Below are 144179 nucleotides of genomic sequence, written 5' to 3' on the forward strand. Positions count from 1 at the left end.
CTAACCTTAGCTTGAGGGATTAGGAGTTGTGTCTTAATTGCTACATGTTAATTGTAGAGTACGACGTATAGGCATGGTGACGAGTATCTATACGTTGGTGTCAAGCATGTCCGTGAGTCTTGTATTATAATTGTTATGACTCTGTTGTGGTTTATTGCGCTTCATATGTTATTATCACCATTGTTCCCTTGCCAGGATGTTTGTTTGATATTATTGTTGCCTTGCCAGGATGTTTGTTTGATATTATTGTTGCCTTGCCAGGATGTTTGTTTTGATAGTATTGTTCCCTTGCCGGGATGTTGTTGAAATATTATTGTTCCCTTGCCGGAAAGTTGTTATATTGCTCTTGTTCCCTTGCCGGGATTCCTTGTGATTATTGTTGGCTTGTAACTGGGAGCGGGTGGTACACCTACCACAAGATATATAATGAAATGGGAGCGGGTGGTACGCCTACCACAAGATATATAATGAAATGGGAGCGGGTGGTACGCCTACCACAAGATATATAATGAAATGGGAGCGGGTGGTACGCCTACCACAAGATATATAATGAAATGGGAGCGGGTGGTACGCCTACCACAAGATATATAATGAAATGGGAGCGGGTGGTACGCCTACCACAAGATATAATGAAATGGGAGTGGGTGGTACGCCTACCACAAGACATAATGAAATGGGAGCGGGTGGTATGCCTACCACGAGATACATGAAATGGGATCGGGTTTCACGCCTGCAACAAGATGTGAAAAGAAAGTGAAATATGCTTTTGTTTCCCTTATTCTTGTTAGTAATTGGATTTTGATTCTTTTATAATTCTCTTGATATTCTATTTTTATTTTTTTTATATATGTTCAATACTCCAAATTTCAACAATTGTTACATTTTTTTTACTCAATTGATTTCTCAACTAAATTTTCCTTAAACCGTTTGAGGTTGTACTTTACAAAAAAAAAGGAATTTCTACTATGTTTTGATTTATTGATTTCTCATATTAAAGGTGAAGGATTCATTCGATATTGTACTTTAATTGAAAAGGGTATCTTCTTTATCAAATGATTTATAAAAATAACTTCATATTTTCTTGTTGATTTCCTAATTGGGTTGGAAGTTGTACTCTACTTTATGTTAAGTGAATGGGGCGTCACAAGGTGACATTTACTCGAAAGAATTATGTGTTGATTGATCCAGGTAGCGAGGTAAACATTATTCAATCAAGGGTCGTAGAGCAGCTCGACCTCCAAGATCAAATCGTGCCCGCAGCTCGAGTACATAATGGCTTCAACTTGGCAAGTGAAACCAAAGGGGAAATCATTTTCCCATTAAATGTGGCTGGGACTATCCAAAACACAAATTTTCATGTGATCGAAGGTGACATGAGGTACAACGCGCTGCTCGAAAGGCCTTGGATTCATAACATGAGGGCAGTGCCCTCGACTCTTCATCAAGTCCTGAAGTTCCCAACATAATAAGGAATCAATATGGTGTACGGTGAACAACCCACCGCCAAATAAATGTTTGGAATCGATGAAGTAGTACCTGTATCAGTGCACTTTCATCAACAAAGGGATCAGAGTCAAAGGAAAAGCAAGAAGTCAGATAGCAACCACAGTCACCAGCCCCGACCCGATCAGAGGAGCGGGAAACTTTCGAGGATGATGATTATATGTGATAAAATATATGAGTCCACCAAACTATATAGAGACTAGGTCCTCTATATGTTTTCGCTGGTAGTGCTACTGAAATAGTAAGTAAATGGAACATGGAGTTTTTACGTGAAAAAATCCATGCTCAAGGGGATAAAAAACCACAACCTATACTGGTAGGATTTCAACTTCACTATGAGCAACTTTAGATTACAACCTATGCAATCTAGGAATTAAACTCGTAATCCCTCACTAACATGTAATTCATCTATTATAAGTCACTTTGCAATACACATATTACAAAGACTTCAACTCATGACTAAATCTAGTCACAACACAAATACTAAAGGTTTATGGTTTACAAGGGGTTCCTAAGTAACACTTCTATATAAGTAAAGTAGGAATTACAATGAAGAACAATTACAAAGTTACAACTCAACTAAGACATACAAGATACTTGATATAGGAACTGGTCCATAGTAGTGTTGTTCTTTGTTCTTGATGCATTGAGAATTGAATGCTTGACAGATGAAATGTTGGAGTGCTTGAATGAATTCTCAAGTGTTCAAGTGATGTTTTGTTGTAATGCTCTTTGTTAATACAACTTAGATGACATCACTTGAATAATGTAATCACTTGGTTGGTCAAAGGGGAGTGTCTGCAGTACTGTGCTGCATTATTTGTGTGTACAGTGCAGGAAGTCACTTTCCAGCTGTAAATAGTTGATTTCGTACTACTGTCAGGGAAACATAAGGGGATCAGGTTCCTATGTTGATTGTTTATCTTCTGAAGTCATAGAAACTCACATTATCTCGAGTCTATTGATTGAGTTGTGTACCAAGTGTGTTAAGTCCCTTATCTGGTTCTTTGACAGTAAGTTTATTAGATCATCAAAACATAAAGCTAAGGTACTGTAAACCCATCAATTTTTCTTTTTTGATATGACAAACTTATAAACTGATAACCCAAATTCAGAGAAAAATAAACCAGAGGAAGTAACAGGAACTTCATAAGTTCCCCCTGACTTTATGCTTCCCCTTTAATTCTGTCCCTGTTTCAATATTATTATTCCCCATTTTGGCATTATTTAAAATACACAAGCAAGCAAGCGGCATAAAGAAATCCAGCCTAGCTAACTCATTCCACATATGTGCACGCCACATGATAGAAAAGAGAAGTAGAGAAACATAAGAATTCATAGCATACGAGGATAGTTTTCATTAATACTTATAAAACATAAGCCTCTGCCATTACAGTAAAGGCCAATTTGGACTGTTAAGAGCAGGAGAAGCGCATGTGAATTCAATCCATACCAAAATAAAAGAAAACAAGAACAACTACCACAATTCATCACATCAAAAGAGTTTAAACAGAAACTGGTCACTGAATGATTTGCCTAGGGGACACTAGAGGGAGAGGGCTTAGAAGCGGCAGCAAGAGTTTTGTGAATGATATCAATTCGAGCATTGGCCGAAATTTACTCTGTGAGCAGTTTCTCCTTCAGGTTCTCAACCTGTTGCTTGAGATCAATATTTTCTTTGGTCAGACGAGTAACCTCTTCATTTGAGCCTAGTTCCCCTTGAGCCTGCTGATTCTCCAGAATGGAATTCCTTGCCTTCAACTTCCTAATCTCCTCAGTAGCACTATTCTGGGCATTGATAATCTAGGAGATTGTTGAAGTCCTTCCTACCCCTCTACCTTTTTCAACACATTCACATTCCTCCAAAGTAGTTTGAGAGAAGGTTTGCTTATTGGTCCCTATCTTGGGCTATCCCAAAGGCACATTGAAGAACTTGAAGACATGCGTGAGAAGAAATCCATAAGGAAGACCATGGTTGCCATCTTTGAAAGTTGCCACCTTTTGCATGTGCTCAATCATGATGGCTGGCAAATTAACAGATCAGAGCCCATCCAGTGCTTCCATCAAATACAGATCAGACTTGGAAGTGATGGACCTCCTCTCAACACGGGGCAGAAGAACCTTGTTTACCAACTCAAACAATAGCTGATAAATTGGAAGCAAAGCTTTCTTGTGTACCCCTTCCCCCTGTCGGACTGCTCCCTATTTTACAATAGCATTCCTAAAATTTGAACCACATACATTCTTGACAGAGGACATACCATCAGCAGGGACCTTAAGTATGTCTCCAAGTAGAGCAACATCCAAAACAATATCAACTCCATTAACCAGAGCATAGATATGGTCAAATTCGATAAGAAAGAGGTCTCAATAGAAACTTTAGACCTCATCCTCATATACTTTGGGCACATCCACTTTGAATAGATGTCCCCACTGTTGAAATTCAACCATGTCTAATAATTGCCTCATACAGCCATTTCAGAGATTTCAAGCTCAAAAGTGAGACCCCACAGAATCTTTTGGTACCTCAATCTTTCCTTACCAGACAAACTTTCACGTTTCACTTTCTTTGCAGAATCGGGTTCCCTCACAGTTTCCAACTTTCGTTTACCAGACTTCATACTTGACTTACCCTTTCCATTTGATTTCACTAATATATCCTCATCAGACAATGACTGTACAACCACTGCTTGTTTCACTTGTCACCATTTTTTACTGACTTTGAACTTGGCGTAGCAACACCTTCCTCTTAAGCATTTTCAGCAAATCGCTTCTTTTTCTGAGACCTTTTGACCAAGGAACTTGGTTCCTCTGGTGCTTCCTCATCCATTTCTACTACAGGAATGTTCTTGTCACACACAACCTCTCCATTTTTTACCAACCTCTTTTTCTTCTTCTTCCTACTCCTTTTACTCTTCTGCAGGGCAGACTCAAGAGCCTCCTTTTCCTGCAACCTAGTAGTAGGTTTCTTAGGAGAGAGCTCAAGAGTGGTTATTGGACTTCTTCTGGCAATGAACTCATCTAGAGCCACATTGCCCTGATCTTCTTCATTACTAGACCGCATGACAGGAGCCAAAATTTTCAAAGGATCAACATCAAAGTGAGGAGAATGAGCAGGGTTGAAACTGACCTGGGAAGAGGATCCTTGACTTGTTTCCTTATGAGAGGGGTCAAGTCCTTCAAGAAGGGTTCATTAGTTTCTTCTGGTGCAGGATTTTCAAAGAGCACCATAGTTCCTTCTCCCACCAATGACTGAGTCTCTCCCCCCCTAAGACTCAGACATAGTAGGGGTGACTCCATATACTATTCCATCAGCAAATATAGTCAATATGATTTCTATGGCCTCTTTCTCTGAAGATTCCAAGGGTGCAACAAACTTCATGACATGAGTACTTGAAGATTGATCAATACCAACCTCTGAGAGCTTTTCTACCTGTGGGGTCTCACTATATTCTCCATCTTTCTTTTGTGTTGTGAGAATCTCAAGGATAGAGATGAAAAGTTATCGAGTTTGGGGGTTTCTGAGTTCTCAACACTTAGAGAGAGAGAAAGGCTTGGGGAGTGATGGGAGAAATAGAGGGTGAATGAGAATCGGTTTAGGAGTATCATCTGCAGTGGTGGTGGAAAAGGGAATGGTGAGAGGTATTTCACGAGAGGTAGAGAAATCAAGGATTTTCTCTAGGGTTTTCGCGACTATAGTGGGGATTAAAGGTTGATCTTCATCCATGGTAGAGAAGAAGTTTGAAGGTTCTGGAGAGGGGCTAAAGATAAATAAGGAGAGAGATGAGGTGTTCAAGGTGATGAGAGTGTTTTAATGGAATAAGAGACAATTATGAGAGAGAGAGAGAGAGAGAAACCGATTCTGAAACGGTGGTAGTTTTGTGGGGAGATGCAATGTTTCAGAGGGAAGTGAAAGGATTTGAATGAAAAGACGTGACATACAGGGTCTGAAAAGGTTGATGACATGGCACTCAATTTTTGTTTCCTTTTATGATATGTATGAAAAAGCACAAGACTACTAACCTGTGATACAAGAACCAGGTTCTTGACCCGTCTTTCAAAAATTCTCAATCCTCTTTTACCGCTCATGTAGTGCTTCTGCAGCTTCTATAATCATCATGCGTGTCTACTTGCAACGGTATTGAAGTGAGTTAGACTTGGCCGGAAAACACTTTAGCTACTTTTACTTGAATGTGACTTTCATAGCCATATATGAGGAATCAAATTCTTAATTAGGTTTTATTAGCCCCAACTCCAGCCTATTTCTCTCTAAATATTCTCTGCTCGGTGCGTTGGTGAAGATATCTGCAATTTGGTATTCTATACTATAGAATTTCAGCAAATAAGCCCATTCTCCGCATTGTCTCTAAGAAAATGATGTCTCGCATCGATATGCTTGGTTCTTTTATGTTGAACTGGGTTCTTGTGCATGTTGAGTGCACTAGTGTTTTCACATAAAAGAGGCACACAATCACTGTACACACCAAAATCTTCCAATTTGTTGTTTGATCCATAGGAGTTGAGCACAGCAGGAAGCTACAACAACATATTCTGCTTTAGCTATTGAAAGAGCAACTGAATTCTGCTTCTTTGTGCCCCATGAGATGAGGCACGATCCTAGAAAGTGAGCCATTCCAGAAGTACTTTTCCCAATCCACAAGATAACCTGCATAGTCAGCATTAACATACCCAATAAGATTAAAATTGTCACCTGAAAGGTAGTACAGGACTAGGTCCTGAGCTCCCTTAAGATATCTCAAAATTCTCTTGGCAGTCTTCAGATGAGATTCCTTGTGATTTGACTGAAACCTAGCACATATCCCCACACTAAAAACTATATCAGGTATACTGGCAGTGAGGTAGAGAGGAGACCCAATAATCCCTCTATACATTGTTTGATTTATAGGAGAGCCAGATTCATCCATGTCCAGTCGAGTAGTAGTGGCAATGGGAGTGCCAATCACTTTTGATGCCTCCATATCAAACCTCTTCAGAAGCTCCTTGATGTATTTTAACTGACTGATGAATGTACTCTTTGTGGACTGCTTCACTTGAAGACCCGAGAAGAAATTCAACTCACCCATCATGCTCATTTCAAACTCATTCCCATAAGTTTTGCAAATTCTTCACATAATGAATCAGTTGTTGCCTCAAAAATGATATCATCAACATATACCTGAACGATGAGCAGGTTCCTCCCTCATTTCTTCATGAACAAAGTGTTGTCAATTGTTCCTCTTGTAAAACCATTTTCTAAGAGAAACTTTGACAGTCTTTCATACCAAGCTCGAGGAGCATGCTTCAATCCATACAGTGCCTTGTCCAATTTGAACATATATTCAGGGTGTTCATGAATTTCAAACCCTGGAGGTTGCTTTACATAAACTTCTTCCTTAAGGAATCCATTCAGAAATGCACTTTTGATATCCATTTGGAACATAGTGAATTCCATATGTGATGCAAAGGAAATTAGGATTCCGATAGCTTCCATGCGAGCAACCGAAGCAAAAGTCTCATCCTAATCAATGCCTTCCTCCTGATTGTAGCCTTGAACCACTAGCCTTGTCTTGTTCCGTGTAATGTTTCCATGTTCATCAAGCATATTCCTGAATAGCCACATGGTTCCTATAATGGTTCGATCTGAGGGTCTAGGTAACAAGTGTCATACGTTGTTCCTTTCGAACTGATGCAACTCATCTTGCATAGATGTGATCCAGTCTATATCTTTTAAGACTTCCTTAATGTTTTTGAGTTCTATTTAGGAAAGAATGGTTGAGAAAGCAAGTGAATTTCTAGCTTTTGATATGGTTTGTACTCCTGAATCCAGAAGGGTAATTATATTGTCAAGAGGATGAGAGATTTTGTGTTTCTAGTTGGGCACTTGAGCCTCATTTGTAGAGAAGTTGCGTAAGTCTGAAACAGAGTTGAGTTACTGAAACTTAATACACGAACTTCAAACAAGAATAATAGGGAATTGTGGCAAAAATAAATAAATAATGGCACACCAGTTGATCTCCAATTTTCTCACTACTGCACAATCAACTAATAGCAAATAATAAGCTAAGAACTATGAGCTGCTAATTTACATGTAACACACCGTACAACTTAACACATTAAATACTAAAAAATAAATAATCCAGTACGCTAAATACTATGCTAAATGAAAACAAGGAAGATAAATTTCTTATCACCTCAATTTAATATACATCCAATGATGAGTTCAAAAACAGTAACACCTAAAGTTAATTTAAAAACCAAATTTTGATTCATGAGCTTCAACCATATGACACCAAACTTAAATATACTCCAAAAGAACAATAGGCACATGTTGTAAATTTGTTTAAGCTAAAGCTAAAGCTAAAGTTAAAGCAAAAGCAAAAGCAAAAGGGTACTATTATTTTAGTCGCTTTTAATATTTCGGGAAAAATTCCAAGTTATTTAAAACACGTCGTAAACCATGCTACATAAATGCACCCGCGATCCACAATATATTTTATCTGACGTTGTTGAGATTTGGATTTGGGTCACATAAATGTGCACCCGAGTTTAAGAAAATTAATTTAAATTACGTGCCTAAAGCAACTACGAGGTTCATGAATCATTTTCTTTTTAAAACTACTACTACACTGTTCATATTTAGTTGTTGCCACAATTATAAAGCATTGATGAACGAATAAAAAATACGATCTTTTCTCTCCATTTTGCTATTTTCTTCTCTTTCATTTTTCTTACAAACAATTATCTGCAATAACGCATGGACACCCATTTAGATCACAAAACTTTCATCTAACCTCAAATAATCTTCAATTTTATCTAAATAAAGCTTAGAGCAGTGAGAATTTACCACAACCTAACCAAAATTTCTCACGACAAAAACTCCATTGAGTAACAATTTTAGTATTGAAAAATAAGGAATCACGGCAATAAATTTATTTATTTAGCATCCGAGAAAGAGATAACAAACCTTTAAACATCTATTTATCTACCTAGACTAAAAAGACAAAAGTATACCGGACAATTTGTTGGTTTCCAAATACATTCTTTAACACTCAAACTCCGGATTCAACGCAAATGCCATAGAGCTACAAACTCGATCATGTCTTAAATTCACTCCAAACACTAAACAATTCCATAAAAGGGGTAAAGGGAAAAACAGGCAGCCACAATCATATGAGCAAACAAAGTAATAAACATTAACTCTCACTATTGATTCAACACATCTTTTAATTACTTTTTAAAATCTGTTATAACAACTAGATTAAAATAAATAGGAGGTTGAGGCAATGAACCTGTTGAAGTCGATTTTTCCTTAATCATAGTAGAAGAATAAATGTATACAAAGTTTGCCTCCAGAATCCAAACGAAAGTGAAACAACCATGAAAACAAGCACGAACAGCAATCGAACAGTACCACAAACCGCACCTTGGACTGGCGGCTAAAACCTCGACTCGGACTGCCTCGCTCTAGCAGCAAACACTCTAAACCAAAAGCAGAGAGATTTTTTCGAATGAATTGAGATCGGAACCATCATCGACAAACTTGTACGACACCTCGGCTAATACTCGTCGAACTCCATCAGAGAAGAGGAGTGTGTTCGTGGGATTTCGTGACTGTTTCGAGGTCTTTTCTACAACTGGTTTCGCTTCTCGTTTGGGTGAGGGCGAGTTCCTAGGGTTCTTGCCAAGAAGATTAAGAAGAGAGGTCAGCTATGTTCTTTTTCGTTCAAGAGAATCTGGAAAATGCTCTAGCTCCTCTGTTATTGTTGCTGCGTTTTCTTCAATTCTAGCTCCAAATTTTCTGTTGTTTTTGTTCAAGAAGAAGAAGAAAGGTTTTTGGGTCCTCTCATGGCTGCTTAGATGTAAGGAAGATACAGCTCATATACCGGGGTCTGTTTTTGCACTATTGCGGTTGAGCCTCTCTTTTCAGTGTACTGCAGGCGCTAGGATTTTGTGTTTGGTTCCATGCTCTCTTGTTCAAGAAGAAGAAGAAGAAGCCATGGGAGTGCAGCTAAGCTCTTGTTTTTCTTGGAGAAAAATGAAAGATCCCTTAATGTAGAAAAATGGCTGATTGTGCTAAGTGTAGTCTCGGGTTATTTTGAGACTAGTTTTGGTTATATAGAGGGGTTTTTAGGTTAAGGGTTATGAGCCTAGAACTTATGGGCTTGGAAATTATGAGTTAGGTCCAAAAATTAAGCTTAAAAATGGGTTGCTCGAGCCCAAGTTTTATTCTTTCCTTGCGAATGAGATTAAAAATATGCTTCTCATTTATTAACTAATCTTACTATTGAAATAATTATTAAAATAAAATTAACCGTTAAAACAAACCTATTTTTAGTATTTTCAAATATCATATTAAGATAAAAATACGATACTATTTTTTGTATTTTTTAGGATTAAAAATAACTACAAAACATTAATGAACCTATTTTTTATAATTTTCATTTTCTTGTAATAAAATAAAGTAAAATAATCAAAATTAATTAAAATAGTTATATTAGGCCTAAATTAAATATTTTACGCTAATATATAAAAAATCTTGGGGAGGGTCAAAAATCACATGTTTACAGCTCCCCCTCTTTGACTGGAAACGCGAAGAGTTTTCAGACAAAGAATGACTAGAAAGATTTTTTGACCTGACCCTTATTTGGAGAGACTAAAACTGAGAGAGAAAGGGAATGTGACCGAGCCCTAGTATCTGGGCTGCCTATATATCTTTGGCTATAAAGGAATCATGCCACGTGTAGTTCATAGATGAGTGAGGTGATTGAGTATACCGAGGTGGAGAGCCGGTCTAGGTGCTGTTCCGTCGAGGTTCCGGTCCGCAGTCCTGCTATTACATCAAAATCAAAATATGAAAAAGACTAGCTAAACCTATCAACTACGAGTTACAAGATTCCTATCTATAAGTCTTCTGAAGCTTGATCTTGAGTCTTGAATGGTTCTTCATGCAGACTTTGATCTGAAACTTGATGCTCATCAACTGTAAACGCTAGTTCATTCTTCTGCAGCTTTTTGGATCAAGACCGGATATGTTGTGCTTGTGACTTCCACTATGTCTTAAGCAGTTCACATCTTCCATCAACTTTTGCATTTGGATTCACTTCTTGCCTTTCTCTCTTTTTCCTTTATTATGACTAACTTCTGTTGATCACCTCAGACTGTTGACTCGCATTTTTGCCGCGAGCTCCTTTTGTTGCTGACTTGAATTGTAATTTGAGATGTTTTCCCTTTCTTCAGTTGGATACCTGATTGCTGAACTTGAATCGTATTCCCTTGTTCTCCAAGTGAACGCCTGATTGCGGAATCTTCCATTTCCCTTCCTTGTTCTCCAGGTCGACGCCTGATTGCTTGAGATTGAATTGCTTCTTCCCTTCGTTTTTCCGGCGGGTTCCTGATTACTTGAAATTTGAATGGTATCCCCTTGTTCTCCAGGTGGGCTCCTGACTACTGCGCTTGAAAGTATTCCTTGCTCTCCAGGCGGGTTCCTGACTTCAAAATAGACAAACCAAGAATTTGAAAGCTAAAACTTAAATTATACTCCCTTGTTCTCCAGGCGGGCTCCTGACTGCTGCGCTTGAATGTGTTCCCATGCTTTCCAGGCGGGCTCCTGATCTCTAAAACTCGAACTGTTACTCCTTGTTCTCCAGGTGGACGCCTGATTGCCAAAACTTGAATTGTATTCCCTTGCTCTCCAGGTGGGTGCCTAATTGCCAAAACTTGAATTGTATTCCCTTGCTCTCCAGGTGGGCGCCTGATTGCTGAAACTTGAATTGTATTCCCTTGCTCTCCAGGTGGGTGCCTGATTGCTGAAAATTGACTTGTTTCTCCCTGTTCTTCAAGCGGGTCCCTGATTTCAACAAAAATAGACAAAACAAAGAAAATTTTCTGCCCCAGTTTGGTAGTTGGGCACATATGTGAGTGTTAAACTGAATCATATTACCAAATATTACTAAGAATTTGAAAGCTATGTCCCATTATCAGGGGGGTCCGGACAACTCTTAACTAAACGACAATTTTAAATCTAAGCTATATCTTTTAAAGGTATAACTTCCGCTAAATCTTGTTATCTAAGATGGTCTTAAAGTACTCCCCATTATCCAGGAGGGTCCTGACAACTCTTAACTAAACGATAATTTTAAATCTAAGTTATATCTTCTAAAGGTGTTACTTCCACTAAATCTTGTTATCTAAAAGGGTCGGTCTTAAACTATTCCCCATTATCCAGGAGGGTCCTGACAACTCTTAATTAAACGACAATTTTAAAGCTGAACTATATCTGCTGAATGTATGTCTTATGCTAAATCTTGTTATCCAAGCCAGTTTTAAACTACGTCCCATTATCCAGGAGGGTCCTGACAATCAAAAATCAAGTCTTATCTTAAGAGTGACAATTTTACGGCTAAACTATATTACCCTACAACAGAACTTATGCTAAATCTTGTTATCTAATGGAAATCTTAAAGCTAGGTCCCATTATTCAGGAGGGTCCTGAAAACTCCTAATTGAATCCTATCTTAAACATGCAATCTTTGAAACCAACTTATATTCCTTTGGGGTACATTTATGCTAGATTTTTCTATTTATGATTGTTTCGTTTTTTTAAACTAGGTTCGATTTTCTAGGAGGGTCCTAACAACTCCTAGCTGAATTCTATCTACAGAAAAAAAAAATTGAAACCAACTTATATTCTTTTGTGGTAAATTTATGCTAGATGTTACTACTCATGATTGTTTTGAATTTTAAACTAAGTCCCATTTTCCAGGAGGGTCCTGAAAATTTCAAATTAAATCTCACCTTAAGAGTGACAACTTCAAAGCTAAATCATATTTCCTAAAGGTAAAACTTACGCTAAATCTTATTTTTTATGAAGGTCTTAGAACTAAATCCCATTGTCCAGGAGGGTCCTGAACACTTAAAACTAAATCCCATTATCTAGGAGGGTCCTGAAGAGCTGAGAATGAACTTACTTGAGCCATGCTTTCTTTCTGGAGGATATCTGCATGACGAATAAAATTTCTTGCCTCTGAACCATGCTTTTCCTCATGGAGGGTTCCTACAGATCGAACAAATTTTACTTTCCCCTTCTCAAACCGCCTTTGTGCTAACAAAATTTGGGCATGACATTTGAAAAAAAATCAATCTTACAAGCTTTGATTTGGACACAATATTTGTCCCTGTTTCAAACAAAGAAAACTTGTGAGTTTATAAATATGGTGGTTACTTTGTGGCATTGACTTTGAAGGCGATTGTTATCACTTCCCATGATAACTTTGGTTTCAACTTGAAAGACTTTGCCTGTTTATTGACTGACCACTTTCTCTGTCACCCTTATCACAGAAAATACCTCTGATCCGTTCAGACCCAATACATTCTATCTGTTGCATTGCTCATGAACCGACATCTACCAAACCTTTGTGTTTCACATGATCCCCACGGTATTTTGATTATTACCAACTTCAATGTACACATTGTTCTTTCCCGATTTAAATCATTGGTCTTGGTCTTGAGGTCTATTGCTCCATTACTTGCCATGATAGCTTTGATTTCTGCATGGAAGATCTTGCTTGTCACTGGTTTGCCACCTTTTTTTCCTTGTATTTCACATGGATCCCAACGCATATTGATTGCTACCAACTCATTGTATATGTTGTTCTTCCTTGATTTAAACCACTGGCCCTGGCCTTGAGATCTACTGCTCCCTCGCTTGCCATGATAACTTTTATTTCTGCTTGGAAGACCTCACTTGCCACTAGTTAACCACTTTTGTCAATCTTAACATAGAAGATACATTTGATCCGTTCACCTAACACCCTCTATTTGTTGCATTGTCTATGGATTGATATGTACCAAAGCTTTGTATTTCACAAGGATCCCAAATCAAGTTGATTGTTACCAGTTCAGTGCGCTTGTTGTTCTTTACTGACTTATGATGCTTTGATGTGCTAGACAGATCTCATTTTGTGCACTTGGAAAGCTGGTGGCAAATTTTGAAGTCATTTCTCACTTGTTTGGACCAAACAGACTCAGAAAAAGGAAGTAAACACGACAAAAGAAACAGAGTAAATGACAAGGGAAAGAGATGATTCCTAACAAGAAAACTACAAATGAGAAACCTATCAGATTGGATACCAACTCTAACGACCATGACATGCACCTATGGCCTATTCTGTCAAGCAAGTCTGATGTTCAACTATTATTGTACCCTCTAAGCCGTGAAACTGGGCTTCAATGCTCCGATTATCCAATTTGATTTACAATCCTTATTCGACTTGTAGTGCCCAAAGGGTTTTCACCATCAAGCCTCTCTCATTTGATTCTTTCTATCAACTTTCGTCGCCTCAAGGTGCCCGTGAAGGTTTCACCAATAAGACTATCTCATTTTTATTTCTCTCAACTCCAATAGCCTTACGGTGCCTGCGAGAGTTTTCACCGATAAGACTCTCTCATTTTCATTACTTTTCCTGCTTGGACCAGAGTGTTACCCTGATATGAATCACCTATATTTGCTCGACTTGGCATCTCTCGAAGACTGATCGGAAGGTCTTTATTTGGACTGTAATGTGGGATTTTGGATGGGGTTAGAAAGAAAGGGTATCAAAGGCTCAAAATAGTTCGACATGAGTTAAAAATTACAACTTTTAGAATCAGAGTTCTTATAGCAAATACAACTTCTGCCCCAGTTTCTTTGCTTGGGGACTTTTGGATTTTTATTTTGATGGGACAGAACCGTGAGGCTGCCTATGTATCCTTAAAAGGAATTAGGTCGAATGTAGTTCATGTCATAGAAATTACTTTGTTGTTGTGATTTTTCTTTTCTTTTTCTTCCTCTTCCTCTTCTTTTCTTTTCTTTCTTCCTTTTCTCTTTTTGTTGTTTTATTGTTTTTTTTCTTTTTTCTTTTTCTTCTTTTTTTTCCTTTTCTTCTTCTTTTTCTTCTCCTTTTTTCATTCTTTTTCTTTTCTCTTTTTCCTTCACTTATCTTTCATGCTTGCGTTTATGATCTTTGCTACTGATTCCGAAAGAGGGGTATGAAAGAAAATAAATAAGGACCAAAGGGGTAACGAAAGATAAAGTGTTTAGATAGCAGAACAAAATGCCTTCGTCATTCCAATCTCCAAAACATGTCAAGTGCAAACTACATAATTAAACAAACCAAGGAAAACATTTGTATCATCTTTTGATTGTACCAGACTTGATAACCATATCCACGCATTCGCTTTCTACATCTGTTAACTACAAAACACCATCGAACAACACCCTCACTTTCATTACCATGAACGACCCTTGTCAATTTGGGGCAAACTTGCCGTTGGCTTCAACCTGATGCGGCAGGATGCATTTCAATAGGGTTTCTCTATGTTCTATCTGCCCCAGTTTCATGCAATTCGGGCTTGAAATGATCTCAAAATGTCTTTACTTATTTCTCTCAAATGTCCCTATCATCTATAAAATTGTTTCATTGCTTCATGACTAAACTGACTCTTTTTTTTTAAGACCAGGCTGAGAATTACGCATGTATGTCATGTCACTAGAGTCAACAGGGAAAGAACTGTAAAAAGAAAAGAGAACTAAAAAAATGACCATAAATAACAAAAAACGGAAACTTGCATTAGCTAGATGGTGAAGGCTTTTGAACAACAAAACAAGCACTAAACTGGTGTTACAAACCTGGAACAACCTAGACAGCACTAAAGGAGTTACTACGACTAAACAAACCAGGCAAAAATAAAAAGATAGAAGAGTTTGAGTCACAAGACCATATCCGGATTACAACCCTTGGAATAATCCGTACAACAGAAATGACAACAAAATAAACCACCAAACTCCTCCCTGGATAACCAAGAAAAGAGTGTTTTTCCAATCACAAAACTCAACATCTTAGCCACTGACTTCTGCATCAACAATACTAGGACCTTCACAAGTCTCCAACACATTGTTCTTAGCAAATTTCTTTTGGGTTCCCTTTGCCTGCTCTTTCTTAGGATCAACCTCTAATAGCGCTGAAAGCTTTGTAGCATGTGGACCTCCGAGGTTCTCAGAAGAATTCTCATATTCCTTTTCAAAATAAATCATACCCATCATATGCGTCTCATTATGCATAGGCGATGGACTTTGGCTAGTGTCTGCTGCATCTGGATTTTGCACAACAATGTCGCCTGCATCAATAAGCTTCTAAATTGCATTCTTCAGATTCCAACACTTCTCTATGTCATGCCCCGGGGCATCTGAGCAATATGCGCACCTTTGAGAAAAATCAAACTTCTTTGACAGGGGATTCGGCATTTTTATCTGGATCGGCTTCAACATGTCCAATTGCTTCAACTTTGGGAACAAACTGGCGTATGACACTCCCAATGGGGTGAAAGCCTTTTCTTTTTTCAGCAACCTCTCATTCTTAAATGCTTGATTGGGCCGAAAACCTGATCCAGGGGGTTTTCGATAGGCTCGTGGGGGTGGATAGGCATTTTGTGGAGCTGGGTACTAAGAGAGTGATGTACGATTTTGGGAGTTCCGTGGAGAGAATTAGGGCTTTAGTTTAAGAGGCCTTTAAATGAGGATTTGAGGGATCATTTGAACTCCGATTTTAGTGTTCTTGTTATGTATAGACTCGTGAGAGTACGAGATTTCTGAAAATGTAAATTTCATTCGATTTCGAGACGTGGGCCCGAGGGGCATTTTGGTCATTTTACATAATTTCGCGCATTAGCTTAGAATTTAATTATAGAATCAGTTAATTGAAGTGTTATTTACATTATGTAGTTAAATTGAATAGATTTGGGCCATTTGGAGTCGAGTACTCATGGCAAAGACGTGGTGTTGGGTTGATTTTGAGCTGGTTCGAGGTAAGTGGCCTTTCTAACCTTGTGTAGGGGACCTTCATCTTAGGATTGGTATATTGGGTAATTGAAATGCCTTGTACGTGAGGTGACAATGCATACTTGTGCTAATTGTTAGAAATCAGGTTTTCTTTAAGTACTTACTAGTATGTTTCCTTTCCTGTTTCTACTACCTGCACTATTAAGCATGTTGTTAACTTAGGAAAGCATGTCTAAGTGACTTAATTGCCTTAACCGCGTTACTTGAATTCTATGTAGCATGCTAGGCTAGAATCACTTATTGCCTTAATATGAATTTTTCTATTTCTGTTTATCTTCCTGCTGCTGCTGTGTATTTATTTTGGGACTAAGGATGTGAGATTCCGGTAGCTCCCCCTTGTCTGTTTACTTTGGGACTACGGGATAAATTCCCAGTCGATCCCCCTACACATTTACTTTGGGAATACGAGTTAGATTCCCGGTAGAACCCCCATGCACAGTTATATTGAACTACGGGAATGCACTCGGTAAATTTCCCCAGTATTGGGTATTTGTATTTAGGACTACGGAATGGGATTCCAGTAGATTCCCGTGTACTATGATTTGGACTACGGAACAGTATCCCGGGAGATCCTCCGAACATATATATATGATGGACTATGGGACGGCTTCCCGGGTGATTCACTAGATATGTAAAGATGGGACTATAGGACGGTATCCTGGGAGATCCCCGATTGTTACTATCGGTGCTGAGCTGTATTTCCTTTTCATGTTTACCTTGTTCTGTATAGTTATTGTTCTGTTCACCATGTGTTATTTTACTGCTGTACTCATTTATACTGTTCCGTTCTATATTGTTGATCTTTATATTTTATTTAATCTCAGTAGGGCCCTAACCTTCCTCGTCACTACCCAACCGAGGTTAGGCTTGGAACTTACTGAGTACCACTATGGTGTACTCATGCCTCTTCTACGCATGTTTTTTATGTGCAGATTTAGGTACCGCTGATCAGGTCGACTATCTTTGAGGGAGGCGACCGCTCTAGAGACTTTGAGGTACATCTGTCGCGTCCGCAGACCGAGAAGTCCCTTTCTATTCCTGCTTTTAGTATTTAGCCCTTCTGTACCTTATTGTTCTAATTAGACATTCCAGAGTTAGAGCTATATAGTATTGATCTTAGCTTGTGATTCATGGGTTTCCAGGTCTTGGATTTATGTTTGGTATTGAGAGTTAAACATGGTGTATGCCGAGCGGCACATTTAAATATTGCTACTGCTTTATTTCTATTTTAAATTGTTTACTTCTGCAATTTCTTCCACAATTAGGCTTACCTAGTCGTAGAGACTAGGTGTCGTCACAATGGTTCACGGAGAGTTAACCAGGGTTGTGACAAGTTGGTATCAGAGCTCTAGGTTCATAGGAGTCATGGATTACAAGCCGGTTTATTAGAGTCTCCCTGATCGGTACAGAGACGTCTGTACTTATCTACGAGAGGCTATGTAACTGTTAGGAAAATTCCACTTCATTTGATTTCCTTGTCATGCGATATTTTGACATCACAATTCTAATCTTCTGTCTTCTATTCTCTCACAGGCGGTGAGGACACGTGCTACCCTAGATTATCAGGCATCCACGCCCCCTACTGCAGCCGTTAGAGGCCGGGGTTGGGGTAGAGGCCAAGGACGCACACGTGGTGCAGCCAAAACACCTGCGCGAGCTACCGCCGAGGTACCACCAGTAGATCCAGCCGAGTCCAGGTACCTGACATGCCTACTGCTAATACTACTCCAGCTCTTCAGGAGACTTTGGCACAGTTCATGAGCATGTACACCACTCTGGCTCATGAGCATGTCCCTGAGGCTTCCCCTTGATGCTGCTACATCTCAGGTCGGGGGAGGAGCATATACTCCCACCGTTCGTACTCCTGAGCAGCGAGTGCATGTTGAGCAGGTCCATGAGATTATTTCGGTACCTCCTGTAGTGCCAGCTTAGCCCGAGGATAGGGCAGCTTCTTCCGAGGATGAGCAGTTTAGGCTTGAGAGGTTCAAAAAGTACAAGCCTCCTGTATTTAGTGGTCTAGCATCGGAGGATGCTCAGGGATATCTTGATGAGTGTTATCGCATTCTCCGTACCATGGGTATCTCAGGATCAAGCGGGGTTTCTTTCACTACCTTCCAGCTTTGAGGAGCTGCCTATGAGTAGTGGCGCACCTATGAGCTAGATAGTCCAGATGAGGCTGCTTCACTAACTTGGAATCAGTTTTCAGATCTGTTCCTAAGGGAGTATGTTCCTTAGAGCCTCAGGGAATCATAACGCGTAGAGTTTGAGCATTTGCGCTAGGGTGCTATGACTGTTTCAGAGTATGATGTCCGTTACACCAGTTTGTCTAGGCATGCACCAACCTTGGTTTCTACTGTTCACGAGAGAGTTTGCTGATTTATTAAGGGCCTTATTCCCAACATCAGGTCTAGCATGGCTCGTGAGTTAGAGATGGATAATTCTTATCATCAAGTGGTGAGCATCGCTATGAGGATTGAGGGTATGCATGCTAGGGAGAGAGAGGAGAGGGAGGCCGAGAGGTCTCGAGAGTCAGGACATTATTTTGGTGCCCGTACCCCAGCTGCAGGTCGTCATGGTAGGGGTTATATGAGTCGCCATGTTTATTCAGCTCTTCCAGCAGCCAGTAGTGCTCCAGCTCCTCCTAGGCCCCAGGAGCCTTATTATGCACCACCGGTATCTAGCATGCCTCCTGTGTGGGGTGCTTTCAGGGGTCAGTCCAGCAGACCTGGCCCTAGCCAGTCATAGCCACCACGTCCTCCCAAAGCTTGTTTTGAGTGTGGCGACAGATTCCATATGGTAAGGGATTTCCCTAGACTTGGGAGGGGTGCACCTCCACAGACTTCTCAGCCACAACGTGCCCCACAGAGTTCTCAGGCTATGGTTACAGTTCCGGTTGCTACCCCACCTGCTCAGCCCACTAGAGGTGGAGGTCGGGGAGGTAGAGGTCGCCCTAGAAGGGGAGGCCAAGCCAGATACTATGCCCTTCCTGCCCGTATCGAGGCTGTTGCCTCCAATTCTATCATCAAAAGTATTATATTGGTTTGTCATAGATATGCATCGGTTCTATTCGATCCAGGTTCTACTTACTCTTATGTGTCTTCTTATTTTTCTCCGCATTTGGGTGTACCTCTGGATTCTTTGAGTTCCCCTATTTATGTTTCTATTCCTGTGGGAGGTTCTCTCGTTGTGGACCGCGTTTATCGGTAGTGTTTGATTGCTCTTAGTAGTTTTGAGACCAGACCCAATTTATTGTTACTCAGTATGGTTGACTTTGATATTATTTTAGGCATGGACTAGTTGTCGCCGCATCATGATATTCTTGATTGACACACCAAAACCGTGATGTTGGCTATGCCAGGTGTACCGCGTGTTAATTGGAAGGGTACTTTAGATCACACTCCCAATAGACTTATTTCTTTTCTTAAAGCTCAGCGTATGGTTGATAAGGGGTATGACGCGTATTTAGCTTATGTGCGAGATGTCAGTATTGATAACCCTTTAGTTGATTTAGTTCCAGTAGTATGGGATTTTCCCGATGTGTTTCTAGTAGACCTTCCAAGCATGCCGCCTGATAGAGATATTGATTTTGACATTGATATGTTGCTGGGCACTTAGCCCATTTCTATCCCTCCGTATCGTATGGCTCCTCCCCAGTTGAAGGAGTTGAAGGATCGGTTACAGGAATTGCTTGATAAGGGTTTTATTCGGCCTAGTGTATCACCTTGGGGTTCTCTTTTCCTATTTGTGAAGAAAAAGGATGGTTCTATGCGTATGTGTATTTATTATTGCCAGTTGAACAAGGTTACAGTGAAGAACTATTATCCTTTGCCTCGTATTGATGATCGATTTGACCAGCTTCAGGGCGCATGGGTATTTTCTAAGATTGACTTGCGCTCTGGGTACCATCAGTTGAAGATTCAGGAGCCAGATATCCCGAAGACTACTTTCAGGACTCGGTATGGCCATTACAAGTTCCTTGTTATGTCATTTGGGTTGACTAATACCCTAGCTGTCTTTATGCATTTGATGCACAGTGTGTTTCAGTCGTATCTAGGGTATTCTCGGAGTCGGGAAAATCATGAGCAGCACCTGAGAACTGTGCTTCAAACTCTGAGAGAGAAGAAGTTATTTGCTAAATTCTCGAAATATGAGTTTTGGTTGGATTCAGTGGCATTCCTAGGACACGTGGTATCGAGTGAGGGTATTCAGGTGGATCCGAAGAAGATAGAGGTCGTGCAGAGTTGGCCCAGACCATCCTCAACTATAGAGATCCGCAGTTTCCTTGGTTTGGCGGGTTACTTTCGTCATTTTGTGGAGGGGTTTTAATCGACTGCATCCCCTATGACCAGGTTGACCCAGAAGGGTGCTCCATTTTAGTTGACGGAGGAGTGTGAGGCGAGCTTTGAGAAGCTTAAGACAGCTTTGACCACAACCCCAATTTTGATACTGCCTTTAGGTTCAGGGTCTTATACGGTCTATTGTGATGCCTTGAGGGTTGGCCTCGGAGCGGTGTTGATGCAGGACGGTAAGGTGATTGCCTACACGTCTAGATAGTTGAAGATATATGAGAAGAACTACCCTGTTCAAGACCTTGAGTTAGCTGCCATTGTTCAAGCCCTGAAGATTTGGCGCCATTATTTATACGGGGGTTCCCTGTGATATTTATACTGACCATTGGAGTTTGCAGCACTTATTCAAGCAAAAAGATCTAAATTTGCGCTAGAGGAGGTGGTTGGAGTTGCTAAAGGACTATGATATCACTATTTTGTATCACCTGGGCAAGGCCAATTTGATGGTCGATGCTTTGAGTCGCCAGGTAGAGAGTTTGGGGAGTTTGGCTTATTTACCAGCATCAGAGAGGCCTATGGCGATGGATATTCGGGCCTTAGCCAGCCAGTTTGTGAGATTGGATCTTTCGGAGCCTAGTCGGGTTTTAGCTTGTGTGGTTTCTCGGTCTTCCTTATTTGATCGTATCAGGGAGCGGCAGTATGATGACCCTCATTTACTTGTCCTCAAGGACAAGGTCCAGCACGGTAATGCAAGAGATGTGACTATTGGTGATGATGGGGTATTGAGGATGCAGGGTCGGATTTGTGTACCCAATGTTGAGGGGCTTCAGGAGTTGATTTTGGAGGAGACACATAGCTCGTGGTATTCCATTCATCCAGGTGCAGTGAAAATGTATCAGGATTTGAGGCAACACTACTGGTGGAGGCAGATGAAGAAGGACATAGTTGTATTTGTAGCTCGGTGCCTCAACTGTTAGTAGGTGAAGTATGAGCACCAGAGACCGGGTGGGTTTCTCCAGCAGATAGAGATTCCAAAATGGAAGTGGGAGAGTATCACCATGGACTTTGTATTTGGGCTCCCATGGACATTGAGGAAGTTTGATGCTATTTGGGTGATTGTGGATTGGTTGACCAAGTCCGCTTATTTTATTCCTATGTGTACTACTTATTCCTCGGAGCGGCTGGCGGAGATCTAAATCTGGGAGATTGTTCGTCTGCATGGTATTCCGGTTTCCATCATTTTAGATAGAGGTACCCAGTTCACATCACGGTTCTAGAGAATCGTTTATCATGAGTTAGGTACTCGGCTAGAGTTGAGTACAACATTTCACCCTCATATGGACGGACAGTCCGAGCGCACTATTCAGATTCTTGAGGATATGCTTCGTGCGTGTGTGATTGAGTTTGGAGGGTATTGGGATCAGTTTTTTCCATTGGCGGAGTTTGCTTACAACAACAGCTATCAATCCAGCATTCAGATGGCACCGTATGAGGCTTTATATAGTAGGCGGTGCAGATCTCCGGTGGGTTGGTTTGAGCCGGGTGAGGCCAGATTGTTGGCACAGACCTGGTTCAGGATGCTTTGGAGAAGGTTAAGGTGATTCAGGATAGACTATGCACAGCCCAGTCCAAACAGAAGAGTTACGCAGACCGGAAGGTTCACGATGTTTCCTATATGGTTGGAGAGCATGATCTGCTTCGGGTTTCGCTATGAAGGGCATTATGAGATTCAGGAAGAAAGGGAAGTTGAGTCCGATGTTTATTGGCCCTTTTGAGATATTTAGGCGTGTTGGGGAGGTTGCGTATAAGCTTGCCTTACCTCCCAACTTGCAGGAGTTCATCCGGTATTTCAAGTTTCGATGCTCCGGAGGTATAACAACGATCCATCGCACGTGTTGGATTTCAGTTCAGTCCAGTTGGACAAGGATCTATCTTATGTTGAGGAGCCAATAACGATATTGGACAGGCAGGTTAGAAAACTGAGGTCAAAGAACATTGTATCGGTGAAGGTTTAATGGCGGGGCCAGCCGGTCGAGGAGGCGACCTGGGAAACCGAGAAGGATATGCGCTCATCTTTTCACTACTTCAGGAATGTCTCTATGCTCGTTTGAGGACGAACGAATGTTTAAGTGTAGGAGGATGTGACGACCCAGCCAGTCGTCTTAAGAATTAACGCCCCAATCCCCTATTAACTGCTTTCTCCAAGGTTATTTATGCTAATGTGATTTGCCGGGATGTTCGGTTTTGAGTTTCGGGGAGTTTTGGGACACTTAGTCCCTAAATGAGAGCTTGAGTGTTAGAAAATTGACTGTAGTCGGAACAGTGTGAAGATGGCCTCGAAATGGAAATCTGATGGTTCCGTTAGCTCTGTTGGGTGATTTTGGGGTTATGAGCGTGTTCAGATCGTATTTTGGATGTCCGTAGCTAATTTAGGCTTGAAATGTTGAAAGTTGAATTTTGGAAATTTCCGGCTCGATAGTGAGATTTTGATCCGAGGGTCGAAATGGAATTTTGAGAGTTGCAGTAGTTCTGCTATGTCATTTGGGATGTGCGTACAAAATTTCAGGTCATTCAAACGTGTTTTGGTTGGGTTTTTGATCGAAAGCGGAATTCATAAGATTTTAGAAACTTAGGCTTGAATTCGATGTCTTTTGGGTGTTTTGATGTTGTTTGAAGTGTTTTGAATATTTGTACAAGTTTGAATAAGGTTCTAGGATATGTTGATGCCTTTGGTTGAGGTCCCGCTGGCCTCGGGATGAATTCGGATAGTTGACCGAGGAAATTTTTGGAGTGAAGTTGCTGCAGCAGCTGTTCTTCTGGTATTTTCGCATCTGCGGATTGGGGACCGTAGATGCGGAGCCGCAGAAGCGAAATTTGGGATTTTCCTCAGGAACCGCAGATGCGGTGAAATGTCCGCAGAAGCGGAACCGCTCCTGCAGTTAGAGTCCCGCAGATGCGAAAGCTGGTTCCTTAAGTGAAAGTCGCAGATACAACACTTGCTCCATAGAAGCGGGACCGCAGATGCGGTCCCAGGGCCGCAAATGCTGAAATCGCTGAGCATAATACATAAATAGTTGCCTTCGCGAATTTGAGGGATCCTTTCACCATTTTCATCCCGGTTAGAAGCTTTAAAGAGAGATTTTTGAGGAAAACAAAGGGAAATCACTTAGAGGTAACATCTTTGACTTCATAACTCGTTCTTATGTGATTAAAGACCTAATTAGTGGTGATAAATTTGGAAAAAATGGGTAATTAGGGCTTGAGTTTAAGAGGCCTTTAAATGAGGATTTGAGGGATCATTTGGACTCCGATTTCAGTGTTCTTGTTATGTACAGACTCGTGAGAGTACGAGGTTTTTGAAAATTTAAATTTCACTCGATTTCGAGATATGGGCCCAAGGAGCGTCTTGGTCATTTTACATAATTTTGCGTATTAGCTTAGAATTTAATTGTAGTATCAGTTACTTGAAGTGTTATTTACATTATGCAGTTGAATTGAATAGATTTGGGCCATTTGGAGTCGAGTACTCGTGGCAAAGATGTGGTGTTGGGTTGATTTTGAGCCGGTTCGAGGTAAGTGGCTTGTCTAACCTTGTGTGGGGGACCTTCCCCTTAGGATTGGTATATTTGGTAATTGAAATACCTTGTACGTGAGGTGACGAGTGTGTACTTGTGCTAATTGTTAAAAATCCGGTTTTCTTTAAGCACTTACTAGTATGTTTCCTTTCATGTTTCTACTACTTGTACTATTAAGCCTGTCGTTAGCTTAGGAAAGCATGTCTAAGTGACTTAATTGCTTCATTTGATTTAACCGCCTTACTTGAATTCTGTGCAGCATGCTAGGCTAGAATCACTTATTGCCTTAATATGAATTTTTCTATTTCTGTTTATCTTCCTACTACTACTCTGTATTTATTTTGGGACTACGGATGTGAGATTCCGGTAGCTCCCCCTTATCTGTTTACTTTGGGACTACAGGTTAGATTCCTTGTCGATCCCCCTGCACATTTACTTTGGGACTACGGGTTAGATTCCCGTTAAATCCCCACTGCACAGTTATATTGAACTACGGGAATGCACTCGGTAGATTTCCCCAGTATTGGGTATTTATATTTAGGACTACGGAACGGGATTCCGGTAGATCCCCGCGCACTATGAGTTGGACTACGGGACGGTATCCCGGGGGATCCTTTGGACATATATATATGATGGACTAAGGGACGGTATCCCGGGAGATTCACTGGATATGTAAAGATGGGACTACAGGACGGTATCTTGGGAGATCCCCGATTGTTACTATTGGTGCTGAGCTGTATTTCCTTTCCATGTTTACCTTGTTCTGTATAGTTATTGTTGTTCTGTTCACCATGTGTTATTTTATTGTTGTGCTTCTTTATAATGTCCCGTTCTATATTGTTGATCTTTATATATTATTTAATCTCAGTAGGGCCCTGACCTTCCTCGTCACTACCCAACCGAGTTTAGGCTTGGAACTTACTGAGTACCGCTGTGGTGTACTCATGCCTCTTCTGCGCATATTTTTCATGTGCAGATCCAGGTAACGCTGATCAGGTCGACTATCCTTGAGAGAGGCGACCGCTCTACAGACTTCAAGGTATATCTACCGCGTCCGCAGACCGAGAAGTCCCTTTCTATTCCTGCTTTTAGTATTTAGCCCTTATGTACCTTCCTGTTCTTATTAGACATTCCGGAGATAGAGTTATGTAGTATTGATCTTAGCTTGTGATTCATAGGTTTCCGGGTCTTGGATTTATGTTTGGTATTGAGAGTTAAACATGGTGTATGCCGAGCGGCACATTTAAACACTGTTACTTCTTTATTTCTGTTTTAAATTGTTTACTTCCGCAAATTTTAGTTTTTCTTCCGCAATTAGGCTTACCTAGTCATAGAGACTACGTGCCGTCACGATGGTTCACAGAGGGCGAACCGGGGTCGTGACAAGTTGGTATCAGAACTCTAGGTTCGTAGGAGTCATGGATCACAAGCCGGTTTATTAGAGTTTCGTTGATCGGTACGGAGACATCTGTACTTATCTGTGAGAAACTATGTAACTGTTAGGAAAATTCCACTTTATTTGATTTCCTTGTCGTGAGATATTTTGACATCACCATTCTAATCTTCTGTCTTCTATTCTCTCACAGATGGTGAGGACACGTGCTACCCGAGATGATCAGGCACCCGCGCCCCCTACTGCAGCCGTCAGAGGCCGAGGATGCGCACGTGGTGTAGCCAAAGCACCTGCGCGAGCTACCGCCGAGGTACCACCAGCGGATCCAGTCGGAGTCCAAGAAGGTACACCACTTTTGCTCAAGCAGGGTTTCTTCCCCTTGCTGCAGCTACATCTTAGGCCGGGGGAGGAGCACAGGCTCCCGCCGCCCGCACTCCTGAGTAGCGAGTGCATGTTGAGCAGGACCATGAGATTATTCCTGTACTGCTTGCAGTGCCAGCTCAGCCCGAGGACATGGCAGCTGCTTCCGAGGATGAGCAGTTGAGGCTTGAGAGGTTCAGGAAGTACAAGCCTCCTGTATTTAGTGGTCTAACATCGTAGGATGCTCTGGGATTTCTTGATGAGTGTTATCGCATTCTCCGTACCATGGGTATCTCAGAATCAAGCGGGGTTTCTTTCACTACCTTCCAGCTTTGAGGTGCCGCCTATGAGTGGTGGCGCACCTATGAGCTAGACAGTCTAGATGAGGCTGCTTCACTAACTTGGACTCAGTTTTCAGATCTGTTCCTGAGGGAGTATGTTCCTCAGAGCCTCAGGGACGTATGGCGTGCAAGTTTGAGCATTTGCGCCAGTGTACTATGACTGTTTCAGAGTATGCTGTCCGTTACACCAATTTGGCTAGGCATGCACTAGCCTTGGTTTCTACTGTTCGCGAGAGAGTTCGCCGATTTATTGAGGGCTTTATTCCCAACATCAGGTCTATCATGGCTCGTGAGTTGGAGATTGATATTTCTTATCAGCAAGTGGTGAGCATCGCTAGGAGGATTGAGGGTATGCATGCTAGGGAGAGAGAGGAGAGGGAGGCCAAGAGGTCTCGAGAGTCGGGCCATTATTTTGGTGCCCGTACCCCAGCTGCAGGTCGTCATGGTAGGGATTATATGAGTCACCTTGTTCATTCAGCTCTTCCAACAGCCAGTAGTGCTCCAGCTCCTCCTAGGCCTCAGGAGCCTTATAATGCACCACCGGTATCTAGCGTGCCTCCTGCGCGGGGTGCTTTCAGGGGTCAGTCCAGCAGACCTGGCCCTAGCCAGTCACAACCACCACTTCCTCCCAGAGCTTGTTTTGAGTGTGGCGACACACGCCATATGGTAAGGGATTTCCCCAAACTTGGGAGGGATGCACTCCACAGACTTCTCAACCACAGCGTGCCCCGTAGAGTTCTCAGGCTATGGTTACAGCTCCGGTTGCTACCCCACCTGCTCAGCCAGCTAGAGGTAGAGGCCGCCCTAGAGGGGGAGGCCAGGCTAGATACTATGCCCTTCCTGCCCATACCGAGGCTCTTGCCTCTGATTCTATCATCATAGGTATTATATTAGTTTGTCACAGAGATGCATCGGTTATATTTGATCCAGACTCTACTTACTCTTATGTGTCTTCTTATTTTGCTCCACATTTGGGTGTACCTCGGGATTCTTTGAGTTCTCCTGTTTATGTTTCTACTCCTGTGGGAGATTCTCTCGTTGTGGACCGCGTTTATCGGTCGTGTTTGGTTGCTCTTAGTGGTTTTGAGACCAGAGCCGATTTATTGTTACTCAGTATGGTTGACTTCGATATTATCTTGGGCATGGACTGGTTGTCGTCACATCATGCTATTCTTGATTGTCACGCCAAAACCGTGACGCTGGCTATGCCAAGTGTACCACGTGTTGAGTGGAGGGGTACTTTAGATCACACTCCTAGTAGAGTTATTTCTTTTCTTAAAGCTCAGCGTATGATTGAGAAGGGGTGTGACGCATATTTAGCTTATGTGAGAGATGTCAGTATTGATACCCCTTTAGTTGATTCAGTTCCAGTAGTACGGGATTTTCCGATGTGTTTCCAGATGACCTTCCAGGCATGCCGCCTGATAGAGATATTGATTTTGGCATTGATCTATTGCCGGGCATTCAGCCCATTTCTATCCCTGTGTATCATATGGCTTCTCTTGAGTTGAAGGATCAGTTACAGTAATTGCTTGATAAGGGTTTTATTCGGCCTAGTGTATCACCTTGGGGTGCTCCTGTCTTGTTTGTGAAGAAAAAAGATGGTTCTCTGCGTATGTATATTGATTATCGCCAGTTGAACAAGGTTACAGTGAAGAACCATTATCCTTGGCCTTGTATTGATGATCTATTTGACCAGCTTCAGGGCGCACGGGTATTTTCTAAGATTGACTTGCGCTCAGGGTACCATCAGTTGAAGATTCGGGAGCCAGATATCCCGAATACTGCTTTTAGGACTCGGTATGACCATTACGAGTTCCTTGTTATGTCATTTGGGCTGACCAATGCCCCAGCAACCTTTATGCATTTGATGCACAGTGTGTTTCGGCCGTATTTTGACTCGTTCGTCCTTGTCTTTATTGATGATATTCTGGTATATTCCCGGAGTAGGCAAGATCATGAGCAACACCTGAGAACTGTGCTTCAGACTCTGAGAGAGAAGAAGTTACAAATCACTTCTTACCCTCACTTCTTTGCTGCTGACTTGCTAGGAGCTGGTTCTACAAAAACAACAAAAATTTAATTCAGATAGTTTATGAGAAAACATACTTAAATTCCAAAAAGAAGAAGAAGAAATTCGCTTTAATTTTAAAGAAAAGAAATTCTTCACCTTTCCCATATTATAAGGTATTTGATTATGCGCGGAAGTTAATAAATTACTCTTTCAGTTTCAGCTTATGTGAACGTATTTTCTTTTTGGTCCGTTCTAAAAAGAATGTCCCCTTTCTAAATTTGGAAACAATTTAGCTTAAACTTTCAATTCTACATTTAATGAGAAGCTTTTATAACCACACAAATACTCTGGAGTCTTTTTTGACATGTATAGGATCCCAAAATTTCAAACGTCTTTATTTTTTTTAAACTCCGTACCTAGTCAAATAGGTTCACATAAATTTAAACGGATGGATTAGTTTTTAAAGAAAAGAAATACTTCATCTTTCATCTAAACCCACTACTTCAGAAACAAATAAGTTGAAAGTTAAAGGAAAATGTCTGAAGTGTGTAATTTTTGAAGTCTCTGCTTCAAGCATAAATACATGCATTTCAGCCATATATTTCTGAAGTGCAACAAAAAATACCTGCCTCAATTCACTTTCTTTTCAGAAAAAATTATATACGCTTCAATCATATCTCATATGTGACAACTTCAGCCATATATGACTAAAGTGCATACACAAAAGTCTGAACACTCCAGACTTTTGTGACTGAAATATGAAAGTAAAAATGACAGAACACTTCAGCCATATGTGATTGAAGTGCAATCATGTATGTAACTTACCAATTTAAGATAAAATTTGTAATTTCAGACGTGAATTATTAGAACTTCAATCGCGTACGTCCGAACTAGATTAACGTCAAGAAAAAGTTAACATGACAGAAAATTTTTCTGAATTTAACAAGAATTAATATTACAGACGTTTTACTTTTTGGGGAAATAAAGAAAATTTGCAGGAGAAACAGAAATTAGAAATATTCATCCCACGTATTTACATTTCTCACAGGGTGATAGAAAATCATATTGAGAACAAATTTTCTTGGTCAAAGGTTACCCTGAATCCTAATATATGAATATGTTAATCAGTTTATTTAAATTCAAGAAGATACAAATCTTGATCTAACTCAAATTTCTAATACTATAATGTTATTGATGCCAAAACCTCAAAGCAACATAAGCCAAAACCCTAAAAATCACGAACATCACAACCAAAGCTACCAAATCCAACGCCAAATTATCAATGCCAAGACATTTAATAGCTGGAAAATCCATTACTTTGCATTCTTCATCAATTCCACACTCATAAACTTCAAACCTCGAATACTGAACTCCCACGAGAAGTTTGTAGCAATAGTGACTAAACGATACATATTTCAACCAAGTGACGAATGATGGAATGTGCTGAATATAATATCCACTGGCTAGTAAAAACACAAGCATCAACACTGAAGATAATGTTGTAGCTTGTTTAACATCCATTAATATTGCACCCAAAGCTAGGCCAAGTCCTTGAGCAACTAGCACATTTAATAGAATGATTAAAAGGGTTAATAAAAATGCGATAATCGAAGGTTTTAGACCTCCCATCCAGTATGTTATTGTCACGAAAATTGTTGGAAGTATAAGTTCCATAGGTAAATCACCCACAGTTCTTGCAAAATAATATGATGAAAGTCTATACATGCCAGAGGAACGTTCCCTTATAAGCTTTGGCCTCTCTTGTGGGAACGCAAATATTGCACTGAATAATGGAAAGAATCCCCAGAATATTGAGAAGAAAAATAGTAATCCCACCTGTTAAATTAGAAAATTGCCTTATTAGAAAGTTGTTGTGAAAGTAATGAGCTATACTGTTCGGATTCTCCAAAATGTTATCGTACTCTTGTCGGATCCTTCAAAATTACACTATTTTTTAAGGATTCTACACGAATCCAACAGCATGTTGAAACAACCAGTGTAGGTAACGAGTGGGAGGAGAAAATGACAACTTCAATTAAAATATAAAGACTTATCTTTTTTCATCCTAAGATGATCAAAAGTGATCTTTAACTATATCTAGTTTTTTTTTAAAATTATGATGTCTAAGAGGGAACTTTCTACCTCTGTTTTAAAAGGTAGAATTGGGACTCGTCCGGAGTTCGCTCTGGGGCGGAGCACTCGTAAAATGCCACTGGGCTTATGTATGGGACTTAGTTCCGTGATACTTACGCCTCAGCTGTCGGGGCTTACGTCCCAGACACGCCCAACGCCCAGCGTATTGGGCTTGCCTAATAGAACTTTATGCAATTGTGTGTAACGAACCTTGTAAATCCTCAAATTTTCTTAATAAATCATTGATTATTCAAAATTACTTTTTTCTTAATCAGTAAATTAAGAGTATTTTATGTCATAATTAAAATAAAAATTATTCCACGTTATCCACTAAGACTGCTATGATAATAAATTTTAAATAAATCTTTCATTTAAAATTATTTATTTATTAACTTTTGTTATGTCTTTATTATAGTCCATAATATTTTTTAATAATTATTTTCCCAAATATTTGTTTTTTCACGTTTACGAGATATAATACTTATTAATTTAATAGTCTAGTATTAGCTAGTAACTATTTACAAATAATTAGTTATCATGGTATGGTACGATGAATTATGTGTCACTTTATTAACTTGTTGATATTTAAAAATAAGTTATGCTAGAGAATCATATTTAAATCGTGAATTATGTTTTTATATAAATTCTCTTTCAAATAGAAAGCATATTAATTAAAAGGAGTATTTAAAAAAATATCAAATTATAATATCAAAATTCTTTCAAGATTCAATATTCCTTAAGAGATACATATAAGATTTTGCATTGAATATATTACTTTTGTTGTTTGAGTGGTAACGATATTGCAGCTAATTTGCATACCATGATATATGTCATACTTTTCATATTATTCATAGTTAAATTATAATTTATAAATATTTTAAATAGATTTTTTATTATAATATTTTGATTTTAATGTAATTTTTATTAATATTTTTTATTTTATACTATATTAAAATTCTTGAAATTAGTAAAATTCAAAGATCCGTGGGACTTACGCCCTGTGTCTTAAGGCTTATGTCTCGCCTCGTCAGAGGTAAAACGCCTCGCCTCATGCCCCACCTTCTAAAACATTGCTTTCTACATTTAGTAAACTTAGAAATATAAATAATTTTAATCATTCCTTATAAGTTGAATCTTTTCAATTTGAACAAGTATGAAATATGTCAATCTCTCGACTCTCCTATTGAGTTATCTCTGAGACTGAGCAATCATTCAATTAGTCTAGCACAATATTTTGATAAACATCGAATTATAAGATGAGATTGTGTTACGTGCTCAGACTGTATAAAGAATATTTACAATACTAATTTAAGTTAATCTACAACATCAAGTAATTTTAAGTCTAATGCAATAATCTGAAAAATAAAGTAATAACCTGCTATAATTGGTTAAACTGCACTAAGAGGGTAAAAAATATACTTTACACTACCTTTATTTTTTTTAAATTAAATCTTTTAAGATATCGGGGGCTTAAAATCTTTAAAGATATCCACGGGAAGGATAAAAATAAAGAGAAGTAATGTTGGGAGTGTAAATAATTTATACTATCAATGTAATTTAACCTATTATAGCAGGTTGCAAGGTATATTTTAGGTTACTAATTATACATATTATTATCAGTTACCTATAATTATCTTTTAGCTGACTTGATAGTGTAAAAATTCTTTAAATTAGCAATTTATAAAAGTTAAACAGATAGGTAAATTACCTGATCCATTATATGATTAGTATCAGAGTGCCACCAAAGGAGTCCTGAGAGAAATGAAACAGACATGACTTGGAAAATTCTTAAGCCTGAATAAGACTCATGTTTGCGTTCTTTAAGTCCTCTCTGTAGCAAAACTTTGAATTGTAACCACCAACTTGTGGACCATTGATTTTCATCTCGACCTAAAAGAAAATAACTCTCATTAGTATAAAAAAAGAAAAGAAATGTACAATCAAATTGTAACCGGCCAGACTTCAGCGCAACGTTGAACTTAAACCGATTAAGTTTAAATCCTGATATATCTGCCTCTGGACACCACGAAGTTCTTGTGACTGATTCAGAAAATCGGTAACCAAAAGGGCAGTCCCGTGAGCATCCCGCGTTCAAGTAGGATCCGGGATAGAGCTGCACCCTAAGGGTGTATTGTAGACCGTTTATCCTAATGCAAGAATTAGTGTCTACTTACATGTCTCAAACTCGTGACTTAGAGGTCACATGGAGACAATTTTATCATTGTTCCAATGCACCTCTTCTGAAAATCGATAACTAAATGGGCATTCCGGTGAGAATCTCGCTTCAAGTAGGGTCCAGGGTAGGACCGCACCCTAAGGGTGTGATATAGACGGTCTACCCTAATGCAAGAATTAGTGACTGCTTACATGGCTCAAACCCGTGAATTATAGTTCACATGGAGACAATTTACCATTTCTTCAAGGCACCTCTAAAAGGGCAGTCCGGTGAGCATCCCGCGTTCAAGTAGGGTTCGAGGTAAGGCCGCACCCTAAGGGTGTGATGTAGACAGTCAACACTAATGCAAGCATTACTGACTGCTTACATAACTGAAATCTGTGACCTATAGATCACACAGGGACAATTTCTACCGTTTCTTCAAGGCTCTCCTCCCGAAAATAGATAAATAGAAATGAAAAAAATATTTTCACATACTTCTTGATGATAATCGAATCGGGTGCCCGAAACTTTGATCAATTTCCTCCTTCAAAGCTGGATAAATGTTTTTCTTGTAGGAGGTTATTAAGAACTGTTTGGTTGCATTTTGATTTTCAGTTTGATCTGATTTTGGTAAAGATTCATGCAGATCATCCTGCCTTGTATCAGGAGACACACCTGTATAATTAAAAAAAAAATCTAGAGTTAAAATATATTAAATGTTATTATAACCTACATTTGACTATGAGGTTACTTTGACTTAAAATTGAAAGACATGACCAAGAAAAGGTTAAAGAAAAAATTATAAAATGCAGCCTAATTAAAGGGATAAAACAAGGACAGACAAAAAGTTATATATATACAATTAAAACAATGTTTATTAAATCCCAATACACTAACTTTTGATCACTTGCTAATTTGCTATATTGGGTCTTGATTGCTTCACCTAAGTATATTATTGATCTCTTTAGGACATCTTTTATTTGATTAGTTTTAAATAAAAATACTATCAAAATTCCTGGATTATATATATATATATATATATATATATATATATAAACAGGTAACATAATCATGGGCGAATAAGTTGCAATATCAGGTTCATTTGAACATGAGGTATTCTTGTTAATTTATTCCATCATTATACCAAACGATTCCATAAAATTTAATTTCTAGATTGTAATTTAGGGTTCTTTTTCTGGGTTAGTTTCAAAACTAAATGATGATGTGAACATACATTCAGATGCTTTATGTAACGCTAAATATTTATAAAGTAGAAACAGACAGCACCTTCCAATAATGTTTCCTTTAGCTTTAATTTGCAATTGTTGACAGATGATAGTAATAAAGCTTTAGACTATGTGCGCCAACCAGGGAATAGTATGTCCTATGAATTTTTTATTTTATAAATACGTGTCCAAAAATTTAATGTAAAAGTTTAGTAATAATCAAATGTCAAATCTCAAACTCCTATTACATGTAGCCAGTTGGCATGTTGAAATATGGTCCTAATATTCTTCAGAAAAGCTCAATTTCAATGAAAAGGACATCTAAATTGTTTATATCAATTGATTCCAGCTTCTCTAATATAAGTACATTTTTTACATTATTAGGTTGTTTTGAAAAAATTACATTTAATTGTCCATATAATCTGTCGGTATATATAAATTTTATTTTCAATTGTGTACGAAATATATAATCATGGAATGTGAAAAGGAAAATATGTAAATCATCGCTAAAGAGTGTTCAACGACAAACAGGTAAATAACACAAAAAATTATATTACTATTATATTGTATTTCATAGAAAAAAAAAACAAATTCCACATGATTTTAGGGAAATGATTCACTAGTTAAGGAAAATTTTCAATCACTTTTCTTGACTTTTAAATTTGTTTGGGCTTTTTAATGACTTTACTTAACAAAACTTTGTTTTTCTTATTAGCCATGAATCTGACTTGTGATTTAAGTTCAATAGGGAAAAATAACTAGCCAGATAGACAACCAATATTAGTACGCGTTTGGACATAAAAATTATAGTTTTTTTTTTTTTAAAAAAAATAAGTAATTTTTAGAGTTAAGTTGAAAATTAATGTCTTTAACGGTTGAATTGTCCCATCACGTTAAACTGTTAGACATAACGTGTTTTTACGTGTTTTTATTTTATCTAAAAGATTAAAACTATTCGAGAGAACACAGATCCATTTACTTAACTATGTCTTCAAATATATTAACATAATATAAACTGGAATAATAACAAAAGTAATAGGAAAGAGGAAAAGAGTATCATACCATTAGCTAAATCAAGCAGAAAATCAGAAGGATTCATGAAATGAAATCCAGGAACATAACCAATGGACTCAAAATACTCCATAACATGGCTGTTTTTTCCACAATAAATTGGACAACCGTCACTTAACACAATAATCTTATCAAACATTCTGTACAACTTGCTCGACGGTTGATGAATTGTTGTAACAATCGTCCTTCCACCTCGAGCCAACCATCGTAACGTTGCAATAATTCTTTGAGCTGTAGTCGAATCAAGGCCTGAAGTTGGTTCGTCGAGTAATAATAAACTAGGGTTTACTAACATTTCTTGTCCAATACTTACCCTTTTTCTTTCTCCTCCTGAAATTCCTCTGAATAAAGTCCCACCTATTATGCTATTTTTGCACCTTGTTAACCCTAATTCGACGGTAACAAACTCTGCCTGTTCGGATTTTTCTTGTTTGGTTAATTTTTTTGGTAACCTTAATAAAGCAGCATATGTTAGTGTCTCGAGCACGGTTAAATGAGGATATAATACATCATCTTGTGTCACGAAACCAATTTTTCGTTTCATTGAACTCGAAAATTGTTGTCCATTGTATGTTATGGAGCCACTGGATAATTTTCCAGAGAGTCTTCCAGCTAGAGCTGTTAATAGAGTTGTTTTTCCACTTCCTGATGGACCTAACATGGCTAAAAATTCACCAGGATGAATTATACCTGTAACACCTTGTAATATAGCGCGATTTTGCTTTCGCTGTGGTGTTGAAAAATAACTTATTCCTTTGTTGCTTTCTAATTTAATGGTGTATGAAACATTTTGAAACTGCAATATTTAAAATGAGACGTTTTAATAACAGTTTAAGCTTTTAGATGAAATGAAGTCGTACTGATCAGATGATCATATTAGAGAATGTAACGTAACGTACCTTGAGTGTCACAGGACGTAACGATTTGCGAAGAACTGATAACTTGACATGATTTGATTGTTGTTGATTGTCTGGGAAATCATCATTAGCACAAGGACTAACTTGATCAGGAGGCAGCATTTCCAAGTTCTATGTAAAAATTAAAATAAAGCTAAGTTTTTTCAACAATCTTGAATGAGGAAGAAGAAGAAGAAAGAAAGAAAGAAGAATGGTAGCAAAGGAGAAAATAGACTTAAATAATTATGGAAAGTGAAGATTAAAGAAGGAAAGGGAAATTACATGCAAATAAAGAATAGACAAAAAGGAGAGGAAATAAGAGAGATTGTGGAAAAAAGCAAATTTCCCTTTCACAGTTTCTACTTTGTTTATTGTATATGCTTCCCTATTTATACATGCAATAAAGTTTGTTCATCTCCGACACATCACTATTCTTTATTTCTTCTTTTTTAAAGTATAAATAAGTACTATACCCCGTAAGAAATTACAAGTAGAAAAAAAATCAATAATCTAGGTATTGTATTTTCATTACTAAGTTGCCGGCCGCATTCATTATTTATTGTTTTTAATCAGTATAGATAAATTGTATATGAAATATATACAATTATGCACATATTAATACGTGGATTATACATATGTTATATATTCATTGACTAGTTTTAGTTTAAAAGATTGGGTGGACGACTATCTTAATTCTTCTAATTTTTATTTATTTCAGTCACGTTGAATTTTTACATTATTTGTCTAAAGTTGAGAATACAAGAATTTCTTTTCAAGACAATGGAGAAATAGAATATTGGTTTCGTCTTTTAGTAATCTAAAAAGTTTCTTCATTTAATTCTTTTGTCATTCTATTTCTTTTGTAGATGAAAGGTCATTTTCCTTGCTATGTCCGAGATTAAACAGAAACAAACGTCATATATAATGATTAAATTAACTACTCATACATTTGACCATCGTGCATTTAAGAGGCTAAAATAAGAATTTAAAAAATGTAGAAATATTTAAATAAACTATAAAATTTGCAAATTAAATAACTCAAAAACTTCAAACCAACGACAAAGGAATTAAAGAGCAACATCTCTTTTTTATTTTGTGGAATATTCGCATGAGGAGAATTTGCCAACTAATTTGTGATAACCCGCTCGAAAAGTAAATGAATATTTGAATAGTTAAGAAAGTAATGCATTTCTTTTGGCCAAAATTCTGTGCTACAGTTCCAAAAATTTGATTGCAGTAACGTTTGCGGTCCTCTTAATTTGATCAATTTTTAAACTTGAGAGTTCCAAATTTTTTTCTATATTCTTAAACTTCGTGTTAATCAAACTAATGAGACACAAGAAATAAATGAACGAGTATATTACTATATTTGTTACACCATAGGCGAATCCAACATCAATAAAACACGGGAGAAATGCTGGGTATATAGGTAGACATGTCTTAAATTCTAGTGACGCGTTTTAGAGCCGTGCAGGCCTAGGTCCAAATCGAACAATATCACTAGAGCATTAGGCTGTTACATATAGTATCAGAGTCACTCCGCATGCAACATTGAACAATGGTGGGATAAACCTCAGTGAGGATGTTGAGTCCCTAAAGGGGGTATATGTGACACTCTAGGTGAATCCCACATCGACAAAACACGGGAGAGATGCTGGGTATATAGGTAGACAAGTCTTAGATTCTAGTGACGCATTTTAAAGTTATGTGGGCCTAGATCCGAATCAGATAATATCACTAGTGGGTTGAGTTGTTACAATATTTTAATAACTTTGATCTATAGCAATCTTAATTTGATAATATAGAAAATTAAGTAACCTTTTATTTATGTATTTTAGTATATTTTGACATGATATCGTAAAAAAACTCTACTATATTCATGCATATAAGTTAAATTAAACTCAACAACTTCACTACGTAATTATAGATTAACTCGAGAATATTAATACTCCTCTTTTTCCTTTCTTTTCGGCCAACGGGAATAATGCTCTCAAATTCGCAACGTTGGACTTAAATAGTAACAAGTAACAACCTTGTTATATTTTGTCCTTTCCTCTTATTTTTTTGTTTGATTATATGATATTCAAAACTCACTTATCCGACTAATTTAGATTTTCGTTCTATATCAAGAGAAAAATGCTATATTTAAGAAACTTCAATTCCCAAAACTCGAGCCAGGACCTCTTATTAAGGATAGAAAAAATAGTTATCCCATTTTTTCCCCTTACGTTATTATTTTAAATGGTATCTCCTTTATAGATTAAGGAAAACTAACGCAACGTAGGAGTAGGGGGCTATTTGATGCCTTTCGAGGTGGCAAATTGCTATTCCATTGAATAGATATTGGATGAGATTGTGTCGTTTTTATTTCTTACCACTATTTTGGTTTTATTTTTAGGTTTTTGGTTTGGTGTTCGGTATTCGCATCAAGATCAGACTAAATTCAGATTCGCGTTAAAAAGTCTTACATTGAAAATAAAAGCTCTTTAACAAAGGCAAATTCATACACAGAGCTCGAACCCGAAATATCTAATATTTAATTAAGGATAAAAGAATACTTACCATTCTACCATAATTCTGATCGGTGATCCTATTTTGGTTGACGTCATAGTCATCGTCAATGAAAGCCTTTTTCCTTTGCATTCCTTTGCTTTATTTTGCTTTTTCTTATAAATAGTACCAATCTTTATGCTCTTGTTTACTTTGCTGTCATTTTCACTTACTTTTGTTGTCCACTTTTGATTGGATGTGATTATTTACAACAATTAAATTGAGTCGTCTAAAATTTATTGATAAGAAAAGCATCTTTTTTCTAGTACTGTAAGCGAATCATATTTGGAATAAAATTGTAATTTGACAAATACCAAGATAAAAGTACAAGATGGGGTGAATTATTTATTTTTAAATTTAATTGTTGTTAGTTGACTTGTTTTTTAATTAGTCGACTAGATGTAATAAGCTGACAGTAGTAGCAACAGAATATAAGATGCTAAAATTAAATGCAGAAATTAAAGACACCAGGATTTTTATACTGATTCAGATTCAATGTGAATCTTAGTCCAATCCCCTTGGGTTGTAAAGAAGTTCTTTTCAGTGAATGAGTTTCTTCGATTACAAGGAGAATAATATGATAGCTCAGTTCCTATATCACTCGTCTCTTTTGATACAATCTCACCAGTGTTGTTCTCTCTTTCTTCTCTAACTTGTTACACGACAAGTCTTAGAGAACTACAATGTTTGTTTGCAGTAGAACAAAGAGAGGGTGTTTGGTTCGATCAAAGTATAATAGCTAAGGTGTGATTACAAGTTTAAATACTTTGAGAGAGGCTTGAATTTTGGAAAGATTTGCCAACCCAAGAGATTTGATCCTTGGAAAGAGATTGATTATTTTCAAGAATAAAGTTGTTCTGCAATGGCTCTTTTGAACAAGAGGCTGTAAAGGTTTTCCTTGCGTGAGAGTCCGGAATCTTGATCCTCCATATCTAGACACTTGATTGAATTTTTGGCGGGATCTTGATTTATTTGATTCCGTTAGTTTAGCCTTGATTGATCTTGTCAGTATCCTCTGATTGATTTCTTCTTCCTTTAATCGCGTCTCTTTTCCTTGATGTCCTCTGATATGTTCCGTCAATCTTGTATATCAATCCATACATTCCTTGATCATTGCTGATTGATTTCGCCAATCTTGAAAGCTATCCAAGAGTTCCTATACAAAGAGCAAATATATTATTTTCATCATTAAAATTAGATCTAACAATCTCCTCCTTTTTGATAATGACAAAATAATATATGTATAAACATCAGTTGACTTTCCTGTATGCTCCCCCTCAATAGGAGCAGTTAACTCTGTCTTGTACTAAGTAGCTTGAGGCGCTCTCCCTCAATAAGAGTAGTTAACTCTCTCTTATAGTAAGTAGCTTGAGGCGCATGTAGCCTGTCACGACCCAAACCGATGGGCCGCGACGGGCATCTGGTACCTTACTCAATCGAGTACCAACATAACGTATATTTCTTATTACATCATCATGTACACGTGACATACGGGCCTAATAGGCCAATATAATTATTTATAAACTCAAAATATAGGCCGACAAGGTCGTACAATCTTTCACGTACACGCCATATGTCTATAAGCCTCTAAGAGTACATAAATATCATAAAGGTCGGGACAAAGTCCCGCCATATCAAACAATACACGTCTAAATCATACTAACCAAACAAGCAACTCCGAAGCAACTGGAGCGCACCAACATCTTCCGCTGAGCTGATAGCCTACTTGGAGGGCTCTCGACCTGTCTATCAGGACCTGTGGGCATGAAACGAAGCGTCCCCAGGAAAAAGAGACGTTAATACGAAAAAAGTACCGATTATGTAAGGCACATAAATAAGTACATAACAGACATGGAAGAAATATAGAGTAATTGACTCAACCTGTAAGTCTGGATAACTCTGTAAATCAGGAATTACTTTTACCGTCATGCATATGCGTATGAATGTCATGTCGTGCATAGGTACATGTTTCATAGTATCATCAGCGTCTGAGGGTATCCCATCGTATCGTATCAGCCACTGTGGACAAAATCATCAACATCTACTAGCTGATCAGGTGGTGGGGTGTATATAACGCCATAACCTTTTCCATATCCCATATACATACATATATACACGTATATAATACCATCTGGTCACGAGTCAATGTACATGAATGCAATACATGAAAAGTACATTAATAAAATCTTTCGGAATGTCATAAGGCCATTTTGCCTTTGAGTAATATCATAAAGTAAACTCTTTTCAACTTTCGTATTTTTCTGAGACCCATGAACAGATAATAAAATATTATGACACATGAAAATTCAAGAACATAGATATCTCTAATACTTTTATGAACAGAGTCATTCATGGAATTCGTGCATTTGCACGCTTCGTTAGTATCGTATGCATCATGACAAAAGAAAGAAAGAATAGCCTTAACATACCTGTTCCTGAAATTATTTGAACGGAATGAAGCTTCTGAATCCTTGAACGAAATAGTGATTCGAATTTTTTTTTGGATTGTTTGGACGAATCTGTTCAACGTTATTGGTTTAAAACCAAGAACAGATTGTTGGTTAAATTCTTTTTTATAAGGAAATGAGATCAAGTCTCATGGATTATTGACATGAAAGGCTAACGTTTTGTTGCAAAGTTAAACCTTTAAAATGAAATGAAATGGGAATTTGAAATTTAGAAAGCAACATTCTGTTGCAAGCCTTCAAAATGAAAATGAATTAGAAAGACTTTGATATCCAAAGTCATGAAAGAATGAATAGAATTTGTATCCATTTGACACCTAATCAAGAATGACTTTTAGTCATTTTTTGATAATGTGGCTAGTTTCCACGTGGGGTGGGGGCGGGATATTAATTTTTTATCCACTTATTAATTAATTGGGTAATATCTTGTTATCCGATAATTAATCAATTACCCGCATAATTTAAAAATTACCACAAATTACTTAAAATTTTATTTATTTTTAAAATACTTTATATATTATACTACTGTAGTCATATGGTACCTTGCATGGTACTAGTTCATAATTATCGGGTATTATAGCTCGACCCGTATTTTATTCCAAATTGGCAACTTTCAACGAAACTAGTTTTCTTTAATCCGTGTACCCCTTTATCCTTCATAACACTTACAATCCTTATAATCTCCAAATAATCTTTTCCTTGGACTGATGTCAATTACCTTACAACAAATTCAACGCACAATACTACAGGGTGCAACATCGTTGTAACTTAATACTGCGAAGCGCAACATCACTGTAATGTAATACTGCTGGGTGCAACACTGTTGTAACTTAATACTGCGAAGCGTGGCATCACCGTAATGTAATACTGCTGGGCATAACATCATCGTAATATAATACTGCAGGATGTAACATCATCGTAATATATTACTGTAGAGGGTAACATCATCGTAATATATTACTGCAGAGCATAACATCATCGTAATATAATACTGCGGGATGTAGTATTGACATAATATTGCAGGGCGTAGCATAGTCGACTTCTTCAGGATCTGTGACTCCTCCTCAAGGGGTGCCATAGTCGACTTATTATGTACATGCACAAAATACATATATCCTTTCTCCCCCTTTTTGACATCAGCAAAGAGTGAATAACAAAATGGCATGCATAAAATAAATTCTTAGCAGAGTGTAATGGTAGAGTTAGAACATAACAAAAGAAAGAAAAAAATAGAAAAAAATTTATCCACCGACTGATATCTCAGTCCAAAAACAGCACAACAAAAAAATATTGTCTTATACTTCCATACTAACGACGCAAAAAAAAGGTAAGAGTGTTGCAGATGGCCTCCTTCAGTCAATCAAACCTGGCGTTGGCCGAGACACTCATTCCATCAAGCCTGTCATGAACCTCCTTGAAAGCCTTGACAGCATTTTCCCTTACTTTGAGAACCGCAACCCGTATCTTGGAGACATTAGACCTTGTTTTCTTGGAGATAGCATGAATGGTACCAACAGTGGACTGGGTGGAAATGAGAAGATCCTTGATTGCAGAGAGCTGATTGCCAATGACGCTAAGTTTCTCAGCAAGGTCAGAGTCACTAAGGCTAGGATAGGAAGCATAAGGTTTAGGCTTGGAGTCTGTATGAGCAGTATTGACATCACTTTCTTGCTTCTTGACTCATGAACCCTTCACACACACATACCCCATAATTGCAAAGGCTCTGGAGTTGTATGATTTTGAAACAGAGGTAAAGGAGTATGCAGAGATGGAAATATTGTGAGCTTCCAGAATGTGGGTGATGGCCATCCCATAGGGTAGACTAGTGGGATCTTCTGCACTTTCAATCATGAAATTGATGACCCAGGAGGACAATTTGATTTTGAGTTTGTTCACAAGGCAATAGACCAGAAAAGTGTCTCATAGAGAGAAGGTGGAAAAAGAGCCAGTACGAGGAAACAAAGTGATTGCCACAATGTGGGCTGGGACACGAGTTTTAAAACTAACATCACTATGACCTAGCTGGTTTGGAAGGGATTCAGATGGACACTCATCAATACACTTTTTGGCTAGATCAAAGGAAATTTCAAAATCATCGGACCAGGAATTTTTAAAGAGCATAGGAAAACCAGAACACTTGCACTGAAAAATCGAATCAAACATGGAACAGTCAAGAACAATACGCTTTCCTAGTACTAAGGACTCCAACTTATCAGACCTACTATAATGAAGATTCACATCACTAGGGGTTCATAGACTTTAGGCGGGGGAACAGAAAAGAACTTCGACCACCCTTGATAAACGAAAAGTTCATTTACCTTACAATTTAGGGTATCCATGTCATCAAGGTCGACTACCATCCCATGAGAAATAGACTTGTCTTTTAGGGCAAGAAAGAAGTTCCTATTTGGAGAATCCTAGAAATTGAGTTCCGACTCAAGAGAACTAGAAAGGTCGATTTTTGATTTCTTTGGAATGCAGGAGACAAGGGGTTCTTCCATGGGTCTTTTACCCATGGCTTTTTCTCCTAAGGGTTGAGAATGATCAGAGACGTCCACCTGAGAAGAGACAAACCCCTCAGAGAGATCGGACCCTAGGTCTACCTTTTCAGGGGGCTGAGAAGGGGGTTTTCCCTTGGAGCGAGTGCTCTTTCTAGTGGAGGCAGAGGGATTTATGGATTGCTTAGCCATTGTAGGAGGTTGGTGGTTGAGAAAGATTTCGGAGAAGGGTTTGAAGACGATAGAGACGATGGAGATTGATATGAGAGGATAACATAAAAAGGGATTTTCTGACGGTTGAGTACAAAAAAGGAAAAGGCGTCAGTTGATCCGACGCGATGATTGGTTTTCCTTCTTTGAACTCTGTGACTTATGTGAAAAGAGAGGAAAAAGGAGGCATAATTAATGAGTAAAAAATAGATATGGACTATTTTAAATACAAAATTAAATAGTGGTACATAGGTTCTAATTTTGACTATTAATACAAATAAGGCCAAGAAGTTTTCTTAGTGAACAAAATATTTCTTCTAACAAAGGCTTGGTAAAAATATCCGCTAGTTGATCATTTGTTCCAACAAAATATATTTCTATATTTCCTTTAACAACACGATCTCTAATGAAGTGATGCATGATATCTATATGTTTTGTCCTAGAATGATGAACATGATTTTTAGAGAGACATATAACACTTGAATTATCACAAAAAATTGGTATAGGTTTAAAAGAAAGTTCATAGTCACCAAATTGATGGGACATCCACAATAATTGTGCGTAGCATTGTCCAATAGTGATGTATTCAACTTCAGTAGTAGATAATGCAACTAATGCTTGTTTTTTTACTGTTCCAGGATATCAATGCTTTCCCAAGTAATTGACATGTACCACTTATGATTTTTCTATCTTCCTTATCACATGGAAGATCAGCATCTGAAAAATCTTCTAATTTAAAAGCGTTAAGAGTGAGGATACCATAGTCCATGAGAGAAAGTTCTAATAAAATATCGAATGATTCTCTTTACTGCAGTCAGATGTGATTCCTTAGGAGCTGACTGAAACCTGACACATTTACAGACATTAAACATAATATCTGGTTGATTTGCAGTCAGGTAAAGCGGTGAGCCAATCATTCTACGATACTTCGTTTCATCAACAGGGATTCCCTATTCATCTTTGTCTAGACTCGTTGAAGGACTCATTGGTGTGCCAATCGCTTTAGCATTGCCCATGCCAAATTTTTGAATCAGTTCCTTTGTGTATTTGGTCTGACATATAACGTTCCTTCTTCAGATTATTGGATTTGAAGTCCAAGGAAAAATGTTAGCTCTCCCATCATGCTCTATTCGAATTCACTTTGCATAAGATTTGAAAATTCCTTGCACATAAGAGGGTTAGCACTACCAAATATAATACCATTAACATAAATATGAATAATGAGATTACCTTCTGATGATCTTTTAATAAATAAGTTAGTGTCTACTTTACCTCTTGTAAAGCCATGATCAATAAGAAATGAACTAAGTCTATCATACCATGCTCGTAGGGCTTGCTTTAGTCCATATAGTGCTTTGGTTAGCTTATATACATGGTAGAGAAGCTTTGAATCTACAAACCCATGAGGTTTCTTCACATATACTTCTTCCTCAATAAATCCATTCAAGAAAGCACTTTTGACGTCCATTTGAAACAGCCTGCATCCCTTAAATGATGCATATGCCAGAAGGATTCGTATAGACTACAGCCGAGCTACTAGAGCAAAAGTTTCATCATAGTCGACTCTTTCCTGTTGTGAATATCCTTGAGCAACTAATCTGGCTTTGTTCCTTACAAGCTTTCTATCCTCATTGAATTTATTTCTGAAAACCGACCTTTTTTAATTACACAAACATTTTCAGGTTTGGGTATTAGTTTTCACACTTGACTTTTGCCAAATTGATCTAACTCTTCATGCATTGCTTGTATACAACTTGAGTCTTTTAGAGCTTCCTTTATCTTCTTTGGTGTAACCTGAGAGATTAAAGCTATATTTGCTTTCTTTTTGAGAGCTCCCCTGGTTTTCATTCCTTCATTTAGATCCCCTATGATAAATTTTTGAGGATATTCCGGTTCGCTTCTCCATTCATTTGGACTAACTGCATTAGTAGTCGACTCCTTTGGATGATCTGGTACACTGCTGCTGGTTTCGTTAGTTGCCTCTATCGTAGCATCAGATTTATCAGTTGACTCTTGAGATTTGCTTGTCTCCTGAATTTTTTGAGCTTGATCTTCACCACCTACAGTAATTCCTTTCTCGGTCGAGGGGTTATTTTCATCGAATATAACATGTACAAATTCTTCCACATATAATGTGCGTTTATTATAGACTCTAAAAGGTCTACTATTTGATGAGTAACCCAAAACAATACCTTCATCACTTCTTGGATCGATTTTTCCAAGATTGTCCTTACCATTATTGTAAATAAAACACTTACTTCCGAAGGGATGAAAGTAACTGATATTAGGACATTTACCTTTCCATAGTTCATAAGGAGTCTTCTTCACAATGGGCCTTATGAGACATCGGTTGAGAATGTTACATGTTGTACTTACACTTTCTGCCCAGAAGTGATTTGGTAGTAAATGATCTAGTAACATGGTTCTTGCCATGTCTTGTAGGGTTATGTTTTTTCTTTCAACAACTCTATTTTGTTAAGGTGATCGTGGTGTAGAGAAGTTATGAGTATATCCCTGATCATTACAGAAATCTTCAAATGTTCTACTTTCAAATTCTCCTCCATGATCACTCTGATTGTTGTAATCACGTATCCCTTTTCTCTTTCAACCTGTCTCATCTTCAATAGCATAACCTGTGTTCTTAAAATTTACCTCATATCCTGAGTCGCATAGTTGACTTATACACAGGAGATTGTAGTTAAGTCCATCAACGAGATAACCTTCAGTAATATCGCAATTGTTATTGAAAGGAATTGTTCCAGTACCGATTATCTTTCCTTTTGAGTCATCTCCAAACTTAATGCTTCCTCCATCAATTTTTGTAACTTCTTTGAATAGGTTCTTATTTCATGTCATGTGGCTGGAACACGCACTGTCTAAGTACCATTTTCCTTTGCGGCTTACTCTGTGGTGTTCCTGCAAAACATAGTGATTATTTTCTTTTAGGTACCCAAGCTTGCTTGAGTCTTGAAGGGTTAGTATTACTAGGTTTAGAATTGTTTTTAGGTTTCCAAACCTATCCTGAAATATTTGCTTTATGAAAACGGCAAAAAGAATATTTATGTCCACTTTTGTTGCAGTAGTGACACGTAACTCCTGACCCATTTTTAGGTCTTTCATTAGTGTTAGTACTAGTGGACTCTGTTCTAACTGGTCCTTTTCTAGTTAACTTATAAGTCGACTGGTTTGACCTGACAGAGCTATGACTGGTGGATTTGCGTATGGCATTGAGTTGCATTTGCAATTCCTCAAACTCTTCTTGAAGTACGTCTTTTTCAATTTCACATACTTCATATTTGAGCTTCTAGTCTTTTACTTCTTTATTGAGCCTCTTAAGCCCATTCATCATTTTTTGAGACTCTTTCAAAGTTAAATCAAGAATATCTTGCAATTCATTGCATCTTTCATAGTTATAAGATCTTACCTCGCTTGTTTCACCTCGTGCCATGAAACAGTTCTCATTGTTGTCTTTGCATTCGTCATCTGAAGTGTCCTCGTCTGTCAAGTATCTTGAAGATATGTTCATCTCGTTTTCCAGAATCGTCATGAAGCAAAGATTTGCTATCTCTTCGCGTTCTGAACTGTCTTCATCACTCCAACTTCCAAATGATTTGTTCTTGTTAAAGCCTTTGGAAATTTTCCTTTTTAGATCTGGGCACTCAACTTGAATTTGTTCAAATCTTCCACACTCATAGCATTTTCCATCATTCTTGTCTTGTTCGTTGTATTGCCTGGATCGCCTAGGTGGAATTCTTCCTCTCCACGTATTCCTGAATCTTCTCATTAAACCATCCATGTTTCTTGACAATATAACAATCTCTTCTTGAAGGGCTTCAGGATCATCATCAATATCATTTTCAGCTATTTTAGTTGAGTCCTTGAATGCGATTTTTTTTCTTTTTTTTCTTCTTGATTTGTCTTCTTGGGATGTGTCTTTTCAAAGGCTATGAGTTCTCCTCGTAGTTCATCATAGGATAACTTATTTAGATCCTGAGATTCAGGTGTGAATACTTTAGTCTGCCAAGTAGTTGGTAGGCTTTTGAGAATTTTTCTAACTTGATCACCACTTGTATATGGTTTGCCGAAGGCTTTTAGATCGCTAATTATTTTGATGAATCTGATAAACATCTCTTCAATAGACTCTCCTTCTTTCATTGAAAAGAGTTCGTAATCATGAACCAACATGTTGATATGTGTTTCTTTTACCTTGATGGTTCCTTCGTATGTAACTTCAAGCTTGTCCCACATCTCTTTGGTTGTGTCACAACAAGAGATTTTCTCATACTCTTCACCACTTATTGAATTATAAAGCAGGTTTCTCGCTTTATTGTTGACTTGTACCACTGCCATTTGCTTGTTTATATATGAATCTATATTTTCAGGATCAGCAAGTGGTTGAGCGACAACTGGCAGAGGATAATGTCCCTTTTTGATGACTCTCCAAACTTTAACGTCATATATCTTTACACGCATTTTCCAGTAGGAGAAATATTGTCCATTGAAGTATGGTGGCCTAACTTGTGAAGTTCCTTCCTGGAAGAGAGCTCCTACGATAACTTGATTTGCCATGATCTTTTCTCACGAGCTGTTAAACAAAAGAAAAATGTGAGCCTAACTTTGATACCAATTGAAAGTACAGGGGGGGTGAATTGTTTATTTTTTGATACAATGTCTCACTAGTGTTGTTCTCTCTTTTCCTCTAGCTTGTTACACGACTGATCTTAGAGAGCTACAATGTTTGTTTGCAGTAGAACAAAAAGAGGGTGTTTGATTCGATCAAAGTATAATAGCTAAGGTGTGATTACAAGTTTAAATACTTTGAGAGAGGCTTGAATTCTGGAAAGATTTGTCAACCCAAGAGATTTGATCCTTAAACAGAGATTGATTCTTTTCAAGAATAAAGCTGTTCTGCAATGGCTCTTTTGAACAAGAGGCTGTAAAGGTTTTCCTTGTGTGAGATCCCGGAATTTTGATCCTCCATATTTAGACACTTGATTGAATATTCGGCGGGATCTTGATTTATTTGATTCCGTTAGTTTAGCCTTGATTGTTCCCATCAGTATCCTCAGTATCCTCTGATTGATTTCTTCTTCCTTTAATCGCGTCTCTTTTCCTTGATGTCCTTTGATATATTCCGTCAATCTTGTATATCAATCCATACGTTCCTTGATCATTGCTGATTGATTTCGCCAATCTTGAAAGCTATCCAAGAGTTCCTATACAAAGAGCAAATAAATTATTTTCATCATTAAAATAGATCTAACACAAGATACATAGTATTTATTTCTGATGAACTTAGTAAAATGTAATGCTTAGGATAAGGATCTTTTTGACCAATACCAAGAGTTTTAGAAAATGTTTTTCCTCCTAAGTTCCTAATTTAAAAAAATGAGTTTTAAAAAAAAATTCCTAAACATGAGATCCGAAAAATATTTTCTTTCGTACCAAAATGGTGTTTTATTACCACTGTGAGGGACTATCACTACAGAAACGTCAAAATTCAAATTAACTGCGAGTTCAGCTTTAGTAAATTTTTTTAATTATCGATGCCTAGTTCAATGTCTCTCTGGTCTATTAACTATTTAAAAAGGGAGGAAAAGAAAAGGAAAAAGAAACAAATTAAACTGTCTTCACCCCGGGAAATGGCGACCAATGATAAATAGTTGAATACAAGTGATGAAATACATCATTAACATTGTTTGTAATGTTTGATTATGTTGGCTTGAATCAGAATTCAAACTCTTATATCTCTTGTTAATGATCCCTTAATTAATAAACCTTAAAAACTTACTTTAAATTAGGAATGTTATTGAGATCTCAACAGCTAAAGAAAAAAAAACGTTAGGTGCTTTTTCTATTTGACTAAATTAGTGGACAAAATTATCAAACACATGTGTTGGAGATAACATGTACTAACATGTGCCAATGAAATAGCTAAGATGTGCTCAGATTAATTCAAAATCACAATTATTTAAAATAAAAAAGATCTCTATACAAATAGTCGATTGAATATGTTATTATTTTTAGTCGGTATACATATATATATATAGAGACTATTATATACACTAGTTATACGCCATTATAAACATATTTTTCAAATAAAAAATAGGTAAAGTAGAAAAAACATATTGTCTTTGTGCCAAGAGACAATGTGGGTTTATTAACTTTTAAGCATATCCCCATGGCCGTGTTTATGCCAAGTGTTAATGCTTTGTTTCTAAGCTTTTCGCTTATTTTTCTCTAATTGATGAGACTCTCCTTAAAGGTATTTCGATATGTTAATTAATTAATTAATTAGTATGAAGATATATCTCCCTTCATGCCCCATTTTGATTTGATTGGCTTTAACTGATTCTACTCTTAATTTAGAATAAGCTTTATTATTAGAATATGATTCTTGTTACTTCTTTAGGGAAATCCAAGATTCATTAATTCTTGTCCAATGTCTATATTATAGTATTGGATTTCTCATCGATCGAATGGTGACAAGTGACAACACAAGATATATTGACAGTATATTGTTTAATATTGCTAATAAAGTAATTGCTTGAAACTTCGATTTGTTCTTTCTTAATTAAGAAATTCAACTTCTGATTACGTAAAAGTAGAAAAGAGATTAACTTTATTTTTTTAAAGAAAGGCTTTTCCCAATTGCACTACAGCGCGAAGATAATATTCTTGCCTTTTTTGGGGGGAGGGGAGGGGGGTTGAATAAAGAAAAAGTAGTGCTAAGAAGTGGAAAACTATTATTATGGCAGGTGTAAGATAAAAAATAATTCTAAAAAACCTTGCTGTAAAGGTCATAACATGAAGACCAAAAAGCTCTCGTCTTTAGGCAAATAGCCGACTGGATTCATTATACTATACACTGATTATGCCTATAGTATACATAGATTATGCACATATTATATACCTGTCTGTATTTTAATTTAAGTGATTGAGTGGACATGTAACGACCCGGCCGGTCGTTTCATGAGTTACCGCTCAGTTTCCCCCATTTCTGCTTCTTATTGTCTTATTCAGCTATATTATGTGTTATCGGGTTGGTTGGCTTGGGTTCGGAAAGGTTTTTGGTAAGATTTGAGACACTTAGTCTCTTTTGAGTAAACTTAAGTTGAAAAAGTAAACCGGATGTTGATTTATGGGAAGAAGGGCTCGGATGTGAATTCCGATGGTTCGGATAGCTTCGGGAGGTGGTTTGGAACTTAGGAGTGCGATCAGAACGTGTTTTGGAGGCCCGTAGTAGATTTAGGCTTGAATTGACGAAATTGAAATTTTGACGCTTTCTGGTTGATAGGTAAGATTTTGATATAGGGGTCGGAATGGAATTTCGGGAGTTGCAGTAGGTCCGTTGTGTCATTTGGGATGTGTGTGCAAAATTTCAGGTTATTCGGACGTGGTTTGATAGACGTTTTGATCAAAAGCGGAATTCAGAAGATTTGTTTTGGAACCTTAGGCTTGAATCCGATGTTATTGGGATGATTCGATGTTGTTTGAGGTGTTTTAAAGATTGGTATAAGTTTGGATAGTGATATATGACTTGTTCGTTCTTTTGGTTGAGGTCCCGGGGGCCTCAACCAAAATTTCGGATGGTTGACAGGAGATTTTGGAGTTGAGTTTGGCAGTTGAAGTTTATTGTTGCTGTCATAACCGCACCTGCGGTTGGGAGGCCACTTGTGCGATGACTGCAGAAGCGGCCAAGAGAGAGGTCAATTGGAACCGCAGAAGCGGCTATTGGAGCGTACCTGCGATAGCGCATGTGCGGACGTTTGGTCGTAGATGCGGAAGAGGGCTTTTAACTGAAAAACCACAAATGCGGTGCTTTGGTCGCAGATACGGTCACGCAGGTGCGTGTTTGGGACCGCAGGTGTGGTATTCCTGGGCCAGAAAGTATATAAACCCTCTTTCACGATTTTCAGCCTTTCTTTACCATTTTTAAATCGACTTTGGAGCTTTTGGGGGGATTTTGAAGAGGGAATCCAAGGGAACTTCATTGAGGTAAGATTTTTGAACATAAAACTCGTTCCTATGGTATTATTTCATTGATTAAGCTTGAAATTTATGGGTAATTATTGAAGAAACTAGGGCTTGAGATTGGAGACCTTTGATTAAGGGTTTGAGGGGCCATTTGTGGTTGGATTTTGGTACTTTTGATATGAATGAACTCGTGGAGTGATAAGGATTCCATTGATGTAAATTTTGTCGGATTTCGAGACGTGGGCCTGGGGTCGGGTTTGGTAAATTTCGGGATTTGTGTTGTAATTTAATTACTTTCGAGTGGGCTTTGTTCCCTTAGCATATTGTGATGGTTATGTACTGATTTTGGTTAGATTTGGAGCATCCGGAGGTCGATTTGAGAGGCAAAGGCATCGTTGGCTAGAGTTTTGACCAGATAAAGGTAAGTAATGATTGTAAATGCTGTCCTGAGGGTATGAAACCCCGGATTTCATATCGTTGTGCTACTTTGAGGTGACGCACATGCTAGATGACGAGCGTGGGGTCGTACACCATTGGGGATTGTGACTTAGTCCGTCATGTATGACTTTTAACCGCATATTTGATTGAAAATTATTTGCTATCATCATGTTTTGGGGCCGAATGCCATATTTGGACCTCGTACCAACTATTTTGGACCTTTGAGGGATTTTTACTACTATTCCTCACTGTTTTGACTTCGTATTTGTACTTAGTCATGCTATATTCTACTGTTTTCACAACTCAACCATCTTTACTTGTTTTTGATATTTTAAATGATATTTTGGGCTGAGCATCATATTTTACTATTGCCCGAGTGGCTTGTGCGATTCTGACTGAGTAAGGCCGATGATCTGTGTTGTGAGGATATTATGGGATTGAACTGTGCACCGCAACGATATTATATTGATTCATGATTTTGAGGATGAGGGCCTGAGTTGTTACGCCACGAGGTGGCTTGATATGAGGCCGTGAGCCTGTTTGATTATGCCACGAGATAGCTTGTTATTACGCTTGGGCCATAAGGGGCCCCTCTTTTAGTCTGTACACCCCCAGTGAGGTCGGGGTACCCAGTGTGACATGTGATATAGCCCGAGGGGCTGATGTTGTTCCATGTTATTGCCTGAGGGGATAATACGAGTGATCGTGAGATATTTTGCCCGAGGTGCTGATTTATGTTTTCTATCTTTTCTCCCTGTTTTCATTCACTCGTTAAACTGCTAAAAGATGTTTTAAAAAAAGGTTTTTGCTGAGCTAACGTGTTTCTACGAGCTTTTACTGTCTTATTGCATTACTCTAATTTTTTATACTGCCTTGTTGTAGCATTTTGCTGTGTTTTATGTGTTTTCTTATCGCTTAACTACCTTTACTTTTATTACTTACTGAGTTGGCGTACTCACATTACTCTCTGCACCTTGTTTGCAGATCCAGGAGTCTCGGGTCACGCTAGCGAGGGTTGATTGCTTCCAGTAGGCTGTTCGGAGTTCACTAGGTAGCTGCTCGACGTTCGCAGCCCAGTGCTTTTCCTTGCTATCTTTACTTTCCTTGTTCTAGCTTTGTACTAGATTGTGTAGTCTTTTCATACTCTTAAATGGATGTTTAGATGCTCATGACTGGTGACATCCCGATGTCGGACTGTGTTGTTTCCGCAATTGTTCTATTTCACTCTATATTTTGGGATTTATAGTTATTAATGACTTAAATTGAATTATTATAACTGTTTAATTGATATTGAGGGTTTATGTCGGTTTCCCTTGTTTCACGATAGGCGCCATCACGATCGGGTTCGGTTTAGGATCGTGACAAGTTGGTATCAGAGCCTAGGTTATATAGGTATGACGAGTCATGAGCAGGTTTAGTAGAGTCTCACGGATCTGTTGATCCGAGTACTAAACTTCTTATCATACGAACTGCTGATCCGAGTACTAAACTTCTTGAAATTCTATTCTCTCATAGATGGTGAGGACATGTGCTACCGGTCAGGATGGACGACCACCAGTACCACCAGCTATGGCCACTAAAGGCTGAGGATGCGGTCGAGGTCGTGGTAGGGGCAGGGGTGTAGCCCGCACAAAAGCTAGGGCAGCACCTGTAGATCCACTAGCCGCCCTAGTTCATGATCAGGTCCCAATTGTGGACATTCCAACAGCACCAGCTCAGGCACCAGCTGTGCCCATTGTGATTCCAGGTCTTCAGGAGGCCCTGGCTCATGTTCTATCAGTATGCATAGGCCTAGCTCAGGCAGTCTCAGTTACTACGGCCGCAACTACTTCTTAGGCCGGGGGAGGCACTCAGACTCTCGTCGCTCGCACACCTGAGCAGGTCGTGCAGGGACTTCAGAGACCGGGGGTACCTCTAGCCCAGCCGGTTGCAGCTGTTCAGGACTATGTAGCTCCTGCCATGCCAGAGGACGAGCAACGTAGGTTGGAGAGGTTTGGTAGACTACAGCCTCCGACTTTCAATGGTACAAAGGGTGAGGATGCCCAAGGTTTCTTGGACAAGTGTCAGAGGATTCTTCGTACAACGGGTATTCTGGAGATCAAATGGGTCGTATTTACTACTTTTCAGTTTTCTGGAGTTGCCTTCACTTGGTGGGAGGCTTATGAGAGGTGTAGGACTATTGGTATAGCACACCTTACCTGGTAGAAATTCTCCGTTCTCTTTTTGGAGAAGTATGTGCTACAGTCTCGCAGAGAGGAACTACGCAGGAAGTTCAAGTGATTGTGTTAGGGAGAGATAACTGTGACGCAATATGAGATGAGGTTCTCGGAGTTAGCTCGTCATGCTGTTTGGTTGGTTACCACAGAAAGAGAGAGGATTAGGAGGTTCGTTGATGGCCTCACGTATTAGCTTCGGATTCTCATGACTAGGCAGAGGGTATCTGGTGCTACTTTTGAGGAGGTTGTTGACATTGCTCGCGAGATTGAGTCAGTTCGTCGCCAGGAGCGTGATGAGAGGGAGGCCAAGAGGCCTTATGGATCTACTAGTTATGGTGGTCTCCTTAGAGGGGTCAGTTTCAGCACGGTAGAGGCCGTCCATTCAGGCATGCTTAGTCAGCCCGCCCAGGTTATCGTGGGGCGTCATCGGGTAATGATTCTCACAGTTCTCATCAGGGCCAGTCATCACTCAGTGCTCTTCTAGCCCAGAGTTCATCCCGTGCTCCATCAGTTCAGGGCTTTTCTATGCCAGGTGCATCTGCTAGTCATCCGGTGCTAGGGGTTCCCTTCAGTCTCCATCTCCAGCACTAGGGAGTTATTATGAGTATGGAGAGTTGGGCCATATGTGGAGGCAGTGTCCTCGTCATCTTGGGGGTTCATCTCAGCAGAGGAGTCAGCTATCGACTTCAGCGTCAGTTACTTCACCACCACCCACCCAGCTAGGGGTGGAGATCAGTCAGCTAGAGGTCGCTCTAGAGGGGGAGGTCAATCAAGTGGCGGTCAGGCCCATTTCTATGCACTCCCAGCTAGACCCGATGCTATTGCTTCAGATACTGTGATTATAGGTATTTGATCCCGGTTCTACATTTTCATATGTGTCATCATATTTTGCTTGTTATTTGGATACTCCACGCGAGTCTCTTGTTTCATCTATTCATGTATCTACTCTGGTGGGCGATACTATTGTTGTGGACAGTGTGTACCAGTCGTTTGTGATGACTATTGGGGGTATGGAAACCCGCGTGGACCTGTTATTGCTTTGTATGATAGACTTTGATGTGATATTGGGCATGGATTGGTTATCTCCGTGTCGTGCTATTTTGGACTGTTATGCTAAGGCAGTGACAATTGCTATGCCGGGTGTGCCACGGATCGAGTGGCTAGGTTCAGCTGATTTTGTCCCTAGTAGGGTGATTTCGTTCTTGAAGGCCCATCGGATGGTTGGGAAAGGTTGTCTTTCGTACTTAGCCTTTGTGAGGTATGTCGGTGTAGAGACTCCTAGTATTGATTTTGTTCCTGTTGTGAGGAATTTTTCCGATGTGTTTCCTGCAGACCTGCTGTTGATACCCAATTTTTCCCTACATATTTTCAATATGCAAAATACCTTCAAAATAGCATATATATGCATAAATAAGCATGCCCAAGGTTTTTATTATTTTTTCCATAATTGTAAGGTTTTAAATTGATTTATTTTCTCCCTTTTTATCCATAAAATACCCAATAATTATTTCCAAAATTATTGTTTTGATAATTCATCCATTGGATTTTTATATTTATGCCAAAATATGGCTAAGGTAATTTTATATATTCTTATAATTACATTTAGTATTTTTAAAGTTAAATTGCACATAATTGCAATATTATCCCTTTTAGGATTTAATTATATTTTATATGCATAAAATTGGATCTTCTATTTTTAAATTGGTAATTATGTATTATAAATCATTTTAACATTTTCAATTATTTTTTTCAGAAATTATCTACTATATTATATAAATTAAATAAGGAAAAAACTGGCTATTTAAATTATAGCCAAATTGGCTTTCAATTATAGCCAAATCAGGACCCCAATTTCCAGCCCAATTTACAATAAAAAAACCCGACCCACACCCTATTAACCCATACCCAAAACCCGGAACCCACCTACCCCATTTAATCTCGACCGTTGATCTCCCAGATCAATGGTCCACAACGTTTCTTTCCTTTTTTAATCGAACAACCCCCCAAACCCTACCCCATTCTTTCATTTGAGCCGCCTCTGAATCCTCTTCTCCTATTTTTTCTCTCAAACACCCTCAAACCCTAATCACTGTCCACCCTTCTCCGGCCACCTCCCTCGCCGAAAACCATGGCCTCTCATCATCTCTTAGCCTCTGCTTCACCCCATGCTGGTTTGACACTACCCTGAGGTCCTCAGGTGAACCTGGAGTGGTTCAACTCCTACCCATGGTCTTTCATGCCATTTCCCGGCCATCCATGGTTGTTCGAGTAAGATCTATGACTTTTCCGGCTAAAACCGGTAACATTTTAAGGTCCTCTCATCTTCTCTGGGTTCTTTGAAACCCTAACTCTTGAGATTTTTTCACTTTTCTTTAGATCTGTCTTAGATCTAGGTATATCCATGAGTTCTTAACAGATTTTTCTTCATCTCTACTATTTTTCGAAAATCCTAGATTCGCTATTGTTCGATTCTTCTCAGATCTTTCTAAATTTGAGGTGATTCGAGTATTATTAAGCGTTTTCCTTTAAACACCTCCTGTTTTAACTAACTATTTTGAATTTTTAAACTAGGGTTCATCCCAAGTTATTTTTCAAGGGTTTTTTCTGACTTCTAAGTGTTTGATTAATTACCCTTTCATCTTCGTGACTGATTTGTGCAAGAATATGAAACCCTAATTGATTCTATGTGGTTCCTTCAATCTTTGCTTCGATTTTGGGTGTTTTTGTGGTACTAGTCGTGCTAGTTTACTCTATCTTTGGACTTAAATATTTTTCCTTGTTAAAATCCACTATTTTTGTGGTTTTGCCTTAATTAATCTTTATTAGGGTTCGAATCTATTTCTCCGGTTAATTTCTATATCTTTGTGAGGTTTTACTTAGCCTAATTTTTGTTTATGAAAGTTGAGTATTTCTTTCTGGAAATCAGTGTTATTTTAAAAGTTTTGGCTGGTTGATTTACTCTGTTAGAGATCAATATGCGTAAATCTTGGGTGTTTCCTTGTTTATGACCGTAATTGGTCTTACTGACCTTATTTGATTGCCCATATAATTGTGGATTCTTACTGATTCCTTTGCATGGTATGCTTGGGATTCTTTCCTTAATTAGATCCCTGCTATTACCGTTTGATAAATTACCCCTAATTAAGGGGTCTATTCTGAACTCCTTTATGTGATTGGTTTCTATGATCCTATGATTTCCTTAATTGATTGAATGTTGATTCCTTTACCTAATTCTGTTCTACTCCTAAAGTGCTATATATACACTCTTGTTTTACCTCTCAAGACGAACACAGTTCAGAATACACACACTCTCAAACTCTCTCTCCTTTCTCTGCTACTTGTGCTAACTACTTTTCGAGCCGGCTGAAAGCCAAGGCTAGACTGTGGAACTCTACTTGCTTTACTTTCTGCACTTTACTTCCTTAACTGGTATGTTCCTAGTTCAATTATGAAACTCAACTCTATGTGCTCCATCTCTGTTAAATCCATGTCTCCTTCTGCACTAATTTAACGGCTTATGTATTTAATTGCCCTTCTTATTTACTGCTTTATTCAGCATGCTTAAGTTTTTCCCTCTCTTGTTCAAGTGTGTAATCAGCATGTCTACTTGAGTTCTTGTTTATTCTCCTCAACTAGTATGCCATGTTAGCATTATAGACTCTTAAATATGCTTGGTTAACACTAAGTGGCATGATTAATTAAGTGTAATAAACCCTGTCCTCAACATGAATACTCCCATACCCTGTCTCTATGTCTTATTACTATTCTAATTTCGAGCATGACTCCCTTGTTAACACTTTGAAGTAGTAGTTTTGTATTCTAGAGGCCAATCCATTGCTACTTGTTCTTTGTACTTGCTGGTCTATATGCTTCTCTTCTCATCCATGTTTACATATTTTTGATTTGGGCTCTCTATGTCCCCAACCCCTTACTTCCCTGCTTGTGAGTGTTGAAATGATACTTCTTTGAATGTGTGTTGTGTGTGCTGGCTTGTTCCAAATTGTTGTTGCTCATATTCCTTTCAAAACTGTTTTCCCTAAGCAACTCTTCTGTTGTTTTGCAAACTTATTTCAAACTAATCTTTGTCAAAGTTGTTTCCAACTCAACTCTTTTAAATCTATGTTAAGCACTCTCACATGTACTCTTAGACCACTAGGTTCTGCCCCTTTTGTGTGAGCCTTTCCTTGGGACCCTTGAGCTCCCTCTGAGCTTGGACACATAAAAGCTGGCCTTTCTATACTGCACTTATTGTGTCTTGGCTATGAAATCTGGGTGTGCACTACCCGGGATCCCTTGAGGTCCTTAGGGAACTTTGACACACCCGGATAAGAAAAGACTATGGAACAATCTTGACACTTGAGTTGATTTATTACATAACTCAGGGAGGAAGTCCTAATCAGACTCTCTATAATGTAACTTCTCAGTTTTCATTTCTACTTATATAATTCATTTCAATGTTGGTCTGTAATAACCTGTTATAAACAAGTATTGGGGTGGCTAGTGAAAATTGATAGGGTAAAAATGCATGCCATAATGGTTAAGGGTAGAAAATATGTTATTAGATTTATATTCCTAATTGCGTAATAGAAACCATACTTAGGATTCATACATTAGACATCATTCTATTTAGGATTTATATGTGCTGTTTTCAGCATCTCATCCGCACTTAGAAATCCTGTCTATAGGATAGATAATAACAATAAATAAGTTGCTATTATGTGATTCTGCCCACATAAACATGTTTCGAATTTTCATTTAGAAATCCTACTCTCAGAAAATTCTGCAATCATGCTGCGTATTTAGAAATCCTGCTCTTATGAAGTTCTGCAATCATGTTGTGCATTTAGAAATCCTGCTCTTAGGAATTTCTGCAATCATGTTGTGCATTTAGAAATCCTGCTCTTAGAAATTTCTACAATCATGTTGTGTATTTAGAAATCCTGCTCTTAGGAAATTCTGCAATCATGCTGTGCATTTAGAAATCCTGCATATAAATCATTAGATACCATGATTAGGTTCTCGTTCATACTCACTCATCTACGCTTAGTTAAACTACTGATGCATGAAAAGGAGTATCAACAGTCTCATCCTGCTTTAAACAAACTGGTAATAATCCCTGCATGTCTTTGCAATATTTAGAACAACATGTTTTAGGTACAAACAATTTCCAAACTATTTTTTTAGTATCTTTGATAACTGGAACACTGTTTTACACCTAGGCAAGCCTTAGGTGCTAAATTTGTCAAAACTGGAAACATATTTTTTTTGTATGCTGCTTAATTATCAAATATTAAAATCGGTAGGCAAGCCTGATTCAAACTTCTTTTTTGAGTCATGCAATAAATCTGGTTCTACTATTATCACTTAGATACCATGCTTAGGATCTTAATTCAGACCTTATATATGTATGAGTCATGCTGTCTATGTGCATTACTTATGGAGGTATATCTGAGCCTTATATCTGTTTCCTGTGTTTTCCCCCTAAATGCAGTTTTATGTGTTCTTATTTGTCGCCTAGTATTTTTCCTTTAAACCTGAGGGTCTGCCTAGAATCCCCCTTCTTTTATAGGATAGGAGTCCTAAATTCCTCCGGGACTCATAGGAAGGGACGTGTAACAGCATGCAATAGGGGTCGAGACCAACCCTTGCTTTAATTTCCTTCACGGGGCGGGAAATGGTAGATATGGATATGATGACCGGTGCGTTAATACCACATGTAGCCGCTCTTTAAGGAGTGTCATAGCGGGTATTGCATTGATGTGATCCATATTATAAATAAACCTAGGACACCCCTCTTTACATTCAAAAATATGCTTAGATTGTAATTCTTTTCAAAATCTTGCTTTCATTAATTGCTTTTCAAATATCTGTGTTCTTAAACTTAAATCCCCTATTATTTGAGCCCTACTTGTTTATTTGCTAATTGTACAAATTCACAAAAACAGTTTGGCCGGGAACCACACTAGTGGATCCTAAGGGGTGCCTAACACCTTCCCCTTGGGATAATTTCAAGCCCTTACCCTATCTCTGGTTACCAAACGTAGTTATAAATAAACCCTATAGGTGTCCTAACGTACCTTAAATCGTTAGGTGGCGACTCTTCAAAAAATGCAAACCCCTTTCCAAAAGGAAATAGTTGTCCTAACTAAAATGTCATAAACCCGATTCCGCGAAGGAAAAAAAGGGGGCGCGACAGCATGACGACTCTACTGGGAATATTTAGGCTTTTACCATTTCATACCGTGTTTGTGAATTTGTACCCCCCCTATGTGCAATTATTTGTTTAATTTCTTAAAGCGTTTAATTTATTCTTCAAAAGCAAAACTAACATATCTTTCTTGTTTCCTTCATTTATAACTGCTTTATATTATAAAACTACTGTATTTATCACTTTCTTAACGTGCAAATACATGTCAACATGCTTTTAATTATTGCATAATCATACTCAACATCATACTCCACTCGTGCCAAACAAATACTATAGCAATGCTTGATGAGTGGTTGCGCCCTTCCTATATCATTACCCTCTAAATTTGGAAAGGCTTATTTGCAGTAAAACTAGTCGATCAGCGGTGCAATCGACAGTTCCGTACCTTCCCCCTTGAGTTGTCCGCTCAAGGGTACCAGTCTAAAACCCCATAGAAACCTTACTTTGTTTAAATTGCGCATGTATCATGGTCAAACCTAGTCGGGTCAGTTACGTTGTCCACATAATGATCCTTTAAGATAGCCTTGTCCAAAAGTCCACTAGGTTTCCCTAAACCCAAACGGACATCATCACCTTCTGTTCATTTATTTGGAGAACTAAAATGCTTCATGCTAATTGTTGATATTAAATAGTCGAGTCTGGTGGGGGTAATGGTCTAACCTTGTTTTTCTTGCAGAAATATGAGGTATGAAGTCCCCAGATTTAGCATGGTTACCAATATCCATCCAAGATTACTAAGTTGGTGGGATGATTTACATTCTAGTGACAAAACCCTCGTCAAAAAATATCTGGGTAATCTACCATCCCTCCTGGAGATTCAGCCTAACAACATGATAATAGAAGCTGCTACCTTATTTTGGGATAGTGAAAGGGCCGTGTTCCGCTTTGGGGACATCGAAATGACACCTTTGCTGGAGGAAATAGGAGGACTGGCCGGTCTAGTGTGGGAAACCCCGGGTTTGCTAATGCCTGAGAACCGCACAGGCAAGGGTTTTCTAAAAATAATGGGTTTGAAGAAGAATGCAGAATTGGTATGCCTAAAAGAGTCATACATCCCTTTTGACTACCTGTATGAAAGGTACAGTCACAACAAATCATACCGTACCTACCATGATGAGATCACCATCATATCCTTGGGACATATCCATCATAGGGTTTTCGTCTTTATGTTTTGCTTCCTGGGTCTGATCGTGTTTCCAATAAAGAAATCGAGAATCCATACTAGGCTGGCTATGGTAACCAAGACCCTAATGGAGGGGATTGGTGGGCAGACATTCAGCATTGTACGCATGATCATACAGACATATACCGAGCCTTAGAGAAGTGTCAACGAGGAGTGAGACACTTCGAAGGCTGCAATCTACTACTTCAGCTTTGGCTCATAGAACATCTCCAAAAGGGCGAATACCAACAAGAAATTCAGCGAATGGACTGGGATTATCACATCGCTTTCCACCATCCAAAGCAAATGAATTACATCCTCGGTATGTTCGCTCATCTTTAGAAGGCCAAATGATGGGTTGAGCTCTTTGATAATCTGACTGATGAACAGGTTCAATGGATAATCGAGTGGTTTCCGACAGAGAAGTTCATCACTCGATCCAGAGATGCACCTTTCCTGATACTGATTGGTCTAAGAGGAACATACCCTTACGTCCCTCTTTGAGTTATGAGGCAAGCAGGTAGGAAGCAAGTCATACCCAGGGTTGACAAGATGAGCCATCTTCAATCTAACTTCCAAAATGATAATAGTCCCCACAAGTGCTAAGCCCAACACATGTGGCACTGCAAGATCGTAATGGGGAAAGACAACATCGAGCCAGATAGATGTCATGCTGGTTGTACCCCTTTCTATTCGGGTTGGTTGGAATACAATTAGGATGGTCTGGGCTAGCCAGGGTTCATTCGAGGTCACAAAATTATAAATGAAAAGGCCGAGGTGCAAGTCAAGTACAACCAGCTATGCAAAAAGATCCGTGAATGTGAGAACGAACACTGCGAGATACAAAAGTCCAACAAGAAGCTGATTGAGGAATGGAAGGACATGACTATCAGTGCCAACAAAAGGCTAGGATACTTGGAATGAGGCATAGTATAATTAGAAGGAAAATTTCTCAAAAGGGTTGAAGACTGTCAAAAGGCTGGAGGGACCGAAGGTGGACATCTAGCTAGAGCATACCTGTTGCTGGGATTTCACGAATTGGGGAAGCTGTTCGACGAAGCCAACGATGCCCTTATCTGGGGAACGTCCTTCTGGGACCAAATAGATATGAATTTACTTTTTCACTTTATGAATGTAATAATGCCAATGGCCATTAGTGACTTTTATTTCTTACTTATTTAGTGTCGTTTTGGGATTTGCCTATCTTTATCAATAAAATGAGGCATTTAGCATTAAAAGTTCTCTAACTCTATTTGTCGCTAGGCCTACCTCAAGCACAAAGAGGTTCCCAAATTAGGACACGCTTTACATTCCCGCGCTATGTGTTTAAATATTGCAATACTTTTTATAATTCTCACTGACTTGATTAACTTTTGTTTTTTTATTATTCCCTCTACCCAAAGGTTAGTTTTTGCACTCTGGCATCATCATCTTATTTCACAAGATCCAGGGGCCCTCCACCCGCTCCTCCTCTTAGTCCCATTAAAGGAAAGAACAAAGGCAAAATGGAAGATTTAAGAAATATCAAGAAGGAGAATGTGGCCAGGGTATTCGAGTTCCCAACGAGAATGTGTCTCAACTTGAACAAAAACTGTTGAAATTCCAAGAATAGCTCGATCAGGTTCGAAATCTGGCAAACCTGTCATTTTCCCTCAGCAACCCAGATATCAACTTCCCCAACGCTCAAAACCCTACACCTCTTCAAAATATCCCAAAATAGCAGAATCATCCCGCACCTCACCATCACACTGCTCCACCAAAGAACCAATACAACGCTCCACTACTCATCCTAGAACCTCAGAACTCCACAAACGACCATTTCCACACCCATACACTAGGCCACCATAACACTCCTATCTATATGGAGACCATGCCACACTCTACCCAACCTATCTCAAGCACACCTGAGTCTAATGAAAAGGACCTTATTATCAGGAACTTGGCCGAGGAACTTAAGAAATTGACCAGCTGGATTTCGGGCGTTGAGGGAAGCAAAGGAATTGAGGGGCTAAACTACGAGGACCTTTGCATACAGCCTGATGTCGAACTGCCTGAGTGGTACAATCCTCCTAAGTTCGAAATGTTTGATGGTACGGGTGATCCAAAGGTATCTGAGGACATATTGCGACAAGCTGGTTGGAGTTGGGAAGTATGAAATGATCCGCATAAAGCTGTTCATGAGGAGCTTGAAAGGAGATGCATTATTTTGGTACATCAACCAAGATCCCAAGAAGTGGTCGAGCTGGGTAGGCATGAAATCTGACTTTATGGATAGATTCAGGTTTAATACAGAGAACACACCAGACGTGTTCTGTATCCAGAATTTGAAGAAGAAGCCCACGAAGACATTTTGCGAGTATGTTACTCGCTGGAGGTTCGAAGCTGCTAAGGTCAGACCTGCCTTAGAAGAGGAGCAAATGAACAAGTTATTTGTCCGGGCTCAGGACCCGCAGTACTATGAACAACTGATGATGACTGAGAACCACAAGTTCTCCGACATTATCAAATTAGGCAAAAGAATTGAAGAAGGTATTAAAAATGGTATAGTTACAAATTTCGAGGCCTTGCAAGCTACGAATAAGGCTTTACAGTTCGATGGTGTGTCCAAGAAAAGGGACGTAGGGGCCGTAATGGTTGCACAAAGGACCAAGTCTCCCCTCAAATACCAAACTTATCCAATACTTCCACTCACCTACCAGCCAACCCCAAATTACCAAGCACCCTCACCTTCATACCAAGCTCCGCAACCAACCTATCAATCATCTCCACCTCCTACATATCAACCTACTTCACCCAGATACTCCCAACCTGCTCATGTCTACCAAACTTATAATGCTCAACCATCCTATTATCAATCACTCACTACACGCCAAAATTTCCCTAGACCTCGACCTAATATTGATCGCAAACCTCTAAAACAATATACAACCATCTCTGAACCCATCGACCAGCTGTATGAGAGGCTCAAAGTTGCTGGTTATGTCACCCCCATCCCTGCTGCAACCCTGAGAATCCTTCTCAATGGGTCAACCCTAACAAGTCTTGTGCATACCACTCTGGCATGAAAGGGCACACCATCGATGAATATTGCTCCTTGAAAGACAAGATACAATCCTTGATTGATAACAAGATCATTGTGGCAAAGGAGCCCACTCCAAACATCCGCAACAACCCTCTGCTAGACCATAAGGGTGGAGGTATCCACATTATTGAAGTAGAAGATGATTGGGATCCCAAGGGATCAATTGGGTTGATCGTAAAACGTGACGACCCAAAGAAACCGAAAATTACTCTAAATCCAATCATAGTCCAGATCCAACCGTTTGAGGACGCTGAGGTGAACATGTTTGTACCTCTCAAGTTTGAAGCACCGCCATCGGCAAAGACATCGGTACCAATTAAGGTTGAATTCGTGTCTCCGGTAAATGCACCTGCACCATTTGAGGTTTCTGTCTATCCACCCAAGGCACATGTTCCATTCGAAGTAAGGATAGCCACGCCGGTCCTAGTGGCGATGTCAGCCATGCCACCATTCTATACAAATGATGTACCATGGGACTATACAGGCGAGGCGAGAAGGAAAGGCAAGGTAAGGATTGAAGAAACTGTCGCAACACATGGTATGACAAGAATTGGAAGAGTATATACACTTGAACATTTGGCTGAATCAAGCAAGTAGGCCTCCAACTGGCCGCCCCTCATTGAGATAGATCCGAACGACCTTTGGAGGAAAATACAGGCCAAGGAATATTCTGTCATCGACCAGTTAAACACGACGCCAGCACAAATATTCATTCTCTCTTTGCTGCAAAGTTTTGAGATGCACAATAATGCTCTGTTAAAGGTGTTAAATGAAGCATACGTACCAAGAAACATCACTAGCGGGGAAGTGGCTAACATGGTAGGACAAGTGCTAGAAAGCCATATGATCACCTTTCATGAGGACGAGCTGCCACCTGAAGGGCTAGGGCACAACAAGAATGCCACATAAGATCACCCATCGACCAGTTGTATGAGAGACTCAAAGCTGCTGGTTATGTCACCTATATCCCAGTTGCAACCCCTGAGAATCCTTCTCAATAGGTCAACCCTAACAAGTCCTGTGCATACCACTCCGGCATGAAAGGGCACACCATCGATGAATGCCGCTCCTTGAAAGACAAGATACAGTCCTTGATTGATAACAAGATCATTGTGGCAAAGTAGCCCGCTCTAAACATCCGCAACAACCCTCTTCCAGACCATAAGGGTGGAGGTATCCACATGATTGAAGTAGAAGATGATTGGGATCCCGAGGTATCAATTGGGTTGATCGTAGAACGTGACGGCCCGAAGAAACCGAAAATTACTCTCAATCCAATCATAGTCCAGATCCAACTGTTTGAGGACGCTGAAGTGAACATGTTTGTACATCTCGAGTTTGAAGCACCGCCATCCGCAAAGACATCGTTACCAATTAAGGTTGCATTCTTGTCTCCGGCAAATGCACCCGCACCATTTGAGGTTGCATCCTTGCCACCCAAGGCACATGTTTCGAAGTAAGGATTGCCGCGCCGCTCCTAGTGGCGATGTTAGCCATGCCACCATTCTATACAAATGATGTACCGTGAGACTACACAACTGAGGCGAGAAGGAAAGGCAAGGTAAGGATTGAAGAAATTGTCGCAGCACAGGATATGACAAGAACTGGAAGAGTATATACCCCTAAACATTTGGCTTAATCAAGCAAGCAGGCCTCCAACTGGCCGCCCCTCATTGAGATAGGTCCGGACGACCTTTGGAGGAAAATACAGGCCAAGTAATATTTGGTCATCGACCAGTTAAACAAGACACCAACACAAATATACATTCTCTCTTTGCTGCAAAGTTTTGAGACGCACAAGAATGCTCTGTTAAAGGTGCTAAATGAATCATACGTACCAAGAAACATCACTAGCGGGGAAGTGGCTAACATGGTAGGACAAGTGCTGGAAAGCCATAAGATCACCTTTTATGAGGACGAGATACTACCTGAAGGGCTGGGGCACAACAAAGCACTACACATCACCGTGCAATGCAAAGATTATTTCATCACAAGAATCCTGATCGATGGAGGTTCCAGTCTTAACATTTGTTCGCTGGTAATGCTCAAGAAGTTGGGTAAAAGGCTGCATGAGATAAATGATGGAGAAATCAATGTGAAAGCCTTCGATGGTTCTCAGAGGTCCACCATTGGCGAGATTAGTCTATGCCTGCAGATGGGACCAACCTGGTTCAAGGTCGATTTTTAGGTAATAGATGTACCTGCATCTTACAAATTGCTGCTGGGACAGCCGTGGATTCATGCCGCTGGGGCCGTAGCATCAACGTTGCATCAAGCAGTAAAGTTTGAATGGAATTACCAGGAAGTGATCATTCATGGCAATGGTAGAAACCCTATATACAATCGCCAGACCATTCTGGCGATCGAGGGAAGAAGGAAGTTGGGTGGATAAACGTACCACCACATTGAGCGGGTCAACTCTATCGACAAAGACAAATGGTGGGATAGCAAAATCAAGAATATACTGAGTTGGAGTGGATATGAACCTGGCAAAGGGCACGGCAAGAACACCCTAGGAATCTCTAAACCCATAAAACTCAAGAAACATGGCACTACCTTCGGTTTGGGTATGAATACACCTTGGAAGAATTCAATAACTGGTTGCCACCATGGCACAGCCCTTACTACCCACTAGAGTAGCCAATATTGCTTTTGGAACAAGACGACATTATTGATGGGTCGGATGAAGAAGAAGCACTTGCAGCAGTGAAGAACTTGAGGACAATGATATGGAATGTAGTGTTATTCTTGAGGAGGAGGGGGAGGAAGGCCCTTCCATACAAGCTGTGAGCAGAGGGGCACATCTCAAGAATTGGACCATCAGGACAACCAAAGCCCGACGTGCCTCGGGGTAGCAAGGCTAAAACAAGCATTATTCATTGTTTTATTTACTAAATGATTTTCTTTTCGCATTTTTTCAATTCCCGCAATAAGATCTTCGATGTTCAAAACAGTTATTCAATTTATCAAAAGCATTTTTGATTTCTCTTATGAATTAATATTTATTACTATCGTTTTCTCTCCGTGCTTTACCAATACAACATTACTATGACTTATCTTGATGAACCAATGACTATGACATGCAATGAGACAACACAACAAACGGATATTGATTTAGAGGAAGATGACATACCTGACGAGATTGTCAAAAAAGTTAAAAACTTTGAGAATAGACCTAAGTCCAACGTGGACGAGACCGATATTGTCAACTTGAGAGATGCAGAAAACATCAACGAAACACGAATCAACATTCACTATCGCCATCGAAGAAAAAAGAATACACAGAATTTCTAAAGGAATATGAGGACATATTTGCCTGGTCGTATGATGACATGACTGGTCTGAGTACGTCTATTGTGGCTCACAAACTGCCAACCGATCCAATGCGTCCACCAGTAAAGCAGAAGCTCAGAAAGTTCAAGCCTGATATGAGTTTGAAAATCAAGGAAGAAGTCACCAAGCAGATCAAGGCTTGCAAGCAAGCCTCCAACCAGCTGCCCTCACTGAGATAGGTTCGGACGACCTTTGGAGGAAAATACAGGCCAAGGAGTATTCGGTCATCAATCAGTTAAACAAGATGCCATCACAAATATCCATTCTCTCTTTGCTACAAAATTCTGAGACGCACAAGAATGCTCTATTAAAGGTGATAAATGAAGTATACGTACCAAGTAACATCACTAGAGGGGAAGTGGCTAACATGGTAGGACAAGTGCTGGAAAGCCATAAGATCACCTTTCATGAGGACAAGCTGCCACCTGAAGGGATGGGGCACAACAAAGCACTGCACATCACCGTGCAATGCAAAGATTATTTCATCACCAGAATCCTGATCGATGGAGGTTCCAGTCATAACATTTTTCTGCTGGTAACGCTCAAGAAGTTGGGTAAAGGGCTACATGAGATAAATGATGGAGCAATCAATGTGAAAGCCTTCGATGGTTCTTAGACGTCTACCATTGGCAAGATTAGTCTATGCCTGCAGATGGGACCAACCTGGTTCGAGGTCGATTTTCAGGTAATAGATGTACCAACATCATACAACTTGTTGCTGGGACAGCCATGGATTCATGATGCTGGGGCCGTAGCATCAACACTGCATCAGGCAGTAAAGTTCGAATGGAATCACCAGGAAGTGAACATTCACGGTGACGGTAGCAACCTTATATATAGTCTCCAAACAATTCCGGCGATCGAGGGAAGAAGGAAGCTGGGTAGAGAAACATACCACCACATTGAGCGGGTCAATGCTATCGACAAAGACAAATGGTGGGATAGCAAAATCGAGAGTATACTAAGTTGAAATGGGTATGAACCCGGCAAAGGGCTCGACAAGAACCTCCAAAGAATCTCTCAACCCATAAAACTCAAGAAACATGGCACTACCTTCGGTTTGGGATATGAATACACCTGGGAAGAATTCAATAACTGGTCGCCACCATGGAACGGTCCTTACTACCCACTAGAGCAGCCAATACCGCATCTGGAACAGACCTTCCAACAAGATGACATTATTTATGGGTCGGATGAAGAAGAAGCACTTGCAGGAGTGAAGAACTTTAGGACAGTGATATGGACTGTTGCATTATTCTCAAGGAGGAGGGGGAGGAAGGCCCTTCCATACAGGCTGTGAGCAGAGGGGCACATCTCAAGAATTGGAGCATCAGGACAACCAAAGCTTGACGAGCCTCGGGGTAGTAAGGCTAAAATAAGCATTATATACTGTTTTATTTACTAAATGATTTTCTTTTTGCATTTTTCAATTCCTGCAATAAGATCTTCGATGTTCAAAACAATTATTCAATTTATCAAAAGCATTTTTGATTTATCTTATGAATTAATATTTATTTCTATTATTTTCTCTCTGTGCTTTACCAATACAACATTACTATTACTTATCTTGATTAACCAATGACTATGACATGCAATGAGACAACAAAACAAATAGACATTGATTCAGAGAAAGATGACATACCTGACGAAATTGTCAAAGAAGTTGAGAACTTTGAGAACAGACATAAGTCCACCCTGGACGAGACCGAGATTGTCAACCTGGGAGATGTAGAAAATATTAAGGAAGTACGAATTAGAATTCACCTATCGCCATCAGAGAAGAAAGAATACACAAAATTTCTAAAGGAATATGAGGACATATTCGCCTGGTTGTATGATGACATGAATGGTTTGAGTACGTCTATTGTGGCTCACAAACTGCCAATCGATCCAATGTGTCCACCAGTAAAGCAGAAGCTCAGAAAGTTCAAGCTTGATATGAGTTTGAAAATCAAGGAAGAAGTCATCAAGCATATCAAGGATAAGGTTCTCAGGGTAGTAGAATACCTGACATGGTTATCCAACATTGTGTCAATGCCAAAGAAGGATGAGAAGGTTAGAGTCTGTGTCGATTACCGGGATCTCAACCGGGCCAGTCCGAAAGACGACTTCCCTTTGCCAAATATACACATCCTAATTTATAATTGCGCCAATCATGAGCTACAGTCATTCCTAGATTGCTTCGCTGGTTATCATCAGATTTGGATGGATGAGGAAGATGCTGAGAAAATGGCTTTCATTATATCGTGGGGAGTGTACTGCTATAAGATGATGCCATTCGACCTGAAGAATGCAGGAACCACCTACATGAGGGCCATGATTACCATCTTTCATGATATGATACACAAGGAGATAGAGGTATATGTGGATGATGTTATTATCAAATCCAAGAAGGCCACCGACCACATAGAAGATCTGAGGAAGTTCTTCAATAGACTGCGGAGATACAACCTGAAACTAAACCCCGCAAAGTGCGCATTTGGGGTTTCATCTGGGATATTGCTTGGGTTTATTGTGAGCGCCGAGGAATAAAACTGGATCCATAGAAAGTCAAAACCATTCAAGAACTACCACGGCCAAAGAACAAGAAGGATGCGATGAGTTCTTGGGAAGGCTTAACTACATCAGCCGATTCATAGCACAGTCTACAGTTATCTATGAGCCAATCTTTAAGATGTTGAAGAAGGCCGCCGCCACCAAATGGACCGATGACTTCCAAAAGGCCTTCGACAAAATAAAAGAGTACCGGTCAACACTACCAGTCTTAGTCCCGCCCGAGCCAGGTAGACCCTTATTACTCTTCCTTGTAGAGTTAGATGGAGCTTTCGGCTGCGCTCTGGGGCAGCACGATGAAACAAGGAGGAAGGAACAAGCCATTTATTATCACAGTAAGAAGTTCACCCCGTACGAGTCCCGGTATTCTCTATTGGAACGCACCTGTTATGCTTTGACTTGGGTAGCTCAGAAGTTGAGACATTACTTTTGCGCCTATATTACATATCTCATATCGAGGATGGATCCTTGAAGTACATCTTTCAGAATCCCATGCCTACCAGCAAGCTAGCCAAGTGGCAAATCCTATTGAGTGAGTTCGACATTATTTACTTAACTCAGACAGCGGTCAAGGGACAGGCACTGGCAGATCACCTTGCTGAAAACCCCGTGGATGGAGGATACAAACCCCCAAAAATGTATTTTCCTTATGAAGAGGTATCATTCATAGGAGAAGACATTGAGGAATCCTATGACGGTTGGATAATGTTCTTCAATAGAGCAGCAAACTTCAAAGGAGTTGGCATAGGAGCAGTCCTAATATCAGAAACCGGTTAGCATTTTTCGGTGTCTGCCAAACTCAAGTTCCCTTGCACCAACAATATGGCAAAATATAAAGACTGCATCTTAGGACTCAAAATGGCCATTGACATTGTTACACCCCGCAATATTACGTCAATGTTATACTCTGCAGTAATATGTTACAATGATTTTACCCTCAAATGTAATATATTACGGTAATGTTACACTTCGTAGTATTAAGTTACGACAGTGCTGCACCTAGTAGTATTACATTACGGTGATGTCACGCTTTGTAGTATTAAGTTACGACGATGTTGTACCCTGAAGTATTGTACATTGAATATGTTGTAAGGTAATTGACATCAGTCCAAGTAATAAATTATTTGGAGATTATAAGGATTATGCTATTTCACAAGTGAGTAGTAAAGGTGAAAGGGGGAGCAAGTCAAAGGAAACAAATTTTCGTCCAAGTTTGGCATATTGGGATAAAATACGGCTTGAGCTAATATGCTAATTATTTATGGACTAGTACTATACAAGGTACCACATGACCATAATAGTAAGGTGTATAAGGTATGATAAAAGTGAGTAATATTTTAAGTAAGTGGGAATAAATCTCAATTTTGGGGGTAATTGATTAATTACCGGGTAACGAGACATTACCTAGTTAATTAATAAATTAAGTGGATAAATATATTTTTTGGGGATGCCACTTGGCATTAATCTAAGACAAAGTGGCAACAAAAGGCTTGATGAGTCATTAGGCATGAGATGCCTTATTTACATGTACAAGTCTTGAAATAAAAAAAGCTAGGTTAAGTTATTTTGGTCTCTTTACCAATAAGTAATGTAAGATTTTATAAGAATCTTGATCATTACATAAAAATATGAAGGGAGATCGAGATTTCTTAAACTAGTATTTACTCCTAAGTGTTAAATTGTGAATCTAGATGAAAAAGTATATCTTTATTAATAAAGCATGTAAATCAAGCCAAGATCACCACGAACTTTTTCTCATCTTCCCCATCAAGTATCTGGACCAAAGGTGCAAAAGCTAGAGATCATCGATACCTTCTTTATCAATTAAATTTGATTCATCTGCCTCTCTCAATTTTCTTTGAATGTACTGAGCAACAAATTTAAGGTAGCCTGCTTCGTCTGCCAAGAAAAGAAGGCAGTGATAAATAGAGGAAATAATCTCAAAAAAAAGAAAAAAAGGATTTAGTGGGAAAAGCAAATAGAAGTATATAAAACAACGAGGAGTATACTTGACTAGAGTCTTTCTTCAGCCAAGATTTTCTTCAAGCAGCTTGATTGTGTTGGGCTTTTCATATGACTTGTTCCATGCGCAATTAACGTATGTTGAAAGATTGTTAAGAGAACTGGCTCAGATATGTTAAAGCTAAGCTCTTCTTTCATTTGGCATGATCTCGTCATTATACAAGTTTGATAATGAGTCATAAAGAAAAATTCATATCCCAAAATTTACGTATATTTTGCTAGTCTTACAAATTGCGTGTATTTTCCTTGTTTTGTAGGTTGTAATATTCTCCTTATTGGGACTTCATATTCAGTTGAGTATTTCCTTTTCCAGTCAAGAGAGCAGAGAGTCTATATATGTTGTATTACAGTATTTTCATTACCATCGAGCTATAATGAATGGGCATGCCTCTATTGGGAAACCTCTGATCAGATGGTAAGTTATATGCCGAGCCTACTATGGCCAAGCGCTTATAAGCGAGCCCAGTTGGTCGAGACACATAGCCTAGAATGGCCGAGTGAATATGAGCGAGCCTACTACGGCAGATCAATTATATATATACCGAGCCTATTGTGGCCGAGCGCTTATGAGTGAACCCAGTTGGTCGAGATACAAAGCCTAGTATGGCCGAGCGCCTATGAGCGAGCCTACTACGGCAGAGCAGTTATATATATATATATATATATATATATATATATATATACCGAGCCTTATAGGGTCGGACATCTATTTTACTTACTATATTGAGAGAGTTGAGTCAGTATCAGTAGGTAAGCATTCCCAGAATTCAATTATGAAACCTCTACTTACAGATTTTACGGTGAAACTAATCCAAGGCTAAAATCTTCTACAGTTAGATAATTAACGAGAGGAATTGGAGATATTATATTACTATTTCAATGATCTTGAATAATGTGAACAATTTTTGAAACACTACAAGATTCACTAATCTTTTCTTCTTTAATTTGACAATATTGTTACCAAAAATACTCGAAATACTAAACTAAAAATTAGCATAAATAAAGAGATAATTAATTGTATACGATTTTGTGACATTACCGATCAAACTTTTCTCAGCACAAAGTTACCAAGTAACTTTTGATTTTACATGTCTTATGCACATTAATTGTTAGTATGACTTCCAAATGTTAATTGTTGATATATTTCAACAGATACAACACCTATTAGAGAGGACCAAAGGGTGTTTTCATTTTGCGGCATAACTTTACTTGACAACCTCAAGTGTGTCTTCAGATTATCTTTGACTTCCAGCTACTTGCAATTATTATATCATCAGTTCAGTTTCAGCTTTCAGTATATTGCCTTACATACTCGGTACATTATTTCGTACTGACGTCCCATTTGCCTGGGGACACTGCGTTTCATGCCCGCAGGTCCAGACAGATAGGTTGAGAGACCTCCAAGTAGGTTATCAACTCAGCGGAAGATGTCGGTGCGCTCCATTTGCTTCAGAGTTCCGTGTTTGGTTAGTATGATTTAGACGTGTGTTGTTTGGTATGGTGGGACTCTGTCCCGTCCTTTATGACATTTATGTACTCTTAGAGGCTTGTAGACATATGTCGTGTACGTGAAAGATTGTACGACCTTGTCGGCCTATGTTTTGAATTTATAAATGATCATGTTGGCCTATTAGGCTCGTATGTCACATGTATATGATGATGTAATAAGAAAGATACGTTACATTGGTACTCGGTTAAGTAAGGTACCGAGTGCCCTTCATGGCCCATCGGTTTAGGTCGTGACAAAAGTGGTATTAGAGCAGTTCTGTCCTAGGGAGTCTACAAGCTGTGTCTAGTAGAGTCTTGTTTATGGGTGTGTCGTGCACCACAATTATAAGCAGGACGATACAGGGCATTTAAGATTGTTACTCTTTCTTCTTACTCTAGATCATGTGGTAGAGCTCAGTCATAGGAATTCAAATTCCTAAATCCTATTCATAATAAAATGATACCTATATCCGAAAAGAAGGTTGGAAATAGAGATTGTTGTGGAAAACCTGAGTTAGAGGAATTGAATTTTTGTATGATGCCTACGATAAGTAAATGTGAGGTCTTTAGCAGATCATGGGTGTACTGCAAGGTGTAAGCTTCCTGATAAGAAGCCTTAAGGCAAGAATGCCTATACATCTTTATGGTGAAAGACAATGAGAGATTAAGAAGATAAATACAAGTTTCCACAAGCAAAAGAAGCAAGATAAAGAAGGGTGCGAGGCCCCCAATTAATGAAGATTAACGTTTATAATTGAGGTAGAAGAACATAAGCTTTTTGAGTTATATTCAATAGTACAGAGGTATATACAATTGGTCACACCCATTCCAGATATGCTTTATGGGGGTTAATAGAAGTAGTATACGAACATATGATGGATTAATTGTTCGCATCAGTTGACATTCCCTAAGGATATTGCAAATGTGCTAATATATCTCTTTATGAGACACCAAGATGGTGCACTCTAAAATAGTATAGCTAGATATGAGTACTACAGAGATAGGAACTTGAAGCCTTAAAAGGATAAATATTACCTTAGTATGACTCCCATCCCTAATAGAACGAGAATGCTAGGCAACCCAAAGAGCCAAGGGATGGAGCAAGGGGGCCAAAAGCAAAAGAATATTTTGTTCAAGTTTTCAAAGTAAAACAATAAACCTAGATGATTAGCGAGAAATAAGAAGAAAGTTAATAAAGCATTATGAGTAAGATGTGATACATGGATGACAAAGGTAGGTCAAAAAAATGACGACAGTATTACATAGTCTAGTCAAGTGATGAACAGACGAGAGGTGATAGGCTGTAGGACAACAAAAGAGTATACGCCATGAAATCATATTCTTATTTTAAGAAATTAGTTCGTGACTCTAACGTGATTACCAATAGGAAAAGCTAGACCCCAGAATAATAGAGATCAGTATGGACTGGCGAACAAGATAAACTAAACATGAATTAGAGACTGAGTGATTTAATAATAATCAGCATCATGAGAATTTCAGATTGCATTCCGGCAATAATATAATGGACAACAGAAGAAGATCCATGATGAATTTAGAGGATGGTCATTCAGGAAAACACTTCCCTAAAGCAAGAAATGTAAGCAAAGTTAAGCTTAAGGGACCACATGTGCCACTTACACTAAGTGTCGCCATTGCGATTGAGGAATTTTGTTATCCTTGGTACATGAGGATTACCACAAGGAGAGTAAGGGTCATTGATGATGCGAAGGGACGCCAAAGATAGAGAGGAAAAACATCTATAGGCAGGTCGTCATAGCTCCAAGTCTTAGTACTCCCCTAAAAGGGGGGAATATGGAATGATAAAGGAAGAATGCGATAAAAATGAGAAAGAGATGAGATTTCACTTATCCAAATCCTACAATTATGCTATGATTCTATAACGTTACATAAGCACGATGTCAGAAAAAAAGAAGTAAGGTTTCTTGCCCGGAAGGTTATTGATAAATAAGGAGCCAGTGAAAGAGGTATGTTAGACAAAGGAAATGACCTAAGAGAGATTACGCGGAATATGGATATGAGAATGTGTCAATGAATAGTTGATAGTTGATTCAGGAAGATCCTAGTCATGGCAAGATAAGAAGTTACAGACAAATCAACAGATCATGCAAGATAAATATAGTAAACCCCAACATGGAGATTTCATCCTCGCAGTAATGTTATTATAATACTTGAGATATATTCAAATAGGAATTTGGGTAGTTAAAGATACCATATGAGGGTTATGGGGATAAAAGAAAGTGCCACTGGGAAGGCAATCAAAATATTAGTTGAAGCAACCCTACAAGCACAAGGGCATGGAGGTAAGCAACTACGGATAATTATAGGCAAGGAAGGACATCAAAAGGTTCGTAATAAGTTCACAGCTTTACAAGGGTCAAGGGTTCTCCCTAAGTACTATAATGAAAGACTAGCTGAGGAAATAAGGAAGAAGGCTTCAACTTAAGCACAACGACCTAAAGAGGAAATGGTCGTGTAACAATAGTCTCACAACAATATTATAAGCACTCCAAAGGAAAGTGGCACCTACCGTGACTAATGAACGGGATTAAAATACTCACGTAAGAGAATCACCTTGGTATGCTATAGAATATGGTTATTGAAGTACAGTATCACCGCTAAGTGGATCAAGAAAGTTACTTCGAATATTCCTTGATGTAACGTAAGCCCTAGGGGCAAGGTATTACGTAAAAAGTTTCAAGTTGATCAATAATGAGGTGAATCAACAATGGATGGACAAAAGTCACAAAGTATGAGATGAGATTAGACCGTCATTCTAAAGATGAATAGTAATGAGGAAACATTAACAGACTTAAATTTATAGATAAGGAATAAGCAACGAGAGTAAGCTAGAATTTGGTAGCAGACCTTAGCAATGGTAAATTAAAGTAAGAGTTATGGTAGTAAATTCATACGGATGGCTAAACAGAGCTATGCGATGGGATATAGCAATATTTGTGAATTCAACAAAGTACCGAGTGAAGAACTTCAGTATACTCATAGATACCCAAAGGGACATCTTATAAAGCTCTATATATGAAGCCTGGAGATTGGGCACACTTACAAGGTCAAAATTGTACAAGCTGCATGATGGAAGGTAGCAACAGTTACGAGATTGGAAGGATTCCGACTACAAGTTGTGGTGTGATAAGGAGGCCTAAGGGGGGAATGCCTTGGACTTTGGACTTATTCACAGGATAGTCGCCTAGATGGCAAGGGAAGTTCTAAAGTATTCGGAAGATATAAGTTATGAAACTGATAAGTGCATTAGTCAACACTCGAGGACGAATGTTCCAAAGGGGGGAATATTGTTACGCCTTGCAGTATTACGTCGATGTTATACTCTGCAATAATATATTATGATGATGTTACCTTATGGTGATCTTACGCTTCATAGTATTAAGTTATGACAGTGTTGCACCGAATAGTATTACATTACGGTGATGTCATGCTTTGCTGTATTAAGTTACGACGATGTTGCACCCTGAAGTATTGTACGTTGAATTTGTCGTAAGGTAATTGACATCTGTCCAAGTAAAAGATTATTTGGAGATTATAAAGAATTATGCTATTTCACAAGTGATTAGTAAAGGTGAAAGGGGGAGCAAGTCAAAGGAAATGAATTTTCGTCTAAGTTTGGCATATTGGGATAAAATACGGCTCGAGCTAAAATACTCGGTATTTATGGACTAGTACAATACAAGGTACCACATGACCATAATAGTAAGGTGTATAAGGTATGTGAAATGGAATAATCCTTAATTTTGTGGGTAATTGATTAATTACCGGGTAACGAGACATTACCTAGTTAATTAATAAATTAAGTGGATAAATATCCTTTTTGGGGATGTCACTTGGCATTAATCAAAACCAAAGTGGAAACAAAAGGCTTGATGAGTCATTAGGCATGAGATGCCTTATTTACATGTACAAGTCTTGAAATAAAAAAAGTTAGGCTAAGTCATTTTGGTCTCTTTACCAATAAGTAATGTAAGGTTTTATAAGAATCTTGACCATTACATAATAATAGGAAGGGATACCGAGATTTCTTAAACTAGTATTTACACTTAAGTGTTAAAATGTGAATCTAGATGAAAAAGCACATCTTTATCAATAAAGCATGTAAATCAAGCCAAGATCACCATAAACTTTTTCTCATCTTCCCCATCAAGTATCTGGACCAAAGGTGAAAAATCTAGAGAACATAGATACCTTCTTCATCAATCAAATTTGATTCATCTGCCTCTCTCAATTCTCTTTGAATGTACTGAGCAATAAATTTAAGGCAGCCTGCTTTATCTGCCAAGGAAAGAAGACAGTGAGAAATAGAGGAAATAATCTCAAAAAAAAAGGATATAGTGGGAAAAGTAAATAGAAGTATATAAGACAACGAGTACACTGGACCAGAGTCTTTCTTCGGCCAAGATTTTCTTCAAGAAACGTGATTGTGTTGGGCTTTTCATACGGCTTGTTTCATGTTTTGTCGCAATTAACGTATATTGAAACATTGTTAAGAGAACCAGCTCAGGTATGTTAAGGCTAAGCTCTTCTTTCATTTGGCATGATCTCGTTATTATATAAGTTTGGTAACGAGGCATAAAGAAAAATTCATATCCCGAAATTTACATATATTTTGCTAGTCTCACAAATTGCATATATTTTTCTAGTTTTATAAGTTGTAATATTCTCCTTATCGGGACTTCATATTCAGTTGAGTATTTCCTTTTCCAGTTAAGAGAGAAGAGAGTCTATATATATATATATATTGTATTACAGTATTTTCATTACCATCGAACTATAATTGATGGGCAGGCCTCTATTGGGTAACATCTGATTAGATGGTAAGTTATATACCGTGCCTACTGTGGCCGAGCACTTATGAGCGAGCCCAGTTGGTCGAGACACAGAGCCTAGTATGGCCGAGCGCATATGAGCGAGCCTACTACAGCGGAGCAGTAATATATATACCGAGCCTACTGTGGCCGAGCGCTTATGAGCGAGCCCAGTTGGTCGAGATACAAAGCCTAGTATGGCCGAGCACCTATGAGCAAGCCTGCTAGGACAGAGCAGTTATATATATATCCCGAGCCTTATAGGGCCGAACAACTATTTTACTTACTATATTGAGAGAGTTGAGTCAGTATCAGCAGGTAAGCATTCCCATAATTCAAATGTGAAACCTCTAATTACAGATTTCACGGTGAAACTAATCCAAGGCTAAAATCTTCTACAGTTAGATAATTAATGAGAGGCATTAGAGATATTGTATTACTATTTCAATGATCTTGAATAACGTGAACAATTTTTGAAACACTACAAGATTCACTAATCTTTTCTTCTTTAATTTTACAATATTGTTACCAAGAATACACGAAAAACTAAACTAAAAATTAGCATAAGCAAAGAGATAATTGTATACGATTTCGTGACATTGCAGATCAAACTGTTCTTAGCACAAAGTTACCAAGGAACTTTTGATTTTACATGTCTTATGCACATTAATTGTTAGTATGATTTCTAAATGTTAATTGTTGATATATTTCAACAGATACAACACCTATCAGAGAGGACCAAAGGGTGTTTACATTTTGCGGCATAACTTTACTCGACAACCTCAAGTGTGTCTTCAGATTATCTTTGACTTCCAGCTACTTGCAGTTATTATATCATCAGTTCAGTTTCAGCTTTTAGTATATTGCCTTACATACTTAGTACATTATTTCGTACTGACGTCCCTTTTGCCTGGGGACGCTACGTTTCATGCCCACAGGTCTAGACAGACAGGTTGAGAGCCCTCAAAGTAGGTTATCAGCTCAGCGGAAGATGTTGGTGCATTCCATTTGCTTTGGAGTTGCGTGTTTGGTTAGTATGATTTAAACGTGTGTTTTTTGGTATGGTGGGACTCTATCCCGACCTTTATGACATTTATATACTCTTAGAGGCTTGTAGACATATGTCGTGTACGTGAAAGATTGTACGACTTTGTTGGCCCATGTTTTGAATTTATAAATAATCATGTTGGCCTATTAGGCCCGTATGTCATGTGTATATGATGATATAATAAGAAAAATACTTTATGTTGCTACTCGGTTGAGTAAGGTACCGGGTGCCCGTCACGACCCATCGGTTTGGGTCGTGATAGACATGAATGTTCAAGAGCTGCTAGTAATTGGAGACTCAGAATTATTTATACATCAGGTACGAGAAGAATGGTCAACCAAGAACTCCAAGATACTCCCATATCTGTATCATGTACAGGAATTGAGAAAGATGTTCACAAAGACGAAATTCCAGCATGTTCCCAGAATCCAGAATGAGTTCGCCGATGCATTGTCTACCATAGCATCTATGATACAGCATCCCGACAAGAATTTCATTGATCCCATTCCAGTGAAAATCCATAATCAGCTAGCTTACTGTGCCCATGTTGAAGAGGAAGCAGACGGAAAGCCTTGGTTTCATGGTATCAAGGAATATTTGGCAAAAGGAGAGTACCCAGAGCTTGCAAATCCTACTCAGAAACGCACACTTCGAAGATTGTCCAACAACTTCTTTCACTGCGGAGGAATCCTGTATAGGAGGACTCCCGATTTAGTATTATTAAGGTGTGTCAACACAAAGGAAAAATCCAGGCTACTAGAGGAAATTCATGTTGGGACCTGCGGTCCACATATGAACGGTTTTGTCTTAGCAAAAAAGATACTCCGGGATGGTTACTTTTTGATGACTATGGAAACAGACTGCATCCAGTATCTCCGGAAATGCCACTGTTGTCAGATACATGCAGACATGATAAAGGTACCTCCAAGCGAGCTCAACACAACAAGCTCATCGTGGCCATTCACCGCCTGGGGAATGGACATTATTGGACCAATCGAGCCTGCTGCTTCCAACGGACAAAGATTTATCCTAGTAGCCATCGATTATTTCACCAAATGGGTCGAAGTAGCATCTTACAAATCAGCGACTGAGAAAGTCGTGGTAGACTTTGTCCGCGACTGCATCGATTGTCGATTCGGAATTCTAGAGTCAATCATTACTGATAATGGCTCCAACCACAACAGTGAATTGATGGAAGCTAAGTGAGAAAATTTCAAGATCAAACACAAAAATTCCACAGCCTACAGACCTCAAATGAATGAAACTGTAGAAGCTGCCAACAAGAATATCAATAAGATTTTGAGGAAAATGATACAGAATCACAGACAGTGGCACGAGAATTTATCATTTTCTCTTCTAGGGTATCGTACCACAGTCCGCACATCAACTGGAGCAACCCCCTATATGCTGGTTTACGGTACAGAGGCTGTCATTCCCGCTGAGGTATAAATTCCTTCCCTAAGGATTATACAATAAGTTGAGCTCGACGATGCAAAGTGGGTAAAAAGTTGTTATGAGCAACTAGCCCTTATAGATGGAAAGAGAATGAACGCAGTTTGCCATGGTCAACTCTACCAGAATAGAATGTCCACAACCTTCAACAAGAGAGTCAAGCCAAGACAGTTCACATCGGGATAGCTAGTGTTGAAGAAACTTTTTCCATATCATGATGAAGCCAAAGGGAAGTTCTCTCCCAACTAGCACGGTCCATACACGGTTCACCGGGTTTTGACAGGAGGAGCCCTCATACTTGCAGAAATGGACGGAGAAGTCTGGCCAAAGCCGATCAATTCAGATGCAGTCAAGCGTTACTATGTGTAATCTTTATGCTTTCCTTATATAATGTAAATTGAATTACGCCTAACCTAATTCCCATTTAAGAGGGGATACGTAGGCAGCCCTGTGGGTTCGGTCACAATTCAATAAAATTTCATTTCCACCCCCCCCCAATTGGAAACTGGGGCAGAATTTTGAGGAGGACCCCCAAAATTCCGAAGTAATTTCAGCCAGCCGCCGCATGAGCAGCAGTCAGAAACATCAACCCATCAAAGTGGGGTAGAATATTGAGGAGGATCCTCAAAATTTCGTAGCGGGAGAGGTTGCAATGTCCTCAACTATGTCACAGTCGTCGGTTCATCTAAAAGCTATTTTAACCATACATTTATATCATACTTTTACAAATTCAGGCATGTTATTATTGAAACTGCTTTGTTTAGCAACGCTACCCTAATGATACAGACGGTATCACCAGATCAAAACTGAACAAGTTAAGTAAAAGCCAGCGGGGATACGAGCTAACCTTTCCCCTTACAAAACTCACGATCGTTCTTTGAATGTAAGGACTAGGATTGTGAAATCATTAGACATACTATGCGCCCACGGGACAAACATTGTTCAAAATACTATTCTCAGAACCGTTGCACTTGCCAACATTTGCTATCAGCACACACTAGTAACGTCCCATACGTCACAATGCTCCTAGTAATCACAATGCTGCAATCAGCTATCAGCTAAGAAAACTCTACAGTCAGTTGATATCTTATTTCCTGCATAAGGCTACCATTCTGCCTTCCGAGACTAAACGCTGTCTCCATTTGCATTGCATAAGGCTACCATTCTGCCTTCCAACTTGCATAAGGCTACCATTCTGCCTTCCGAGGTTAAGCTCTACCTCCATCTGCATTCACATCTGCATTGCATAAGGCTACCATTCTGCCTTCCAACTTGCATAAGGCTACCATTCTGCCTTCTGAGGTTAAGCTCTACCTCCATCTGCATTTGCATTTTTTCATAAGGCTACTTTTCTGCCTTTCGAGGCTAAGCTTGGCCTCCAATTTTCTTCAAAACTAAGCACTATCCCAAGCACTATTTATCTCGCTTCTCTTACGGGCTAAGCTGTGCCCTTCAATTCACAAGACTAAGCTTTGTCTTGTCTGCACCATACTACTGCATCCTTCACCGACTGAAATATCGCCAACTCATCTAAGGGCATCATCATTCGAAGGCACCATCTTCATAGGTCGAGAACACCATGTCATGGCCTGAGGATCTCTTTCCATCTTTTGCATATCATTATTCAAAGGCGTCATGGTTCGGAGGTACCATCCTCATAGCTTGAGAACATCATTTCATGGCCTACGAATCCCTTATCATACGTTTCATGGCCTAGGACATCATGGTCTAAGGACATCATCCTCATCGTCCGAAGACAACATTCATGGTCCAACGAGAATTTGCATCATGTTTAATTACACAATATATGCTTGTATCGTTTCTTGTAGGTAAGCCGGCAAGCAACGACTATCCCAGCAGGAGAAATCCTGCTCCAATTCCCTTAGCCATATCAAACTTAACCATTCCCGTAAATCGTCCACTCAGCCAGCCCTAGATGTTGCGTCCGTTCTTGAAATCGCTTCATCGGTATACTCCACCGATGAATCCGGAACTACATACGGCCTGATTCCTACGAAACCAGGGATATGTAGGCATCTCAGAAGCCAGGGTGCGGCCTAACCTCTTCAAACCGTTTTGCTCGATCAAAATTGGCCATTATTTCTTTACCCGGAAACTCTTTCATTCTTCCCGGGTAAAGAGGGGCAGCTGTTCATACCCAAATTTTTCCTACATATTTTCAATATGCAAAATACCTTCAAAATAGCATATATATGCATATATAATCATGCGCAAGGTTTTTATTATTTTTCCATAATTGTAAGGTTTTAAATTGATTTATTTTCTCCCTTTTTATCCATAAAATCCCTAACAATTATTTTCAAAATTATTGTTTTGATAATTCATCTATTGAATTTCTATATTTATGCCAAAATATGGCTAATGTAATTTTTATATATTTTTATAATTACATTTAGTATTTTTAAAGCTAAAATGCACATAATTACAATATTAGCCCTTTTAAAATTTAATTATATTTTATATGCATAAAATGAGATCCTGTATTTTTAAATTGATAATTATGTATTATAAATCATTTTAGCATTTTAAATTATTTTTTTGGAAATTATCTACTATTTTTTATAAATTAAATAGTGAAAAAATTGGCTATTTAAAATATAGCCAAATTGGCTTTCAATTATAGCCAAATCAAGACCCCAATTCCCAGCCCAATTTACAATCAAAAAATCCGACCCACACCCTATTAACCCATACCCAAAACCCAAAACCCACCTACCCCATTTAATATCGACCGTTGATCTCCCAGATCAATGGTCCACGTCGTTTCTTTCCTTTTTTAATCTAACAACCCCCCAAACCCTACCCCATTCTTTCATTTGAGCCGCCTCTGAATCCTCTCCTCCTATCTTCTCTCTCAGACACCCTCAAACCCTAATCACTGTCCACCCTTCTCCGGCCACCTCTCTTGCCGGATACCATGGCCTCTCATCATCTCATGGCCTCTGCTTCACCCCACGCCGGTTTGACACTACCCTAAGGTCCTCAGGTAAACTTGGAGCGGTTCAACTCCTATCCATGTTCTTTCATGCCATTTTCCGGCCATTCATGGTTGTTCGAGTAAAATCTATAACTTTTCCGGCTAAAACCGGTAACATTTTAAGGTCCTCTCATCTTCTCTGGGTTCTTTGAAACCCTAACTCTTGAGATTTTTTCACTTTTCTTTAGATCTGTCTTAGATCTAGGTATATCCATGAGTTCTTAACCGATTTTTCTTTATCTCTACTATTTTCAGAAAACCCTAGATTCGCTATTGTTCGCTTCTTCTCGGATCTTTCTAGGTCTGAGGTGATTCGTGTATTATTAAGCGTTTTCCTTTAAAAACCTCCCGTTTTAACTAACTATTTTGAATTTTTTAAACTAGGCTTCATCCCAAGTTGTTTTTCAAGGGTTTTTTCTGACTTCTAAGTGTTTGATTAATTACCCTTTCGTCTTCGTGACTGATTTGTGCAAGAATATGAAACTCTAATTGATTCTATGTGGTTCCTTCAATCTTTGCTTCGATTTTGGGTGTTTTTGTGGTACCAGTCGTGCTAGTTTACTCTATCTTTGGACTTAAACATTTTTCCTTTTTATATCCAGTATTTTTGTGGTTATGTCCTAATTAATCTTGATTAGGGTTCGGATCTATTTCTCTGACTAATTTCTATATCTTTGTGAGGTTTTACTTAGCCTAATTTTTGTTTATGGAAGTTGAGTATTTCTTTCTGGAAATTAGTGTTATTTTAAAAGTTTTGGCTAGTTGACTTACTCTGTTAGAGATCCATATGCGTAAATTTTGGGTGTTTCCTTGTTTATGACCGTAATTGGTCATACTGACCTTATTTGATTGCTCGTATAATTGTGGATTCTTACTGATTCCTTTGCATGATATGATTGGGATTCTTTCCTTAATTAGATCCCTGCTATTACTGTTTGATCAAATACCCCTAATTAAGGGTCTATTCTGAACTCCTTTATGTGATTGGTTTATGTGATCCTATGATTTCCTTAATTGACTGAATGTTGATTCCTTTACCTTATTCTGTTCTACTCCTAAAATCCTATATATACACTCTTGTTTTACCTCTCAAGACGAACACAGTTCAGAATACACATACACATACACACACACAAACCCTCTCTCCTTTCGCTTCTACTTGTGCTAACTGCTTGTCTAGCCGGCGGAAAGCCAAGGCTATAGTGTGGAACTCTACTTGCTTTACTTTCTGTACTTTCCTCCTTAACTGGTATGTTCCTAGTTAAAATTCTGAAACTCAACTCTATGTGATCCATGTCTGTTAAATCCATGTCTCCTTCTGCACTAATTTAATGGCTTATGTATTTAATTGCCCTTCTTGTTTACTGCTTTATTCAGCATGCTTAAGTTTTTCCCTCTCCTGTTCAAGTGTGTAATCAACATGTCTACTTGACTTCTTGTTTATTCCTCTCAATTAGTATTTCATGTTAGTATTATAGACTCTTAAATGTACTTGGTTAACACTAAGTGGCATAATTAAATATGTGTAATAAACCCTTGTCCTCAACATGACTACTCTCATACCCTATCTCTATGTCTTATTTACTATTCTAATTTTGAGCATGACTTCCTTGTTAACACTTTGAAGTAGTAGTTTTGTATTCTGGAGGCCAATCCATTGCTACTTATTCTTTGTACTTGCTGGTCTATATGTTTCTCTTCTCATCCATCTTTACATGTTTCTGATTTGGGCTCTCTATGTCCCCAACCCCTTACTTCCCTGCTTGTGAGTATTGAAATGATACTTCTTTGAAGTTGTGTTGTGTGTGCTGGCTTATTCCAAGTTGTTGTTGCTCCTATTCCTTTCAAAACTGTTTTCCCTAAGTAACTCTTCTAATGTTTTGCAAACTTATTTCAAACTAATCTTTATCAAAGTTGTTTCCAACTCAACTATTTTAAATCTATGTCAAGCACTCTCACATGTACTCTTAGATCACTAGGTTCTGCCCCTTTTGTGTGAGCCTTGCCTTGGGACCCTTGAACTCCCTCTGAACTTGGACACATAAAAACTGGCCTTTCCACACTGCACTTACTCTGTCTTGGCTATGAAATCTGGTTGTAAGCACTACCCAGGATCCCTTGAGGTCATTAGGGAACTCTGACACACCCGGATAAGAAAAGACTATGGAACAATATTGGCACTTGACTCAGGGAGGAAGTCCTAATCAGGCTCTTTATAGTGTAACTTCTCAGTTTTCATTTCTACTTATGTAATTCATTTCAATGTTGGTCTGTAATAACCTGTTGTAAACAAGTATTGGGGTGGCTAGTGAAAAAGGATGGGGTAAAAATACATGACATAGTGGTTAAGGGTAAAAACATGTTATTAGGTTTATATTCCTTAATGCACAATAGAAACCATGCTTAGGATTCATACATTAGACATCATGCTATTTAGGATTTATATGCACTGTTTTCAGTATCTCATCCACACTTAGAAATCATGTTTATAGGGTAGATAATAACAATAAAATAAGTTGCTATTATATTATTCTACCCACGTAAACATGTTTCGAAGTTTCATTTAGAAATCATGCTCTTAGGAAATTCTGCAATCATGTTGTGTATTTAGAAATCCTACTCCTAGGAAATGCTGCAATCATATTGTGCATTTAGAAATCCTACTCTTAGGAATTTCTGCAATCATGCTGTGTATTTAGAAATCTTGCTCTTAGGAAATTCTGCAATCATGCTGTGCATTTAGAAATCCTGCTTTAGGAATCCTACATATAAATCATTAGATACCATGATTAGGTTATTGTTCATACTCACTCAGCTACGCTTAGTTAAACTAGTAATGCATGAAAAGAAGTATCAACAGTCTCATCCTGCTTTAAACAAACTGGTAATAATCCCTGCATGTCTTTGCAATATTTAGAACAACATATTTTAGGTACAAACAATTTCCAAACTATTTTTTTAGTAACTTTGATAACTGGAATACTGTTTTACACCTAGGCAAGCCTTAGGTGCTAAATTTGTCAAAACTGAAAACATGTTTTTTATGTATGCTACTTAATTATCAACCGTTAAAATCGGTAGGCAAGCCTGATTCAGACTTCTTTTCTGAGTCATGCAATAAATCTGGTTCTACTATTATCACTTAGATACCATGCTTAGGATCTTAATTCAGACCTTATATGTGTATGAGTCATGCTGTCTATGTGAATTACTTATGGAGGTATATCTGAGCCTTATATCTGTTTCCTGTGTTTTCCCCCTAAATGCAGTCTTATGTGTTCTTATTTATCGCCTAGTATTTTTCCTTTAAACCTGAGGGTCTGCCTAGAAAACCCCCTTCTTTTATAGGATATGAGTCCTAAATTCCTCCGGGACTGATAGGAAGGGACGTGTAACAGCATGTAATATGGGTCGAGACCAGCCCTCACTTTAATTACCTTCATAGGACGGGAAATGGTAGATATGGATATGATGAACGGTGCGTTAATACCATGTGTAGCCCCTCTTTGAGGAGTGTCATAGCGGGTATTGCATTGATGTGATCTATATTATAAATAAACCTAGGACACTCCTCTTTACATTCACAAATATGCTTAGATTGTAATTCTTTTCAAAATCTTCCTTTCATTAATTACTTTTCAAACATTTGTGTTCTTAAACTTAAATCCCCTATTATTTGAGCCCTGCTTGTTTATTTGCTAATTGTACAAATTCACAAAAATTTTTTGGTCGGAAACTACACTAGTGGATCCTGAGGTGTGCCTAACACCTTCCCCTTGGGATAATTTCAAGCCCTTACCCTATCTCTGATTACCAAACGTAGTTATAAATGAACTGTATAGGTGTCCTAATGCACCTTAAATCGTTAGGTGACAACTCTTCAAAAAATGCAAACCCCTTTCCCAAAAATAAAGAGTTGTCCCAACTAATATTTCATAAACCCGATTCCGCAAAGGAAAAAAAGGGGGCGCGACACCTGTCGGGCATGCCACCGGATAGGGATATTAATTTTGGTATTGATATAGTTCTGGGTACTCAGCCCATTTCTATTCCACCATGTCGTATGACACCAGCAGAGTTGAAGGAGCAACTTCAGGAATGTCACGACCCAAACCGATGGGCCACGACGGGCTCCCGGTACCTTACTCAATCGAGTACCAACATAACGTATCTTCTCATGTCATACTATCATAAATAGCTGAGCCGGAGAGGCTAAAGTGAAATAGGTAGAATACAACATGTAATGCCAACTTATACATAAGCCATATGGGCCTCTAAGACCTAAATAACCACTTGAACACTGAACATCGGCCGACAAGGCCATACAGTCTTTTACATACATGACATCTGTCTACAAGCCTCTAAGAATACATAATTTTCATAAAGGCTAGAAGAGAGCCCCGCCATACCAAATAATACACATCTAACTCATACTAACCAGACAAGCAACTCCGAAGCAAATGGAGCGCACCAACATCTTCCGTTGAGCTAATAGCCTACTTGGAGAGCTCTCGACCTATCTATCGGGACCTGCGGGCATGAAACGCAGCGTCTCCAGGCAAAAAGGAATGTCAGTACGAATAATATACTGAGTATGTAAGGCATATAAATACATAACATACATGGAGGAAATATAGAGTAAATGACTCCACCTGTAAGTTTGAATAACTTAGTAAATCATGAAACAATTTTAGTATCATGCATATGCGTATAAATATTATGTCATGCATAGGTACGTGTTTCATAACATTATCAGCCCCTAAGGGCATCCCATTATATCATCTTGGCCATTGTGGGCAAAACCATCAACGTATACCAGCTGATCAGGTAGTGGTGCGTATATAACGCCATAACCTTTCCCATATCCCATATATACGCGTATATAATGCCATCTGGTCACGGGCCAATGTACATGAATGCAATGCATGAAAAGTACGTTAATAAAATCTTTCGATATGTCATATGACAATTTTGCTTTTGAGTAATGTCACACCTCCTTTTTCCGCGCCCGAGGGGCGCAGGGGAGTTTTTCCAATTAAAGGACAATCGAAACGGGATTTGTTTATTTATTTCAGAGTCGCCACTTGGGAGATTTAGGGTGTCCCAAGTCACCAATTTTAATCCCGAATCGAGGAAAAGAATGACTCTATATTACAGTCTGCGTACCAGAAATCCGGATAAGGAATTCTGTTAACCCGGGAGAAGGTGTTAGGCATTCCCGAGTTCCGTGGTTCTAGCACGGTCGCTCAACTGTTATATTCGGCTTGATTATCTGATTTTATACAAGTGTGAACTTATGTGCAAAATTTAACTTTTAACCGCTTTTATCATTTACTGTTTTTATCAAGAATTGCAACGTTGTGAAAATGTATCTCGAACCGCGTTACAATCAATGTACCCGTGGTCGTCGACACACTTTGACTCCGTTGAGATTTGGATTTGGGTCACATCAATGTGCACCCGAGTTTAAGGAAATTAAATTATTAAAGGCGCGCCTAAAGCGACTAGCGTATTTATTTTGGGTAGGACCGTGGAATTTTACTAAACGGTCCATCCCGAAGCCTAAACAATTTTTAAAGCAATATTTATTGAGGGCCCCGCAATTTGTATTTTTATTTGGCGAGGCTCACCTCGTTCTTTATTTCTAATGAATTTGCAACGTCATGGACATGCATCTCGAACCACGTCACAGTCAATGTACCCGTGATTAGAGAGGCATTTCGAATCCGTCGAGATTTGGATTTGGGTCACATAAATGTGCACCCGAGTTTAAGAAGGTAAAGTTTATTAAAGCGTATCCTAAAGAGACTAACGTGTTGTCATTTTAGGAAGGTTGTGAGATTTGCTAAACAACCCGTCCGGGAAACTAAATGCTTCAATGATTTACATTTAACAAGGGCCCCGCATCTGCGTGTTTTGTTTATTTTCATCGAGGCTCATCTCGTTCTTATTTTAAAAGGATATCCTATAGCAACTACGTTTCTTGTCGTGTTCGTCTCTATCAACCTGTATGCACATTCTAGCATTCAACTACCATGCATTGACATTTATAGGCATGAAGACTACCTCTAGTACCCAGAACAAAATGTAGAACTATTACACATTGCATGAATATTTAATGTAACAATCTATATATATAAAAAGAAAACATTCTTCAGGTCTTTCATTTACATTCATGCTCAAATTTCCAGCTACATCTGACAGTGTATTGGGTATGTACCTGGTATAGAAAGGAAAGGAAGAAAGGGAGTAATCAGTTGAATAGTGTGCCACAAACAACAGCAGCAGCAGACACACAGCAACAACACAGCAACAAACAACAACCACGAGTGTTTTCTACAGTCCACAGACAACCAGCAGTATTTCCCAGAACAAAAGAACCAACAGATAGTTGTGTACCAAACGAGCAAATCCCAGGAAAGAGTGATGAAATAAACAGCGACAGCAGAGTATTCAATGCAGCAACACTACCAATTCAACAACCAGAAACAGCTCAGTCAGTGCTAAAGAATCTGAACTTGGTCAAGACAGCTTGACCAATATGAACTCTTATATAGCTCTCAGACAGTGTTTGGTTACAATGTTTTGCTGAAACTCTCTTCTGTTTTCAGTCTTTTTCTTTAAACTCACAAAAACCTTTCTCAAGACTAAAAATTCCAGCCTCAAGACTCCAAAAATCCCCCCTCTTCTAATCGAAGGTCCCCCTCTTTTATAGCCTAACCTCAATACTTTTACAGTCTGTTTTGATAACTCAAAATCCCCCCCCCCGTTATTTTTCCACTCACTTATTTTAAATAACAAAACTCCCATGAAATCCCTGACAGCCCCTCTCTCTTTTTGGTTGTTAAAGTGTACTGATCACTTGTTTGTTTAAACAAAGTATGGGCAGTAGGAATATAATCTGACAGCACATGCTGTCCGATTATTTTAATTCCTTAAAGCAAACCATACACATGCTGCCCACAGTCCAAACCAAATGGCATTGTGTTTAAAAACCAAAATCTGAATCTGCCATTATAACCTTTCCCCTAGATGTTCTTTTAATTTAATTTGAACAAAATCAACAGGCAATACAATTCAGTTCCTAATGAGACTCAAATACGATCACAGCAGAAATAAGCAATACGAATCAAGTTGTTACCATTAACGATTGAAACTAATTGACGACATATATCGACTCGACTATATTAATCGTAACACATAACAATCAATCGTTCATATAAACAACACGTATAGAGTCCCGAATGACTTCAGACAAATTTGTTCAAACACTGGGAACTTATATGAATTAAACTCGTTTGACGACTAATCTAATTGATGAGCATGTATATCACAGGGTATATTCAGAACACAAACAGAAGACAATTGACCAAATAAAAAGGCCTTTAACAGAGATGGAAGAAATCCGAATGAAAAATAACAAAATAACAAACAAACACAACGAAACATGCTGACAACTTAATTAGAACTAAAACAAAAGAAAGGAAAACTTACCAAAAGAGTTTGAAATCAAAATGACCCAAATCTGACTCAACTTCGAACTCTTGAGGCCGAACAAACTTTAATCAGGGTGTTCTCACATGAGAACACCTTGATTAAGGTCTATTAGACCTCAAACCCTTGTTAAGACCGGCCGGATTCCAAGGCTATTAGTGTTCTAGGTTTTGGATCTCCAGATCTGATTTTTAGGGAGTTGTGGGTAGATTCGGACCAAACCAAGCTTGGTTTGGTCACGAGGAAGGTCAGGGGAGTGTCTGGTATGAAGATGGGGTAACTTGGCATAGGTCCGGGTTCGACTCAAATCTTCAAATGAAGATTCGAGACGAACGAAAGTGATTCGAGGCAAATGGATAGTAGATCCATGTTCAGGAGAGTGCGGTGGTCCTAGGGTGTTCAGGAGGTGGCCACCGGCGTCCATGCCGCCGGCTTTAATGGCGAGGGAGACGGGGGCGGCTAGGGTTTCTAATGGGAGGTCCGGGTTTGAGCTTGGGGACGAAGGGGTGGGGTGTTGGTATAGGGGGCGTGGGGTGTAAGGGAAGGTTTATATATGGTCTATGGGGTTGGATGTGAGCCGTTAGATCAGACGATCTCAACGGCTTGGATCTGATGGTGAGAAATGAAACGGGGTCGTTTGGTTTAAGTGAGGGGTTGGGTCAGACTGGTTATTTGGGTCGGGTTTGAACATGGGTCGCTGAAAGAGGTCCTGAACCGTTAGATCGGCTTGGACGGACGGCTCAGATTGATTTACCTGAAACGGCGTCGTTTCAGGAGGTGCCTGGGCAGGCCTGGTCTGGACTGGGTCAGATCGAATGGGTTTGGGCCTATTTTTGGTTTATTTCCTTGGCCCAAACCGTTTTCTTCATTCATTTCAACTTTCTTTTGTTTTCCAATTTAAAGAAAAATAAAAATAAAAATAACTAATAAAACAAATGAAATTAAAACAAATAACAATATGGCATTTCAACATAATTATCATACCAAGTAAGTTAAATCACAACCTAAAACGGACGATGCACATATATTTATATTTTTTGAATTTTCTTTTAACGCCACATATATTTTTTGTATTTTTGTTTGATAATGACTAGATGCAAAATGGACAGACTCACAAACGACTAACAACACATGTCACGGAAAGATCGAAAAATTGTACAGCGAAGCCTTTTGCCACTATTTTTATTTTCTTTTGGAGCGATTGTCCGTGAAGCAAAAATCACGTGCTTACAGCTGCCCCTCTTTGCACGAAGACACGAAGGGTTTTCGCGCAAAGATAAAGCGAGCGATTTTTGCCCGTCCGAATACTCCGTGTGAAGCATTTTTTTGAAAAAGATTTGACCGAACCTTTGCTTCAGAGGTTTCCTACATATCCTGGGCTGAACAGGAATCAGGTCAATGTAGTTCGGGAAATTTTGGTAGTTGGGACTACCGTGTGACTATATTGCTTGCTGCTGTTGTGCGCTGTTGCACGCTGCTGTAGGATGCTACCGCTCACTGATCTCCTTGTTACATTATTCTTGAAAGGAAAAACAAGAAGCTAAGCTAGAGTGTGAGATCTCATCTATCTTCAACTTGTTCTTGTTGCCTTGCTTTCTTGTCGGCTAACGCTTTCCTCTGACGCCTTTATTTTGTGAACCTGGCAGATTATGCTGATCCTTCGCCTTTTCTGAATGCCAGTTTTCATCACTTTGTTTGATTTGCTGGGAACATGGCTTTCTTCTTTAAATTTTTCACTGGTTTCTTCAGTGGTATGTCTCTTCATCAGCATTGTTATACTGGGCATGCTACAATGTTTCCGAACTGCTTCTTCTGAGACGCGTTCCTTCTTCCTTTTGAATGTGCGCTTGCTTTGGCAGACTTCTGCTTCTTGGCGCTGGGGATTTTATTGTTTCCTGCTTGGGGATCTCTGTTGCAACCTTCCGTCTTCAGGTGGGGCTACTGATTCCAAACTCTAGAGCTAAAAGTATTCCCGCATTATACTGGTGGGCGACCTAGAACTTAAAAGTATTCCCGCATTATACTGGTGGGCGACCTAGAACTTAAATGTATTCCCGCATTATACTGGTGGGCGACCTAGAACTTAAAAGTATTCCCGCATTATACTGGTGGGCGACCTAGAACTTAAATGTATTCCCGCATTATACTGGTGGGCGACCTAGAACTTAAAAGTATTCCCGCATTATACTGGTGGGCGACCTAGAACTTAAAAGTATTCCCGCATTATACTGGTGGGCGACCTAGAACTTAAAAGTATTCCCGCATTATACTGGTGGGCGACCTAGAACTTAAAAGTATTCCCGCATTATACTGGTGGGCGACCTAGAACTTAAAAGTATTCCCGCATTATACTGGTGGGCGACCTAGAACTTAAAAGTATTCCCGCATTATACTGGTGTGCGACCTAGAACTTAAAAGTATTCTCGCATTATACTGGTGGGCGACCTAGAACTTAAAAGTATTCCCGCATTATACTGGTGGGCGACCTAGAACTTAAATGTATTCCCGCATTATACTGGTGGGCGACCTAGAACTTAAAAGTATTCCCGCATTATACTGGTGGGCGACCTAGAACTTAAAAGTATTCCCGCATTATACTGGTGGGCGACCTAGAACTTAAAAGTATTCCCGCATTATACTGGTGGACGACCTAGAACTTAAAAGTATTCCCGCATTATACTGGTGGGCGACCTAGAACTTAAAAGTATTCCCGCATTATACTGGTTGGCAACCTCGAACTTAAAAGTATTCCCGCATTATACTGGTGGGCGACCTAAAACTTAAAAGTATTCCCGCATTATACTGGTGGGCGACCTAGAACTTAAATGTATTCCCGCATTATACTGGTGGGCGACCTAGAACTTAAAAGTATTCCCGCATTATACTGGTGGGCGACCTAGAACTTAAAAGTATTCCCGCATTATACTGGTGGGCGACCTAGAACTTAAAAGTATTCCCGCATTATACTGGTGGGCGACCTAGAACTTAAAAGTATTCCCGCATTATACTGGTGGGCGACCTAGAACTTAAAAGTATTCCCGCATTATACTGGTGGGCGACCTAGAACTTAAAAGTATTCCCGCATTATACTGGTGGGCGACCTAGAACTTAAATGTATTCCCGCATTATACTGGTGGGCGACCTAGAACTTAAAAGTATTCCCGCATTATACTGGTGGGCGACCTAGAACTTAAAAGTATTCCCGCATTATACTGGTGGGCGACCTAGAACTTAAACGTATTCCCGCATTATACTGGTGGGCGACCTAGAACTTAAAAGTATTCCCGCATTATACTGGTGGGCGACCTAGAACTTAAAAGTATTCCCGCATTATACTGGTGGGCGACCTAGAACTTAAAAGTATTCCCGCATTATACTGGTGGGCGACCTAGAACTTAAATGTATTCCCGCATTATACTGGTGGGCGACCTAGAACTTAAAAGTATTCCCGCATTATACTGGTGGGCGACCTAGAACTTAAAAGTATTCCCGCATTATACTGGTGGGCGACCTAGAACTTAAAATTATTCCCGCATTATACTGGTGGGCGACCTAGAACTTAAAAGTATTCCCGCATTATACTGGTGGGCGACCTAGAACTTAAAAGTATTGGCGATTGTTCCCCCGTTCTTCCGAGAAAATTTTCGACAATTGGCGGAAAATTTTCTGCCCCGGTTTTTGGTGACTTCCATGGCGTTGCATCTTGCTGCCATCATCAATCCTTTGTTTCCTGCAGCAGACAAAAGGATTTAATTAGTTTTCATTGTGGTGGTAGAGGGTGCCTTTCCGGTGAGCAACTTTTCTCTCTTCCCCTTTTCTTGCTCTATGTCCCCATAATCGATTAACGGGCAGAGTTGCCTGCTGGGGGGGTCTCTAGCTTGCTGGGGATTGACTTTCAATTAATTCCCCTTCCTTCTTTCTCTTTAAGCACATGCTGTGGGAGTCTGCTTTTAACTCCTGAAACCACTCCCTTTATGAGCTTACTTTCTCCGACAGTGTCGGGTATGATCACTGCATTGCCTGGGACCGGCCCTTAAGACTGTTTGTATTATCCTGCATTGGGATGAATTCCCCTTCGGTTTCTGGTAGTAAGCTTTGAAAAATCCTTTCAAGACACATTTTAGGAAAAGAAATAAAGATATGGAAAAGAGAAAAACTTTCTGAACCAATATTTTGTGGGAGGAGACAATCCAAAGAACTTATCTGGAGGACACAACTGGTCCCCGTGATCATGGCGTGCACCATAGATTCCGACCCAGTCTATTTGTATCAATTGATCTGCTCGATGGTTTGACTTGCTGGGGATGATAAAGGAGTGTTCATTTCGTTTCGAATGTGGTAGCTTTGCTGATCTGTCTTGTCGCCTCATAGTGCCCTTCGAGGGGTTTTCACTAATGAGACTCTCTCTTTTCTCTCATCTCCCGGCGCCTTATGGTGCCTGTGAAGGTTTTCACCAATAAGACTCTCTCATTTCATATCCCTCATCTTACATCGCCTCTCGGTGCCTGTGAAGGTTTTCACCGATAAGACTCTCTCATTTTATTTCTTTCGAGGAATCGGGGCGTTGTAGATACGACCCTCCTTTCTGGAGATTCCCTTGACCATCAATTCATTTCCAGTCTTACGATCCTCTTCTTTGCTGGGGATCAGTGTATTATTCTCGGCCTTATTCGCCGGACTTGGCATCTCTCGAACATTGATCGGGAGGTCTTTTGGATGTTGATGTTGGTTTTGGTGTGGGATTGAAGAAAGGCTATAAAAAATGAAAACAATTTGAAGGGTGATGTGCTACAACTTTTGGAATCAAACCTTTGTTGGAACTTAAAACATAACCTCTGCCCCAGTTTTCTTGCTTGGGGACTTTATTTTTTACGCTTATGTTGAGCTATGTGTGTTACGCACATTGTGCCTATTATGCATACTATGTACATTATGCATCCTGTATTCACTATGATGCATACTATGACCGAGCCGTGAGGCGCCTACGTATCCTCTTTGAGGAATCAGGTCAAACGTAGTTCCCACGGCTTTGTATTTCTTGTGATTTTATCTTTTTCTTTTCTCTTTTTTTTTCATCTTTCCCTTTTTTTTTCTTTTTCATGTTTTTTCCATGTCTTTTCCATTAGTGATTCCAAAAGAGGGGTATGAAAGAATTGCTTAAGGCTCAAAGGGGGAAGCAAGGGTTAAAAGTGTTTGGATAGAAGAAAGAATTGCTTCCGTCATCTCATTATCCAACAAATGCCAAATACAAACAAATAAACCAAAAATTGCCATAATTAAAGAAGTTACGCATAATATCTCTTGACTGCATCTGAATTGATAGCCATGTCGACACATCTACCTTCGACATCTGTCAAACACAAAGCACCGTTGGACAATACTCTGGTCACGATATAAGGCCCTTGCCAATTTGGGGCGAATTTGCCTTTTGCCTCGACCTGATGTGGGAGGATCTTCTTTAATACCAACTGCCCTACTTCAAACTTCCTGGGGCGCACCTTCTTATTATACGCTCTTGCCATTCTCTTCTGATACAGTTGACCATGGCACACTGCTGCCAATCTTTTCTCATCTATCAGGCTCAACTGTTCCAAGCGAGCTTTGATCCATTCATCATCATCAATTCCGGCTTCAGCGACAATTCGGAGGGACGGAATTTCGACCTCCGCTGGTATCACGGCCTCAGTTCCATACACCAACAAATAAGGAGTTGTGCCTATGGAAGTCCGGACGGTAGTGCGGTAACCCAACAAAGCAAAGGGTAATTTCTCGTGCCATTGTCTGGACCCTTCCACCATTTTTCGCAGTATCTTCTTGATATTCTTATTGGCTGCTTCGACTGCTCCATTCGCCTTGGGACGATATGGGGTGGAATTGCGGTGTGTAATCTTGAATTGTTGGCATACCTCTCTCATCAGGCTGCTATTAAGATTCGCACCGTTATCCGTGATGATCACTTTTGGGATCCCAAATCTGCAGATGATATGGGAGTGAACAAAGTCCACCACTGCCTTCTTGGTTACTGATTTGAAGGTTTTAGCCTCAACCCATTTGGTGAAGTAATCAATGGTCACTAGAATGAACCTGTGCCCGTTGGATGCTGCTGGCTCGATGGGCCCAATGACATCCATTCCCCATGCCACAAACGGCCAGGGTGCTGACATCGTATGTAACTCTGTTGGCGGAGAATGGATCAAATCTCCATGTATCTGGCACTGATGGCATTTCCTCACGAAAGTGATACAGTCGTGTTCCATGGTTAGCCAATAACACCCTGTTCGAAGGATCTTTCTTGCCAATACATATCCGCTCATGTGTGGCCCACAAACTCCAGCATGTACCTCTACCATAACCGACGTTGCCTGCCCGACATCTACGCATCTCAACAATCCCAAATCCGGGGTTCTTTTGTACAATATTCCCCCACTGAGGAAGAAACCATTCGACAAACGCCGAAGGGCTCTCTTTTGGTCTCCAGAGGCATGTTCTGGATATATCCCCTTCCTGAGGTATTCCTTGATATCATGAAACCAAGGTTCGCCATCTGCTTCTTCTTCTATGGCATTGCAGTAGGCGTGCTGATCACGGACCTGGATGTGTAAAAGATCAACATACATTTTGTCAGGGTGGTGCAGCATTGATGCTAAGGTGGCCAAGGCATCCACAACCTCGTTGTGAACTCTATGGATATGTTTGAACTTCACCGATCGAAATTGCTTGCTCAGATCATGCAAGCATTGTCGGTATTGTATGAGTTTTAGATCTCGCGTTTCCCATTCTCCCTAAATTTGATGTACCAAGAGGTCTGAGTCTCCCAAGACCAAGACGTCTTGGACATCCATGTCAGCAGCCAGGCGCAGACCCAGAATGCAAGCCTCATACTCGGCCATATTGTTGGTGCAATAGAAGCGTAGTTGAGCCGTAACAGGATAATGCCGTCCTGTTTCAGAAATGAGTACTGCTCCTATTCCAACCCCTTTTGCGTTTGCAGCTCCATCGAAGAAAAGCTTCCAACCCGGTTCCTCAGGTAATTCCAACTCATTCGTATGCATCACCTCTTCGTCAGGAAAATACGTTCTTAAAGGCTCGTATTTTTCATCAACGGGATTCTCTGCCAAATGGTCTGCCAGTGCCTGGGCTTTCATGGCCGTCCTTGTTACGTAGATGATATCAAACTCTGTGAGCAGAATTTGCCACTTTGCCAACCTTCCCGTGGGCATAGGTTTCTGAAAGATATACTTCAATGGGTCCAAGCGGGATATGAGATAAGTAGTATATGAAGACAGGTAGTGCTTCAACTTCTGAGCTACCCAAGTTAGGGCGCAGCATGTTTTCTCGAGTTGAGTGTACTTGACCTCATGCACTGTGAATTTCTTGCTAAGATAGTAGATGGCCTGCTCCTTCCTTCCTGTGTCATCATGTTGCCCCAGTACACAACCAAATGAATTTTCCAAGACCGTCAGGTAAAGGATTAGGGGTTTCCCGGGCTTAGGCGGGACCAATACGGGTGGATTAGACAGATACCCTTTGATTTGGTCGAAAGCCTCCTGGCACTCTGCCGTCCAACCTACCGCAGCATCCTTTCTCAGTAGCCGAAATATGGGCTCACAAGTTGCTGTGAGTTGAGCGATGAACCTGCTGATGTAATTGAGTCTACCCAGCAAACTCATTACCTCTGTTTTGTTCCTTGGCGGTGGCAAATCTCGGATGGATTCAATTTTGGATGGGTCTAACTCAATCCCCCGTCGACTGACGATGAATCCTAGCAGCTTTCCTGATGGAACCCCGAATGCGCATTTGGCCGGGTTAAGCTTGATATCATACCTCCGGAGTCTTTGGAAAAATCTCCTTAGGTCTGCTACATGGTCCTCCTGACGCCAAGATTTGATGATCACATCATCGACGTACACCTCTATTTCTTTGTGTATCATGTCATGAAACACAGCAGTCATTGCTCGCATGTACGTTGCCCCGGCGTTCTTTAACCCGAACGGCATTACCCGATAGCAGTAGGTTCCCCATGGCGTAATAAACGCTGTCTTCTCAGCATCCTCTTCGTCCATTAGGATCTGATGATAACCCGCATAGCAATCCACAAAGGATCCGATCTCGCGCCCAGCGCAATTATCGATCAGGATATGAATGTTGGGTAGCGGAAAATTGTCCTTGGGACTTGCTTTGTTGAGGTTGCGGTAGTCAACGCACACCCTGATTTTTCCATCCTTCTTTGGGACTGGTACCACATTGGCCAACCACTCGGGATATCGAGTGACCCGAATGACCTTCGATTGCAACTGCTTAATCACTTCTTCTTTGATCTTTACACTCATCTCTGTTTTAAATTTCCTTTGTTTTTGCTTGACCGGAGGGTATGCCAGGTCAGTGGGTAATTTGTGAACCACTAAATTGGTGATTAACCCAGGCATATCATCATATGACCATGCAAAAACATCTTTGAATTCCATGAGAGTTTTGATCAATTCTGCTCTGACATTCGGCTCAATGTGGATGCTAATTGTGATCTCTTGGACGTTATCAGCGTCTCCTAGATTTACAGCCTCGGTGTCATTTAGGTTAGGCTTGGGTTTCTCTTCAAATTGGCACAGTTCTCGATTTATTTCTTCGAAGGCTTCTCCTTCGTCACATTCGGATTCATTATCACAAACGACCTCTTGCATTGTTGAGTCAGATTCAGATTGATTTATTAGACTAGGTCGAAGATCCGCTGTGCATGCCATGTCATTAGGACCAGTAAAAAGAGAACTGTTCAGAAAGAAAAAGAACAAAACCAGAAATTAAAATGGGACAAAAGAAAAGAACTTTATTAAATTTGCAGGATAAAAAGGGTTCACACTTTTACAAAACGAAAGTAAAATTGGGATTACACCCTTGAATAATCCGATCAAACAAACAAACAAACAAAACATTAATCAAAGCCTACTACCAAGACTCCCCTCGGACAGGAAGAGGAGTAACCGTCCAATTGTTGGTCTTGGCCTCAGGCCCCACAAATTGTATCTCTGCTCTGCTGGAACCTTCTCCAGCTTCCACCATACTGACATCCGCGAATAGCCTCTCAAAACTCTGATTCAGGTCTTCATTTATACCGATCAAAGGTCCTCGAATCTTTGGGATCGCTGACCCCTTGGCACTTGCTTTAACAAAAGACCTTGAGAGGCGTGGCACTGGTTTAGGCAGAAACCAGACCCTCTTCTTCATTTTTCGCGCTTGCTTCCTGTCTGCTGCGGTTGGTTTGAACCCCAACCCGAAAGTTTCCAGATTCTTAGGAAGGGAGACAGGTTGGACTATCCCTTGAAGTTCAACTCCCAGGCCTTTTCCCGGCACAAATCCATTACCCAGCATTTCTGATACCATCATGACTGTTGCGGCAGCTACCCTAGGGTGCGGGATGATTTCTCCTTCAGAAATTTTGTTGGTCGACCCTGTATTGAAAATCTGGTAGACCCAAGGACCTTTGTCATCAGCGGTTTCTATGAAAGGTACAATGGTTCCGCCCATGGTGCATGCTGTATCCTCGCCGTGTAACACGACCTCTTGTCTTTCCCACTCGAACTTCACCGTCTGATGCAGGGTGGAACGCACCGCTTTGGCTGCGTGAATCCAGGGTCGACCTAACAGCAAGTTGTAAGATACCGTGGCGTCCAACACCTGGAATTCCATGGTAAACAGGACCGGGCCAATGGTCAGTTCAAGTACAACATCCCCCACAGTGGCTGTTCCGTTTCCGTCAAACCCCCGGACACAGATGCTATTCTTCCGGATTCTTCCGCGGTCGATCTTTAACTGGTCCAGAGTGGATAATGGACAAATATTGGCGCTTGAGCCGTTATCCACCAATACTCGAGTTACCACCGAGTCTTCACATTTGACAGCTAGGTATAGAGCTTTGTTATGCTCCGTACCTTCCACCGGCAGGTCATCATCTGAGAATGTTACCCTGTTCACCTCGAAAATCTTGCTGGCAATGGTTTCCAGGTGGTTTACAGAAATCTCACTGGGTACATGGGCCTCGTTCAATATCTTTAACAGGGCCCGACGATGTTCCTCGGAATGGAGGAGTAATGACAATAGTGAGATCTGGGCAGGTGTTTTTCTCAGCTGCTCAACCACAGAATAGTCTTGTACTTTCATCTTCCTCAGGAAGTCTTCAGCCTCTTCTTCTGACACTGGCTTCTTGGTTGCCACTGGGTTGGTTTTTCTTAACTCCACCGGAGCAAAACATCGACCTGATCGAGTCAGCCCTTGCGCTTCACAACTGACTTCTTCCACCTGTTTTCCTTGGTACGTCACCACTGCTTTTTCATATTTCCAGGGCACAGCCCTGCTGTCAAGCATTGGCAGTTGGACCACCGGCTTTATGGTCACCCGTTCTCTACATACCCCTTTCAACACGACTGCCGGTGTGGGCAGGATCCCTGGTATTACCAACTTGCTTGGCTCGGGTTTGCTTGCTATGACGGACGGGCTCTTCCCCAATATCACTACCGGCTTGACGCCTTCTCCCTGCGACTGTACACTCGTTCCTCCACTGGTTAAGACTTCTTTCGGGGCGGCTTGGATCATCATCACTGTTTGTGAGGGTTTTCTTAATTCTCCTCCCTCACACACCAACTCAATCATGTGAGTTTCGTGGTGCGCTGGCAGTGGGTTTTGGTTGATGTTAGGAGCCTCCGGTGTCTGGACCTCGATCTTATTGGTGTCAATAAGATCCTGTATGGCATGCCTTAACTTCCAGCACTTCTCGGTATCGTGCCCGAGCATCCCTGAACAGTATTCACAACTGATTGAACGATCCAAATTCTGAGGCGGGGGATTTGGTTCCCGAGTATGGACAGGACTAACCAAACCCAATTGCCGCAGCTTGTGGAACACAGCGGTGTAGGTTTCTCCCAGTTCTGTGAAGGTTCTTTGCTTCCGCAACCTGTCATTCCTAGCATCTGGATTTCCCCGGAAGCCTGCCCCTGAAGGGTTTCTATATGCCCTTGGCGGAGGGTAGGTGTTTTGTGGTGGTGCATATATGTTCTGGGGAGCCGGTGCGCGCCATTGTGGGCGAACCGGAGGCTGAGTGTATACCTGGGCTTGGTGTACGGAACAATGTGGTTCTCGAGGTGGATAGAAATTTTGTGGTGGGTTGTATGGGTAGTTTGACCTGTGAGGCCTGGGTTGGTTGTAGTGCGGCCTGCCAGCCCTGGACCAACTGCCTGCCTCGATCGTGGCAACCTCTTCTTTCTTTCTTCTCAGCGCACCTCCCGTGCCGCTTTGAATAGCCTGGGTTGTGGCCTTAAGTGCCGAATAGTTTAAGATCTTGTCCGACCTCAAACCTTCTTCTATCATGACCCCTATTTTGACCACCTCGTTGAAAGATTTTCCAACCGTTGTCACCAAGTGACCAAAGTAGGTTGGATCCAATGTCTGCAAAAAATAGTCCACCATCTCTCCCTCTCTCATGGGAGGATCGACTCTAGCTGCTTGTTCTCTCCAGCGGAACCCGAACTCGCGAAAACTTTCCCCGGGTTTCTTCCCAGTTCTCAATAACGTGAGACGGTCAGGGACTATCTCCAGATTGTACTGGAAATGACCTGCAAAAGCCTGCGCCAGGTCATCCCACGTGTACCACCTGCTGAAATCCTGCCTGGTATACCATTCTAGTGCAGATCCACTCAGACTTTGGCCGAAATAAGCTATCAAAAGCTCGTCCTTGCCTCCTGCCCCTCTCATTTTGCTACAGAATCCCCGCAAATGTGCCATGGGATCACCGTGCCCTTCATATAAATCAAACTTGGGCATCTTGAACCCAGCCGGGAGTTGGACGTCTGGGAAAGGGCACAGATCTTTGTATGCCACGCTGACTTGATTGCCCAGCCCGTGCAAGTACCTGAAGGATTGCTCCAGGCTTTTGAACTTTCTCAACACTTCGTCCTGTTCAGGGGCCTTAACCGGCTTCTCAATCTCTGCCGGTACTTCCAAACGGGGATTGTAAGCTTGTGGTTCGGGTGCATGGAATGTAGGCTCAGGGGGATAGTATTGGGTATCGTGAGCCTGAAACAATGGCTCACTGGTCGTTCTCTGCAAAGGGGCTGATGTAGGTCCCACAAAAATGGGAATATTGGGTGTTGGGAGAGGTTGATGGGGTGGTGGAGCTTGGGAATCATGAGGGCTTCTTTCTTGATGATAGAGGAGATTTGGGCGGCTTGTGGAAGGGCCAGAGTGATGGTACTCCGGCATGTGTCCTAGTGTTTCGGGGCTCTTTTGGGTTTTGGCTAGGGCTAGTTGCATTGCATTCATTTCTAGTCCCATCCTTTCAATTTTTTCCATTGCTTCTTTTAACAACTGGCTCATCGTCCTTTCTTCCTCGTTGCTATTCTCCGAAGTAGTCATGCTTGTTGCTACCGGTCCTTTGGATCTGGTTTGGTATGAATGTGTTGCCAGAATTCTTTAACCACTAACTGTCTGGTATCAAACAACAACAAACTTTGTTAGCGTTAGAGCTTAACAGATTTGATCATAACACATAGAGGATGCAATGCACCTAGGCAGTTAACCGTTTCTACATGCTTTGCTTCAAACAACATGCGTCATCCCGGTTTGCTCATTCGTCTCTTTAAAGTATTTTGCGAAACCCTGCGTTTTATTTTATTTACATTTTCTTTTCTTTATTTATTAAAAGCGGTCGAATCTTATGGGGATTGCCTACGTATCACGTCCCCGCGTGAATCAGACCAGGCGTAGTTCTGCCATGAGGCTAACATTTAAAAAAAGAAAATGAACAAACATTACATTTGAAAACTTTGTAAAAACAATGTCTTGAAATACACATCAAAGAAAATGAACAACATTACATTTGAAAACTTTGTAAAAACAATGTCTTGAAACACACACATTCAAATTGAAATACAATTCTTGACATCTCATAACGTGCCCCAATTTCCACTTGTGTTGTAAATTATTAGATCATTTGCTCAAGGCGGGGCTTGACCCGGATGTCCTCCCAATGTTCGATACATCCTTTCCAACTCCACTGCTAGATGACGGGCAAAGGTGGGTGCATGTTCGGTAAACCTTTCATAATCCATTCCTTGGCAGTTTACATAACTTTGAGAGGTGTAGACCGCCAGGTCGTGGATCTGTGCCCTGAAATCTTGGAGATGTTGGCCTTGATTCTGCAATTGCTGCTGGCGAGTGGTGGTTATATCTCGGATACGGCCTTCACGATCTAGGGCTGACTCTAATAGAGCTCGGAGTCTGGCCTGCTCTAATCTCATCTGCGCTCTTTCTCTATCAGTGTCCACTTGTTGATGCTCTCTGTACCTTCTTGCCTCTTCTAGTTGTGCACGAAGTTGGTCTTCTGATCGTATCCAATGGTCTTTTTCCTTCTTTAATTGTGCCCTGTCTTTCTCGGATTGCCTGTTTTGGCGTTCCTTATCAGATCTGGCTTCTTCGTTTAATTGTTGGATCCTTTCTTTTGCTTTGCTCAACGCCTTTTCTTTTGCAGCAAGAATGGAATCATAATCCTGCATTCTTTCAAAAAGATTGGCGATGGTTTTTTGATCCTTCCAATTCCTCATTGGCATTTCAGAAGCCTTTTTCATTTTCAGAAATCGAGCATGAAGACTTTCATTCTCACAGGCTAGACTCTTCTTCTTGCCTTCAGCTTCTTGTGCTTGCAAATCCTTCTCCAGACTGAGGTTCCTTAGATTTTCCCTTAGGGCGTGGATAGTTGCTTTGTACCCCTTCTCTTTTTCTCCCCAGATCAACCGCTCTTGGATTTTATCATTAAAGTTTTGAATATGGGGTCTTTTAGTTGGCCTTCTCAGCTCAGGTTCTGGTACCTCATCCACGCGAGACCGTTTCTCGAACCACCTTGCATATCCCGGATTTATCTCACCCTTTGTAGTGTCTGGGACTTGAGTATCGCTTTTTAAGTATCGACATCCATTCCACATCTGCTGAAGTAACGCCTCAGGAATAGTGGCCTCTGGGTGTAGTTCGATTTCTTGCGCACTCAAATCTTCATCATCAGGAACTACTTGATATCTTCCTAGTTGTCTTAGGACTCTCAATGGCGCGTATGGCTGGATGCTTCTCAATCCCAATAGTAGCAGATAACTATTTGAGTTTGACATATGTATTACTTCCCTCATTGATAGCCATCCCAGAGTCCATTCAATTTGATTTGCCGTTAGAGCCCTTAGCCGAGATACCCATGCTTCTGTCCCTTCTGGAACCTGATAATTTTTCACTCTTTCCTCATAACCCTCGATGTAATTATCGTTGTTTGGCCTGTACTGTATGATCTTGGGCTGTTGTTGGAGATGTTCAATCAGCCACATTTGCAACAAAATTTCGCATCCTTCGAAGACTTTCGCTCCCGCTTTACATAAAGTCAAAGCCCGATAAATGTCTGAGAGAATGATGGGGACAAGGGTGTGGTTTTCCTTGGAGGTGAGGATTTGCACAACTTTTGCGGTGCGAATATCGATTGTTCGTTCTTTGTTCGGGAAAACCATGATTCCTAGAAAAGCCACCATGAAGGCGAAACGACGGTGAACCTGCCATGCGTCTTTGTCTTGTTTGTTAGTAAGGCCTTTCTCATGAATTTCGAACCCATCTGACTTTCCGAACCTTGAATACAAAAAGTTGAAAGAACAACATCCGTTGACGACATTGCTTTTCCTGATTTGACTGCTGATGTTCAGAAGACCAAAGAATCGATGTACCGAGGGAGCCTTCGTGAATATCAAGCTTTGATTCCTTAAACTTCCGTCAGAACCAACATATCCAGCTACCTCTTCTAATGTAGGAGTGAGCTCGAAGTCAGAGAAACGAAAAACATTGTGAACAGGGTCCCAAAAGGTCACTAATGCCGCAATCAGATCCTCACGGGGTTTAACTTTCATAATGTCCGGGAGATTTCCCAAATGCTTGATGACCCACTTTTGACCATCTTCGCCTAATTCACACCACCACCTTTGAAGCTGGAATAGAAACTCTTCTGTATTTGCGGATGAGGGGTTTTGTGTGGTACTCATTTTGTATCTGAAATTTAATTTAATAAAGTCAAGACTCATTTTCAATCATTTTCAGTCAAAACTATTTTCAAGATTTAAAACTATTTTTTGGGAATTTTTTCAAACTATTTTCGAGATTAAATACCTTTCGAGATTAAATACCTTTATTTCAAGATTTGAAAACTATATTTTATTTTTATTTTATATATATTTTTTTTAATTAAAAAAAAACCCATTTTACTCCTCGGCTCTTACCATGATTTCATTTAAGCCGGTCAGCAAGCATGTTCGAGGCAAATGAATGCACATATAGCAAGTAGGATGCATCAGGATGGTCTTTTTATTCCGGGTTCACCTGTCTTAGACAGACCCAACCCCTGTGTTGAGTCCCCTAAGTCCAAATGCACGTGATGCAAATAAACGTTCCTACTAGGGATCCTGGTATAGGGCTGAGTTATTCTAAGTGTAAACCTGAGGTTGATTGTTCTAAACCTGGCTTACTCAAACAGACAGTTTGAGCCGAAGCGGGGGCAACGTACCGGGAGCACGAAAGTCTGCCCGGCCTAGTTACTTGTCCCAACTCCGTCTTATTTGGTATGACTTTAACAGAAAGGTGGGTCACGCGCACGTGTACACCATAAATTCAGAAGACTCAGAAAGAAGGGTTTCGTAGCAGTTTTATATACACAATTCAGATAATATTAAAGCGGTAAAAGCATCATTTAGCACATTAAGCATATATCATGTAAAAATCAGATAAGAAATAAAGCCAAATAACAACAATTATTCTAAGCTCGAATTCTAACCCTGAACCAGTGGTTCTGGGTTAGAGACCTCCCCAGCAGAGTCGCCAGAGCTGTCACACCTCCTTTTTCCGCGCCCGAGGGGTGCAGGGGAGTTTTTCCAATTAAAGGACAATCGAAACGGGATTTGTTTATTTATTTCAGAGTCGCCACTTGGGAGATTTAGGGTGTCCCAAGTCACCAATTTTAATCCCGAATCGAGGAAAAGAATGACTCTATATTATAGTCTGCGTACCAGAAATCCGGATAAGGAATTCTGTTAACCCGGGAGAAGGTGTTAGGCATTCCCGAGTTCCGTGGTTCTAGCACGGTCGCTCAACTGTTATATTCGGCTTGATTATCTGATTTTATACAAGTGTGAACTTATGTGCAAAATTTAACTTTTAACCGCTTTTATCATTTACTGTTTTTATCAAGAATTGCAACGTTGTGAAAATGTATCTCGAACCGCGTTACAATCAATGTACCCGTGGTCGTCGACACACTTTGACTCCGTTGAGATTTGGATTTGGGTCACATCAATGTGCACCCGAGTTTAAGGAAATTAAATTATTAAAGGCGCGCCTAAAGCGACTAGCGTATTTATTTTGGGTAGGACCGTGGAATTTTACTAAACGGTCCATCCCGAAGCCTAAACAATTTTTAAAGCAATATTTATTGAGGGCCCCGCAATTTGTATTTTTATTTGGCGAGGCTCACCTCGTTCTTTATTTCTAATGAATTTGCAACGTCATGGACATGCATCTCGAACCACGTCACAGTCAATGTACCCGTGATTAGAGAGGCATTTCGAATCCGTCGAGATTTGGATTTGGGTCACATAAATGTGCACCCGAGTTTAAGAAGGTAAAGTTTATTAAAGCGTATCCTAAAGAGACTAACGTGTTGTCATTTTAGGAAGGTTGTGAGATTTGCTAAACAACCCGTCCGGGAAACTAAATGCTTCAATGATTTACATTTAACAAGGGCCCCGCATCTGCGTGTTTTGTTTATTTTCATCGAGGCTCATCTCGTTCTTATTTTAAAAGGATATCCTATAGCAACTACGTTTCTTGTCGTGTTCGTCTCTATCAATTGAAAACGGTAGACAGTCCTAATTAATTACATGATTGCGAGTTTACTTATAACAGGATTTAAAATGCTTTTACAGAATAATAAAATGTGACTGTCTATATATATAAAAAGAAAACATTCTTCAGGTCTTTCATTTACATTCATGCTCAAATTTCCAGCTACATCTGACAGTGTATTGGGTATGTACCTGGTATAGAAAGGAAAGGAAGAAAGGGAGTAATCAGTTGAATAGTTTGCCACAAACAACAGCAGCAGCAGACACACAGCAACAACACAACAACAAACAACAACCACGAGTGTTTTCTACAGTCCACAGACAACCAGCAGTATTTCCCAGAATAAAAAAACCAACAGATAGTTGTGTACCAAACGAGCAAATCCCAGGAAAGAGTGATGAAATAAACAGCGACAGCAGAGTATTCAATGCAGCAACACTACCAATTCAACAACCAGAAACAGCTCAGTCAGTGCTAAAGAAACTGAACTTGGCCAAGACAGCTTGACCAATATGAACTCTTATATAGCTCTCAGACAGTGTTTGGTTACAATGTTTTGCTGAAACTCTCTTCTGTTTTCAGTCTTTTTCTTTAAACTCACAAAAACCTTTCTCAAGACTAAAAATTCCAGCCTCAAGACTCCAAAAATCCCCCCTCTTCTAATCGAAGGTCCCCCTCTTTTATAGCCTAACCTCAATACTTTTATAGTCTGTTTTGATAACTCAAAATCCATTCCCCCTCCCCGTTGTTTTTCCACTCACTTATTTTAAATAACAAAACTCCCATGAAATCCCTGTCAGCCCCTCTCTCTTTTTTGTTAAAGTGTCCTAGTCCCTTGTGTATTTAACCCAAAGTATGGGCAGCAGGAATATAATCTGACAGCACATGCTGTCCAATTATTTTAATTCCCTAAAGCTAACCATACATATGCTACCCAGACTGTCTAAACCAAATGCACATGGCATCATATTTTAAAAATCAAAGTCTGAACTGCCATTATAACCCTCCCCTAGATGTTCTTTAATTCAATTTGAACAACTCAATTGGCAATTCAATTCAGTTCCTAATGGGATTCAAATACGATCACAGCAGAAATAAACAACACGAATCAAGTTGTTACCATTAACGACTGAAACTAATTGACGACATATATCGACTCGACTATATTAATCGTAACACATAACAATCAATCGTTCATATAAACAACACGTATAGAGTCCCGAATAACTTCAGACAACTTTGTTCAAACACTGGGAACCTATATGAATTAAACTCTTTTGACGACTAATCTAATTAATGAGCATGTATATCACAGGGTATATTCAGAACACAAACAGAAGACAATTGACCAAATAAAAAGGCCTTTAACAGAGATGGAAGAAATCCGAATGAAAAATAACAAAATAACAAACAAACACAACGAAACATGCTGACAACTTAATTAGAACTAAAACAAAAGAAAGGAAAACTTACCAAAAGAGTTTGAAATCAAAATGACCCAAATCTGACTCAACTTCGAACTCTTGAGGCCGAACAAACTTTAATCAGGGTGTTCTCACATGAGAACACCTTGATTAAGGTCTATTAGACCTCAAACCCTTGTTAAGACCGGCCGGATTCCAAGGCTATTAGTGTTCTAGGTTTTGGATCTCCAGATCTGATTTTTAGGGAGTTGTGGGTAGATTCGGACCAAACCAAGCTTGGTTTGGTCACGAGGAAGGTCAGGGGAGTGTCTGGTATGAAGATGGGGTAACTTGGCATAGGTCCGGGTTCGACTCAAATCTTCAAATGAAGATTCGAGACGAACGAAAGTGATTCGAGGCAAATGGATAGTAGATCCATGTTCAGGAGAGTGAGGGGGTCTTAGGGTGTTCAGGAGGTGGTCACCGGCGTTCGTGCCGCCGGCTTTAATGGCGAAGGAGACTAGGGCGGCTGCTAGGGTTTCTAATGGGAGGTCCGGGTTTGAGCTTGGGGACGAAGGGGTGGGGTGTTGGTATAGGGGGCGTGGGGGTGTAAGGGAAGGTTTATATATGGTCTATGTGGTTGGATCTGAGCCGTTAGATCTGACGATCTCAACGGCTTGGATCTGATGGTGAGAAATGAAACGGGGTCGTTTGGTAGTTAAACGGGGTCATTTGGTTTAAGTGAGGGGTTGGGTCAGACTGGTTATTTGGGTCAGGTTTGAACATGGGTCGCTGAAAGAGGTCCTGAACCGTTAGATCGACTTGGACGGACGACTCAGATTGATTTGCCTGAAACGGCGTCGTTTCAGGAGGTGCCTGGGCAGGCCTGGTCTGGACTGGGTCAGATCGAATGGGTTTGGGCCTATTTTTGGTTTATTTCCTTGGCCCAAACCGTTTTCTTCATTCTTTTCTCCCTTTCTTTTTTTCCTTTTTCTTTTCTCTTTTTTTTTCTAATCTTAAAACTAAAAATAAAAATGAAATTCAAACAAACATAATTGTCAAAATATTTAAATAGGTTAAATCGCACCCTAGAATATTTTCGTGAATTTTCTTTTACTGAATGAATTATGGTCTAATTACCAGGACATACACATTTTGTATTTTGTTTAATAATGTAAAAATGGACAAAAATGGACAGAACCACACATGACTAGCAGCACACATTACGGAAAATTGAAAATTGTACAGCGAGGTCCTTTGTCACTATTTCTTTTGGAGTGACTGTCCGTGAAGCAAAAATCACGTGCTTACAAGTAATATCATAAAGTAAACTCTTTTCAACTTTTGTATTTTTCTGAGACCCATGGATACATGATAAAATATTATAACACATGGAAATTTAAGAACATAGATATCTTTAATACTTCTATGAATAGAGTAATTTATGAAATTTGTGCATTTGCACGTTTCATTTGTATCATATATATCATGTCAAAAGAAAGAAGAGATAGCCTTAACATACCTATTCCTTAAATTATTTGCACAAAATGAAGCTTCTGCTTCTGTGAGATATGAACGAAATTCTTGTTTGAATTCTATGAAACTTAAATAAAATTTACTTCTGTTGAAGCTTTAAAATGCTTCTGCCTCATGTCCTTGGTTCTAAGCCAAGGCAGATTATTGTTTTGAAGCTTTTTACAAAGAATGCCTACTAAATCCCATGGATAAGATCTACAAGTCTTATTAAGACTTAAGTCATGGTTTGGTTACTACAAAGTAGCCATCTGGCAAAGTGACTAAGAGTCATCTTTTATCTATTGTGGCTTTATGCCATGTGAAAGGGTGGGTGAAGATTATTAATCTTTACCCATTTATTATGGGTAATGTCCCATTACCAGATAATTAACCAATTACCCGCATAATTTAAAAAATTATCTCAACTTAATTAAATACTACTCTCTTTTAACATACCTTGTACACCTTATGGTCATGTAGTACCTTGTACGGCACTAGTCCGTAAATATCGGGTATTTTAGCTCGGGCTATATTTTGTCCCAAAATGCCAAATTTCAATGAAATTCATTTTCTTCAACTTGCTTCCCCTCTCACCTTCACGAATTTACTAATCACATGTGAAATAGCATAATCCTTATAATCTCCAAATAATCTTTTAGTTGGACTGATGTCAATTACCTTGCGAGAAATTCAACGTACAATACTTCAAGGTGCAACATCATCGTAACTTAATACTGAGAAGCGTAACATCATCGTAATGTAATGCCGCTAGGTGCAACACTATCATAATTTAATACTGCGAAGCGTGACATCACCGTAATGTAATACTGCAAGGCATAACATCATCATAATATAATACTGCGGGATGTAATATCGACGTAATATTGCGGGGTGTAACATCATTCCCCCCTTTGGAACATTCGTCCTCAAATGTTGTATCATTTTCATAACTTATATCTTCCAAATACTTTAGAACTTCCCTTGCCATCTAGGCGATTGTTCTGTGAATAAGTCCAAAGTCCAGGGCATTCCCCCCTTAGGCCTCTTTCTCACCCCACAACTTGTAGTTGGAATCCTTCCAATCTCGTAATTGTTGCTACCTTTCATCATGCAACATGTACGATTTTGACCTTGTAAGTGTGCCCAATCTCTAGGCTTCATATGTAGAGCTTGATAAGATGTCCCTTCGGGCATCTATGAGTATACTGAAGTTTTTCGCTGGGTACTTTGTTGAATTCACGAATATTGTTATATCTTATCTCATAGGTCCGATTAGCCATCCGTATGAATTTATTGCCATAACTCTTACTTTAGTTTATCGTTGCTGAGGTCTACTACAAAATCCCAGCTTACTCTTGTTTCTTATTCCATATGTATAAATTTAAGTCCTATAATGTTTCCTCATTACTGCTCATATTTAGAATGACGGCCTCATCTTATCTCATACTTTGTGACTTTTGTCCATCCATTGTTGATTCACCTCAATATTGATCTACAATATACCACTGATAACTTGAAACTTCTTATGCAATACTTTGCCACTAGTGCTTACGTTACATCAAGGAATATTCGAAGTAATTTCCCTGATCCACTTAGCGGCGATATTGTACTGCAATAACCGTATTCTATAGCATCCCAAGGTGATTCTCTTACGTGGGTATTTTAATCCCGTACAATTCATGAATCCCTTTTCTTTTACTTTTTTTTTCAAATCATTACTCAATCGAAGGCCCAAACGTCATCTTTTATCTATCACAATTACACTTTTATTCTACTATTAGGGCAACATTCTATCTCTTCTAAATGCTACTTATGAAGAGTAACTCCCTTGAGTCCATTCAGGCTATACTGAGCTTACTATAACATAGAGAAGCCATTAGCTCCCTTATTTTCATGGGCCTAATCCATTCTTGTCACCTCCTCACTGCCTTTTCTTATCCGTATTCATGTCTTCCTAAAACCTTGTCGCTTTACCATACTTTAGCTTGCGACCTATACATATCTATTTATACTACTCATAATTTTCCTTCAACTTTCTTGAATTTCCTTGTGTTTATTTAGAACATCAAGCAAGACATCACATCGTCTCTAACTCTTCTTTACTTTCTTAACTAGACCTTTTGATACCTAAAAATCATTGACTAGAAGATATGCCACTAACAATGCCGCTATCATTCTTGGATATTGAATCCTCGTGCTTTTGGATCTTTTATCCAAAGTATGGACTATTTACGATCTTCTACCTTTGAGTATCTCGTACGTTGTTCACCTTTACCTTACTTACCTTAAAATCTCGCATCATATCTTCTATCTCTCTCATGACCTCTCTTCTGATAAGTTGGTATTTTACCAACTTATCTTATCTTTAAACTTATACTTTTGCTATGTTTGAGTGATAAAATCGTGTGTTTAATGTTATTTACTTCTATTTTACAGGTGGTATGTGATTTAGAGGTAATGGTAAAGAAATCAAGTGAAAACAAGTCAAAAAGGAGCTAAAATGGACAAATGGAACCTGCTAGTGATTTACTCTTCGCGAACGCGATGAAGCAGGAAGCTAGATCTTCCCGAACGTGAAGTACACATCAGGAACGCGAAGGACCAAACGCGAACGCAAAGCTCAAGGAAAGCAAACCTTCGCGGACGCGAAGGTATTGTCGCGAACGCAAAGAAGAAATTGGGCGAGAAAACTGGGCAGTTCTGGAAATTCACATTTTTCACCCCAAACCATTTAATACCCAAACCAGCTCATTTGTGGATATCTTTTGGCATATTTTCAGTTCCAAACACTAGAGAGAACAAGTTTTGGAAGCTAGGGTTTGCACACACACTTTGGTCTTGAATATTTGAAGCTTGTGGTTATGAATTTGTTACCCATTTATGTTTATTTCTTCATTTCCTTGCTTTGTATTGTATATCTAAGTGTGTACTATTTTATGCAACACTTGAATATTGTTTATGGAAATACTCATGTTTAAAGTGTTGATTAAATATCTTGTTGTGCTTATATATTGAATGATTTTTATCCTTTTATGAAGTTAGTTATTGTTAATTTAATTATTCTTGTTCTTTAATGTTTCCAAAGGGATTAGCTAACCCTAGGACTCGCCCATTAACTTTGAATTAACTTTGGGAAATATTATTTGGGGTTGGAAAAGATTAATTAACAAGAACTTGAGGCGTTAACCCTCATTTTATAGATTCTACCTAGGGATAGGATTGAACTACTTGTAGCCATTGCAGGTGTGCTTAATCTCTTAATTGTTTAGGGATAATTCAATTAGAAAGTCTTGTTAGTCTTTGGAAGAAGCTAAAGAATTATTACCCGTGGCTAATTAACATAAACTCACTCATATTTGTAAAATCATGAAACACATTGGATCGTTACTTGAGGGTAATTCCCGATGTACCCATACTTGTATCCATTGATCATTTTACTTGCTTTCTAGGTTAGTTTACATTTCCGCATTTAGGTATAAATACTTTCTCAAATCAATTCTAAGTGTTTGGCATTGCATAACAAATGATAATTCTCTTACATTCCTAACCACATACATATTGTTCTCTGTGGGATTCGACCCCAACTCATAGTTGGATAAATTATATTGTATGCAACCATGTCCATTTACTTTTTAGTAGTGGATTTGGACGTCAACAAAATTGGCGCCGTTGCCGGGAACAATTTGGCGTAATTTAGGTAGTTTGAGAAATAAGCGTAAGTGCTTTGGTCCAAACTTGTGAATATTTGTGTAATTATTTTTCTTATCTTGGTCTATTCTTCTTGTTTGATTCTTGTTTATTTATTTTTTTAAAATGGCATCATTTAATGAAAATTGGTCGGATGGTATTTGTTCATACTTTGATGACCCTTTTCCTTATTGTGGAGGACCACACTCATGGTAAAATTGTTTAAATTCTCTCGGGGGAGGATTGTGCTATCGCGCCCCTTTTTTCCCTCCCTTTTTTACGAGGAAGAAAAGGTCCAGGTTTCAACATTTATGGGGGTAATAACTCATTTCCTTTTGGGAATTGGGTATGTTGAAGAGTCGCCACCTAACAGTTTATAGTGCGTTAGGGCACCTAGAGGGATTAACTCTTAGATTGGTTTGCATTACCAGAGATTTAGGGTAAAGGCTCGAAATAACCTCGGAGAAAAGGTGTTAGGCACCCCTTTTGGTCCACAACTGTGGGTCCCGGCCAAACTTATATTTATGCATTAGTCCATTAACAAATAAGTAGTTGAAATAAATAATTGCAAGTAAAGCACGTTAGACGTTGTATAATTCAAGTAATGAAACAAAGATTATGTACATATATGAAAGTAAAGCAAAAGGTTTTGGGAAAGAAGGGGTCCTAGGTTGGTTAGCCTACAGGATCACCCCACGCAATGCCCGGTAAACACTCTTCGATGAGGGGATACACGTGACATTAGCGCATAGTCATCATATCCCATTCTACCTAAGTCCCTCCCCTTGGTCAAAGCCTAAAGCGTTCTAGTAACCTTGACAATGCCTATGCGTGCACTACCCGTCCCTTCCTTGTGGCCTTGGAGGTATTTTAGGACCTCTAAATCTGGGCAGTTCTAGACAACCCCTAAGGTTCTTAAAAAGGAGAAAATTCTAGGAGACAGGCAAGAACACATAGGAATTAACAGCTAAATACAGAAAGAGACATTTAAAAGGCCCAGGTTTACCTCCACAAGTAATACACATAGGCAGCACGTCTCAAACACAAACCAGATCAGTTTTTTATTTAGATAAAAGACCTAAACAGGATGTCTAAGTGGATGTCAATGCATAGAAACATGCAACCTTGTTTTTTATAAACTCGACAGTAAGACCCTAATAAGTTTGCCCACTGATTTTAACCAATTAAATCTGAACAACTTCAAGTAGTAGAAATACAGTTTGCAGAATTTTAAAAAAATTGCCTTATAGGCTTGCCTAAATGCAGAACAATGATTTCCTAAAACATGATTGCTACGTTTGATATAGTAAAACAACGAGCAGGTTTTAAAACGGACTCTTGAATTCCTATAGGCATGCTTTCTAATAGTAAATTAGGGCAGTTCTTGAAAGGATTCATTTAAGGATAGCAAACTATCGATTAGACCAGTTTCGAAGTAAACTAATCATGAATTGGACTAACTTATTTAAACTGAATTGGTTTTAGATCTATAGGCATATTTTCTGATGTTGTTCCCTATAAGCATGATATCTAGTTGTTTAGAAATTTATAGGCATGATTTCAAGGGAAACAAATGTAAATACTCATTGGAACAGAAACTTGAACTTGATCACATGCTTAAGTATGATATCTATTTGTGAAGTTGATTTTTAAATCTGTGGACATGATTTCTATTATTTGGAATCGTTTAAACCCTATAGGCAAGATTTCTAGCATGGTGAGGCAAACATAACAATTATATTAAATGATCCTATAGGCATGGTTTCTAATATGGTGAGGCAGACATAAAAAATATAAAATCCTATAGGCATTGTTTCTAACATGGTGGGGCAGACATAGCAAATATAAGATCCTATAGGCATGGTTTCTACCCATATTACCCCACAAATATGTAACTATCCACCCCTTTTCACTAATCACCCCAATATTCATTTACAAATTATTGCAAACCTGATGAATGAATTACATAGCTAAAGAAAAATAAGAAGTTACACTATAGGAAGCCTAAAACAGGCTCAAGTGATTTCCCAAACCTCAAATAGCCTCAAATGCCAATTTCATGGACAATATCATTGTCTAGGTGTGTCAGAGTTCCCTAAGGATCTCAAGAATATCGGGTAGTGCTCACACCCAGACTTTGTAACCAAATTGAGTAAGTGGAGTATAGAAAGGCCAACCTCAGAATGCCAGAATTCAGAGGGATCTTAGAAGGATCCCAAGGCAGTACACATACTGGAGGGGGCATAATCTAGAGACTTAGGAGTAGAGTGAGAGTGCTTGACATAGTTTGAAAAGGTTTTAGCAAGAAAGCAGTATGAAAGAGACTTAGTTGAAATAGTTTTGTAAATAAGAGGGTTGTTCAGTAAAACAACTTTTGAGAAAAGTTATGTAATTAAATAGACAGCAGGTCAGTCAGACAAGTTCAGCAAACACTTAGGGAACAAATCTTCACACAGGGTCAATTGGGGACAAATAGAGCAGGTATGATGAACACATAACAGGCAGAAGTCATTTGCGCTTGGTGCAAGTAGTAAGACATAGATTTAGGAGTGTTAATTAGAACGTAGTTATAGAACTAAAGATGCTTTAGGGAGATTCATGGGAGTTGGGAGATAATAGAGTAAAGGATTTTATACTAAACATGGCTGAGCATAATATTCAAACAACTTGGGGCATAGCCCAATAAGTGAATACTAGAACTAGGCAACAGTATACAAGCATTAAACAGAGTAGAGTCAAGTTACTTAGTTCATGAGAGCATGCTGACCCTAAAGAGGTAAGACATGGCTAGCATAATTAGATGAAGCAAAGAGATTAATTACATGTTGAACAGCAAAACCATTGGTAGAAACAAATCAGGAACATAATGAACTGAAGTAGTAAAAGAAACATATTATTTTTGGGGCTTGAATTGAAATCAAAGCATACCAGTATAGAGATAGTAAACACAAGGTGAAGAATAGGATAGCACAATAATTAGCCTTGGCTTACAGCCGGCTAATTCATAATGGTAGTAAGTAACAAAGAAAGAAAGCAGAAAGCTTTAAGTGTAAGAGAGAGTTTTTGAACCAATATGTTTGTGTTTGTGTTAATGAAAAAGCATGGTATTTATATTTTGAAAACAGGTAGAAAATAAGGCAAGAATCAAAGTTCAGCAATAATTATGGAACCATGTACTAATTAGAATCAAATTAATAGAAGTACTTCCCTTCAATTAAAGAGTTAAATAACAAATAAGGAAATAAATCAATGTACGACCAATAAGCAAAGATTTCAAATACAGTAAGTATAGGGTAAACAATTAGGGCTAAGTTCAGAACAACTCTAATTGAGGAGATAGTCAGTAAGAAAAAAGTAACAATGCAGACAAGGTAAGCGAATCAATCAAATTGAACAGAAAGGGTAGGAATCGAAGGTTTATAGGAAGGTCTTCCAATCAAACCAAGAAATAGGGGATCCAGAATCAATCAAAGAGAAAGTCATGAGTCAGTGTTTAGAATATAAATAAAGTAAGACATGGATAGTAAAAAGTCGACCTACAACTCTAGCAAACACGAAGGTTAAACAACACTAATAGAAAGAGGCAAGTCTTGAACATTTAAGATGAACACAAGCACATAGAATTGACGTAAGTTAGGCTATGAAACTCAGCAGAAACATATCCGAGGCTAAATAGTAACAGAAACTCAAATGAGAACCGGTCAGTTACAAAAAACCAAATGAAGAACCCTAAAATTAGGGCTTTCAACATAGATGAGTTGAAGATGTAGTAAAATAATAGAATCAGTCAAAATATGCAAGAAATAGAAGTTTAAACACAAAGAATCAGTTAAACAAGGTTTTTAAAAGGAAGTTATGAAAACCCTAGTTTTAGAAGGAGGTGAAAAACACTTGAAATCAATGATTCTTGTAAAGAATCTCAAGGACAATGTAAAATATTAAAGAAACAAACTCAAATCTGTAGAAAGAAATTAGGGTTTCGAAAGAAACCCATATAGAGATGAAGAACCTGCTTAGAAAATTCAAGGATCGTTGCAAATACAACATGATTTTGCTTGACATCATACTAGAGTAGCCAAGAACAGGTAGGTGACGAACCCTAAATGCAAGTCGGCATGTCCTTGGGCCCTTGAAGACCTTAGAGAAGGCAAGCATGGCATGAGAGAAGCCATTGGAGGCACAAGAGACGATGAGAGGTCACCGGAGATAGCCAGAGATGGGAAGTCGGCGATTGAAGACTAGGGTTAGGTTGAGAGTGTCTTGGAGAGCAGAGAGGATTTTAGGGTGGCGGATATAGAAAAGTGATTAGGGTTAGGGGGCTGTTTGGAATTAAAAAGGAAAGAATCAATACGGGTCGTTGATCTGAAAGATCAACGACCTTGATCTGATGGGTTCTGGGTCAGGTAGGTGTGTTTAGGGTCTGAGTCGGGTGGTTTAATGTGAAATTGGGTTGGGGTATTGGGTTTAATTGTGGCAAAAATTGAAATATAATCTGGCTAAGTTTTAAATAGCCAATTTAACACTATATAATTTATAATAAATAATAGCTAATTTCCAAAAAAATGATTTCATGTACTAAAATGATTTAAAATAGATATTTAACATTTTAAAAATATAGAAGATTAAGTTTATTCATATAAATGTAATTATACATTAATTGGGCTAATATTGTAATTATATGAAAATTAGTTTTAAAAATATAAATGCAATTATAAAAAATGCACAAAAAATATTTAAGCAATATTTTGGCATAAATATAGGATTTAGGTGATTAAATTATCACAACAATAATTTGAAGGATAACTATTGGAAATTTTATAAGTTAAAAATGAAGAAATAAATTAATTTAAAAACTTTTAAAATTATAGAAGAAATTATAAAGACCTTGTGCGTGCTTATATATGCCTATATATGATATTTTGAAAGTATATATGTCTATAAAAATATATAGGAAAAAATTGGGTATCAACAACTGCCCCTCTTTACCTGGGAAGGATGAAAGAGTTTTCGGGTAAAGAAATGATCGCCAATTTTGATCGAACAGGATGCTTTGAAAGACAGGGTCCGGACTTCGGGCTTCGAGCTGCCTACATATCCCTGGTTTTACAAGAATCAGGCCATGTGTAGTTCTGGATTCATTTGCGGAATATGCCAATGAAATTATTGCAAGAACGGACACGCGATGCCGAAGCGACTATGGTGAGCGGTTAAAGCTTGGGACAGTTTGAAGGAACTGGAGCGAGATAACTCCTGCTAGGATAGCGGTTGCTTACTGGTTACCTACAGATAAAAGATGCAACAAACATGCATTTGCGAAAATTTAAACATGATGCAAATTCCCTTTAGACCATGAAGGTTGTCTTCAGACGGTTAAAGATGACGTCCTTAGATCATGATGTCATGGGACATGAATTGTTCGGTGAGGTATTTGCAGGCCATGAAATGATGTTCTCGGGCCATGAAAGTGGTGCCTCTGAACCAGGACGCCCTTGAATAATGATATGCAAATTTGAGAGATCCTTAGGCCATGAAATAGTGTCTTCTTGCTATGAGGATGATGCCTTTAGACTATGATTCCTTTGGATAAATTGGCGATATTTTAGCCCATGATATGCAGTAATGATGTTAATAATACAAGGCTTAGTCTTGCAAAATGGAGGGCAGAGCTTAGATCGACAGAATAGCGAACAGATAGTGCTAGAAATAGAGCAAAAACGAAAAAGGACAGTGCTTAGTCTCATGCGAATGGGAAGGCAAGGATTAGCCTCATGAAAATATTGAGGCAAGGATTAGCGTCATGCAGGTATGGAGTCAAGGATTAGACTCATGCAAGTAGGGAGGCGGGGATTAGCCTCATGCAGATATCGAGGTAGGGATTAGCCTCATGTAGGTATGGAGTCAAGGATTAGACTCATATAAATATGGAGGCAGGGATTAGCCTCATGTAGGTATGGAGTCAAGGATTAGACTCATGCAAATAGGGAGGCAGGGATTAGCCTTATGCAGGTATGGAGTCAAGGATTAGACTCATGCAAATAGGGAGGCAGGGATTAGACTCATGCAAGTATGGAGTCAAGGATTAGACTCATGCAAATAGGGAGGAAGGGATTAGCCTCATGCAGGTATGGAGTCAAGGATTAGACTCATGCAAATAGGGAGGCAGGGAGTAGCCTCGTACAAAGAGCATGTAGCAAATAAGAGTAGTATATGTCTTAGCTGGAGATGTATTTGGTGTCTGATGGCCTGATTGATAGTGATCTTGCTATATGTATATATTTGCGGATGTTATCGTTACGTCGGATGTGCCTGCGTTTAAAAAAAATTGTAAGTTTTATGGGGGAAGGTTGGTTCGTGTTTCTGTCGGCCGATTTTGCTTTGCTCTGTTCTGTAAGCCTTTCGAGTTCCCCTAGGTGACACCTGACTGCTATGAAAATAGAGTTTTGAAAATATGCAATTTGATAAAAAATTGAGTTATTTTAGAAATATATTGATACATTTGATGAACTAGTGACCGTAACACATTTCAAAGGCATTGCAGCTCTCTTATGACAGAATTTTGAGGGTTTTCCTCAAAATTTTGCCCCAGTTTAGTAGATGATCCTTCGGATGTTTGTGGATAATGGATCTCGCTAAACCTTCTTCGGAATTTTAAGAATCCTTATCAAAATTCTGCCCCAGTTTCTTAACTGATTACTGACCGTCTGACACATGCTGGCGTTGGCTGGACTTGCTCCGGAATTTTGAGGACCCTCCTCAAAATTCTTCCCCAATTTCTGATCTTGGGGGGAAATGAAAATTTTATTATGATATGACCGAACCCATAAGGCTGCCTACGTATCCCCTCTTAAATGGGAATCAGGTCAAGCATAGTTCAATTACATCAAATTAGGAAATGTACAATATCTAAGCATAGTATCTCTTGACTGCTTCTGAATTGATTGGCTTTGGACAGATTTCTCCGTCCATTTCTGCAAGTATGAGTGCTCCTCCTATTAGTACCCTCTGAACCATGTACGGACCTTTCCAGTTGGGAGAGAATTTCCCTTTGGCTTCATATTGATGCGGGAAGATTTTCTTCAATACCAGCTGGCCTGGTGCGAACTATCTTGGTTTGACTCTTTTGTTGAAAGCTCTAGACATTTTGTTCTGGTAAAGTTGGTCGTGACATAGTGCGTTCATCCTCTTTCCATCGATAAGGGCCAATTGTTCATAGTGACTCCTTATCCACTCTGCATTGCTAAGTTCAGCTTCCTGTATGATTCTTAATGAGGGAATCTCCACTTCGGCTGGGATGACAGCTCGGTACCATAAGCCAACATATAGGGAGTTGCCCTAGTTGATGTGTGAACCGTGGTGCGGTACCCCAATAGAGAAAAAGGTAACTTCTCATGCCATTATTTGTAGTTCTCTACCATTTTCCTTAGTATCTTCTTAATATTTTTGTTGGTGGCTTCTACGGCTCCATTCATCTGGGGTCTGTAGGCTGTGGAATTCTTGTGCTTGATTTTGAAATTTTCACACATAGCTTTCATCAGATCACTGTTGAGATTGGCCGCATTATCAGCAACAATGGACTTGGGGACTCCGAATTGGCAAACAATACGATCTTTGACGAAATCTGCAATGACTTTCTTGGTTACAGCTTTGTAAGATGCAGTCTCTACCCATTTTGTAAAGTAATCAATGGCTACCAGAATAAACATGTGTCCATTTGAAGTGGTGGGCTCAATCGGACCAATAACATCCATTCCCCAGGTGGCGAATGGCCAAGGTGAGCTTGTTGCATTGAGCTCATTTGGTGGCACTTTCATCATATCGGCATGCACTTGACATTGAAAGTATTTGCGGACATACTGGATGCAATCCGTCTCCATGGTCATCCAAAAATAACCTGCCCTGAGTATCTTCTTAGCCAAGACGAAACCATTCATGTGAGGGCCACAGGTCCCGGCATGCACATCTTCAAGTAGCTTAGAAGCTTCCTTTGCGTCGACATACCTTAGTAAACCCAAATCAGGAGATCTTCTGTACAGGTTCCCTCCACTATGGAAGAAGTGATTGGACAATCTCCGGAGTGTGCGTTTCTGAGTGTGGTTTGCATGCTCCGGATATTATCCCTTTGACAAATACTCCTTGATGTCATGGAACCAAGACTTTCCATCTGTTTCTTCTTCAACATGAGCACAATATGTCGGCTGACTATGGATCCACATCGGAATGGGATTAGTGTAATTCTTATCTGGGTGTTGCATCATAGACGACAAGGTGGCCAATGCATCGGCAAACTCATTCTGAATTTTGGGCACATGTCTGAATTCTTTCTTCATGAACCTCTTTCTCAGTTCTTGCACATGGTGCAGATAAGGTAATATTTTGGAATTCTTGGTGGCCCATTCTCCTTGTATATGGTGCACGAGCAAATCTGAATCACCGATTACCAGCAGCTCCTGAATGTTTATATCGACTACCATGTTGAGTCCTAGTATGCAGGCTTCATACTCTGCCATGTTGTTGGTGCAGGAAATTTGAGTTTAGCAGATACCGGATAATGCTGACTCATTTCTGATACCAAAACTGCTCCAATGCCCACTCCTTTGAAATTCGCAGCTCCATTAAAGAACATCCTCCAACCGTTGTATGCTTCGGTAATGTCTTCTCCTATAAATGATACTTCTTCATTAGGAAAATATGTTTTCAAGGGTTCATATTCTCCTCCCACCGAATTTTCAGCAACATGATCTGCCAATGCTTGTCCTTTGACCGCCTTTTGAGTTACATAGACGATGTCGAACTCACTCAATAGTATCTGCCATTTAGCCAACTTCCCAGTAGGCATGGGTTTCTGAAATATGTACTTCAGAGGATCCATTCTGGATATGAGGTATGTAGTGTAGGCACAGAAATAATGCCTCAATTTCTGAGCTATCCAGGTCAAAGCACAGCAAGTGCATTCAAGAAGAGAATACCGTGCTTCATAAGGTGTGAACTTCTTGCTCAAGTAGTATATGGCCTGCTCCTTCCTTCCTGTCTCGTCAGGTTGTCCCAAAACACATCAGAAGGCTCCATCAAATACAGATAAATATGGTAGCAAAGGTCATCCTGGTTCTGGCGGGACCAGAACTGGTGGTGTGGATAGGTACTTATTGATCTTGTCAAAAGATTTCTGACAATCCTCTGTCCAGCTCGTTTCGGCATCTTTCCTCAGCATCTTGAAGATGGGCTCACATATGATTGTGGACTGTGCTATGAAGCTACTGATATAGTTGAGATGTCCTAGGAAAATCATCACGTCCTTTTTGCTCTTAGGTGGTGATAACTCCTGAATAGCCTTGACTTTGGACGGATCCAGCTCGATCCCCCGGCGACTGACGATGAATTCCAATAATTTTCCTACGGGAACCCCGAATGCACACTTTGTGGGGTTCTGTTTCAAATTGTACCTTCTTAGTCTGTCAAAGAACTTTCTCAGGTCTGCTATGTGATCTGCCACTCTTTTGGATTTGATAATGACGTCGTCCACATATACCTCTATTTCTTTATGGATCATGTCATGGAAGATAGTTGTCATGGATCTCATGTAAATGGCCCCAACATTCTTTAAACCGAATGACATCATCTTGTAACAGCACACACCCCACGGTGTGATGAAAGCTATCTTCTCTACATCCTTTTCTTCCATCCAAATCTGGTGATAACCTATGAAGCAATCTACAAAGGATTGAAGTTCATGCTTGGCTCAATTATCGATGAGGATGTGTATATTTAGCAGTGGGAAGTCATCCTTGGGACTTGCTCAGTTTAAATCCCGATAGTCAACACATAATCGGACTTTCCCATCCTTCCCATAAGCAGTGGGAAATGTATATTTAGCATTTGGAACTGGCACAATGTTAGTTAACCAGGTTGGGTACTCAACTACCCTGAGAACTTTGGCTTTGATCTACTTGGTAACTTCCTCCTTGACTTTCAAGCTCATGTCTGGTTTGAACTTTCGGAGTTTCTGCTTGACTGGCGGACACATGGGATTAGTGGGCAACTAGTGAGCCACTATAGATATGCTCAAGCCAATTATGTCATCATATGACCAAGCAAAAATATCCTCATACTCTTTTAGGAACCTAATGTACTCTTCCTTCTCTGTCGGTAACAAGTAGATGCTGATGCAAGTCTCCTTGACGATCTCGGCGTCTCCCAAATTTACCGCATCGGTGTTGTTCAGATTGGACTTAGGCTTATTCTCAAAAATTTCAACCTCCTTGACAATTTCCTCGGGTATCTCATCTTTTTCTTATGAATCACTATTCTCATGTTGCGTTGCCTCATTACACGTCACAGTCACTAGTTCATCAGGAAAAGTAATAATAACGCTGTAGAAAGCAAAAGTGTAAAGATAGTAGTGAATAATAAAGAGCAAATTTATTTGATTAAAACTGAAAAATCATCCAGACAAAGTACATCTCGATGAATCGAGCATTTATTTTGAAACAAGTAAATTTTAATACAAAATTACGGGAAATCTTTAAATGCCTAGAATGGCTTATAGAAGTAAATTCTGCCAAGCTACCTAGGGACTCGGCGGGCTCGGGATGGTATGGCGGTCCAATTCCTGAGAATAACTCCCTTATTCATGGTCTGAATAGTGAGGCCTTCTTCCTCCTCCTACTCTATTATGGCACTGCAATCCATGTCTTCATCCTCCAAGAACAGATTTTTCAAACAAGCTAGTGCTTCCTCTTCTGCGGTCTCCCATATTGTATCAGCCTGGTGCAAAGCTTGTTCCAAACGTGGCACTGGATGCTCAAGAGGGTAATACGGTCTACACCATGGAGGCGACCAATCCTTGTACTATTACCATGTGTACTAGTATCCGAGCCCAAAGGTGGTACCATGATTTTTAGTTGTATTGGTTTGGTGATACCTTGTAGGTTCTTTCCCAATCCTTTGTCTGGTTCATATCCAGACCATGCTAGTATGCTTTCTATTGTGTTACTCCACTACTTATCCTTCTTGACGGCGTTGACTCGTTCAATGTGATGATAGGTCTCCCCTCCTAGCCTCCTTCTATGTCCAATGGCTGGGATGGCTTGACTGGTGTAGATGGGGTTACTCCCATCTCCGTGGATGATCACCTCCTGATTTCATGACTTGATGTAGTGTGGATGGCACGGCTCCAGTATCATGGATCCATGGTCGGCCCAACTGAAGATTATATAAGGCTGGTATGTTGAACACCGGAAACTCGACGTCAAACCAAGTTGGTCCCATCTGCTAGCAAAGGTTTGATTTTCCCGATCATGGACCTCTAGGACCTATCGAAAGCTTTCACATTTATGCTTCTTACTCTTATTTCATGAAAACCTTTGTCCAACCTTTTCAGAGTGTCCAACGGACAAATATTTAAGCTTGAACCTCCGTCAACCAGGACCCTAGAAATGAACTTTTCTTAAAATTACACTGTGATATGCAATTCTCGATTGTGATTCAAACCATCAGGCAGTAGCTCATCTTCGTGGAAGATAATCTTATGGCTCACCAGGACTTGCCCAACCATGTTGGCCATTTCTCCACCAGTGATGTTGTTGGGTACATAAACCTCACTTAGTACTTTTATCAAAGCGTTCTTGTGTGCCTCCGAATTCTGCAATAGTGACAGGATAGATATTGTAGCATGGACTTTGTTCAGATGGTCAACAACAAAATACTCATTTGCATGTACTTTCCTCCATGGGTCATCTGGCCCGGTCTCAATGATGGGTTACCTAGTAGTGGCTTCCTTGCTTGATCCTCCCAAATGTTCCGGTGTATAGACTCTTCTAGTTCTAGTCATTCATTGTGTGGCATCAGATTCCTCTACATTGGCCTTCCCTTTCCGCCGAGCCTCATAACATAATCCCAAGGTATTGCTTTTGAATTGAATGGGGGTGTGGTTAATATTGTCATAGTGAAAGGTGTGACCACTTGTACCTCAAATGGAGTAGGGTTGGCTGCGGGCAGAGCCACCTCAACCTCGAATGGAGCTAATGTAGTTACCTCAACCTCGATTGGAGACAGAGTCTGTAACACAATAGAAGTAAGTGTGACTGCAACTTCAAAGTCATCGTCTTCTCAAATAAGCCCAATAGACCCCTTAGGGTCCCATTCTTCATTTGTCTCTATCACATGTATACCATCACCTCTATGATCAGGGAGGGGATTGTTGCGGACGTTAGGTGTGGCTTCCTTTGCCTGTATGACCTTGTTGTTAATCAACGTTTGGATCTTATCCTTTAATGTACAGCACTCAGCAGAGGTATGCCCCTTCATACAGGAATGATACGCATAAGTCTTGTTCGGATTGACCCATTGGGATGGATTTTCTAATGCCACTGCAGCAACAGGAGTTATGTAACCTGCGACTTTCATCCTTTCACACAACTGGTTGATGGGCTCAGCAATGACGGTGTATTATCTGGGTGGTTTGCAGTCAAAGTTGGGTCTTGGTCTAGGATAGTTTTGGAGAGTTGATGGTGATTAGAAGTGGGATGGTTGAGAGTTATAGGTGTGATGGACAGAGGCTAGTTGGGAATATCTGGGAGATGAAGGTTGATATGTAGGCAGTGATGTTTGGTATGTGGGTAGATGTGTTTGATATATGGGTGAAGATGCTTGATATGTGGGAGGAGGTATTTGATATGTAGGTGGAGGGGTTTTATAGACAAGTGGAGATTTTGGACCCTGGGCCACCATTACTGCCCCAACATCTCTCTTTTTCGATATTCCGCCTGATTGTAGTGCCTTATTCGTGGCTTGCAGTGCCTCGAAGTTCGTTACCATCCCGATCTTAATTCCTTCTTCGATTCTTTCCCCAAGTTTGATGATGTCAGAGAGTTTCTGATTTTCGATAACTATCAACCTTTCATAATATTGTGGATCATGCGCTCTAACAAAGAATTTGTTCATTTGTTCTTTGTCCGAATATTGTCTGACATTGGCTACTTCTGACCTCTAACGACTAGAATACTCACGGAAAGTTTTAGTAGGTTTCTTCTTAAGATTCTGGATGTAAAAAAACATCTCGTACGTTCTCTGTGTTGAACCTAAACCGGTCCATAAAATCCGATGTCAAACTTACCCAATTGGGCCATTTCTTGGGATTTTGGCTGATACACCAGGACAAAGCATCCCCACTAAGACTCCTTGTAAAGAGCTTCATTCGAATCTTTTCATCTTTTCCGACCCCGACAAGCTTGTCACAATAGGTCCTTAGATGAGCCCGGGGATCAACTATGCCGTCGAACATCTCGAACTTGGGAGGTTTGTACCCCTCAGGCAATTCCATATCTAGTTGTATGCACAGGTCTTCATAATTTAAACCTTTTATTCCTCTGTCGCCTTCAACACCCTGAACTCGGCTTGTTAACTTCTTGAGTTCTTCAATAATGTTTTTAATAATCATATCCTTCTCGGAGGATTCCGGCGTATAGGAGATTGGTAGAGTAGAGTGAGGTACAGTTTCCACATATATAGGTTGCTTTGATGAGTGTTAGGGACTTGGGTGTAATGATGGTCATTGGTGGAGTTTTGGAGATCGGTAATGGGTTGTGGTGTGTTTTGGGGAGTGTGGTAAGTGGTGGCTGGAGGATTTTGGTTTTGTGTGTTCTGAGGAGGTGTTGGGTTCTTTGTGTTTTGTTGGTGGACGCCAGGGACATTGAGGGTGAGTGACAAGTTTGCCAAGTTGTGAACCTGCTCGAGTTCTCCTTGCAATTCCAGTATCTTTTGTTCCAGTCTTAGGACTAGATCATTTGGGGCCGGAATACTATGAGCATCTGAGGTTTCTGCGTTCTCAACATTCTCTTTGTGGATACCACTTAAGTCGTCCATTTTTGCTTTTCCTCTGCCTTTTGTGTTGCTTGTAGGAGGAGGAAGTGGAGGGCCTCTGGATCTAGTATGATACGCTGATGAGGCCAGTATGAGTGAACCAACCTAAGGGGATGGGAATAATCAAAAATAAGGAAAAACAAAAAGGAAACAAGTCAGTGGAGATCCTGAAATGCTTGCAGTATTTGAACACATATTGCAGAAATGTAAATTCGTGTCCTACTTTGGGAACCTCATTGTGCCCGAGGTAGGCCTAGCAACAAATAAATTTGGAAAAATTTTAATGTCAATAAATGTTTCATTTCATAATATAAAAATAGACGAATGCCAAAATAACACTAAGATGATAAAAAATAAGTCATTACTGGCACTTGGACTTATTAAATTTTAGGAAAAAGCAATAAATCCAGCCTATTTGTTCCCAAAAGGACCTTCCCCAGATTCGATCTTTCGGACTCCATCATATAGATCCATCAGCTCGCTCAGCCCCATTAGCAAGTAGGCTCTGGCCAGATGTCCTCCTTCATCTCCTTCAGCATTCTGGCAATTTTCAGTCCTCTTTATGACTTTACCTTCCAGCTCCACGATTCCTCGCTCCAGATATTCCAATTTCCTGTTAGAAGTGACTGCCATTTCTTTTCATTCCTTGATCAACTTCACATTCCTCTCATGTATTTCCTGGTGCTCAATCTCAGAGTCGTGGACCTTCTTGCGCAGCATGTTGTACTTGACTTGAGCTTCAGCTTCTTCATCTATGATTCTATTCCCTCGATCGGCCCCTGGTGTCACCATTCCTTTCAGATTGTCCTCTAACCATTCTAGGTAGAGAGGCTCGCACCCTGCATGATACCTATATGGCTCAATGGTATTCTTCTCCACAATGATTTTGTAGTTCCACATGTGCTAAGCTTGGCACTTGTAAGGGACGTCGTCGTCTTGAAAGTCTACCCTGAAATGACTCATCTTGACAACCTTTGGTATAACCTGTTTCCTGCATGCTTGCCTCATAACTTGGATATGGACATATATGTATATCCCTCTCAATCCGATTAGCACCAAGTGCGGAGCATCCCTGGATCTGATGATGAATTTGTCTGTTGGGAACCATTCAAACATCCGTTGCACATGTTCCTTAGTCAGATTGTCGAAGAACTCCACCCATTTTTTGGTGCTTTCTAGTTGAGCAAATTTTTCTGGAATGTAAGTCATCCGCTTGGGGTGATGGAAAGAAAAATGGTCGTTCCAAGCCCTTCGCGGAAATTCTTGGCGATAGTGACCCTTTTGGATATGCTCCAACAACCATAACAGCAGCAACACATTACAACCCTCGAAATGCTTGACCCTTCTTTGACAACGCTCCAGAGCCTTGTAGATGTCGGCTATGATCATTGGGACTATGGTATATGTCTGTCCATTAATCCCTTCCACCAAAGTCTTGGCGACCATGGCCAACCTAGTGTGGATTCTTCCCTTTTTCAATGGGAACACTGCCAGTCCTAAGAAGCATACAATAAATAAGAACACTCTGCGGTGGATGTGACCCAAAGAAGTGAGAGAGATCTCATCATGGTAGGTACGGAAAGACTTCCTATGGTCATACCTCTCATACAGGTATTCGAAAGGTATGTAAGATTCCTTCAAACACACTAGGTCGACATTCTTCGTCAGCCCCATCATCTTTAAGAATCCCCTGCCTGTACGGTTTTTTTGTACCAATAGCCCGGGACTATCCCAAGTCAATCCCACAAGCCCTCCAATTTCCTCTAGAAACGGTGTCATTTCTATATCGCTGAAACGAAACACAACCCTTTCACTATTGATACCAAATTTTTTCTCAAACTATTTTTAAATTTGCAAATATGCCTTCAAAATCACTTTTTATAATAATTGGTATTTTTCCATAATTTTTCATATTATTAATAATTTATTTTCTAATTTATTCAGTATTTTATATCCAATAATTATTCATATATTACATTACAAGTAATTTTAAAGTATTTCTTAGCTCAATATATCATTTTTAATCCTATTAGGATTTAATTATTTCATAAATTATCCAATTTGGCATTGTTTGGCTATAATTACAATAATTTTGCAATTATAGCCTAATTGTACACTTTATGCTATTTTAATTCAATAATCAGTCATTTGATATTTTTAATATTAGTTAATTACCTTAATTTCACCTATTTAGCTATAATTTCATTTTATCTAATTATTAACTATTTTTATTAATTATTTATCTAAGCTTAATTGAGTATTTAACAACTAGCCACCCTTATTTAAATTATAACCAGCTCCAAACCCAATTAAACCAACCCAAACCCCAGGCCCAATCCGTTAAAATCCCCCACCCAATCCCTAAGTCCTTAACCCAGCCCACCCTACCCCATTCAATCGTGACTGTTGGTCATTCAGATCAACGGTCCCCATTCCCCTTTCCTTAATTAAACCTGGACCTAACCCCAACCCCTCCCCAAACCCTCTCATTCACTCCTCTCTGATGCTGATATCCGATCTCTCTCCTCTCAAATGCTCTCAAATCCTAAAGCTAACCCTAATCGTCGTCACCGGCCTTCTATACCTCCTGGTAGTTGATTACATGGGTCCCTAAAAGAATCTCAAGGAGATTCAACATGTTCCTTCGTCTGAGGTTTGTTTACAGGTCTGTCTAGGGCTATCCTTGTTTGTGAGTATTGATTTCCTTCCGTTTTCAGTTTGAATCTATGGCTTTTAATCAAGTTTCTTTCATTTCAGCTATTTTCTTTTGAAAACCCTAGTTTTGCAACTACTCGAATCCGTTCAGATCTTTGTAGATCTGAAAAGGTTCGAGTATTATCTGTCACTTTCTCTTGAAGATCTCCTACTCTAGGTAACTAATTCGACTCCATTCGCTTTCTTCTGAAATTAGCGTTCGCCCTAAGTGTTTTCAAAAGGGTTTTTCTAACTTTTTAATGCTTTGTTTCTTTACTATCTTGACTGCTTCTCATGTATATACTTAAAACCTAGATGATTCTATTTGTTGCACTGATTTTCTTCAATTTTTTCCTCCGTTATTTGTTTATCTCTGTCAACCCAACATACTGATTGATTTCTATTAAGGATTTGAACCAGTTTTTCTATTAAAACCAGTATTCTTTAGGAATTTTTTTGCTTAATTAATTTCTATTATGGATTTGAACCAATTTTCCCATTAAAGTCAGTATTCTTTGGGGTTTTCTTTTATTTAGTTTCCTTATTTGTGGCTTGTAATTAGCGTTATTTGCCTTATGCCGACTGATTGATTAATTTATGATCAATTTATGATTTGTTACCTTATTTAAGCCCCAATCAGGGCTTGTAATAGATTCTCCTTGTATTAACGTGACCTTCCCGGATCTGTTTGTGCAAATTAATGGGGATTAGCCCCAATTAACTTGATTGATTATATTTACCTACTTTATTTATGAACTCTAGATTATTTTTTTACCTTATTTGTTTCATCTCCCTAAGTGTTATATATGCACTCTCATTCTGGCTCTTAGACAGAGACAGCAGTTCAGAATACACACACACACTCAAACTCTCTCTTCTTTCTCTACTACTTGTGCTAACTTCTTGTCTAGCCAGCTGAAAGCCAAGGCTAGATTGTGGAACTCTACTTACTTTACTTTTCTGCACTTTACTTTCTTAACTAGTATGTTCCTAGTTCAATTCTGAAACTCAACTTTATGTGCTCCATGTCTGTTAATTCATGTCTTCTTTTACATTAATTTAATGGCATATGTGTTTAATTGCTCTTCTCGTTTACTGCTTTATTCAGGATGCTTAAGTTTTGCCCTCTCTTGTTCAAGTGTAATCAGCATATCTACTTGAGTTATTATTTATTTCCCTCAACTAGTATGCCATGTTAGTTTCATAGACCTCTAATGTTCTTGGTTAATACTAAGTGGCATGACTAATTATGTGTAATAAACCTCTATCCTTAACATGACTACTCATATACCCTGTCTCTATATCTTTGTACTATTTCCAACTCAACTCTTTTGAAATCTATGTCAAGCACTCTCACATACTCTTAGACCACCAGGTTTTGCCCCTTTTGTGTGAGTCTTGCCTTGGGACCCTTGAGTTCCCTCTAAACTTGGACACATAAAAGCTGGCCCTTCCACACTGCATTTAGTCCGTCTTGGTTATGCAATCTGGTTGTGAGAACTACCCGGGATCCCTTGAGGTCCTTAGGAAACTCTGACACACCCAGATATGAAAAGGCTATGGAACAATCTTGGCACTTGAGGTGGTTTATTACATAACTCAGGGAGGAAGTCCTAATCAGGCTCTCTATAATGTAACTTCTTATTTTTCATTTCTACTTATGTAATTCATTTCAATGCTGGTCTGTAATAACTTGTAAATGAATATCAGGGTAACTAGTGAAAAGGGCGGGTATTTACATATTTGTGAGGTAAAGCGGGAAGAAACCATGCCTATAGGACTTTACATTTTACTATGTTTGCCTTACCATGTTAGAAATCATGCCTATAGGTTTTTACTATACTTGCCCTACCATGTTAGAAACCATGTTTAATAGGATACTTGCCTTACCATGTTAGAAATCATGTTTAATAGGATTTTACTATACTTGCCTTACCATGTTCGAAATCATGTTTAATAGGTCTCAAAATCAGTTTCACAAATAGATGTCATAACTGTAGCATATAATTTAATCCAGCTCCTGTTACAACAAGTGTTACATGTTTTCTTTCATTGGTCATCATGCCTGCAAAGTTTCTGAAATTAGTGTTAAACAACTAGATGTCATGCCTATAGGGAATAACTCTAGGAATGCTGCCTATAGATCTCAACTAGTTTAATTTAAATAAATCAACCCAGTCCGCGTTTTAGTGTGTTTCGAAACTGCTTTAATTAATGGTTTATGTTCTCTAAAACAAGTTCTTTCGAAAGCTGCCTTGATTTGTCATTAGATATCATGCCTATGAGGATTCAAGAGTCCGCATTAAAAACCTTCCTTGTAGTCATCTGTATTCAGTGCCTAGGCAAGCCTTAGGCAATCGACTTTAAATAAAATCAGAAACGTCTTTGTGATTAGTGTTTAATTATCAATGTGTTAAAATCAGTAGGCAAGCCTGATTCGGATTTCTTTTCTGAATCATGTAATAAATCTGGTTCTATTGTTATCACTTTGATACCATGCTTTAGAATTCTGAGTTCAAATGTGAACCTTACCTGTGTATGAGTCGTGTTGTCTATGTGCATTACTTGTAGAGGTATATCTGAGCCTTCTATCTATTTCTGTGTTTTCCCCCTAAATGAAGTCTTATGTGTTCTTATTTGTCGCCTAGTATTTTGCCTTTAAACTTGAGGGTTTGCCTAGAACCCCCCTTTTAGGATAGAAGTCCTATATTCCTGCAGGACTGATAGGAAGGGACGGGTAACAGCATGCAATAGGGGTCGAGACCAACCCTCGCTTTAATTACCTTCACGGGCGGGAAAGGGTAGTTATGGATATGATGACTGATGCGTTAATACCACGTGTATCCCCTCTTTGAGGACTGTCATATCGGGTATTGCATTGATGTGATCCATATTATAAATAAACCTAGGACACCCCTCTTTACATTCACGAATATGCTTAGATTGTAATTCTTTTCAAAATCTTGCTTTCATTAATTGCTTTTCAAACATCTGTGTTCTTAAACTTAAATTCCCTATTATTTGAGCCATACTTGTTTATTTGCTAATTGTACAAATTCACAAAAACTGTTTGGCCGGGAACCACACTAGTGGATCCTGGGGGTGCCTAATACCTTTCCCTTAGGATAATTTCAAGCTCTTACCCTATCTCTGGTTACCAAACATAGTTATAAATGAATCCTATAGGTGGCCTAACGCACCTTAAATCGTTAGGTGGCGACTCTTCAAAAATGCAAACCCCCTTTCCCAAAAGTAGAGAGTTGTACCATAACCAAAATGTCATCAACCTGATTCCGCGAAGGATAAAGGGGGCGCGACAGCATGACGACTATGCTGGGGATATTTAGGCTTTTACCATTTCATACCATTTGTGTTAATTTGTACCCCTCCCTATGTGCAATTATTTATTTAATTCCTTTAAGCGTTTAATTTCTTCTTCAAAAGCAAAACTGATGTATCTTTCTTGTTTCCTCCCTTTATAACTACTGCTTTAAATTATAAAACTGTTGTATTTATCGCTTTCTTAACGTGCAAATACATGTCAACAAGCTTTTAATTATTGCATAATCATGCTCAATATCATACTCCACTCGTACCAAACAAATACTATAGCAACCCTTGATGAGTGGTTGCGCCCTTCCTATATCATTACCCCCTAAATTCAGAAACCCTATAGAAACCTTACTCTGTTTAAATTATGCATGCATCATGGTCAAACCTAGTTGGATCAGTTATGTTGACCACATAATGATCCTTTAAGATAAAGACTTATCCAAAGTCCATAAGGTTTTTCATAATCCCAACGGACGGAACCACATTTTGTGAATTAATTTGGAGAACTAAATGTCAATATGCTGATCATAAATATATAAATAGTCGAGTTCGATGGGGGTAGGATCTAACCCTTTTGTTTTGCAGAAAATGAGGCACGAGGTCTCCAGTTTCGGTATGGCTAGAACGCCCCCACTCTTGCTAGACTGGTGGAGGAGTCTTCCATCGAATGACCAAATCAATGAGTGGAAAGAGAGGGTCACCAAAGCTAGCGAAAAGTTGGAATATCTGGAATACAGTCTGCTGGAGTTGGAAGGAAAAGTGAGGAAGAGAGTCACCGACTGCCAGAACACTAAGGGAAACGAAGGAGAACACCTGGCAAAGGCATTTTTACTGGTGAACCTACGCGAACTGGAGGATTTGATCAACGAGAGCATTCAAAATGAGGAAGGTCCTTCTAAAGCCAAATAGATAAGGTTTACTCGCTTTCCAAATGTAATAAGGCCAAGCGCCAGTAGTGACTTATTATTATCTTAGTATCGTTTTGGGATTTGTCTATTTTTATATTATGAAATGAAGCATTTATTGGCATTCGAAGTTCTCCAAGTCTATTTGTCGCTAGGCCTACCTCGGGCACAAAAGAGGTTCCCAAATTAGGACACGCTTTACATTCCCACACTATATGTTTAAATATTGCAATACTTTTTATAATCCTCACTGACTTGATTACCTTTTGTTTTATTTTTCATTTTTTATTATTTTCCCTCCCCAAAGGTTACTTCATGCACTCTGGCATCATCATCTTATTTCACAAGATCTAGGGGCCCACCACCCACTCCTCCTTTTAGTCCCATTAAAGGCAAGAACAATGGCAAGATGGAAGATGTAAACAACATTAGGAAGGAGAACACAGTTGAACGGGTAGAGGCCACTGATGTCCAGGGTATTCGGGTTCCTAACGAGAATGTGTCACAACTTGAATAGAAACTGTTAAAATTCCAGGAAGAGCTCGATTAGGTTCAGAATCTGGCAAACCTGTCATTTTCCCTCAACACCCCAGATATCAATTTCCCTAACGCTCAAAACCCTACACCTCCTCAAAATATCCCAAAACAACAGAATCATCCCGCTCCCCATCATCATGATGCTCCACCAAAGAACCAATGTAACACCTGGCATACCTCAAATAACACTCCACTACTCATCCCAGAACCGCAGAACTCCGCAAACGACCATTTCCAAACCCATACACCAGGCCACCATAACACTTTTATCTACATGGAGATATGCCACACTCCACCAACCTATATCAAGCACACCTGAGTTTGATGAAAAGGATCTGCTTATCAAGAACTTGGCCGAGGAACTTACAAAACTGACCAGCCGGATTCAAGGCATTGAGGGAAGCAAAGGAATCGAGGGGCTAAACTATGAGGACCTTTGCATACAGCCTAATGTCGAACTGCCTGAGGGGTAAAAACCTCCTAAGTTCGAAATGTTTGATGGTACGGGTGATCCAAGGGTCCATCTGAGGACATATTGTGACAAGCTAGTTGGAGTAGGGAATGATGAAAGGATCCGCAAGAAGCTGTTCATGAGGAGCTTGAAAGGAGATGCATTATCTTGGTACATCAGTCAAGATCCCAAGAAGTGGTCAAGCTGGGTAGGCATGACATCTGACTTTATGGACAGATTCAGGTATAATACAGAGAATGCACCAGACGTGTTCTATATCCAGAATTTGAAGAAGAAGCCTATGGAGACGTTTCGCGAGTATGCTACTCGCTGGAGGTCAGAAGCTGCTAAGGTCAGACCTGCCTTAGAAGAGGAGCAAATGAACAAGTTCTTTGTCCGGGCTCAGGAATAACAATACTATGAACGACTGATGATGATTGAGAACCACAAGTTCTCCGACATTATCAAATTAGGTGAAAGAATTGAAGAAGGTATTAAAAGTGGTATGTTACAAATTTCGAAGCCTTGCAATCTACAAATAAGATTTACAGTCCGGTGTTGTGTCCAAGAAAAGGGACGTAGGGGCCATAATGGTGGCACAAAGGACCAAGTATCCCCTCAAATACCAAGCTTACCCAACACCTCCACTCACATACCAGCCAACCCCAAATTACCAAGCACTGTCACCCTCGTTCCAAGCTCCGCCACCAACTTATCAGTCACCCCCACCTCCTACATATCAACCTACTTCACCTCGATACTCCCAACCCGCTTATATCTACCAAACATATAATGCTCAACCATCCCACTATCAATCACCCCTGCACACCAAAGTTTCCCTAGACCCCGACCTAATTTTGATCACAGACCTCCAAAACAATATACAGCCATCACTTAACCCATCGACCAACTGTATGAGAGACTCAAAGCTGCTGGTTATGTCACCCTCAGCCCTATTGCAACCCCTGATAATCCTTCTCAGTGGGTTAACCCAAACAAGTCCTGTGCATGCCACTATGGCATGAAAGGGCACACCATTGATGAATGCCGCTCCTTGAAAGACATGATATGGTCTTTGATTGATAACAAAATCATTGTGGCAAAGGAGCCCGCTCCAAACATCCGCAACAACCCTCTACCAGACCATAAAGGTGGAGGTATCCACATGATTGAAATAGAAGATGACTGGGATCTTGAGAGATCAATCGGGTTGATCGCAGAAGATGATGACCCGAAGAAACTGACAATTACTCTCAATCCAATCATAGTCCAGATCCAACCATATAAGGACGTTGAGGTGAATATATCTATACCACTTGAGTTTGAAGCGCACCATTCGAAAAGACATTGGTACCAATTGAGGTTGAATTCGTGTCTCCGGCAGATGCACCCGCACCATTTGAGGTTACAGTCTTGCCACATAAGGCACATGATCCGTTCGAAGTAAGGATAGCCATGCCGATCCTAGTGGCGATGTCTACTACGCCACCATTGTATATAAATGGTGTACCCTAGGACTATACAGCTGAGGCGAGAAGGAAGGGCATGGTCAGGATTGAAGAAACTATTGCAGCATAGGGTATGACAAGAACTGGTAAAGTCTACACCCCCAAACATCTGGCTGAATCAAGCAAGCAAGCCTCCAATCGTCCGCCCATCATTAAGATAGGTCCAGACGACCTTTGGAGGAAAATACCGGCCAAGGAATATTTGGTCATCGACCAGTTAAACAAGACGCCAGCACAAATATACATTCTCTCCTTGCTGCAAAATTCTGAGACACACAAGAATGCTTTGTTAAAGGTGCTAAATGAAGCGTACGTACCACGTAATATCACTAGCGGGGAAATGGCTAATATTGTAAGATAAGTGCTGGAAAACTATAAGATCACCTTTTATGAGGACGAGCTGCCACCCGAAGGGCTGGGGCACAACAAAGCACTGCACATCACCGTACAATGCAAAGATTATTTCATCACAAGAATCCTGATTGATGGAGGTTCCAGTCATAACATTTATCCGCTGGAAACACTCAAGAAGTTGGGTAAAGGGTTGCATGAGATAAAGGATAGAGCAATTAATGTGAAAGCCTTAGATGGTTCTTAGAGGTCCACCATTGGAGAGATTAGTCTATGCCTGCAGATGGGGCCAACCTGGTTCGAGGTCGATTTTCAGGTGATAGATGTACCAGCGTCTTACAACTTGCTGCTGGGATGGTTGTGGATTCATGTTGCTGGGGCCGTAGTATCAATGTTGCATCAGGCAGTAAAGTTTGAATAGAATCACTAGGAAGTGGTCATTTACGGTGATGGTAGCAACCCTATATACAGTCGCCAGACCATTCCAGCAATCGAGGGAAGAAGGAAACTGGGTGGAGAAACTTACCACCACATTGAGAGGGTCAATGCTATTGACAAAGACAAATGGCGGGATAGCAAAATCAAGAATATACTGAGTTGGAATGGGTACGAGCCTAGAAAAGGGCTCGGCAAGAACCTCTAAGGAATCTCTAAACCCATAAAACTCAAGAAATAAGGTTGTATTGTGGTCCGTGCCCGGCCCAGGACCGCGGGCCAAACGGGCCTATTCAAGCGGGCCTGGTCTCTAGTGGTGCATAAGCCCGTAGCGGGCCGGTCCAACCCAAATAGCTCGTGAGCCCGGGACCGTTAAGCCCAGGACCGGCAGGCGGGCCTGTGCCATTTCAATCGGGCCAAACGGGCCCCAACGGCTATTTTTTACAAAACAAAAAATTTAAAAAATGACCAATGGTCAGATTTTTAAAATCTAGCCATTGGCCATCAAAATTCAACTGTTTGGCACTTTAAAAAATAGCCATTTGGCCCTCAAACTTTGTTTTAACCCTAAATATTTTATAATTACACTTTTTTCCAATTCTCAACTATAAATACCCCTCAGTCTTTCATTTTTACTCACAAATTCATCAATCTCTCTCTAATTTTCTTCTATAATTGCTTACTTTATTATTGGAATTTCATAAAAAATTGTGAAGTTGGTGAATTGAAGTATTCAAGTCTTCAACGATATTTAATTTTCAAGAAGTTGTTCGTCAATTCGGTAAAATTGTTCCAACTCTTAAGTTTTAATATTATAGTTTTGTTAGTTTTATTTTGTATAATTATAATTAATATGGCATTTTCTTTGAATTTTTTTTTGTGGTAACGGTAAGGGAAAATCTAAAATTGGTGAATCTAGTAGCCAAGCTACTACTCTTCCCCCGGCTACCCGACCCAGACCTATTACCTGTCCTCCTCCACCTGTTATCTTGATAGTGATAACCCTTGTTTTCAATTTTCCGATAGTCAATTTTGTCATGATGTTGCACCAGGTCAACAATTAAATGAAGAAGTTATGAATGCTCTTTAACCTAATGAAACTATCTTTGAAAATGATGAGGAAAATGATGATTTAGATGAAACGCAATCGGATTTAGATGATACACCTACTAGTACTATTAATAACCCAAATGATGCCCCATCCTGACCCTCCTGTAGTAACCCCTACTTTTAATAGACAACCTGCTAAACGGCCTGAAACATCTCTTGTTTGGCACTTTTTTACTCAACTAAGAGAACAAATAAAGGCTAAGTGTAAAACTTGTGGGTCTCAACTAGTTCATAAATTTACTGGAGACCGTAGCGGTATGGGTAGTTTGACTAGACACATATTCAAACACCCTAGAGATAAAGCTAGATTTTTACAAATGAAAGTTGCGCAAGAGGGGACAAGTGTAGATACTACGGTTAACCCTAGTACAGGTTCAAATCTAGTTTAACCGGGAATTAACACGGTTTTGAAATACACGATTTGTGCAAATAAGGTAAACAAATCAATTAACAAACAGTAAATCAAAAGAGTCTGAGATTTTGCATGAATGAACCGAGTCAGAAAAGATGAAGAAAGGTTTAAACTTAGGCCAAGTAAAAGGGGAAATCAGTAAAAGACGGAAAGAAATCAATCAAGCTATATTCAGAAGGAAGTTTGCACTAATTGCAAATTTGAAAACAATTTAGTGGAAAATTCATCATATTTAAGGAGCATATGAGCATGAAAGAAGACTGTCGTGTAAATCAGTAGAAAAAATCCAATGTAGAAGAGTTTAGCAAAAGTTCAGCATTGTATAAAAAACAAAGATGTCCAAACTTAGTTCAGAGACTTGAAGTTAGTCTGAAAGAATTAGGGGTTTTTTTTTTTGAAATAAAACCCTAGTTCAAGCAAACCACAAAGCAGAGATGAGAGGGCAAGCAATTGAATCGGAACATGTTTAGAGGTTTCAGAAAAGAACTGAGACTTCCCACATGCTTCTTTCAGCAATAGAACTCATGAGTAACATGCAAATACAGTAGAGGGGTTCAAAGCAAACAGAGTAAAGAAACTAATTCGAAACATGATGAGAAAAGACTGATAAGAACAGTTGAAGAAAGCATGCTTAAGAAGATCCTTTTAAAAGAGACTTAAACAAAGTTCAATAGAAGAAAAATAGTAAGAACATAGTAGGCGAAACATACCAGAACATAGTAGAAGAAAATAGCAGGACATAGTAGAAAAGCATACAAGAACATAGTATAGAAAGCATAGTAGAAGAACATACAAGAACGGAATATAGAAAGCACAGTAGAAGAACATACATGGTAGAAGGAAAACATAGAACACAGTAGAGGCAAATACACACAAAAGAAAAGGAAAAGAAAGTCAAAGAAACACTTAAGCATTTTCCGAAAACCCTAGATCGTAAAAGAAAGATTTTGAAAAGTAATGTTTTTGAAAGAAATGTTAGGGAAATTGTTTGAAAACTCAAAGAGAGCACAGATACACAACGGATCTAAATAGATCGGAGAAGACCTCGAAGGGTTAGGGTTTTAGAAGAACCCTAGAAAGGAGAAAGGCTTTGAAAGGTCACTGATCTGAGTCGGAGAGGTCGGAATCATGCTCAAACCACCATGGTACGCCAGAGTAAAGCCGGAGATGGTCGTGGAACCTCGAATCGATAGAGGTCTGGATATGACCCTTCATGGTCAGGCCTTGAATCTTCAGAGATCAAGCGTATGAGAGTCACATGAGGCTGGTGTAGGACTCCGATGGCCTTGGAAGCCATGGATTCCAGTGGCTTTCAGGGTGGAAGCAGTAAGAGGCGGTTAGGATTCCGAGAAGGTTCGAAAGTGTTTGAGAGAATGGGGTTTCAGAGGCAGCTGGTAGGTGAAAATGGTTAGGGTTGGGGGTGTTGGTGAATTAAAAAAGGAAGGGAGGGTTTGTGGTCGTTGATCCTTTCGATCAACGGCCTAGATTAAAAGGGAAACCGGGCGGGTCAGTTTTAATTGGGTCAGGGGAGGATAATTTTAGGAATTGGGATGGGGTTCAATTGGGTTTAATTGGGTAGAATTTAGGCTAAAATTGAAATAAGTAGGGTTAGTATTTAAATAGCCACTTTTCCCCTTTTTATTTTATAAAAAATAGTAAAATAATTTTTGGAAATAAATTAAAGATATTAAATTGATTAATAATATGTAAATATTAGATTACAAATACTGGAATCAAATTTTTAATTATAAACACAATTGAATCTTAAAATAGGCAAAAATTGCAATTATATGCAATTTAACTTTAAAAATACTAAACAAATTTGTAAAAATATGCAAAAATTATGCCAGTTATTTTTTAATATAAATATGAGAATACAATAAGTGAATCGCCCAAAATGATAATTTTGGAGATAATTATTGGGTTTTTCTTGATAAAATATGGCAATAAATAGATTTAAAAATCTATAAAAATCTAGAGAAAAATGGTAAACCTTGGGACATACTTATATATGCATATACCTACTATTTTGAAAGTATTTTGCATAAAAAAATATATAGGGAAAAATTGGGTATCAACATCAATCATTACTGATAATGGCCCCAACCTCAATAACGACTTGATGAAAGCTATGTGCAAAACTTTCAAGATCAGACACAAGAATTTCACAGCCTACAGGCCTCAGATGAATGGAGCTGTAGAAGCCGTCAACAAGAATATCAAGAAGATATTGAGGAAAATGATAGAGAAGAATAAACAGTGGCACAAGAAGTTATCATTTGCTCTACTGGGGTATCGCACCATAGTCCGCACATCAACTGGGCAACCCTATATGCTGGTTTACGGTATAGAGGTTGTCATTCCCGCTGAGGTGGAAATTCCTTCCATAAGGATCATACAAGAAGTTATGCTCGACGACGTAGAGTGGGTAAAAAGTCGTTATGAGCAACTAGCCCTTATAGACAGAAAGAGAATGAATGCAGTCTGCCATGGTCAACTCTACCATAACAGAATGTCCAGAGCCTTCAACAAAAGAGTCAAGCCAAGATAGTTCACACCGGGACAACTGGTGTTGAAGAAAATTTTTCCACATCAAGATGAAGCTAAAGGGAAATTCTCTCCCAACTAGCAGGGTCCATACATGGTTCACCGGGTTTTGACAGGAGGAGCCATCAAACTTGCAGAAATGGACGGAGAAGTCTGGCCAAAGCCGATCAATTCAGATGCAGTCAAGCGTTACTATGTGAAATCTTTATGTTTTCCTTATATGATGTAAATTGAATTACGCCTGACCTGATTCACGTTTAAGAGGGGATACATAGGCAGCCCTATGGGTTCGGTCACAATTCAAAAAAAATTCATGTCCCCTCACAATTGGAAACTGGGGTAGAATTTTGAGGAGGACCCTCAAAATTCCGTTAGCAGGAGAGGTTGCAATGTCCTAAAATACGTCACAGTCATCGGTTCATCTAAAAGCTATTTTTAATTTATGTCATACTTTTACAAAATCATGCATGTTTATTATTTAAACTGTTTTGTTTAGCAACGCTACCCCAATGATACAAACGACATCACCAGATCAAAGTCGGACGAGTCAAGCAAAGCCAGAGGGGATACGAACTAACCTTCCCCCTTACAAAACTCACAATTTTTCTTTGGATGCAGGCACTAGGATTGCGAAATCATTAAACATACTGTGTA

The 144179-nt window shown here is 39.5% G+C and overlaps 1 protein-coding gene and 1 long non-coding RNA gene across 4 annotated transcripts; both read right to left on the bottom strand.

Annotated features, from left to right (window-relative positions):
- Positions 1–29442: 29442 nt before the first annotated feature.
- LOC104240083 (ABC transporter G family member 21-like) lies at positions 29443–36154 on the bottom strand. The gene is made up of 5 exons (XM_070160806.1): positions 35838–36154; positions 34930–35734; positions 33137–33316; positions 32192–32373; positions 29443–30186 (listed from the first exon to the last, which is right to left on the bottom strand). Exons 1-5 carry the CDS (start codon positions 35955–35957, stop codon positions 29539–29541), a joined length of 1935 nt encoding a protein of 644 aa, XP_070016907.1. The 5' UTR covers positions 35958–36154; the 3' UTR covers positions 29443–29538.
- Positions 36155–38945: 2791 nt separating this feature from the next.
- Positions 38946–88900, bottom strand: LOC138880508 (uncharacterized). Of its 3 annotated transcripts, XR_011403220.1 has the most exons (4): positions 40814–41047; positions 40266–40403; positions 40049–40140; positions 38946–39540 (listed from the first exon to the last, which is right to left on the bottom strand). It is a non-coding gene; the product is annotated as an uncharacterized lncRNA (long non-coding RNA). The 3 variants fall into 3 exon arrangements; XR_011403222.1 differs by lacking the exons at positions 40266–40403; positions 40814–41047 and adding an exon at positions 88823–88900; XR_011403221.1 differs by lacking the exon at positions 40266–40403.
- Between the last annotated feature and the right edge of the window lie 55279 nt (positions 88901–144179).

This window comes from Nicotiana sylvestris, chromosome 10, assembly GCF_000393655.2.
Source record: "Nicotiana sylvestris chromosome 10, ASM39365v2, whole genome shotgun sequence".
NCBI lineage: Eukaryota > Viridiplantae > Streptophyta > Magnoliopsida > Solanales > Solanaceae > Nicotiana > Nicotiana sylvestris.

What these genes read in the sequence shown, in the direction of transcription:
- LOC104240083 (XM_070160806.1), bottom strand. Translation starts at nt 35,957, where the DNA reads ATGCTGCCTCCTGATCAAGTTAGTCCTTGTGCTAATGATGATTTCCCA. An exon ending in TCTGCTTGATTTAGCTAATG is followed by an intron (nt 33,317 to 34,929) that starts GTATGATACTCT and finishes TTAATTATACAG; the next exon opens with GTGTGTCTCCTGATACAAGG. An exon ending in GATTCGATTATCATCAAGAA is followed by an intron (nt 32,374 to 33,136) that starts GTATGTGAAAAT and finishes ATTTTCTTTTAG; the next exon opens with GTCGAGATGAAAATCAATGG.